This window comes from Staurois parvus, unplaced genomic scaffold, assembly GCF_062004578.1.
Source record: "Staurois parvus isolate SC_StPar_1 unplaced genomic scaffold, SC_StPar_1.0 ptg000078l, whole genome shotgun sequence".
Taxonomy (NCBI): domain Eukaryota; kingdom Metazoa; phylum Chordata; class Amphibia; order Anura; family Ranidae; genus Staurois; species Staurois parvus.
This window is the reverse complement of record NW_028317874.1, coordinates 1,086,062-1,230,240: the sequence shown is the minus strand read 5'-3', so window position 1 is coordinate 1,230,240 and position 144,179 is coordinate 1,086,062. Positions and strand designations below refer to the sequence as shown.

Here is a 144,179-nt window from a genome sequence, read left to right as displayed (position 1 = left end):
GGGAGGAATCATGCCCAGTCATTAGTATCAGTGACACCAATGATGGGGCACTATTCCTCCCAATGACACTTAACTTTCTGACCCCTGCTGCAGCCTAGGTGCTGCTGCAGCCAGCATACCTGGTTGCAGCAGTACTATCAGCCCGGCACACTTACCGGGCGGTCAGCTGTCCTGCTTCATTCACTCCGGGCACTCCCTCACTCAATATTCGTGGGGCCTCTTGGCTCCGCCTCCTCACAGGTGATTGGCCACCTGTGTGCCTTTCCTGAGCTACAGTTCTGGCGCCCAATCACCAGTGAGGAGGCGGAACCAAGCGGCCGTGCGAACATCGAGTGAGGCAGCGGCCGGAGAGAATGAAGGAGCAGCGCTTCCTGGACTGGATCACCGTGGGACTGGTACCGGAGCCAGGTAAGACACAGCAGCCCCCTGTACTAAATGTCCCTTCCATTGGAGGGGGGAGGGGTGGCACCATGCTGCCCCCCTAAAAAGTGCCGCCCTAGGCAAACGCCTTGTTTGCCTCGTGGCAAATACGCTCCTGGTCATGACTGTTGGGTCTGTTGGATTTCTATTACTCTGCTACACCTGCTAGTAAATTATTTGCCATGTAGAAATATGATTTCTACCAAAAACAGTGATTGATCAGTTTAGTGATGTCTGACTGCTATTATTTTGAACACAACTGTACATGCCTGAACTAGGGGCAGATGGATCCCAGGAATGCTCTTACTCACAGCATTGTAAGGTCTCAGGAGCAGGTCCCTCCTAACTTTCTTGCATTGAATTGTAAAGGGCAGCACAGAGGCTAAATAGTTAGCACTTCTGCCTGGCAGTACTAGGGTTGTTAGTTTGAATCCTAGCCATGGCACCACCTGCCTGGAGTTTGCATGTTCTCCCTGTGCCTGTGTGGGTTTCCTCCCACACTCCAAAGATATGCTGGTAGGTTAATGGCTCCTGTCTAAATTGGTATGTGTATGTATGAATGTAAGTTAGGGACTTTAGATTGTATGCCCCGTGAGGGTTAGGGACTGATGTGAATGTACAATATATATATATGTAAAGCGTTACACAAATTGATGGCGCTATATAAGTACCTGAAATAAATACAAAATAAATAACTGTACTGTCACCCTTTGTAATGTAAAGTGCTGCACAAACTATTGGCACTATATACAGTTGTGTCCAAAATTATTCAACCCCCACTGAAATTGAGTGTTTTGGCCAGTTTGACATTGCTTTTGATCATTCAGTCATCTTGCTTACATTTACATTAAAGAGGCACTTGTAGGTCAGACAAATATAACATAACAGTTATAATGAAATAACCACAAATGTCTTTTCTGTGCTCACAGCATTATCAGTTTTATTCAACCCCCAAGTGACATTCAATCTTAGTACTTAGTACAGCATCCTTTTACAGTTATAACAGCTTTTAAACGTGAAGCATAGCTTGACACAAGTGTCTTGCAGCGATCTACGGGTATCTTCGCCCATTCTTCATGGGCAAAGGCCTCCAGTTCAGTCACATTCTTAGGCTTGCGCACTGCAACTGCTTTCTTTAAGTCCCACCAGAGGTTCTCAATCGGATTTAAGTCTGGTGACTGCGATGGCCACTCCAAAATGTTCCAGCCTTTCCTCTGCAACCATGCTCTAGTGGACTTGGAGGTATGCTTGGGATCATTGTCCTGTTGAAAGGTCCAACGTCTCCCAAGCCTCAGGTGTGTGACGGACTGCATCACGTTTCCATCCAATATCTCCTGGTACTGAAGAGAATTCATGGTACCTTGCACACGCTGAAGCTTCCCTGTACCTGCAGAAGCAAAACAGCCCCAAAGCATGATTGACCCTCCACCATGCTTCACAGTAGGCAAGGTGTTCTTTTCATCATAGGCCTTGTTCTTCCTCCTCCAAACATAGCGTTGATCCATGGGCCCAAACAGTTCTAATTTTGTTTCATCAGTCCACAGAACACTATCCCACAACTTTTGTGGTTTGTCCACATGGCTTTTGGCATACTGCAGTCGACTCTTCTTATTCTTTGGAGACAGCAAGGGGGTACGCCTGGGAGTTCTGGCACGGAGGCCTTCATTACGCAGTGTGCGTCTTATTGTCTGGGCTGAAACTTCTGTACCCACATCTGACAAATCTTTTCTCAGTTCCTCAGCAGTCACACGGGGACTTCTCTCCACTCTACGCTTCAGGTAGCGCACAGCAGTCGAAGTCAGCATCTTCTTTCTGCCACGACCAGGTAGCGTTTCAACAGTGCCCTTTGCCTTGAATTTGCGAATGATGCTTCCTAAGGTGTCTCTTGGTATGTTTAACATCTTTGCAATCTTCTTATAGCCATTGCCCTTCCTGTGAAGAGAAATCACCTCTTCTCTTGTCTTCCTGGACCATTCTCTTGCCTTCACCATGTTTGTAACCACACCAGTAAATGTCTAGAAGGAGCTGAGTATCACAGTCATTTTAAAGCTGCCTAATTGGTGCTTATTATGCTTGATTGCTGCTCGGTGACATCCACAGGTGTTTTCAATACCTGATGGAAAGCACCTGTATGAACCTCTGTTCTTCAGAGTGGTAGTCTTTAAGGGGTTGAATAATTGTGGCAATGAAGAAACCACATAAGAACCATTTACTACTGTATTACATAAACAATTGATGTCATTTTAGTTGCATTTGGGTAGTTACAACGTCCTTGTAGGATTTGATTCTGAATACAATTCCAAATGTACACTATAGTCCCTAAACCCCTTTACAGCATTGGGGGTTGAATAATTTTGGACACAACTGTAAATCCTGTGTAATGATAATCTGAAAGAACAGAACAGACACAGAGTACCCAAAGACATTTAATAGCTGTTTCTCACATGTAGCATGACACCAGCCAGCATTAGCCTACCTGGGATCAAATCAATTGTATCAGCAACAGAAATGTCACACACTGAGATGCAAAATAATTTTGTTTTATTAAAACAGCCAGCTGGAACAAATTCTATTCTGACATGTTTTGCACTAGGCACAGCGTTTTCCCAAAGTTTCTTAAAATATAGGCACAGCTAATTTGCTGTCGGTGTGTCACAACCATTTGCTGGTGCATCCTGCAATCATTGTATACAATTTGGTGCAGTGTGCTATGTGTACTACTACCCTGTCCTGCCATTCTAAGGTCCACTGATTTACAAAAGCTCCCAAGTATGAGCTTTAGTATAGTTTCTAATTTGGGCAGTCCTGTCACAGGAAACTAGAAATATTCTTGAGGTATGAACTGACTGACTCCTAATGAATGGATATGCCATAAACGTACTGATTCAGCATACTACTGGCCACTTGTGCAGTGTGTAGGAGGTACGGAACTGCTGCGGCTCATCTTGCTATCACTTCATTTCAGTGAAGCTCATTTTGATAGTTTGCTTGAAGAATTGTGTAAAGGCTTATTGTGAGAGCACCCCGATTGTGCAGATCCTTCTTTCTTGTGCCCTTTGTTACCTATCTCTGCAATCAAACACTCTGTTGACTTTGTTCTGCAGAGAACAATGATTACATGTCATGAATTGCTTTTTAACCATAGAGCAGCAAAGCAGAAAAGAAAACAGATTTACTTTGGTTTAGTTTTGAGTTGTCTACTCAATAAGTCTACTATAATACACCACCCTACTGCTTCTTTGTAAAGGTCATCACCAGAGGCTTAGTTAAAAGACAAAGGGCTCTAGTGTAAAATTCAAACAAGGCCTTCATATTTCATTTAAAGACCTCCGACTGCACACTCTGAGCTGCAGTTGGAAAAATTGGCTATTATTTCATCTTTTTAGTCCACTACAGACTTAAGCAGCAGATTAACGGAAGGAAAATGGGATGTGAATTAAAGAGAAATTCTTCTGTTTTCTGATCAGAAGGCCATGTGAGGACAGGGGTTCCCCGCAGTTTTCCGGATAGTCTGGTGAAATGACGGGTCCTTTCACTTCTTCCTCGGTGGTGGTAGTGGGCTAACCTTCTCCATGAATACTGTGAGCCCAGGCTACCCAATAAATTACCCTTAGGTGGGGTGTCAGTGGGCTCACAGGAAGTGGGTTGGATGATGTTGGCTTTTATTCAGCCCAAAGTAAAAGCAACTTGGACTGAAAGCATTAAAGTGGTTTGTGCAGCAGCCCCCAGTACCACCTAATACTTACCTTAGCCCCCATCACGATACAGCAAGAGCCTCTGCTATCCAGGGACTCTCCCTCCTCATTGACTGAGACAGCAGCTGGAGCCATTGGATCCTGCTGCTGTCAATCATAGCCAGTGAGCTAATAAGGAGAGAGGGGGTGGGACTGAGCTGCACTCCATGTGTGAATGGACATGCAGAACAGTGCATCAGAAGAGAGCCTGCTTGGGTGCCCCCCATGGCAAGCTGCTTGCTCAGAGGAGGGAGGGACTAGAAACTCCACCAAGGGACCCAGAAAGAGAAGGACCGAGGTTGCTCTGTGAAAAACCATTGCACAGAGCAGGTAAGTATAACAAGTTGTTTTTTTTTTTTTTTTTTAAATTACCTTTAATTTCACTTTAAGGTTTGGTTCACACCGCTGTGACCTGGGATCCAACTTGTGAGACCCCAAGTTGCATGACATGTGAAATCTGATGCTAATCAATGAGAGCTGTCTTAATTAGCACTACTGAAGTTGCTCTGAGTTTAGAAAAGGTTTGTGTACTACTTCAAGGTGACTTCTATCCGACTTATGTCCATAGACGTTAATGGAAGTCACCTCCAAGCTCGATCCTCAACTGATGTGATTTGGATCCAACATTACAAGAAGATGACCCCGGCAAAGTCGCATGGCATGAAAGTTACGCATAAAGTCGCATCAAAGTCATATTAAAGTCACATCAAGTAGCCAGCAAATCGCCAGTAAGTCGCCTGGCAAAGTCACGTGACTTCATTGTGAACCAAGCCTAAGTCTGCAGTGGGCAGCGCCAAAGAGAATTTAAAGAAAAACAAAGAAACGTGGAGCTGCGCATTAAATTTAAGATACCTTTAGGAATGCTTAGAATCTGCCTAGGTGATCATATAGGAAGTGAGGGACACCTTACCTTTTCTTACTCTTTTATCAATGCACTTTTTATTGTTGTCTGTATTCTGATTAGAAAGATGTCGTCTCACTTTCTGTCTGGGGAGTACACAGAAAGAGACACAATATCTGAATATTAAATCATCCTGGGTTCCAGACCTCCTGAGACACTTAGTAAGATATTGAAAGAGACGTGCCGCTTTACATCGTTTCTTATAAGGAAATGTTTCTTTGAAGTTGTCCTTTAGATATTCATTAATCCCTTAAACATTTTTATACTAAGCGCGATTTCACAGAGCTTTTCCTGCTGAGTTTCAATGCCTGATATCCTGTCAGTTAAGAGGATGTTCTCCTTAGTAATGCTGCATGTGTGACAGAATCTGAATGTTTCCTGCTGACCTTCATATTGACATGATGCAAAGATTTACACATCAAGGCATCATTTTTATCAGGTGGTTCTCGATGGAATTAATCAACAGAAAAAGGCTTTTCTTACACCCTAAAGCAATTTGAAGATGTCAGTTGGGTGAAGAGCTTGTGGTTATGTGGGGAGGCAGATGTCTACTGACCACCAACTCTTTGGGGCAAAATCCACTGGGCAGGTTGACCTAATAGCTAAGCAGTTAAGCATCTGCATGTGCCCTTCATCTCTGTCAACCCCTCTGTCTTGAAGAGACCCTGTCACTGGACCATTTTAACACCAATTTTTCTATATGTTTAAATGTTCATTTAATATATCTTATGTATGCCATTCACCTGTAGAAGACCTCCTTGTGTAGACACGCTGTGACTGCTGCTGGGCATTGCCATCTAAGATAAGATATCAGAAGCCCCAACAGAATTAGAGATGTCAATTAAGTAACACTCCATAACAGGGGTCTCCAAACTTTCCAAACAAAGGGCCAGTTTACTGGCCTTCAGATCTTAGGGGGGCCAGACTCTGACTAGTGAGAATAGAAAATTCCCCACGTCATTGGAAGTATACAATGCCTCAGGCTTGGTGGCCAGTGGGAGTAAAAAAATACATAGGAGGTGTAACGATTGCGCGTCAGACCCCTGACCTTCTCACCAAACTCGTGACCGAAGGACTAGCCAATCTGAAAACCACAATGTCACGTGCGTAACAATCCCATGCCCAGCTTCACCCTGCACAACGATTTTCCAGCTAATGGTCCACAAATACCACAAATGTAACGGCAGCCTGAATGCGATTGTTACTGGGTAAGGTTAATTATGCAATTAACCCTTCACAATGCCACCACCTCCTTTTTGTACAGAGAAAGAGGAAACTCGGGCAATATCAGCATTACCACTAGGATGGTTGAGATAATCGTCTGTATAGCACTGTCACCCCAGAAGGTTATGCAGAGGGTTAATCAAACACAGTAGCGCTCTTTTAGAGGCAGGATTTCTTAAGTTGCATTAACGAACTATAGAAACAGTTCAACACTTTCAGAAAGAAAGATTTATTACTAAAAGGTCAAAAGGGTGCAATAAAAATATTTGCAGAAAAAAGATGTAACCAATATATATATAAATATACAGCGAACAACAGCACAGCAAAGAGGTAATAGAAAGGAGGTTAAAGGGTTAAAGTACTTGCAAATCAGCCTTGGGTTAAGCAGATCAAGTTTCAGAGCGAAAGGGCATGGTCTCCCACGGTGGTTCTGATGTTAAAAGGGAGAATTCTTCAACTTCCTCTCTTAGGCCTGACAGCCTATTTTGTGGTCCCCAAGCGGTGGGTGTCTCTGAAGCCAAGGACCAATGCCTTGTTTAGAGAGGGATTGTCTGGGCAGAGACCCAAACTAGAACCAAAATCTCTCATAACTCATATTTTGGTTCATAACTTTTCCTAGGCACAAGTACCGTTCCACCCGCTGGTAGATTAATATGCAGACGCATCTGAGGAACGGTTACATATGAAATATGTAACACATACTTGAAGGGTTCAAGAGATGCGATTTTCTGCTTTCCTAGGTATTCCAGTCAGGGAGTGTGACTTATCAAACTATTTGTCTGGTCGTGGGCAATCTGAAGATAGGCGTGGTTTTTATGTAAGTCTCTCATATTCCAAGATATGAGATATAGGGGAAAAATGGATTTTAAAAGTGTTATCTAGTTCCTTACTCCTCTGGAATGTCTTTGAACTCAGGGGAAGGCTTGGGTTATCTGTTTACGAGGTGCCAGATTGCTCAGCTTCCCAGCCCACCCGGCACCCAGCTCAAAGATGGTTTATAGCTCGCCCTGGCCGGCCTGTGACACTACCAACATACACACACCGACCATATGTCACTGTGACTCTCAGAGAGGGAGAGGGAGAATGAGGGGAGATATGTTTGTACAAGATGGTTGATCCTTTGCCAAGATGGAGGTTGGAGCCAAAATGGTTTAACCACATCCATCTCTGTGGCATGATTGCTACAGGAGGGTCAGTAGGAGGAATAGTGCCCGTTCATTGGTATTGTTGATACTGGTTGGAGAAATAGTTCTTCATCATTGGCATCAGTGGATGGAATAGTGCCGCATCATTGGTGTTGGTGGGAGGACAAGTATCCTATTGTTGATGTCAGTAGGAGGAATAGTGCCCCACAGTTGGTGTCAGTAGGCGGAATAGTGCCCCATTGTTGGTGTCAGTGGGAGGAATAGTGCCCCATTGTTGGTGTCAGTGGGGAGGTATTATGCCCCACTGTTGGTGTCAGTGAAAGGAAAGGTTCCTCATCTTTGGTGTCAGTAGAGGGAAAAGTGCCCTATTGGAGGGACAGTGCCCCAAGGGCAAGAAAAAGGTAAGCAAAGGGCTGCATCCATCCCTAGGGCCACAGTTTGGAGACCACTGAGCTATAATATTCCTTTTATGCTCTTCCCTTGGCTGCTACACAAAGATTATGTGGGTAGGGAAGTGGAGGAGGAGCAAGGCTAGGTTCACAAAAGAGGAGAGGGCTGTGACATGCGAAGGAGGAGGATGAGTCGGAGAATCTACACTTTCTGGAGTTCATCTCCCCTGCAAGTTCAGAGCACATTGCATGTCAATAAAAAAGTAATTTATGGAAAGGAAAAATGCTGCAAGCAAAACATTTAAATTACATGATTTTTATGTGCTTTTACCTGCAATTTTTAAGTTGATGACTGGACCTATTTAACACAAGCTAACCTTTAAATTATATGAACAGCCAAAATGTGTATTTAAGTTAGTGGACACAGCCATCCTGTTGAGTTTCTGTAATTGTCATCCTTTTCATTTTTTGTGCCTAGCTTTTCTGCTTGCCAAATAGTTATGCTAGTCATACACGGGGCACTTTTCTAGCTTTTACTACCACTTTCAATTAGCATTCTAAATGAATTGAATGAATCAAACCAACCTAATATCATCCCTGCTGTATAGACATAAATATATGAACTGCTGATGGTAAGTTGATCTAATTATATCTTCCTGAAAATAAGGCCAGTGTTAGAGTTGTTATTTATTTCAGAGGGTAGAACCCTTGATTGTGACTAGATGTTAACCCCTTCCCAATCAGTGTCATTAGTACAGTGTACATTATTCGCACTGATCACTGTATTAGTGCCACTATTGATGTCAGTGTCAGTTAGTGTACCTCCCAGCCAGCGTTAGCTGATAACAACTTGCCCACCACACTATTACAGTCTTACTATAAGTCGCTAAATTCGTGTAAATTCCTGTATATATACCATAGTTTGTAAATGCTATAACTTTTTCACAAACCAATTAAAATACACTTACTGGGATTTTTTTTTTTTTTTTTTTACAAAAGACATATAGCAGAATACATTTTGGCACCAATTTATGGAAAACTGTGTTTCTTTGATTTTTTTTATTGGATATGTTTAATAACAGAAAGTAGAAAATATTGTTTTTGTTTGGTCTTTTTCGTTTTCATAATAAAATATAAAAAACCTTGTTGTGATCGAATACCACCAAAAGAAAGCTCTATTTATACGAAAAAATGATATAAATTTAGTGTGCGTACAGTGTTGCATTACCACACAATTTCCAGTTAAAGTAGTGCAGTGCCAAATATCAAAAAATGGCCTGGTCATGAAGAGGGTAAAACCTTCACGGAGGTCAAGTGGTTAAGATACATTGCCAGGTCATTCAAAATGAATGGGCTGCCATAATGCAGACTGCCCTGATACATGATAAAGCATTGCGTTACCAAACATGCATTAATGAAACAAATAGTGTAAATGGCCTCTTAAAAGTTTAGCCAATTCTTTCTCAGCCTTTGTACTTCCAAGTAAACCTTAAAAAAAAGTTCAGAATATGGGGAATCCTTGCTAAAACCAATTCTTTGGGGGCCAGTGTAAAAAAAAAACCCTAGGGTGGTCAAATTGCCACCATTAAAGACATCTATAAAGATCTATGGTGCTATGCAGCTGGCAATGTCAAGTGTTGTTGGACCCAGAACTATGCAGGCACCATCAAACTGAGAGGTCAGCATCCACAGCTCAATAAACCCTTAGCGATCTCTGGAGGAAACCTAATTGAGAATGGCTAGTTTAACTTAACAGTAGACATCACAAAATGCCTAATATTACCTTAATTTTACAAATAAAGTTATTTCTATACACTTGTCTAATTTAGTTTAACATTATTACTGGGGCCTAAATTTCCGTAACTTGATGGCTAAGCTTCACTACCATCTTCCTGTCCAATAAACGTGTCTAGTCACTGATGTAGTGTCATTGGACATTGGCAAGGCTCACTTTGCCATGAGAGGGAATTTGCAGGCTGCAGTGTCCCCCATAACCCTACAAGAAACCTGATATATCTAGTTGCAGTGAATTTATTTATTTTTTTTAAGGAGAAAACTGAGAAAACGTTTTGGCTTTAACAGTTGTGTACAGGGGCGAACTGACCATTCGAGCACTCTGGCAGTGCCCAAGGGCCTGGGGTCAGTAGGGGGCCCCATGAAATGCCCCGGGTACCTTTTTTATAGGCTTTTTTGAGTGTGGGCATGGACACAGGGGCCCCATGATCCCTTATTGCCTGAGGCCCCATGAGTTGTCAGTCTGCCCCTGGTTGTGTAGTTCGGTGGCTTAGCCTTTGATTTCACTTGTTTCTTGTAGCTGATCTTAAAGGTTTTTATAGATGTATATAGATAAAAACATTTAAATGGTGATGGATCCAGTGCCAAAGCATATACAAAGCCCAGGTCTATTACTGCTACCAGATCAGATTTTAGTTTGCCTATTATTTAGTTATCGGCTGATCCATTTTGCATAGTTCCATTAAAATCCTTTAAACACTCTAACCACTGCATATCACTTTGCATATGCTACCAATACATGTTACTGAGCATAAAATAAACATTGCATCCTGTTTATTATACAAATGTTCTGTATTCAGGATGTCTATACAGCATAATGCAAAATCCATACATACGACACACTTATCTGGGCACAGGTGGCCACTGTTTTGTTTATAGAAGAACATTTATTCAGAGTTTGGAGTTAAACAGATACTCCGGACTCCACATATTTTACTATGAACTATTCTTTCCAGTATTATTGTATACATAGAATCTGACTCCAGTCCAGCAAGGTGACAAAGATAAAAACTATTTTGTTCAAGTGTATGTCATCTTTGTAATACATGCACATTCCCCATGTTTTATCACCCAAAGCACGCTAGAACTATAAAGCAGCCTATAGATGAGACACATTTTGACACTTTTTTTTTTACTTCAACCTACTGGGCGAGCAAAAAAAAAGGTTTCTTATCTATAGGCCAGGGGCGGACTGACCATTTGGACACTCGGGCACTGCCCGAGGGCCCGGGATCAGTAGGGGGCCCCATTAGATGCCCCTGGTACCTTTTCCATAGGCTTTTTTGAGTTTGGGCAAGGACACAGGGGCCCCATGATCCCCTATTGCCTGGGGGCGCCATGAGTTGTCAGTCCGCCCCTGCTATAGGCTCAACTCCCTAATCCACAAACTCAATGTAGATGGGGGAATCCTCCCTGCTGACCTATCATATTCTGACAGCAAGGAGACTTCCCCACCATCAGTATACATTGGTCAAACAGGACAATCCAACAGGGCGGTTGTGAAGACGTCAGTCAGTAGATAGAATTCTATACAACCTCCTTGCTCATACATGGATCAAAATTTAGCAGGTCCCTGCTGAACTGGCCGAATTTTGATCTATGTATGGCTGGCTTATCTCTCGAAGTGCCAGAAATATAGTGTGCTCCTAGAGCCCATGGACTTCATAAAAAGTGTTGTAGATACTCTTTAGAAATTCATCTTGCAGTAGTGCAATTGATGGTGGAACTTGCAATAGATTCATGTACATGTTTAGAATGTGTATAGAAATCTGTTTCAAGCATCTATCCTATGAAGTGGTGGAGTTTTACAGGTAGAGAAGCTATTTGGAGAAGATGGGTAAGTAATAGGAACTTAGCGATTATCAGTTCCAGAAGAACTTAGAGGCAAATTTGCTGCAGAATTCTCTTCGACACAATAATTACTTGTGCTACACAAGTATTTACTCCAGTCTTATTTGCCTCCACAATCCTTATCACCAAGATGGAGGCATTTTTAAAATAAATTTGTCACAGCAATAGCATCGTCCGGTAAAAATGTAAATAAGAGCCACTTGAATTTATCATATGGGTCCATACTAGCAATGAAACTGTTGCAGGGTTTTCATGAATTTGGTGCAAGGCTTTTGACTAACATACACACCACCAGAAATGTGATTCAAATGCCATAATAAATTACCCCCGTGACTTTTAAACTCTAAAATCTTAAGCACATTGTGAGGAACAATGCACATTCGCATAAGCTTGCCCATGCTTCTGTAAATAGAATGCAAGCACATACACCACAGACATTGGTGCCAAGCAGTTTATTTAAACTTGAGTTCTGCATAGGCTCAGCTAAATGGTCTTTCAGTTTTTGACTAACTTTAATTTCTGACCTGGCCTCCACTTGACCTGCTCTTGGATCTCCTCTTCTTGCTTATGGTTGCTGTTGATTTCTGTTACCAACTTTAGTCTGGACACCGGACCAACTTCTGCTGCCTACGATTTGGTGGTTCACCGTTCACCTGCTACTAATCCCAGCTTATAACTTGACTCCATTAATCGCTGAAATCAATGTATCCTTAGTGGATTACCAGCTGCATTCCTGCACATCTGGTAACAGCACCCCCAACTGCCAGTTCCTTCACCAAGGCACTTGTGCCCTTCCATTGCCCTTGCAGGCTCTGTCTTAAATTCCAGGCATGCTGGGATGGGAATTGTGTAGGCCACCCTCACCATCTCAGGCTCCTCATACAGGTATGTGACAGATATATGGTGCCAGCCCTGCCTACTTCATTTCTAATGGATATTCCTCCTTATCCCAATAACCCCTCCCTGTACACAAGCATAAAGCACAGGAAACTATCCGCTCTCAATTTTTCTGGCAAATCAACAGAAAAATGATGCACTTATTGAACAGACATAGCAAAACACTTTCAGTGGTATATTTAGCAGACCAAAAGACAGCAGGTAAGAGAAATTCATTGTTAGCATTTACATACACTTTAAGTAAATGTTAAAATGAGGTCATCCAACAGCTAAAATGAAAAGGTATTTATTGATAAACCCAAGGGAATGAAGGAAGGAGTAAAGGATGAGGTGGCTGAATTATGTTGTAGACAAAACTCTTGGAGTGGTGAAATTCTATGGAGCAAGTAAAGCTAGAGGTGAACTGAGAGGGGACTTCTCTCTTCGCAATCCCACAAGAGATGAGTCACTGCCTGGCAAGACACCAGCTTTGGGGGAACACCAAAGGACTGAAATGTGGTCACACCTTTCTAGCACCTCATATATTATATACATATATGGTGTTTGGATTTCAGAACAGATAATTTGTCAGTTCTATTGCGTAGTGCAGATTGAAGACCAGACCTGATTCTGTAGCTCCCCTCCAGCTGTGTCAGATTATCTCATATTAGCATTATATGACATTTAGCTGGTAGAGTGGACACTGGCCAGCTTAGATATGTTTTGTAATAAATATGAACCAGTGTACAAGTTCGTTTGTGCAAGTGTTTAGTGAGTAAGTATAGCTGAATATTATGCTCCCCAACTGATCCCTGCAATCACAGAAAGGAGCTCTATGTACAGAAAGAATGATATCAGATTGTGTTCCAGAAGCAGTCACCTTCACTAACACAACATACTGTAGCAGAAACAAAACTGCAAGTGAGATTCAGAGGAAGGGCAGTGGACCATATTGCCACAATTTGATGAGCTATGAGAAGAGCTTCCCATTCACAGGGGAAATTCAGCAGAGGAACATCTTGATTAAGAGCCCATTCCCACATATGCACTGAACTCACCTGCACTATTTTGGAAATTTATAAAAGAACTCACCTGCACTATTTTGGAAGTGCAAAACACAGAAAGCATTGACAGCTATGTATTGCAGTGCACTATAGTACAGAGGCATTTTTATTATTGTACAATAATAAAAATGCCTCTGTGCTATAGCTCACTGTGATACACAGTTGTCAATGCTTTCTGTGTTTTGCGCTGCATTTCAGAAATAGTGCAGGTGAGTTCTTTTATCCATTTAGGCAAACTGAGAGCCCTTTCAATTGAATGGGCTGTCTTAGCCAATGCAGCTCAATGCACTAAAACAGGGGTCCTCAAACTTTTTAAACCGGGGGCCAGTTCACTGTCCCTCAGACCGTTGGAGGGCCGGATTATAGTTAAAAAAAAAAAAACTATGAACAAATGCGGACACAGTACAGGAGATGACCAGAGACTGTGGACATACAACGGCGGTGGCAATACTGGGCCGGCCGCTCCATAAGACGCACAGACATTTCCCCCCAAGTGTGTCTTATGGAGCGTAATATACGGTAAATGCAGGACACCTTGTTGGGTCAGATCTGTGTACAATGTAAAGAGAGAGAGGGGGGGGAGAGATAAGGAGGGGGGAGAGATAAGGAGGGGAGACAGAGAGGAGGGGGAGAGAGAGAGAAGAGGGGGGGAGAGAGAAGAGGGGGGGGGAGAGGAAGGGGGAGAGAGAGGAGGGGGGAGAGAGAGGAGGGGGGAGGGAGAGGGAGAGAGGAGGGAAAGAGAGAGGGAGGAGATCGATCATCTATTGCACTTATCTAGGGTCCGTGGCCATGATACCCGACATGCAGCGATGGAGTCTCCTCTCTTGCTCCCCCTCTTCATGGTCAGCTCTAGGCTCCACCCTCCGGTCGTGACGGTTGCATGCACTGATCAGAATAGATGGCCGGCTGGCTGCAGAGAGGTCAGGTGAGTGGTGTGGGTTCATAAGCCGAGCCCACCTTCCCCTGTTCTAGAATTGCTTATCCCGCCCTCCTGCCTCCCGCCTGAGCCCTGCCAAGCTCTCCTGACCTGCCAAACCCTAGTCCCTTGCCTCGCAGCAGATACGCCCCTGCCGGGCGGGTCTGATAAATGTCCTCGGCGGGCCGAATGTGACCCGCGGGCCGTAGTTTGAGGACCCCTGTACTAAAACAACTCCATTCTCAGAGCTCAGAGCTTCCTCCAGAATGCAGGGAGCCCAGGGGCACAACTGAGGCGGCACTCTGCAACACGTAAATGTACCAGCATCAGCTCTAAAGCTAAATTTCATGAATTCAACCACTTTGATTAATGTACTGGCATACTATGAGATAAGTCCAATGAGGTGCATGGCACCTTTAAAGTGAAATTAAACCCACTTTTGTATCTTTTATCTACAGGTAAGCTTATAATAAAGCTTACCTATAAAGCTTACCTATATACCTGTATAATTTCCTATATATTTATATCTCCTAAACATTCACCATTTAGGAGATATTCGTTCTTTTTTTACAGCCGGTGCCTGCACTCTGACGGAACGGCATACTCATGCCGTTCCTTCAGAGCACTGTACTGTGTCCCAAGATTCCTGTTTCCTGTGTCCCAAGATTCTCAAGTTTTAAAGTGTGGCTCTATGAGTATCTAACAAATAAAAGTCACAATTCTTCATCGCTATGAATTTTCCCAGGGGAGTGCCTCAAAAAGTCAAGGCAAAAGCATGTTAGACAGGCATTTAGCATATGCAAAGGTCAGCAATGGCAGTTTACATATTTTTTTTGTGACAGGAATACTCGAGGCAAATTGCTAAATAGACAGTTAAAATACATATAAAATAGTTATTTCACCTAAGAAGGAAATTGTTTTCTCTCTTCATCCAGTCCTACAATTTACACATCCCTGCCTGTTGCAGAGGCCTGTCTGATATGTCCTGACCGGGATATAAACTGAGGACCCCAACGCTGCAAGGTAGAAGTGCTAAGCACTAAGCCATTGTGCTGGCTATTTAATAATTTGTGTAATTAATACATAGCTAATTGAACACAGTGGTGCTTTTTTAAATCTAACTAGAGTTCAGTTTTAATATTTAGATCCAAATTCAGAGTTTGATAGATTCCAATATTTGTGGCACTCAGAGCGGACATAATGAGTATGTACTGTATTTGACATGGTCTTTGCTCAGTGTATAATGCAGTAGTAAATATCTTTGCAGACCCCTGAGAAAGGGACAGCCACAAACCCCACAGGACTCAAGCAACTAATTATGTCTTGAAGTGAAGTGTAACCCATTAAATAGATGGCATCTCTGCACTATTGATTGCAGTTCACAGGGAAATCTCAGTTTATCGTGTCCAAAGGTTAATGTAATTACATGGTCGGGTGGTGGGATCAGCTTCAGCTGGGGATATGGGTAGAAGAACATTCTGTCCAAGGCATATAAAGTTGTCAAAACATAAATAATTCATTCTGGCTTTGCTGGGGAGAATCTTCTCTGGTGGTTAATCATCTCCACTTTGCGCTACCATCGCCAGCTTAGTGTGTAGATGATTAGCTCCCAGTCCTCCACCTCAGCTCATTTTTACATTGATTTGGGAAAATATAAATATTATACCTCCTCTAGGAGGAAAAAAGACTATTGATCAGATTGAAAATCTTCAGCTGCCAGCCCACTATTTTTGCACTCAGAAGTAATTTATACATGCTTGAAGTATAGGCCTAGGGCTACATGTGTGCATTATCTTTTTAGAATCACATTGATTTTGCTGTGCTGAAAATAAGGGGACTCCCAAAGTGTGCTTAAATATCTTAGTAACTTGAAAAAAAGACTTGGTAACCAGAGTAGACTTAACTTTAGAGTGTGCATCTGGAGTGTTGGAATATTATAGTAAGATAGATCTCAGTAGTGGTGTAGGTACATCTATGTGAGCCTTAGTTTACATTTTGGACTAGCCCACTAAGAAGGGAAGGGGGTGTCCAATAAAAAGTGGAAGTAAGGACAAGGGGCACTCCACTGCCTATTTTTTCTGGGTTCATGGTACACCAACCCCATCTTCCCCCTGGGCAAGGGGCACCATCTCCCTCTTATAACTATAAAGGGGGTACACCTCCCCCTCTTCTTTCCATTCCCTTTCTTTTTCCTGGCCACAAGAAACACCTCCTTCCGCTTCTTGTTGGCCCTGGGGTATCCTTTTCCCTTCTTGTTACTGGCCATAGGAAGCCCCTCCCCCCCCCTCCAAAGACACATTTTATCCCGGGCACAAGACATTCATTCCCCCTCTTCTTACTGGGCATGGGACATCTAAATAACTATTTTAGATGTTCCCAAAAACACAAATCTTTTGAGTTTAAGTCCAATTTAATACAAATCTGAAGCCATAAAATCATATTTTGGACAGAGTAGACCAGGTTATGAACCTCTTTTTTTATTAGTCTCTCAGGGGAGATCCACATTTATTATTTGTTCTTGTGATCATTGTCATCATAAAAGAAAGTATAATAAAAAAAACATTTTACAGCTGCCAATTTTCATGATGGCCAATACATTTCCGTATCAACTTATTTGTTCCATTTATTTCTGCAAAGATGTAAGAAACATCTATTGCTTCTTATGATAAATATTCAGATAATTGTCTATTGCCTTTGAGAGTTGTAGATATAGCTCACTATAGCTGTCCATAGTAATGTATAAAGTAACCTTCAACTGCAGAATCACAATTTATTTATTAAAGTATCTAAGGCAAAACTTTTTTTTTTATTTTCCATAGAGTAGGTAAGGGCTGCCATCTGTGGCCAAATCCAGATAATCATCTCCTGTACAGTAAAAACAAAAGGAAATAAGAAGAAATCTCTCCAAAGGGGGTAAAATGCTCTCTTAGACTGTTGTCACTGGAATAGGTGTCCCTATTGTAAGATTCACCTACTATTCCTATCTTGGTGACAACTGAACATTTTGGATTTTCATTAACTTCAGGTTTCAGTGACAATGACCACCATAACAAACATAGAGTGAATCTCCTGTGTGGGGATACAGACAGCAATAAAACAGAGGATATAACCCTTTAATACTGTACTCAACTCAAATGTTTTGTCTGGAGTTCTGGTTTACTGCACTGATTTTACATACTTTTTTTTTTTCCTTTCCAAGCTTTTGGTTTATAAGTAGCTTTATACTGAACACTATCTTGGCCTATCACGTTACCCCCAAGCGTGTAGCCTGCATTTGGAAATATCTTTGCTCTGCATGTGTTCCCCCTTAAAATGGTTTCATTTCTTCCGAACGAAATGGTTTACATGTACATTGCCTCATCCATCACCAGCTAGCCTGTGACATAGGGAGCGGCAGACTTCTGAAACTGTAACACAAGCACAATTAGCCTTTGATAAAACAGATATATTTTTCCTGCTTTGGTAATATGAGGTTTATAAGATCATAGCTGCCATAATGATATGTACTTGTGCTCCTGATTCAATTTGCAGTGGCTGCATAAAAAGTGCGATGTTATTTCAATGAACTGAAATGTACAATGCTCACTCGACATGCTCAGAAAAAAATGACTGTGCCTTGAGATCTATTGTATTCATTTCATTCTCCAAGCGTTTTTAGTTATTAGACTGTTTAACCCTTGATAAAAAATCTCATTCTTGCCATAGCGAGACACTAGCAGGAGGTCTGCCCTGCTGTGCTCAGACTCAGGCAGGGAATTAAACAAATTGCATGATTATTGCCTAAGCCTTGTGTTTTCTATATTAATATTGAGGAAATCACAAATACCTCTCACTACTGCCATATCAATACAGAATTAGTCTTTTCTAAGATGTCTTCAAAGAAAACTGCAGTCACTTTATATATTTGATGCTTCTCCTTGATGTTCCTGTTGTGATTTACAGCAGTACATTGAAGGTAACAAATCACTTTTCCGCAGTTTAGATGATATTTCCAATCAAGACACGGAGGGAAGGTTTGTTGTTTGACTGAATATGAATTTTTAATGACTAGTCTGTGTCTATTCAGCCTGCTATTGCATAAGTGAAGGTATCTAGACATGCCTCGATTTTCTGTTGTTCAGCCAGGGATTCGATTTTTGATTGATCCCCACATTCATTGCTGGCTATTGTATTCAGGCAACTGCGCAAGCCATGGCTGTTGGAATATAACGGTGCTGAATCATCATTGCATCTGATAGGGCGTAGTCACTGTTAGTCTGATGATTTTCAATTTTTAAATTGACTTCAGGTAGGGGGAGGAATCTGACATGAGCTTGCCATGAGCTTGCCATGATGTAAAAAAATTCTTCCGTGACCATCCTTTCCAGGACAAGGTTGTGTCGGGACAGCTTTTAAAAATCCGTGAGTGTCCTGAACAAATCAGGGCAGTTGGCAACAATGCTTTTGTCAAGCTAGGTTGTGCTTGCAAGGCCCTTACAGCTCAAATTTCAGCTGATCCAGATGAAATTTGAGTAGTCTATGGATAGTTATAAGTTGTACATTAAGAACACTTTCACACTGTTCTGGTGCGGTTTGACTGCACCATGGGATTAGTGCAACTTACCCATGGGTTTGGTGCAAGTTAGCTGCTATCTCCCATAGAATATATATCAAAAATATATAAATAAATAAATAAAAAAGTGCAAGAAAATTATAATGTCCACAACTCTTATATAAAGTCCAACCACCTTGAAGTGATAATCAATTCTGTGATCTTGTATAAACAATAAACACCGTGAAGCAAATCCACCACCGAATAAATTAAATGAACTCAACAGAGCTATATGCTGATAAAATTATAAATCAGCATAATCGCTATTGCTCTGGGAGCGATGATCTGTTGAGGTATCCAAAGGTTTGGGAGCAATACACTGCAATCAGCCAATCAGCATGAATGAAGAAATTCTGATATCAAACGGTCATCCTCTCTCTCTCCAAAAATAATGGCAATGCTTGGGGAATCAAGAAGAAATATAATGGTGCAATACATTCTTTAAAACATAAGCTTTATTAAATACCAATGCAAACTCACAAAAAAGTTGTCTGAGCCGACACCAGCAATGACAGCCTCTGCAAACAGGGACGAGCCTCGCTCACCGCGGTAACCCAGCCGACAGTCTCGAGGAATGCCCTGACGTCACATCCATTAAGCCCCGCCCTACGCATTTCATTATTCGACATCCTCACGGAGCGGACGTCGAATGACGAAACGCGTAGGGTGGGGCTTAATGGATGTGACGTCAGGACGTTCCTTGAGACTGTCGGCAGGATTACTGTGGTGAGCGAGGCTGGTCCCTGTTTGCAGAGGCTGTCATTGCTGGTGTCGGCTCAGACACCTTTTTTTGTGAGTTTGCATTGGTATTTAATAAAGCTGATGTTTTAAAGAACATATTGCACCATTATATTTCTTCTTGATTCCCCGAGCATTGCCATTATTTTTGGAGAGAGAGAGCATGACCGTTTGATATCAGAATTTCTTCATTCATGCTGATTGGCTGATTGCAGTGTATTGCTCTCAAACCTTTGGATACCTCAACAGATCATCGCTCCCAGAGCAATAGCGATTATGCTGATTTATAATTTTAGCAGCATATATTATTATTATTATTATTATTATACAGTATTTATATAGCGCTAAAAGGTTTGCTCAGTGCTGTACATTATAGTGGGGGACAGAACATGAGACAATACAGTAACAAAACACAAGGGGGTCAAGGGCCCTGCTCTTTCGAGCTTACAATCTAGGAGGGAGGGGATAGTGGTACAGGAGGAAGTGGCTGTGGGGGATGGAGTGGTAGGAGGAGTGGAGGAGATTGGCTGTTAGGTGAGGGCGGGGTAGGCTTCCCTGAAGAGATGGGTTTTCAGAGTGCGCCTAAAAGTGAAGAGGGTAGGTGACAGTCTGATGGATTGGGGTAGTGAGTTCCAGAGGATGAGGGAAGTCCTGGAGAAGTCTTGCAGTCGGGTGTGGGAGGTGGAGACCAGGGAGCTAGAAAGTAGGAGGTCGTGTGAGGAGCGAAGAGTATGGGTTGGGTAGTATTTGGGTATCAGGTCGGTGAGGTAGTTTGGGGCAGCGTTATGAATGGCTTTGTATGTCTGTGTTAGTAGTTTGAATTTAATGCGTTGGGCAATCAGGAGCCAATGGAGGGAATGACAGAGGGGGGTGGCGGATACGGAGCTGTTGGTAAGGTGGATGAGTCTGGCCGCTGAATTCAGGATAGACTGAAGCGGGGATAGCCTGTGTTGGGATAGGCCGGTGAGAAGGGAGTTGCAGTAGACCAGACATGAGATAATAAGGGAGTGAACAAGTTGTTTAGTAGTGTCTGGGGTTAGGAACGTACATATTTTGGAGATGTTGCGTAGGTGGAGCCTGCATGAGTTTGCCAACGATTGGACATGGGGTTGGAAGGACAGGTTTGAGTCTAGAGTGACACCTAGGACTTTGGCTTGCGGGGTGGGACTGATGGTGGCGTTGTTGGTCGTGATGGAGAGAGTGGGGGCGTGGGCTGGGGGGAAATTCAGCAGCTAGGTTTTGGAAAGGTTCAATTTGAGGAAATGGAGCGACCTCCAGTCTGATATGTCGTTTAGTAGGTGGGTGATACGGGCAGAGACTGAAGGGGTGAGGCGAGGGGTGGAGAGGTAAATTTTTGTGTCATCGGCTTAGAGGTGATAGTTGAAGCCGTGGGAGTGTATCAGTTTGCCGAGGGAGGAGGTGTAGATGGAGAAGAGAAGGAGCCCGAGGACAGAGCCTTGGGGGACCCCAACAGAGAGGGGGAGAGAGGGGGAGGTGGCAGCATTTTAGGTAACACTGAAGGAGCGTTGGGATAGATAGGAGGAGAGCCAGGAGAGAGCGGAGTCTCTGATGCCGAGGGAGTGTAGTTTATTAAGGAGGAGGGGGTGGTCAACTGTGTCGAAGGCCGCGGAAAGGTCGAGGAGTAAGAGGACTGAGTAGTGGTCATTAGCTTTGGCGGTTAGCAGGTCATTAGTGATTTTGAGTAGGGTGGTTTCGATGGAGTGTAGGGGACGGAAGCCAGACTATAGTGGATCAAGGAGGTTGTTGTCAGTGAGGTGGGCGCTTAAGCGATGTAGACTAAGCACTCAAGGAGCTTGGAAGTAAATGGCAGCAGGGAGATGGGTCTAAGGTTGTTCAGGTCGGTGGGGTCCAGGGAGGGTTTTTTGAGTATGGGAGTGATGTGCACATGCTTTAAGGGGGAGGGGAATGCGCCAGTAGAGAGGGTGAGATTGAAGATGTAGGTGAGCGAGCATAGGATGGAGGAGGAGGGTGACCGGAGGAGTTGTGTGGGGACAGGGTCAAGGGGGCAAGTAGTGAGGCGGGCTTCTGAGAAGACCTTAGTGACCTCCTCAGTGGTAGCAAGGCTGAAGGAGTGGAGTGTTGGGGAGGTTATAGTGTGTGTGATGTTAGGTGTGGTGGGGGGTAGGGCGGTTGCGAGGTCAGAGGAGGGGAGAGTTGATAGGGTAATAGTGGGAGGGAGGCTAGGTAGGGAGGTAGGTTGAGCATTGGCGATGTCCTTACGGATTGCATCGATCTTGTTTTTAAAGTGATTGGCAATCTCGTGGGCGGTGAGTGAGGTACTGGGTGGGGAGAGAGTAGGGAGTTGAAAGTGGAGAAGAGCCGGCGAGGACAGGTGGAGAGGGTGTTGATGAGGGTTACGAAGTAGGCTTGTTTGACAGCGTGGAGGGAGGAGTAGGTGAGGAAGGCAGATTTGTAGAGGGAGAACACTCGAGGGGATTTGGTTTTGCGCCATAATTGTTCCAGCGCGCGACTGCGTCGTTTAAGATTTTTAGTGCGGTCATTCTGCCAGGGTTGAAGCAGTCGAGGTCTAATGCTATGTGTGGTTAGGGGTGCTAAGGAGTCTAAGACAGCTGACAGCGAGTCGTTATACGCAGTAGTGGCCAGGTCAGGGCATGACAGTGGAAGGATACTGTCGTACAGACGGTCAGCTACAGAGTGGAGAGGGGCCGGGTTCAGGTTGCGGAGGTTACGGCTGGTGATGGTTTGATGTTTGGGGGGGGGGGTGTTTGAGGACGGGGAGATGGAGAACGTAATGAGGTTGTGGTCAGAGAGAGGGAAAGGAGTGTTTGTGAGGTTGTGGAGGGTGCAGAGATGGGAGAAAACGAGATCCAGGGTGTTCCCGTCGGTGTGGGTGGAGGACTGAGTACACTGTGTGAGTGCAAAAGAAGAGGTTAAGTGGAGGAGTTGGGATGTAGCCGGGTTGTTGACATTGACAGGGATATTGAAGTCTCCAAGGATGATGGTGGGTAGCTCAGAGGAGAGGAAGAAGGGTAGCCAGACGGAAAAGTCGTCAAGGAAGCGGGATACGGGTCCAGGAGGCCGATAGATTACTGCAATCCTCAGAGGGGTGGGGGAGAAGAGTCAGATGCAGTGGGCCTCGAAGGAGGAGAAGGATAGAGAGGGGGGTTTGGGAGGACCTGGAAGGTGGTCGGCGGTGACAAAGAGCATGCCGACCCCACCACCTCTACGACCGCTCGGTCTGGGTGAATGGGACCAGACAAGACCTCCATAGGAGAGTGCCGCAGGGGAGGTGGAGTCAGTGGCTTGGATCCAGGTTTCGGTGACCACTAGGAGGTTGAAGGAGTGGGAGATAAAGAGGTCATGGATGGCTGTGAGCTTGTCGCAAACTGATCGGGCGTTCAGGAGTGCAACCGAGAGTGGAGGGGTGGATGCAGGGAGGAGGGGAACAGGTATAAGGTTGAGGGGGTTGCGGCGGTTCGTGGGAGTAGGAGGGTGCCTAGTGGGTAAGTGAGGTGGTGAGGGACCAGGGTTTGGGGAGATATCCCCAGAGGTTAGAAGGAGAAGAAGGGTGAGGAAAGTAAGATGGGTGTGGGATGTACACGAGCGCACATGCCTTCCAGTCCTGGTGTTTGGGTCAGCAGGAGAGTGAAGTATCAGCAGGAGGTGATGAGAGCAGTAGTAGGGAGATGGTAGCAGTGAGGGTGAGATGTACAAGTTTTGGGGTGGAGCAAAGGGGTAAAGAAATGAGATTTTGGGAACGCAAGAAAGTAATATGAAAAGGAGGAGTAGAGGGGACATAATAAAAAGGTACACGAGCATATAGCACGGTACAGAGCATATAGCTCTGGTGCGTTCATTTAATTTATTCGGTGGTGGATTTGCTTCACGGTGTTTATTGTTTATACAAGTTCACAGCATTGATTATCACTTCATGGTGGTTGGACTTTATATAAGAGTTGTGGACATTATAATTTTCTTGCACTTTTTATTTTTGATATATATTTTTTGGGATATTTAATATGGACATTTTTGTTGGATTTATAGTTTTTGATATTATTTGATGATTTATTTATTAGCGCATTCCTTTTATTATCTAATACTTATACTTGATTTGGGCTAAGGTTTGCAGCTGAGTTGTGAGATTTTTGGCGCTTTTCTTATCACCACTACAATTATCTCCCATAGAGTTGCACTAAATCCCACGGTTTTCTGAAAGCACACCAAAGATGCAGGATGCAGGAGTTTTGGTGCGCTTTCAGAAAGCGCACCAAAATCACAGGACATAAGGGATCTCTATGAGAAAGTGCAGCTAACCTGAACTAAACCCACAGATAAGCTGCGCTGCTCAAGTACCAGAACAGTGTGAAGATGGTCTAAAATAGATCTAAACCTAAGGGCCGGTTCACCCCGAGATTTGTACAGGAGCGTGCTGTGCATTCCTGTGTGTTTCACATGTAGTTCTGTGCAGTTTGATTTCAGCCCGTTTATTTTGAATATTCTAAAATCCCACTGAAACAAAAGTAAATGCACTACAATTGTGAACTCACTGCAACTGCATTACATGGCGCTTCTGTACCACTGGATTTGGAGTGGGAAAATACTGTTTTCACCTATTTTTTTTTTTTTTTTTTAATATGGATCTCAGTGCTTTTGATATCCTCAAGCCATTTCTCTTCAGTATCTGCTGCACATCATTGCCACGGATTGACTCCGGATTGATAGTCTTTCAGCCTCCACGTGGGGCACATGTGACAGGGTCACAACACAGGACCACAGCTGGGTTACAATTGTCATGCCAAAACAGGAATGGCTTGAACAAGGACCTTTATGGCAGGATCACTGGGAAACTGCAGATTTATGGTAGAATACCAGCTTACCCCTAACTAGCCTTAAAACTGTCCTCTTCATCCTCTTAACACCTATGCTAACTAACCTGTGTAGGAAAGATGTATAGACTGTCTTACCTATTTTCAGGCTGCTCTGGTCCAGTCATGTGATCTCGCTCTCCTGCGTCAGCCAGTGTGATTTCAGGGGAAGGAGGAAGCACTGACACCAGAGAATGGCCATTGAAGCTATGGGTTACGTCACCACTACAGGCTTTACTAGCCGTTGTCAGAGCGCTCTTTCCTCTTCCCTGCAGCCGTCACTGTCTGACTCAAGGGGAATCACATGACTGAACGAGAACGGCCTGACAATAAGTAGGTATATACACCTTTAATTACACAAGTTAGTTAGCATAGGTGTTTGGATGGGGAGGGGACAGTTTTAAGGCTACTTTGGTGTAAACTGGAATCCCTCTTTTAAACACCTTCTGGAATGAAATTAAAGCTTAGATGAGATTTAGTTAGATCCTTTTAAAGCAGTGGTTGCAAAGAAATAGGGATATAGGATGAACATTCATATACAGTACATATGACTTTACTGGAGCCACAAATGATCAGAGTCACTCTTATAAAATCCACTTTTGTCTTGCTCATGTCCTAATCCTTCACTGCTGATGATGACAAGATACTAGAATACGTCACATTTCTTGTGAAAACTTGGGTGTATATAGCCAGCCCTATTTTACAATTTCCCTTGCTTCTGCCCATATTCCTTCTGTTGGAAATTGACATTTGGTAGTGAGCATGCAAAAGGACTACACTTTGGCCACAACAATTTATCATACATTCAGTCCAACAGACCTTAACAATAATGTCCAACCAAAACATTTATTTTTTCCTTGGAGGGTACAGTTAAGACCTCTCTACAGTTTCTAGTATTTTCTGCATCTGCCTATGTCCTGTTCTGGCGAAAGGAAGACATAAAGTGTTGAAAAATAAGAGCCCATTTATACTTTGATGTTCTTGTTCATCGCTTTAACAGAAATACATAATATCAATGGAAAACAATCTTCAGGAGAAATCCACGTTTTTTTACTTCTGTCTGTGCTTTACTATTCCAGTGACCTCTAGTCCCTTTTTAAGGCCCATTGTCATATAGCGTGTCAATGGTACACAAAGCAAGAGGATATCTCCCCAGTGGAGTCACAGACAACAGCCCCTCTGATTTATAACAGAGAGCAGATGCGTAGGATATTGCAGCAATAACTTCACATACATTTCATTCAGAAAGCACAGAGCACAGTGTGGATCCTATGATGTTTTCGGAATGTCCTCTGCATATTGCTAAAAAAACCCCCACCATAATAGTAGAACCCAGTCACATGAATCTGAGATGTAATCCACATTTTATCCTCCTGCCATTTTTTTAAATTGATTAATATATTGGAGTTTCATAAGTCTTTGCAACATACCATAGTTTACTGTGTCAACTCTTTGAACATTATACGTACTCCCAGAGTAAAGGGTTTAAAAATAAGTTTGTGGCTCCAGTATGAATCATGAGCTTGATACTGTTTTCTTCAGCTGGCTCCTGAGTGTCATGTTAAAGTGATCAGGGAGGATGTATAACAGCCCAATCACTTTTATAGTTCAAGCAGTGTGGTCTAGAGGGTAACTGGATACAAATATTTTAACTTGAAGATATTGGAACTAAAGTTATGACGACGAGGATAGATGGCTTAATGCCCAAAGGAAAAAGTAAAATCAGTCTGTATATGTGGTAAAGCATGCTTGTTATACTCACTGTGGAACCTAAGGGGTTAATCCTCTGCATTGTGTAAAAATGCTGTTTGATGCTGTATCTGATTCTCCCCTTCTTCCACAGTCCCCAATCCATCTGCTGATAATACAGAGTGCAGGAGGCACTCCTGCACATGTTCAGTTTGGTGTGTATTGCTACAGAGGTTTTTTTTGAGGGAGGGTGCATGTGATCAGCACAGGGCCAATCAGCACTGTCCAGAAAGTCAGGGGTTATGCAGCCTCATAAGACAGTCAGAGAAGAATGAAAACTCTTCCTACAAGCTTTAACCAGTGCTTGACAGGACATTGATAGAAGTCACAAGACTGCTATATACTGCTGATGAGAAAAAGTATTTATATTTACTAAAATGATTGCATTTCCATGTTCTGTGTACTGTTGGAGACCAGATATAGTGAATGCAGGGTCCTGGGTTTAGTAACACTTTAATAGATATCTAAACTCCAGAGGAAAGTCATTATTATTATACAGGATTTAGAAAAGAGCCAACAGTTTGGGCAGCTCTTTAAAAATAAACAGGGAAAAGCCTAAAAAAGAACCCATGAAGCCACATAATCTACGGACTGGTAAATTGCAATATATAAACTTTTTGTGGGGCTTAGATAAACTTTGAGATCCATCAGAATTCCATGTCCCACCCAACTGCAGTAGCCATTTGAAAACCAAATCAAAATGTCACATGGGATCTGCCTTATTAAGACTAGAAAGGAGAACTACCATGGACTTGTAGATAGGAAGGAAGTACAAACTGCTGTGGGAAAAATCACACAAATCACACCAGTCTTCAGTATAAGAAACCCGCATGCAAATTAAGTTGACCTTTAAGACCCAACTCAGGGCTTACTGAAAATGACATGTTCAACTTATGAACCTTTGCCTGTACCTTTAGTCTTGTTGCGCTACTCAAAAATTACATCAACAAATATAATTTAACCCCCAAAGTAAATATACACTCAAAGGTGAATTTCACATAAATAAAATGTGAAGAAAACATAGATAACTTATTCATAATTAAATGCAGTGACCTAAATATAGCGACCAATAATCATAAGTGAACAGAATATTGTGAATACATATATATATATATATATATATATATATATATATATATATATATATATAAAGTGAACAAACAGAGACAGAAAAATTGTGAAAAAAACAAAGTACAAAATCAGTGTATGAATCTTCAACAGGACTGTGAATCATATTAAATAAATATGCTTACTATCCAAAGTAAACAGTCCCTAAATAATCAAAAATCCAAGTCCCAGAATAAAAATAGAAAAATTGTCATTCAAAATAATAAAGTAATTCATAAAGTTCAAAAGAAATACCTCCAAGTTGAAAACTTCCTAAGTGACTTCTGAGACCAAAACCTCAAAAAAAAGAAAATTCACATAGTGTATTACCCTTATCAACTTTAAATATATTCACTCCATAACGCCTGTGAATCACACACAAAACTACACGTGATCACTACTAAATAAAGTGAACAACTGTGTAAAACGTGCCTGTGAAACAATCTCGTGACAATTGAATTCAATAACAATACTGTGAAAACTGTGTCCACTTCTAAAGTGTGCAGATTAAATACCCTTACCAAAACAATATAATCACAGGCTTGTAATCATCCAGGCAGGGTACTGACATATAATAAGCTCCACCAAGGGGATCTTCACAGCCACAGAGATATAATCCTCTCTCCATACCAATCTCCAAGCGATGCCCACCATATATATAAATAAATAATACTGTAAATCCGTATGCAACTAACAGATAATACTTTATTCATGTGCTTACATTTATTTCATCTTTAAAATTGCCATCAAAAAGGAACATATGCAGCCAGACCCCTGGAGATCCTCAGAAGCACTTCTCCTGTATCTAAGATAGAGATTTCCAGGATCCAAAATGGCCGCTCGGTCACTTCCGGTTCCGCTGTGCGTCTGACGTCACTTCCCTTGACGCGTTTCGTCATTGGACTTGATCATAAAGGACTGTGAGCCAACCAGTGACCACTGCAACAAATCTTCCACCAGCTAGCGTGCGCGCTCACCTCCAGCTATGACCCATCACAGGTCATGTAGACTTTAACTGATTATGCTCAGCAATGATATCCTTGCATATCCCCTCGATATTTTATCAGGGCAATCCTCTTTAGCAAAGGTAATGCATGCTCCAAATAAACCAGCCGTAATAACTCAGATGTCCCCTCAAGGTATACCAATTACAAAGGGCTTCCTATAGTGCAGTATGTTTCACAAATGTATTGTAAAATGCAGAGTACTTACATAAAAACCGGGTACACAGACCCATGCAGGCTTGTAGGTAAAATAGGCAGAGATAGGTGTATCACAAATGGGTATAGCAAGATGGTGGCTGCCATCAGCTACGGAAATGTTTTCAGCACGCTTCCGTCCATCGCTGAGCATATTCAGTTAAAGTCTGCATGACCTGTGATAGGTCATAACTGGAGGTGACCCCGCACGCTAGCTGGTGGAAGATTTGTTGCAATGGTCACTGGTTGATTCACAGTCCTGCTGGAAGATTCATACACGGATTGGGAATTTTTCACAATTTATCTGTTTCTATTTGTTCACATTATATATATATATATTTATTCACAATATTCTGTTCACTTGTGATTATTGGTCACTATATTTAGGTCACTGCTTTTAATTATGAATAAGTTTAAATCTTCTCCCAGAGGCAAGGGTATTATTTCATCTATCTACAAAGGTATACAAGCATCATCTATCTCGGACAATCTTTCTATATGTTGCAGTGGGAACAGGAGTATGGTGCTCAATACTCTTTGGTAGAATGGTCTAACATGTTATTGAATCTCCATAAATGCACCTGCTCTATTTCTATCAGGGAAACTATTAAAGTAATTCCTTGTTGGTATTATACCCCCTCTAGAATTCATCATATGTATGTGGATTCCTCTGCGAGCTGTTTTAGGGGTTGCTCAAAGGTGGGCTCTTTCTACATATTTTTTGGGATTGCGTAGTTTTGAGGCCAATATGGCTTAAGATATCTTCTATAGTCTCCCGTTTGGTGTCTGACCCCGTCAATCTCTCTCCATCGATATGTTTATTATTTGCACCAGTTCCTGAATTACCCCATATTATAACACAATCGATCCATACTCTCTGTGTTGCTACACAGTGGTCCATAGCCTTTAACTGGAAGAGCCCTTTGGTTCCCTTCTCTCATATCATGGATAGAGTTGACTGTGTTATGCTTTCTGAAATAATTTTTCAAATGACCACTGAAATCATGCACAGTTTTAATGCAAAATGGGACCCATTAGAAAAACATTCAGTGAATAAGATCTCAATTTGTTTGATTTAATATTTTTCCATGTTTGTTTCCATTTTCTTTTTTTCCATGTTTTTTTCCATTTTCTTTTGTTTTTGCATTTTGGTAAATCAACAGCGTTTCGGTTTTTCATTGCAACAGTATTATATTATTCACTGTGTTAGTGTCCTATACTGATTCATGTTTCTTGCTATACACAATGTACACTATGTCTCTTTGTACAAAGATATTTTGTTATGCTTAATACTACACTGCATTTTTTTTATGTAATGACACATCTGTTGTAATGTACACTTCTTTTATACAAAGTCTTCAAATAAACAGTTTGTAAACAAAAAATAATTATGAAGAAGTTATCTATTTTTTTTCACATTTTTGTGTGATATTCACCTTTGAGTGTATATTTACTTTGGGGGTTATATTACATTTGATGTAATTTTTGAGTAATGCAGCAACAGTTATTATTTGTTTTGATACTGTTTGGATCATGGTTAGGTGCTTGCTGCAGCTCTGGCACTTTACGGGTACTGACAGGACAGGAGGATTTCTATCCATTATTCACCTTAAAGTAATTTTTTATAGGACTAACATTTTTAATGCATTTTATTCCACATTTTTGTTATTGTGCCATTCTATTAAATTTGGAGTTTTGCAGATCAAGGTTTAGCTCTGTATTTGAGTCAGCCTCATTCAACTTCCCTTCTTAAAGACTTTTACAAGCCTGCATAAATTCCTGACATATCACAAAATTCAGTAAGAGTACAGTAACATTTTTCAAAAAGCTGTACCTCTTATCATGAAAAAGCAGTCCTTGACTTCTAGGCAAGGGAATTTCCTAGGCTGAGATAATGCCATCACACTTCTGCCCGCAAGAAGCAGCAATCTCTAAGTCCTTCGCCCAGTGATCATTCTTACTGACCGCTACACAGGCACCAGAATCGAAATAATGGTGTTATCCATGGAAGGATTTTGGTCTGATAAGCAGATTTTAATCTTAGAAGATGTTTCGACAAAGATGGCTGGCAGACTGCTGCAGAGTGAGGAAGATAGGTAGATAATGGAACTGGCAGGTAGTTGTTTTAAGAAGTTATAAATACCTGTGTGTTACATATACACAATACTTAGCATGCCTATAACATGGAGAAAGGTCTAACACCGAGAGCAGATTTATAAAGCAGTAGTATGGTCTTACTGATTGCACATATTTGAAGCAGAGTAGTGTTCTTTACAATGAATAAGAAAGTGAAAAGAGTTGTGCTAGGTTACATGGCTGGCCTCTCCTCCAATTTGCAGCCTGATGCTGTAAACTACAACATAAATTTTATAAATTGGTGCCTTAAATTCAGGCACAATGTACAAACAATAAAAATGTGGTGTCCAGGGAAAGCAAATTATTTCCACTCTGTTATGAATGGGCCCCCAGCGGGCTGAACAAAAAAAGATGACCCGATTCCCACATCCACACACTCAATGTGAATGGGGGAATCACTCCCACTAAGTTATTGTATTCTGACAGTGGGGAGATCTCCCTGCCATCAAAATACAGTGATCAACACTGCCAGCTATAGCCAGTGGCAGTGGCCACTGATTGATTGGGAAAAGGCCAAGAGGCTGCCTATACAGAAATTGATCGGTAGCTCAACTTCTGTACAACCTGCCTGTCCATACATGGATGGAAATTTCTGAACCAGCCGAATTTAGATCCATGTATAGCCGGCTTAAAACCGGCCATAGATGGTTCAAATCTTGGCCTGTTCAGCAAGGACTGGCTGAGATTCAACCCATGTATGGGCAGGCTGGTTGCACCCAAGTCGATCCATCGATCAATTTGGGTACAACCAGCATGTTGGATTTTTACATCCGATTATTGCCAGCAGCTATAGCCAATAGCAGTAATTACTGTGTTCTCCTGGAAAGGACAGTCCCAGAGCACCCCGCCAGGAGAACACACAAACTTTGTGGGAGGAATTCCTCTATCAACACTGACTGTGTTGATGGGGAAATCAAGCATTTCTTTAGTGGCAGGAAAGAAAATCACATCAGCTATGGCCTGTCTGACCCAAGGTTCACGCTTAAACATTTTACACAGCGTTTTGCAGAAACGCACTACAGTTCATTTAACATGTTATCCTATGGGACACGTTCACATCTACGCATTTTCATCCGGGGCGTTTTTTGGAAAGGGTCAGGGACTTTTTTAAAAGCAAAAAGTTGCATTTTTGGTTCTATAGACTTCAATGGAAATGTTGCAGAAAAGCATGTAGTGCATTTTTGCCAAGCTTTTGATCCATTTTGTATTTTAATCTGCCTAGCAACAAGAAAAAAAGCAAAAAACGCATAAAAAATGCGTAAAAACCGCACGTGCAAAAACGCACACTGCAAGAATGGATCAAACGCAAACTGCATAGGTGTGAATCTAGCCTTAAGCTGGCCATACATTATACAATTTTCTTATTCAGTTTCCTTTAGATTTACCTTCAACTATATAGTACACAGGCCTGCCTGATGGTATACAAATTGAAAGTGTTTAGGTGTGACCTCACATTATATGGTTTTGGTAAATCTAAAGGAAATTATATAATGTATGGCCAGCCTTAGTCTGCTTTACCAAATGCTGAGATAAGTTATCAGACAAACAATGAGTGCAATGTTTTCAATGAGTTTGCTGACTCAGATAGAAATTTACTAAGATTGGAGCAGACAGAATCTGGAGCTGCTGTGCACAGCAACCAAATTAGATTCTAGCTTTTATTTTCAAAGCCTTATTGAACAAGCTGAAATTGGAAGCTTATTGGTTACTATGCACAGCTGCTTCAGATTTTGTCCACTTGCATTTTAGTAAATTCCTCCTATAGTCTTATATTGTGAGAATGAACAGCTAAAAGAGAAGTATGGCTAAAGGCCACAGTCGTACACTTGCGTTTTGTTTTCCTGTGACCTAGAGTCAGCTGATAGTGGCTTATTGTCCGCTATCAGCTGACGAGGTAGAGCCGCTCTAGTCTCTGGGAAGATCCTGACAGTATTGTCAGTATCCAGCTGGCTGCCTGATAAACAGCTGGTTTCACCTCTCAGCATGCAGCTGAAAGGCGGAACCAGCTGCACCCTCCCCAGCCTGGTGCTCCAGTGAGTGCTGGAGAAGCAGAGCGGACAGTCGTGATTGACAGAGATGGGTATGGATGTTTGTTTTTTATGGCCCCATATTTTTCCATTAGGCATAACCATCATGTAACATAAAAAAAAGATAAAACACATTACATTATTTACACAAAGCTTACCTCTTTTACAGTGAATCTAGAAAAATTGAAACGGCAATTCCATTCCATTTAATGCACTGACTAAAGACCAAAACTAAAAAGAAAACTGCCTTTTCTGCCCACAACAACCAAAGTAATTACAGCTATACGTTTTCCAGTCCAGGTTAAAAGGTGAAAGAAACGGATTGTCTGTCATTAGTGAAGTCAGATGTAGCCGTTTGCTCCACTTTTCATGGATGAGACCCTACATAAAGCTTTATATATAAATGTCGCACTCATGATAGGAAATAAGTATAATTTGCTATAATATAATCAAAACAGCACAACTCATGTAAACTTTCATTAACTACTTTATTTTTTTGTTTATTTTATTTTGTCCAGAATGCAAACTTTGCATTAACTTTGCTATTTTACAATTTTACAAACTAGGTATAAAAAGACCATAAATAAAGAAGATAAGTTATGTGTACCTAAGTTTTAGGGAAGAGGAACCAGTTACTCTTCCCTGCGCCCCCCAAAAATGCAAAAATTACAAATGAAACAAAAATAGAAAAACATAACTCTAAACAACATATGAACCAAGAAGAAAAAAATGTTCTGTTAGAATGCTTTTTTTTTGTTGTTTTGTTTTTTTAGAACAAGCTAAATTAAAATTCCTCATTTGCTGTGACACAAAAAATAGAACCTCCCTTTTCTTTGTCTGGTTAACATTTGGTGGGGTTAAGCTCAGGTTAGGAAGTGAAAAATACTGCTAATGATAAACTGGATTGATCTAGAAGGTTTCTGCACGGAACTGGACCTAAACTACTCTCAGGCCCAGTTATAGGCATTTAGGTTAGCGGTTCCCTTCCAAAGTCGGGTATTGCTAGGTATACAATTCTTGCAATATATAAAAGAAAGAAAAAAATGTTTTGGCAGTAACACACAAATACTGATTAATGCATATCATCTCTCGCCTGCAGCGTACGTGCAAAGTCATGAAGTACAACAGAGTCTTTTGGGAGGTATGAGGGACGAAAGAAGAGATCACAACATTGTTAAATCTGGGCTAATTACTAAAAAAAATTATTGCTGGTGCCTTATTTATGGCAGCATTTCCAATTATGTCAATTGGTATTAATATTGCATGGCTTTTGAAGTGTAACTCCAGCCAAAACTTTTATTTTTGTTTTGTTTTTCTTGGGTTGCAAAGGATTAACTACTGTTTCGAGGTTTTTAATGCTATCTGAGTAAGTTTCCCCATTGGGGATGCAGGGAGGGAAATCCTTTCCAGAAGAAGGTGGATAGCAATAAACACTTGACATAGGTTCTAACTTTTCTTACGATTTCTAAAATGCCAGTTTAAGAAGACTATAGCATTAAAATTGAAGTCAGTCATTTATTAACTTAATGATGTCCACATTTTTTCCTTGGCTCGAAAAACAGCCAGATATTCTTACAGACTAGTTACTGTTCACATCAACCCTGACACCACCGAATTACCAAGGCGCAGGCATTTGGTAGTGTGGAGATTATATGTGAATAACAAGTGATGGAAGCACTCATTATGTCTCAACATGTTGGAAAGTCTCAGCCTTAAAGCGAGATTCTTTTATAAAGGGAAGAAATCCTTGAACTGCATGCATAAATGTTGCAAAGTCTAGTGCAGCAAGCAATCAAGATAGCAACAAGCAGATGTCACATCCCAGGGAAATGCTGATGAGAGATCTGCTTGGCTGTTACCAGCCTTTCCTTAGCACATATGTCTCTGTGCAACAACCATCTTCTAAGGCTACATGCTTCTTTTCTGTGAAGGATTGGTTTATAAGCTGAAATATCCAATCTCGCTGACAGCCATCCTTCACAATGTGATATCTGAGGTTAATTACTAATGTCGGATGGTGCCCATAGACATTACGATCATTATTCAATCCTCCTGAGATCGCTGATGGCCATCTAATTTCTAAGAATACCTCTAAAACCCTACTGGGATTCAAGATCTGATTGCCAGACCTGAATTCAGCAGTTTTTTTTCCCTGTATTGAGATTTACCATAGGCCCCTCATGCCACAAGATAGTCCACAATGCTTTCAAATGGCCTAGTTGTTCTTTAGAAAACACCATGGCTTTGACATATGCTGTGATTCTTGGTTATGTCTGTATTACAGAATGGAAGCCTGATGAGATTTCCTGATGTGTTCTCTACCTTTGTCCTGACTGCTTTCAAAATCCCTAAAGGCTGCAGGTCATTTTTTTTTATTTCTGCCTTTTTCTAAAAACATTCTTAGGCTCATTGGTTTAAGAGTTTTAGCGATCACACGTGGAGGAACAGAATCTCTGGAGGGAAGGATTGTGAAAAAACCTTTCATTTCCAAGATTTAAGATTATTTGCTAATCTTAAAATCTTATAGTGGTCAAACTGAACAGCTTTGAGGTGAGGACAATCAGACAAAGACAAAGGGTTAAGCACAAAGATGTAAGTTTATATATATGAAACAGAACCTTCCTTATATATATATATATAAACTTAATTGGCAGCTCTGCCTGGTTGTCACTGGTACCAGTAAAATGCAGAAAATGGAAAAATTGCATAATTTTTTTTTTTTGTTGAATGGAAATTCATATTACAATACAGAGGCCTGTACAGATGAGGGACAGGCCTCAAATCGGAGTGCGTCAAGTCTTTGTTGTTTTCGGGAAAACCATAAAGCAAAAAAGTTCCTCGGCCCATGGCAAGCTGGGTCCATGCTTAAGGTTAGTTTGGCATACAATTAACTCCTTAGTGACTGCAATGTACTGCTCACACCTTGTCCTCTTTAATGTGCAGTGGAACAGAACAGAAACTGATCTTGGGTGAAGTGCCTTTATTCCCTTTTAGAAGAACAAGCTTTGGGATGGCCATGTGACCTCAGTGATCCGATTTACTGAAGGCAAATATATCCAGGCCTTGAAGACATGGCATCGTTAGTAAACATCAGCTAGCTTCCATTGTCATTATACACCAGGGCATGGAATACACAGGAAGACCTGTGGGACCTTGTGGGATTTTCTTGCTGGAGAAACAACAGCTGTGTCCATGACATCCTCAGAACCTCTTCTGAAGTTTAAAGAGAATCTTTTCAGCTTCAGTTCAGTTGTGTCTGTGGATGATAGGCTTGCCGTGGAGAATTGACAAGAGTGCAGTTCCCTACAAAAAAAACCAGACTAAGTTTTAGATTCAAATAACACAACACCATTTGTGCCTTCCATTCATTTAAGAATGAACAAGTTATTTATTAAGTGGGTCACAGTGGCAGACTATACTTTAATGCTCCATCCATATTTCTTATTGCCTGTTCTGATAAAATAAAAGTTCTTCCAAAAAATTCAAATATCTAGAATGTTTCACAATGACACATATTCAATTCTTCAATTAACAAGCTTTGCTTTCTTTCCCTTTCCATTGACCATTTTTCTCTCACAACTGAAAGCATTTTTCAAAGCAATTTTCCATTTTCCAACATACCGCATGCTTTTCAGCAAAAAGTTTACTACCTCTCCTGCTTTTCATTGACCTACTGCTTACTACACAATTATCACAAATAAGGTTTGCAAGATTTTTTTTTTTACATAGAATCACGTAGCATAGATATTCATACATTCTTAAAAACAGAACTAATAGTGCCCAGTGGTGTTGATCCAGACCTCGGGCCCCAGTGCAAACTAGATCTACCACCTCGTTGCTTGCTACTTCACCCCTTACTATAAAGCCACTTCCCTTACTGCCTCTACAATAACACTTTTATTGAGTACAGAGAATGCAGAGTGGAGGGGTTCCTCTTCAGATGTGACCCAAACTAAATTAATAGATGCCCCTCAAAGTTCCACAGGTTCCCTTATGTAGCAACTGCTTGGACTGCAGACAAGGACAAAGCTGGTCCCAGCTCTAGACATCTAATGGAGGAGGGAGAAGTCCTTGAAGCAGCTCATCTCTGCAAAACAGTTTAAGAAGTTGTATAACAGCCTCAGCCTGGGCTCCAACCAGGACATGCCCTCAACACATTTCGCTCTTCCCATGGAGCACAGATGATTGTAAATAATCCTACGATGCAAAGCTATATGAGGAAACTGCTCCTGGGGGCTGGCATAGTGCAAAGAAACACTGTGCTCTGTATTGGATCTTCAGACAGCACATTGTGTACATTACTAATTATAATTATTATTGGGGGGGGGGGGGGCAGTAGGGAGGCAGAGCCCACTGGAAGCAGGGACCTTCTCACAGCTTCAACCCCCGTGATTCTAATACCAATGACATATAGCCCAACAATAATCTACCAATGGGGATAACTCACCTTTATATTCCTTTTCAGACCATGGTCTTTAGGTAGTATAAACACATATCCCTCAGATGCTGATGTACTCCTCTCACCCTAGCACATGTCCACAAGATCCTAAAATTCTCTGATGCACAGGAAGCAGCCTCCATTGGTCCCTTATTCTTCCCCTACAACGGTCTGCATCTCCAGCAATAGATCATGTGGTTATTCCATTTGCCCACACTGATGAAGTGATGTATCCATTCCATAATGATGTCCATGTTACACGCAAAATCAACCCTCGATGAGGTGGTGGAAGTCTGGTAAATCGTATGCATCTAGTGACATGAGAGCTCCCCCTTGGATATGACCATCTTCCAGATGTGAGTGTGGCACAAATGACTATTTCCATGTTGAATGGGTTTCTCCTCAGCCCCTTTAATTTAAGTCTCTGTCCAGCGGGGTGAGGTTAATGTAAAAAAAAGTGCAGTTCTTCAATTAAAGTGCATGGATGAGGTAAACTAATTTTTCAAGAGTTCTGAGTGTGTAGCTTTGTCCTGATGCACTAATAAATCAGACAGGAACCATCCTGCCTTGCATCTGTTGCATCTGGGTCCTCATTCCCTGGACGCTGCTCAAAATCTTGTTCTGGTGTGCGGGGGAAGTGATACCAATCCGGGTTAGATCACTGTACAGAGATGAGAAGAAAAGATCATTTAATATCCCAGGCATCAGTATATATACAGTCATTCAGAAGCTCTTCCCTCTTTCATGCCCCCAAAACAGCAAATTTGATGACATGTTATATTTGTTAGGCCCCAATTGATGCTAAGGTCCTACGCTGGTTATATGACAAGAATACACACTAGGAGAAAATGGCAGCATGAGAATCTTGTATCATAGCGCCATGGCAATGTAGAAATCTTGTGTAATATCAAGAAGCTATCACTTATGATGGGATTTCTGATTTGTTGTGTGGAAGAAATGTTCCTACAGAAACCAAAACAGCAGGAATCACTTTTCCTTCAACTACAAGAATGTAAAATCTTGATCAGGAATGAACTTACTCTTGGTTCACGTGCACGACGGATTCCAGGTTGTTAAACCCAGCTGCTGTGAAGTTATCTTTGTATCGCTCCATTTTAATTGCCTGCAACCAGTCCAACACAGAAACCACCTGGGACCATTCAGGCGAGCCAGGGTCCAGCAGAGCAGTGTTCGTCCTAAAGTACAGAAAATCATTGGAATGTCAGCCTATTTCACTAACATTGAATCAAATGCAACATTATGAATGGATGTTACAAACTGCTAGAGGACTTAGACAGGAAACATTATGCCCAACGTTCCAAAAATGTATGAAAGTAAAATATCTGTGTTGCCTATGACAACTAACGTAATTCCAGCTGTCATTTTTTAATGAAGGTTAGCAAATTCTCCTAAGAGTCTAATTGGTTACTATGAATAACAAACACAAATTTCAGACAGTTCACTATATAAAATCCACTATTTCTATTAACTTCTCAGTATACATGGAAGGGTTTAGGATGTTGTGCCATACTGAATAATTTTGTTTTCCTGCAGTCACAAACTCACACTGAACTTTAATAATTTGTCTAGAGGTTTTTTGTTGTCTAATAGATATTATCTTTACATGTGTGTGTGGAGCCTCCTGTAAATTCCCACTGTACTGTCTCTATCTCTAAGTTATGCCTTAATCAGTATTGCTTTACTTATACTGCTTATTCTGAGCTCAATTGCAATGAAACAGTCCAGTCAACTAGATACTGGCCAATTTCCCTGAGAGCAGAAAAACCCCAGCATGCAGGGGAGATAATCCACTCTTTAATCAACATGTTCCTGAACAGTACATATGATGGAAATGGTGAGAATAACAGGGTCTTTGAAGTAGAGTTTGGGGAATCTAATTCTCCTTGGTTCCCTCTGTGCTGGACACTTGGGGTAATTGCTTTAGCAGATTCAATGCCATGATTAGTAACATATCCTGTAGCTGTTGTACAAAAAAGCCAGAAAACTGCTGTGTATTTTTCACTCCTAGGATTCTGAAAAAACTAGGAGTCATACCTCCAAAGTTTCACTTTGTACCTGCTTTATGCAGAAATGCATCAACGGGAATCAAGCAAGTTTTTTTTTTTAACATCATTCACTGAAATTGGTGGATTGGATTTCACTTTAAATGTAATAAACCAAGAAATCTGCAGCCCAAGTTAGCTTACGTAAGAGATAACCAAGGAGGATTACATAAATCAATGGGTTGGATTCACGGGGTGTATTTAATGGGGTGCTGGGAACTAGAATAAAGTCACATAAAGCAAGAGAGGAGCAGAAAGACTAAGATAAATCTTTAACTATGTAATAAGGTGGAAGTGACTTTAGGTGCAGTGATTAGGGAATTAGAAACAACAAGCACTAGGGAGCCATGTCCTTAAAATTAGAAGTAACATATTTAAAAAGCAAACTGGACTCTAATTAGGTAGACCTTCATTTCAGCTGTTTATCTGTACAAACCTGCAGACAGGTTAAAGTGTTAACAGCAGCATGGAGCTGTGCCGTTATAGCCAATACATCTAACAATTTCTCAGTGTGAGCCTCCCTGTGAATACCCATGGGAATCTGCTAGCTTTCTAAAGTATCCAATCAATATCTATAAAGAGAGATACTTAAAGGTCTGTGCAGTGTGGTTACAAATGTAAACTGATCACAGACAGATTCTGGGTCAATAGAAGGAGGGGGAAATTAAACAGTTGCTGTTATAGTTCTTTCCTAGTTGAATAATTTAACACACTGATGCAGATATGACTGTGTGGTGGGACCTCCCCACTGGGACTTCTAACCTATATATTTAATACAACAGAGCCATCGAAGGCCAGTACGATTTAATTAGCTGGCCCCATTTCTGCTTTCAGCTCATCGTTTGTGTGCTGTACTGAAAGATACCATTTAATCTATCATGTATTTCTTACCTTGAGCCTTCCAATCCAGTCCTTTTTAGGCTGTTTGGGTTCCGGATAAGCTTATCTAACATACTAACGATCTGTCCAAACTTGGGCCGGTCACTGCGCTCCTTCTGCCAGCAGTCTAGCATGAGTTGATGAAGAGCAATTGGACAGTCCATGGGAGGGGGAAGACGATAGCCTTCTTCTATGGCTTTAATCACCTATAAAAGAAATGGAAGATTACAGTCGGCCCAATACACAAAATAGCAGGTGGAGACATTTCATAATTTACAAATAAGTATAATTTGAACAGCTCTTTTAGTAATCAGTTTGTAAGTGCAGAACAACTTTGCAGGTCAAATGTCACAGCTCATTATGATTACAAGTTTTCTCACAGATGTATATTCGTGTGTATTTATTTTTGTAGAAAATATATAGCAATATATATGTTTGGAGGAATAAAGGCATATACAATAGCTAATTTTAGCCAATCAGAAGACAGCTTTCAATAATATCGACTGTAAGATGATGAAACGGCACTTTTAATTGGATGCAATGGGGTTGATTTACTAAAACTGGAAAATGCAAAATCTGGTGCAGCTCTGAAGAGAAACCAATCACCTTCCAGTTTTTTTTTTGTCAAAGTTCAATTGAGCAAGCTGAAGTTAGAAGCTGATTAGCAACCATGCACAGCTGCACCAGATTTTGCACTCTCCAGTTTTAGTAAATCAACCCAATGAGTATTTTATTTACACACTGGATACAATTCAACTTGATGGTAATAAAAATTGTCATTTACTTTGTTTCCTCTGTCTACTTTAAAATATCCATAAACTGAAAAATAACTGAAGGATAGCACAGCCAAATTAGATTCTCTCATCAATAGCTAACAGTGTAGTTATCAGTTTAAAAAGCTGAAACTGTCTGAAATATCACTTTCTATATTATGTTTCAGGATCTGTGAGGCAGCTGACCCCTCCATTATATATCCCTAGCCATCTCTCCTTGTAGCTGGCAAGAGAGCATCGTATTTCCAGTTGCACCTGGACGAGGTCTAACTTGTGTGATGACTTCCTTTCCATATGAGAGAAAGAGGTATAAATATCTTTGGATGTGCCTGCAGAACAGAGGAAACCTTTGCACAATACACAATCCCTGCCTTGGTATGGGATTGCACTGTGGACGATATACTCAAGGAAACCGAGAAAGAAGGAATTCTGCATCTTCCTCTTGTCATTGTACGAATATACAATGTGGACTATTTCCCTGTTGCTATTCTTAGGTTTCACTGGGTCATCTAGAGACAGCTGTCTGACTGATCCCATCTGAGACTCTACAGATGGTATACTTAAAAAAAAAAAAAAAACCCACATATACATAATTTAAAGAAGGCCATTTAGCAAATTATTTTTTTAATGCCCCCTAAGGACAGTCATTTAATTGCCCAAGAGATAATTACAGCATCTCACTACGTGTTTTACAATGCAGGTTCTTCTCCCTGCGGTGAGTGCGTTAATGACGCATCGAGCAATATAGTTACACGACTGATAGCGCCAGTAGCTCAGGATTTGTAAGAAATGATGTCATACTGTTAAATAATCAGAATCCCTGCTTTGGCATAACCTGCGGAATTCCAATTAACACAGAAAATTCCAATTAGTGCTGCCCATTCATAGAACAAGCAAAGTTTTATATAACTTATGGCTGCTAATGGATGAATGAATGAGGAAACATTTTTTTTTTACATCAATGAAAAACGGATGCTTACATCTTGATTGGACATATCCCAATAAGGCCGTTCACCATATGACATGACTTCCCACATGACAATTCCATAACTCCATACATCACTAGAAGATGTAAACTTCCTGTAAGCAATGGCTTCTGGTGCGGTCCATCGGATGGGGATCTTACCTCCCTGTACAATAAAACAAAATCTGCATTTAATACATAGTTGTTGTGCTATGCAGAATACATCGCCATCTTTAATAACAGACCCCTTTCTCAAACAAATTGTTATAAAATAATCACTTGTGGCAAAAGAGAAAACTGCAGCAAATTCATTTATTTAATTCATGTCCTCTTGATTATAAGCGGAGTACTGTTTCAGTCATCAATGAGTGCATCTATTGTATAATAAAGCTTTCTTAATAGGACAGTGCAGGAAGCAGCAAAGTTTATATATCCCGCCTCGATTACTGCAACTCCCTCTTCGCTGGTCTACCGTTACACAGGCTATCCCTCCTTCAGTCTATTCTGAATGCTGCTGCTAGACTCATACACCTTACCAACCGATCAGCGACTGCTGCCCCTCTCTGCCAATCCCTCCACTGGCTTCCACTAACCCAACGTATAAAATTCAAAATACTAACCACAGCTTACAAAGCCATCCACAACACTGCCCCTAGCTACATCATCAACCTCATATACAGATACCGCCCAAATCGCCCACTCCGCTCCTCCTATGATATCTTCCTTTCTAGCTCCCTCATCACCTCCTTCCACGGTTGCCTCCAGGACTTCGCCAGAGCCTCTCCCATCCTCTGGAACTCCCTACCACAGCATGTCCGGTCAGCCCCCACCCTGTCTACCTTTAGGCAACCTTTGAAAACTCAATTCTTCAGGGAAGCCTACCTCACCTCCACCTAAGAACTGTACTTGAATCACCTCTGCCAGATCATCCCCCGCAGTTATCACCTTTTGTTATCACCTCCCCCTTCCTTTATATTGTAAGCTCCACGAGCAGGGCCCTCCTATTCCTTCTGTACTGAAATGTATTGTAATTGTACTGTCTCCCTTATATTGTAAAGCACTGCGCAAACTGTTGGCGCTATATAAATCCTGTATAATAATAATGATACTCACAGCATCCAAAAACCAGCTGTAGGCAGAACAATGACCAATGAGTTATAACTAGCTACTATGGGTTAATGCATTCTATAAATGACTGATGTATAAACTAAATAACTTTATTTCAATCCCCTCATGTTTTGCATTGTATTGGTATTGTTCTGTCCCCCTTTGTAATGTACAGCGCTGAGCGAACTATTGGCGCTTTATAAATACTGCATAATAATAATAATAATTTCCACGGTTCCGGATTCTGTAAACATTTCTTGTAACAATACTGGTTTAAAGTAAAGGATGCCAATAACATTCTAAGCTGGTGTTTGCAAATATTTTAAAAAAGCAGACACTTTGGGGTTGATTTATACAGGCCATACATGGGTTGAATTCCAAACAAATTTTCTTTAGAAAATAACAAACTTCATGTGTTTTGTAATCTGATGGTGCCACCACTGATTTCCAAATTTGACCAACCAAGCCTTTTATTTCACCTCGTGTTGCTACAGAAAAGAATTTTCATGGCCAAGAATTTTCTTTTCTTTCCAGGTCATGCTCATTTCTTTTTCAATTACATTTCTCGCACGATTCTCCCATCATTGATTAGAAGTTTGTTCATTTTTAAAAATTTTCAAGATGCCCGATCACTCAAATTTGATGGTCGCTCGAAAATCGGCCGTTGCTTTAGCCCACCAATAGTGCAAAATTTGAACAAAAATTCTTAGAAAAGATTTTCATTTGAAAATGCTTTCTGAATTCGACGCATGTATGGCCAGTTTACTGAAACTTGACAGTGCAAAATCTGGTGCAGGTGTGCATGGTAGCCAATCAGCTTCTAACTTCAGCTTGTTCAATTAGGCTGGCCATATACTATACAATTTTCTTACAATTTTCTGCCCAATTTCCTTTAGATTTACCTTCAACTATGTAGTGCAAGGGCCTGCTTAATTGGATACAATTGAAAGTGTTTGGGTTTGACCTCCTATTATATGGTTTTTGGTAAATCTAAACCAAAAATCTCAAGACAATTGCATAATGTATGGCCAATTTACCTTGCTGTCCAATTTACCTTTAACTATGTAATGTCCAATTTACCTTTAACAATGTAATGTCCAATTTACTGTCCAATTTACCTTTAACTATGTAATGTCCAATTTACCTTTAACTATGTAGTGCAAGGGCCTGCCTAATTGGATACAATTGAAAGTGTTGTTTAGGTTTGACCTCCTATTATATGGTTTTTGCTAAATTTAAACCAAAATTCCCAAGAAAACTGTATAGTGTATGGCCAGCCTTAGGCTGGCCATACATTATACAATTCTCTTGAGAATTTTGCTTGAGATTCACCAAAAACCATAAAATATGAGATAAAACCTAAACAACACTTTCAATTGTATCCAATTAGGCAAGCTCTTGCATTACATAGTTTAAGGTAAATCTAAAGGAAATTGGGCAGAAATTGGACAGAAAATTGTATAGTGTATGGTCAGCCTTAGGCTTTGTAAAAAAAAAAAACCTGGAAGCTAATACAGAGCTGCACCAGATTTTTAACTCTCCAATTTTATAAAATCAATCCCATAATGTAAAGGATACAAAGGTACCATATTTAATATTGTTTATACACATACATAATAAAATACGCAACAAAATTACAAAAAAAGAATACGTCATGGTGTCTATTACTGTTCAGAGCTGGTGGTCTCCTCCAGCCCTCATAGGCAATGTTATGTACAGGGCAGAGCTCACGCCTGCAGCATCAAGCACAGTAAAGGTCCTGTCCTGGAAATAGCACTGCTTGAACACTCAGGCAGTGGTAGCTCCAGAGATGGACAGAGTTGTCTTTACAGGTCTTTTTTTTCTGACATTTTTAGGGTTTAAATGTATAAACTGGGGAAGATACATACTCCCCAGTTTATACATATAAACCCTAAAAAAAATATGCAAGTGCATATTGTTCCAAGATAAAAAAAGATACATTACCTACAAATCAAAAAATAGCTGGGAAATGCCTCACCTATTGGTCTTGCCTGAAACATAGATTGCTTTAAACAAAAAAGTCTTTTCCTTTAAATGAGCTTTGTAATGAAGACAGAAATAGCTTACTGAGTTTCTATCACAGATTTGTGCTGTCAGCAATGGCCTTAATCAATTGCTCATCTTGTCTATCTCAGGGAAAGGTGACTGCCAGTGACAGCTATGGCCTGCTGTCATCAGGCTGTCACTACACCATTTATGATCATAAAATATTGCATAATTTAAAGTGAGTGATGAGACTGGGTAGCACACAACTATGATTTATGTTAGGCTGCAGCAGTGAAGGTGTTACACATCATCTGCAACAAGATCCATCCTGGTATGCCTTCAATTAATAGAAAAGCCAACAAGGGCTTGGCTTCCGCAGCAGGCCTCAGTGCTTGGTTAAGTTTGTAAAGCGACTCCTTGATTTTTATCTCTGCTCGATTCACTTGGCTGAGATCCTACAACTGATACACCTAATTGTTGTGGTAATGCACAAAGTGTGTTCCCTTCCCATTCCCCCCTCTCCCTTAGAAAACTTTTTTTTGTTCTTCTCTGAGCTGTTTATGTAAACTTGGAATCATGGAATGCAGCTTGGAAACAAAGAAATGCACAGAGGAATATGTAAGACCAGATGCCTTGCCTGTAATTTTATGGAGATCTGTTTGCACCTATTTTAGTGGCAGGGAAAAGGAATACAGCTGTGAATTACACAATTAACCTTATTAAATAAACATTCCCAAAGTTTTAAAGTGATCTTAACAGGCTGCTAACTCTTTGTAACAAGGCATACAGCAGCATTTTCTGGACTTTTGCAAATTTGGGTCTTGTTATGCCAACCCTCAATTCGCTAGTCATACACCATTGCTAAGCTGTCAGTTAGCTCTCAGGAAACACTATCACGCAGGAGGCGTATCCCTCAATAGAATTCAGAATTTAGTAATGGCTCACACTGGTTTGAAAGACGTTATGGAATCCCACTGAATGTTTTACAGCAACATAAATATAAGCGTGTATTTGTGCTAGGATGTTATATTTGAATTTTTAGTTTATGGAGCATTTTATCAGAATGGACATCAAATTGCTTAGGGGAAAACAGCAATGTCCATCTCTTCCTAAATCTCATAATGGTCCAGGAACTACTGAAGTAAACTGGGGAGGGGTGGATTTACAACTTTCAAAGCATTGAAAAGGAAATTGTGAAGCTGTTACAGCTGAATTTTAATCTGCTTATGTTTTGCCTTCCCTAATTCCTCCCCCCCCCCCCCCCCCACACACACACCTTTCCAACCATCATCAACATCTAATGGAATTTTTAAATAAAAAGTTTTAATTGCACACCCAGTGATATTGTCAGGAAGTCTCTTTGGTTTTTTATGCAATGCAGGCAGGTTAGGGCTGGCGGCAAAGACCATTGTGCTAGCTTCCTGAAAACAAGACGCTGGGGTAGTGCCCACATATGATGCGGAGTCTTCATGAATGAAGGAAGTGAAGTCCAATAAAAAAAAATGACAGGCAAGGTACAGTAAGACTAGGGAGAAAAGGCATTTATGCTGAACGTTCTCCAATCAGAAGTGAGGTGGGCTCTATTGGACTTCCTGCAGCTTTTCAAGCACACTGGGAGAAGCTCACAGCATGCAGTGAAATCAGAATAAGTTATTTTAAGAAAGGAGAGGAGCCTGTACAACTGTGCAAGATGGAGGTCAAGGCCAATGTTTAGCTATAATGGTCATAGGATTGCAAAGGCTGACAAAGGGTCAATGTCCTAAAGTGTGTCACAAATAATTGGCAACAAATTACATAAATTAAGTCTGAGATTATCATCTGTCCTTAGTATTGGAAAAAAATACTCATATCAGAGGCTGACAGCAGTAAACATATGCTCCAAAAAAGTAAGGAAGGTTTTGCTCTATTCAGTGACACCGATAAAGCCATCCTTACCCTGGTGGTATAAGCCGCCTCGGGATCATCCTCTAAGACCCGAGACATGCCAAAGTCAGACACTTTGCAGACCAGGTTGCTGTTGACCAGAATGTTGCGGGCAGCCAGGTCTCGGTGTACATAACTCATATCAGACAAATACTTCATTCCAGATCCGATGCCCCGCAGCATCCCAACCAGCTGGATGACAGTGAACCTTCCATCGTTCTTCTAAAACAAAAAGATAGTAATCAGTTATGTCACACCATGGCTCCCAACTGTCCCTCTTTTGGAACCAATCCCTTTGTCTTTTTTTCCTCAACTGTTCCCCCAACTGGGTCTGATGAATATTCCGCTATAAATTAATATACTGTTTGTCATATTACACTAAACCTTTCAAACAACCTTCAAATAAATGCATTTTTTATGCAAAATTAAGCACATGTGGGTTTAACTGAGCAAATAAATTCTTCATTATATCCATAACCAGTGATAGGACTATGTCCCTACTTTACATACTTTTTGTTAAAAAATGTCTTTCCCTTCTCAGAAGGGCATATCATACAGTATAACAACAGGACAGAACTTAGAGTTAGAATACCTTTTTACTGGATTGAATGTTACTTTTAGAATTATGGTCATTTGAGATAATGTCAATGAATATAATTAGATTGTGCTTTAGCGCATATATAAAACAATTACTTTTTAGCTCAATATGTTGTCTTCAAACTAAATTTCTTTTTAATCATTTGTAAAGTTAGATTGAAAGGAAGTGATTTTCGGAAAATCCAAGTTAAGAGACAAAGTTTCGATGGGTGGCAAGCTGCCACATTATGAGAACACATTTGATTCCAATGTAGGCCTGCAAGCATGAATCATAATCATTGTTTCTTTTAGTGATATGTAATATTTATTTCATATGTTTTACACACAGTATTGGGAGCTGTCCAGGCAAAAAAGATCTGAGATCATTGGAAAGAAATGTAGCAGGGGGATGCATAACTGAATGCCTAAACACCCTCTACATCTATAGGAAACCTTTATGCAGCAGAGTTTTTAAATCTTTACTCTCCAGAAAGTGGGGTATTGCTATTGTTACATACACTATATTGCCATGAGTATTTGGAACGCCTGAATCCAATGATTTGGAGGGGTGTCCAATCACCTCCATGGCCACAGGTGTATAAAATCAAGCACATAGGCATGCAGACTACTTCTATAAACATTTGTGGAGAATGGATCACTCTCAGGAACTCAGTGAATTCAAGCACGGTACCATGATAGGTTGCCACCTGTGCAATAAGTCTATCCGTGAAATGTCCAATAAGTCCATCTGTGAAATGTCCTTGCTACTAAATATTCCACGTCAACTGTTAATTGTATTATAACAAAGAGGAAGCAATGGGAACAACAGCAACTTAACCACGAAGTGGTAGGCCACATAAAATGACAGAGCGGGGTCACCACATGCTGAAGCACACAGTGAGCAGAAGTCGCCAACTGTCTGCAGAGTCAATAGCTAAAGACCTTCAAACTTCATGTGGCCTTCAGATTAGCACAACAACAGTGCATAGAGAGCTTCATGGAATGGGTTTTCATGGCCGAGAAGCTGCATTCAAGCCTTAGATCACCAAGTGCAATGCAAACGTCGGATGTAGTGGTGTAAAGCACGACTCCACTGGACTTTAAAGCAGTGGAGACGTGTTCTCTGGAGTGACGAATCATGCCTCTGTCTGGTAATCCAATGGACGTGTCTGGGTTTGGCGGTTGCCAGGAGAACAGCACTTGCCTGACTGCATTGTGCCAAGTGTAAAGTTTGGTGTGGGGCTTTTCTTCAGGAGGTGGGCTTGGCCCCTTAGTTCCAATGAAGGGAACTCTTAAGGTGCCAGCATACCAAGACATTTTGGACAATTCCATGCTCCCAACTTTGTGGGAGCAGTTTGGGGATGGCCCCTTCCTGTTCCAACATGACTGCACACCAGTGCACAAAGCAAGGTCCATAAAGACATGGATGAGTGAGTTTGAGGTGGAGGAACTTGACTGGCCTGCACAGAGTCCTGACCTCAACCAAACAGAACACCTTTCGGATGAATTAGAGTGGAGACTGCGAGCCAGGCCTTCTCGTTCAACATCAGTGCCTGACCTCACAAATGCACTTCTGGAAGAATGGTCAAACTCTCCCATAGACACACTCCTAAACCTTGTGGACAGCCTTCCCAGAAGAGTTGAAGCTGTTATAGCTGCAAAGGGTGGACCAACTCAATATTGAACCTTATGGACTAAGACTGGGGTGCCATTAAAGTTCATGTGCGTGTAAAGGCAGGTGTCCCAATACTTTTGGCAATATAGTGTACCTTGCAAGCACTTGTGGGTATATAAAACAATTTCCCCCTCAATAAAGTTGTTTTGCTGTTGTTAATTGTTCGTTGACCTGGAATAAGAGTTGGCTTCCAAAAGGTATTTTTATGCAGGTTAGCCTAGGTCAAGTTTGGGCAGATTGTAGCACACAGGGATACATATCCATAATTATGTTTTTTTTTTTGTTGTTTTTTTTAGACAGTACCATATAAACTGTGCATTTGTAACATTAAACCAGATGCAGATAGATAAAGTAAGCCTGGTAGGAGTAATGCCTGGATACACACGGGGAGTTTTTTTTTTTTATTATTCAACTCAACCCAGCGGGCTAAATGAAAAATAAAACTGAGAGGTCTCCGTAATAACTAGGCGATGTTAGTGTGGTGATCTCCCCCACTGTGATATTGTGTTCTGACACAGGGACTACCCCCCACCAGAACACACTGATCAGCGCTTACAGCCGTTGGCTGCAAGTGCTGATCAGAAGCTGGTTTTCCAGCATGCCAAATGTTGTCCGGTTTCTGTTGAACCAAATGATACTCGGCCCGTGCCATTACTTCTCATTCAAGGGCCGGCATCCAGAAGAGGGGGGGGGGGTTGATTCAGCTCTAGTGATTTAATAATGTTATTTTACTAGAGTAGAGACCAGGTTGCGCACAGGAATTAAATTATTCAGGGCATCAGGTCCCAGTCTGCACATTAGAATTTTTCAGGTACTAGAAAATGAAAATATAATACCCTTTTCTATTAAACTTGAGTTTACATTAAATTAACATAAAAAAAGCTGGAAATCTCAATAACTCACCCTCAGAAAAGCATCCAAGGAGCCGTTCTCCATGTATTCAGTAATGATCATAACCGGTTTACCTATGAATAAGAATGACACTATTAATGACCTATAATGTATAGCTCAAGCCAACCAATGAATGCTCCACTTTCGCAAATATTTCCATGAGACTGAGCTCTGAAATGTTATCCCTAAACTGGACTGTCCTCCCTTTATATGGCAAGAATTACCCTTTCATTGTAATTCCGACCTGGCATGTGAAACATGAATCTCCGGACTAATTCATAGCGGGTGTCTGTTTCTTTGCATAATTACCATCTAAATGTATATGGAAATGTAAGCACTTTTCTGTCTCAAAGACCTATTTTTCATGCAACACACATTTTTTTTTCTTTCTTCTCTCTTACTGCTACTCAAGCGGCAGCATATTTTAATGTGGTGCATGCAAGGCTTTATTCAGATTTTATGGTTTCATAAGTCACAGAAATGATAATAAGACACTGCTGGAATCTAAATCAGGAGCTTGGAGTGTACTGTAGAGAATAGAGAGGAGAAGCATTTTACTGCTGGCACTTTTTACACCTCACAATGGCACTAAACATGGCTAGAGCACCCGTGAAATGTGTCCCCACCTGCAAAGTGTTGCCTTACTGCCACAGCCAAACAGACTTCATAAGGTGTAAGGGAACGCCGAAAATTTTCAAGCAGATGGGAGTTGTAAAAAAAGAGAAAAAAAAGCCTGTCCTCTAAGCTGCTTCAAGATCTGAAAAGCATGGTCTCTCATAAAACTGCTATTTAGGAGAAAATGAACAAAAAGGTAAAAATAGCTTATAGTAAAATTATAACAAATGTGCTCTTCTACAGGATTCTGCCTCAAACAGATGACTACAAATGTGTTTTAATGAATCTCACTGCTACCAAGATTAGACTTCCAATGCCCCTGCTGAATTCTGCATTAAAGCAACGTGTGCCAGGGAAGGTCAATCTACCAGCCATGTTTTCCAACTTTTGTGTATATTGAGGTGTGATGGCCATCTGCTTCATGCCTATACTGTAGCAATTAGCTCATTTTAGCTGTACGTCCTACTGCATTCTGATCTCACAAAGTCCTGCAGTCCTGTTGCCTAGGGAAAGGATATCAGTGAAAATCAAAAAAGCCATTTTATCTGACATTGAGATGGATGGCTGGCTCCACACCTTACACCCTGTGCTTTAGGATATACTGTAGCTATCCCATCTGTCATTTCACACCGAGATTTTGTGCTTGTGACGATGTGATCTATAGTACAGCTGAATATACGAGAAAATTGTAGGAGGATCCACAAAACAAACGTCTTTTAGTAACTTGGAAGATTGTTGCACAAGGCAGTTCTTAGGTAATAAATCATTTTTTTTCTTGCAATACTGAGAGAATGACACAAATGAACAGCCATGTGACATGTCTATATTGACTGGCTGTGTTCTACATTGTTTAGCAAAGATTATAGGCAGGGTACATTTGACTGATGGCTTGTGCTGTAATAATGTACATCGTGAGGATTTTATATGGAATTTATTATAGATGCATTTATTCAACAGGGGGAATCAACTTACATTTGGTCACTACACCTTCAAGATGAATGATGTTGGGGTGATCAAACTGTCCCATGATGCTGGCCTCGCTGAGGAAGTCCCGTCTCTGTTTATCAGTGTAACCAGCTTTCAAGGTCTTGATAGCTACATAAATTTCTCTTTTACCAGGAACCTTCAGGCGCCCACTGCACACCTCGCCAAACTCTCCTGAAAACAGTGAAAATGGGTTATAGTTTCTGAAATCTGGGCCAGACAGTTTTACTGGTAATGCACTGAATGCTAACTGTCTTTGGGCTCTCTTACTTACCTACGCCAATGACTTTCTCAATCTTTATACAAGAAGCATCAATCTCTTTTGCAAATTCACGGACGGCTTGGTTAGGGTCTTCATATGTAAATGGATCAACATATGTCTTTACCCCTGTAGTTAAAAAAAAAAATGTAATCTAAGACAGAAAACACTGAACAGCATCCTTGACAAAACAAAGGGAGAAAATAATAGTATGAACAATGTGGTGGACACTACACCCTATATGCCTAGGATGGGCTTGACCTGTAATATGTCCTTGTCACTCCTATACAATGGAGACCACCATATTGTAGGCTGGAACAATATTTCACCGGATGACTAGGAATGAAAGATACCTGTAGCATAATGCATCTTTTCATGCATGTCCAGACAGGCCACTAGCTGCTAGAGAATGGACAGGCTAAATATTTATTCATTTCTCCGAAAACTCTTCAATCCCTGTGCACGGGTGACAAACAGCATTGTATGAGGCACCTTGTCATGCATGTCCAGGAAGGTCACTTGTTTCTAGAGAATGGACAGGCTGAATATTTATTAATTCCTTCCAAAACTCTACATTCCCTGTGCATGGGTGATGGGCAACATTGTATAAGGCATCTTCTCATGCATGTCCAGGGAGGTCACTAGCCTCTAAAGAATAGATGGGATGAGTATTAATTCATTCCCACAAAAAAAGAAAAAAACACTAATTGTGCATGAGTGATGAGTACACTTGAAATGATTCACAGGTAAATGCAAACACTATAACAATTTTTTACTAGCCGAATTGTTTACACACTAATCAGAGCTACTCATTACAAAAATCATTACCTTGGTTTAAATGCTTCTCCTCATCAGCTTCTTGTTTTGCTTTGCTGTACTTACTCCGCCTGTAGAGATAAAAAAGCAGTCCTTCAGGATACAAGTAAATACCATCACAGAGACAAAATTCCGCAGCACATTATGCAAATGCCAAGCCAGGATATAGAAGTAAAGGAGCCCTTCCAATACAATGGGAGCTTGAAGCTGGCAGATGCCTTACCAGCCTCATAAAGCAGAACAAATTTATCGATGGTACTTTTTTCCAACTAAAAGAATTGCCTATAAAAAAACATAGCGGGAAAACTGTCAGTTGCTCTTAGAAACTGTACAGGTTTCCATTTTTTAATACCATTGTATATAAAAGTCTTTAGGCACATGACTGATAATCTTTATAATGCACTGACAAAGCGATTACTGAAATATTTAGCTATGTATGATGCTAAAATTATAACACACCACATTTCACAAAACATACATAACTACCGTAATAATTATTCATTATATAAATTACCACCCTTCCAAACAAGAAATTTCCTTTACAAAGCAAAGATTATTGTAGGAAACTAGAGATAAAAAAGGTACAATACGCAATGGACAATATAAAACAATTGTATTCCATGCGGCTATATGCCAATAGCAACAGGTGAATGTCCTCTGGTCACCTGACCATCCATTACACCAAGTGAATTTGAAGAAAACCTTTAACCACTTCCCGAACGGCCGTTGTATATAAACGGCCGGACGGTGGCACTTGCAGGGTCGGGTGGCCGTTTATAAATGGCCTCCCCGCACCCTGCTTGTGCGTGCTCCCTGGGAGCGCGCAGCACCACGATCCGGTGCCTGCTGTGTCCTCCGGACACAGTGGAACACCAATCGCCATACGGGACCTCTGTGCGAGGTCGCGATCATGTGATCACTGATTGGCCAATCAGTGATCACATGCAAAGTAGTAAGCAAGATGTCACTTCTGACATCATTGCTTACTACGTGTGAAATCTGTGAATGATCACAGAGGTCACATGGTACAAGGCTATTCACAACAGCCTTGTACCATGTGACAAGCTGTGACCAATCACAGCTCACTCAGTAGTTATCAATGGCTGCAAGAATGCAGAGAGAAAGAGAAATGATTGCTTTTAAATCCTATATGGGTGTAAAAGCAATCAGTGTAAAAAAAAAAAAATCTTCATCACCCCCCAAAAGTAGTACAGTGTCACCATGGTGACACTGTACTGCTAGGGTGACAGTATGTAAAAAAATAAATAAATAAAATAATAATATAAAAAAAATAAATAAATAAAAATGTAAAAAAAAATGTTTAAAAATTATAATTTTTGGTTATAAACCAATTTGGCTTATTTTTTGTTTTACTAAAAAGATAACGAAATAAATTTTGGCCAAGATTTATGATGAAATATTATTTATTTGCAAAAGTTTATAAGAAAAACACTTTTTTTCAAAATTTTTGGACATTTTCATTTACATAGCAAAAAAAATAAAAATCCCAGCGGTGAATAAATACCACCAAAATAAAGTTTTATCTGTCTCAAAAAAATGGTAAAAAATTCATATGGGTACAGTGTTGCATGACCGCGCAATTGTCAAAGTGTGATAGCGCGGAAAGCTGAAAATTGCCCTGGTCAGGAAGGGGGTAAAAGTGTCCGGACTGGAAGTGGTTAATGATCTATTCCAAGCCACACAGGTTCAGTGGGAATGTTCTTTTTGTTTAAATCTGCCACTCAGGAATGTTTCAAACTCTTCTGACATCAAAATTTACATAATGTGTTTAAGTGGAATTAGGTGAATAGAAAAAAGCCTTGAGAACAATGTGTAATTATATTGTATCAGTAAAGGCTTTGTCCAAATGTCACAAGATTTCTGATAATACGGGAATTGCAGACTCTGTAATGATGGCTTGGCCATACAACCTTTTGACCTTTTTTAGCCTGCATGCAGCCTTGGACATTGCTTACTGACATTGTCCATAGCACCTGGACAAGCCATAGGAAGATGTAACAGTTGAGTGTCCTTGCAATTAACAGGGTCATTTTGGAGAGGGTTTATCAGCTGAAAGATCATGTGAGAAACAACAACAAGTAACGGCACCACCTGCTTGGAGTTTGCATGTTCTCCCTGTGCCTGCGTGGGTTTCCTCTGGGTACTCTGGTTTCCTCCCACATTCCAAAGACATGCTGGTAGGCTAATTGGCTCCTGTCTAAATTGTCCCTAATATGTGTATGTATGAATGTGAGTTAGGGACCTTAGATTGTACACCCCTTGAGGGTTAGGGATGGTTGGAATATACAATATAAATATATATATATATATACACATATATATATATATATGTAAAGCGCTGCGTAAATTGACGGTGCTATATAAGTACCTGAAATAAATAAATAAAGTCAATTTGGACAACCCTGGGTTCCCGAATAAAATTCTGATGGCAAGGCATGGTGGGATTTAAAGTCTTAGCTGTGACAAAAATGCTTTTTGGCAAAATATGTACACTATTTTCAACATAGGATGATACAGGTAAGGTTATACAAGAGTTAATACTTCCCACATGATTTTCCTGTATACAAACGGCTGGTATGTGCATGCATTGTGAGATCTCCCCCATACGTCATATGTGTACACAATGGAATAAGGTGTGCCTATCCACCAGGCTTGCTTTGATCAGCCCTTGTGTGACCTTAAATGATGGATACGGCACCATGAGAACGAAAACAGTCATACATTAGGGGCATAAACCCTCAGGATAGTGTCAAGTCAATAAACAGGCAGCAGCCAATAAACGTTCAATGGGACTTAAGGCCCAGCTCTGTCCTCTCTATTATCATGGTGTGTTTATAAGCTGGAGAAGCCCATGCTCATGAGCTTGTTGCAGTATATGAGGCATGTGGTAAAGTTCATTAAAAATTAAATGAAGCCTTGATACCCATTTTGCATCAGGTCTACTGAAGTCTGATTTGTCCAACAGCATACAGGGAATACAAAATGGCATTAGCACCAAAAAAAATATACAGTCAGGTCCATAAATATTGGGACATCGACACAATTCTAACATTTTTGGCTCTATACACCACCACAATGGATTTGAAATGAAACTAACAAGATGTGCTTTAACTGCAGACTGGCAGCTTTAATTTGAGGGTATTTACATCCAAATCAGGTGAACGGTGTAGGAATTACAACAGTTTGCATATGTGCCTCCCACTTGTTAAGGAACCAAAAGTAATGGGACAGAATAATAATCATAAATCAAACTTTCACTTTTTAATACTTGGTTGCAAATCCTTTGCAGTCAATTACAGCCTGAAGTCTGGAATGCATAGACATCACCAGACGCTGAGTTTTATCCCTGGGGATGCTCTGCCAGGCCTCTACTGCAACTATCTTCAGTTCCTGCTTGTTCTTGGGGCATTTTCCCTTCAGTTTTGTCTTCAGCAAGTGAAATGCATGCTCAATCGGATTTAGGTCAGGTGATTGACTTGGCCATTGCATAACATTCCACTTCTTTCCCTTAAAAAACTCTTTGGTTGCTTTTGCAGTACGCTTTGGGTCATTGTCCATCTGCACTGTGAAGCGGCGTCCAATGAGTTCTGAAGCATTTGGCTGAATATGAGCAGATAATATTGCTCGAAACACTTCAGAATTCATCCTGCTGCTTTTGTCAGCAGTCACATCATCAATAAATACAAGAGAACCAGTTCCATTGGCAGCCATACATGCCCACGCCATGACACTACCACCACCATGCTTCACTGATGAGGTGGTATGCTTAGGATCATGAGCAGTTCCTTTCCTTCTCCATACTCTTCTCTTCCCATCACTCTGGTACAAGTTGATCTTGGTCTCATCTGTCCATAGGATGTTGTTCCAGAACTGTGAAGGCTTTTTTAGATGTCGTTTGGCAAACTCTAATCTGGCCTTCCTGTTTTTGAGGCTCACCAATGGTTTACATCTTGTGGTGAACCCTTTGTATTCACTCTGGTGAAGTCTTCTCTTGATTGTTGACTTTGAAACACATACACCTACCTCCTGGAGAGTGTTCTTGATCTGGCCAACTGTTGTGAAGGGTGTTTTCTTCACCAGGGAAAGAATTCTTCGGTCATCCACCACAGTTGTTTTCCGTGGTCTTCCAGGTATTTTGGTGTTGCTGAGCTCACCGGTGCGTTCCTTCTTTTTAAGAAGGCTCCAAACAGTTGTTTTGGCCACGCCTAATGTTTTTTGTTTTGTTTTTTCAGCCTAATGAAGGCTTGCTTCACTGATAGTGACAGCTCTTTGGATCTCATCTTGAGAGTTGACAGCAACAGATTCCAAATGCAAATAGCACACTTGAAATGAACTCTGGACCTTTTATCTGCTCATTGTAATTGGGATAATGAGGGAAAAACACACACCTGGCCATGGGACAGCTGAGAAGCCAATTGTCCCATTACTTTTGACCCCTTAACAAGTGGGAGGCACATATGCAAACTGTTGTAATTCTTACATCATTCACCTGATTTGGATGTAAATACCCTCAAATTAAAGCTGACAGTCTGCAGTTAAAGCACATCTTGTTCGTTTCATTTCAAATCCATTGTGGTGGTGTATAGAGCCAAAAATGTTAGAATTGTGTCGATGTCCCAATATTTATGGACCTGACTGTATACACACACCAAAACTGGGTAAAAAGTATTCAACTGTTTCAACTTACAAGACATATACAGGTCCCCATATTGTAACATAGCATGACAGCAGTATCCGGTATGCAGTTACTCATAATGCAGTATACCCTTCTACTTTTATAATAGATTAGATTATGGATTATAATAGATCCAGTATTCCGAGAGTTAAAGAAAAAAAATATAAGGCAAGAGGCAGACTGACTCATTTCCACCCCTCAATGACAGTTTGCTTGGTGGAAACTGATTCCAAAAAAACAGCTTTAAGAAATCAGCATTAGAATTAAAAGAGAATGAAGCCATGTACAGGGGCGCCAAGCTGCTATGAAACGAAAGAGACACCATCTGCCTTACTCTCTGTCAGCCGATTACATAACCTCATTAAAGTGCTCAGGAATAAATGTTCGGAACTGTCCAGCTGGGCAATGACACGGTGATAGCAACTGGAAACTTGTTCCTGGAGATGTCACAGTCCAGAAATGCCTCTAGAATCTGCCAGGGCCAATAGATCAACCATTTTAAACTAATGTCAGCCAGGAGAAAGCTGCAATACCCAGTATTAACAAAGGTAAAACAACAACAGCAACCTGGGAAGGGAATAAAGCATTAAGGCTTAACCCATACATGCACATTTTCACTGTGCTCTAAATACTAGCTCACACATGGATGTGGGTCAGGGGGTAAGCAATATGGGCAATTATGATCTATTAGTACTAAGCAATTTCATCTACATGACTGCAAACACCTCATTAGGCTATAGCTACACAGGAGATTTTTTTGTAACTCTTCTATTAAAAACACCCAGTAAATAATAACTAGCAGTACCAACTGATCGCTAAGCAGATTGAACAAATGGCTACTTATTGAATAAGCTATGCAAATAACACGTAGTAGTGATAATTCTTGAATGACCTTACAATGCTCCAATCAAGATACAACCCCAATTCCAAAAAAGTTGAGATGCTGTGTAAAGTCTACATAAAAACAGAATGCAATGATTTGCAGCATAAATCCATATATTTTATTATCCATAGAAACATATGAAATGTTTAAAAAATAAGGTAATTTTGAAATTGATGGCAGCAACGCGTCTCAAAAAAGTAGGGACAGGGTCATGTTTACCTACTACATGCTTCTAGTATAGCTTACTCCATAGGGATCCATTTGTCCCATCTGTGAAGCAATGATTTGCTCCTCCCACCAAATTTAGAAGCATGATTGAGCTACTCAAAATATCTCATGTAGCTCTAGCCTAATAAGGTGACTGCTAGCATGTAGTAAGGCAGGCCATAAACGGTGCAAATTTCTTTCCTGCAACCATGGGCAGGGAAAGCCATCCATGCTGGAGAAGACTGTGATTATTACTAGCGTCTATAGCAGTTGCTAGAGATAATCGCAAGTGAATACAGCAGGCTGGTTGTACCCAAGTTGATCGATCAACTTGGTTCATTCAGTCTGCTGAAGCAGGCAAGATTCAAACCACACAAAAAAAGAGGGGTTGTGAAAAGAAATTCACAAAGAAAGCGGCTACATTATGAACAGAATGTGATACTCAGAAAAATTTCCAAAAATAATGCTTTATTACACATACAAATTTGACATATGGGCAATCGCCCTGGTTTACCATCACCTCAGTATGAGACAATACACACAGACCTAAAACCATATAAAATGACACCAGTACCGGTCTAAATACCTTCTTTTTGACGCATACTGTGCTTGCTATATTGCATACATGTGATATTTATATCAATGGTATAATTTTTTGAAACTCCCTGTTTGGGATATGACCATTCTGGTAGTAGCATAGTCTACATATTTACTAACACGTGTTATGGTATACCTATGGTATAATTTTTGTATACACCTCCTTTGGGAAGTGTTCACCTATGCGCCAGTGCCACAGGGACTTTAGACTCTCGTAGTCACTGTCCCTTTTGCACAGGTATTTAGACCGGTACTGGTGTCATTTTATATGGTTTTAGGTCTGTGTGTATTGTCTCATACTGAGGTGATGGTAAACCAGGGCGATTGCCCATATGTCAAATTTGTATGTGTAATAAAGCATTATTTTTGGAAATTTTTCTGAGTATCACATTCTGTTCATAATGTAGCCGCTTTCTTTGTGAATTTCTTTTCACAACCCCTCTTTTTTTGTATGCCTTTTTTGGCTACTGAATGGAGACCATGTACTGGGTGATACGGTAATTTATTGTATGACCTCTTTATAACTATCTTTAACAAAAGATTCAAACCACCTATGGCTGGCCTTACTCTTTTATTGGCAAGAGAATATAATGGTCCATGTAGCATAGCCCATAAATGACTTGATTTTCTTTCCTTCTGCCATGCGTGGAAGGAAAGAAAATCACTCGATTCCCCGATCAACACAATCAGCGTTGATGTGAGAATGCCTCCTGTAGTGCTATTGTTTTCTGTCGGTGCAGAGGGTTGCAGAGCTTTTCCGTCCGGCAGAACCCAATCATTATTGTTATTGGCTATAGCCACCAGCGATAATCACATGCAAACAATCCCACAGGCTGGTTGAACCCATGGATCAACTTGGGTACAATTAGCCTGCCCATAGATGGACCAAATCTCAGCCGGTCCCTGCTGAAATGGCCAAATTTAGATCCATGTATGGCTGTCTTTAGTTGACATACTAAGAAAAAAGTGTGATTTACATTTTCCCTAACCCCTGCTTGATTTCTATGTAAAGTAAATGAACAGCTTTGCAGCAGACTGATCACTAGCACAAGTAGAATACTATTAATATCTCATTAACAACCCTGTAAAGATTTTACCAAGAATTCTTTCTCAAGCATACAAACATTCCTGTAACTCAAGACTTATTATTATGGCCAGGAATAGCCTCTTATGTTCTTGCATGAAGTAAAATGGATTCCACTTGTAGTAATGCAGTATCGCCAAGAAGCTTAAATTTAGCCAAAAAAAAGAACGCTCAAAGATTGGGCTGTATAAATTTTCTCATTCCGCCCTCATACAAGGTGCCACTTCTTCCTCGGTGTGTTAAGCAGAAGAGGAAAAAACCGTTTGAATTCACATTAGAGGCTATGCGGCTGTCAACTCCCTGCTTTCTGGCTCCGTTCCCACACAGACAGCTTTATAGTTGACACTAAAAAAGAATCAATGAAAGTCCAAGGGTCGATGTTTCATTTTTATCTAAAGTGATCCATTGAGGACCAATCACGGCTGGCCTACTATCGACCAGAGCACACCCCTCTTCTTTGTCATTAGTTAGGGATGGAAATGTGATAACAATACCCTGATACAATGATAAACCTGGTTACGATCAGTCAAGATTCACTTTTATAATAAAAAGTGGTCTGGGTCATGAGATGCTGTTCATGTATTCTAACAGCTTTTACTGTAGTGTTGTATGGAAAGGTGTCCATCCTACAAAGTGTCTGAAAGTCTCACCGATTGGAAACCAACCAGATTGTTCCTTTCGTCTTCTAACAAGAAGACAGCAATTCAGCAAAGGAAAAGAACATGTGAAAATCAAAAGTGTTTTAAAAGAAAGTAACTCTGTAGCCCATTGTCAATCAAAAGCATACCAGCTGTCATATATTCAATTCAGGTTGACTTAGACACCAAGACAAGTTTCACTACGAAACACTTTTGATAAGCGGTGCTTATTGTCGCCCGACTATTTGAACAAAGCTTCTAACAAACAGCATTGAGAAAAAAAAAGTCCCAGGAATTAGTGGAATTCATTTTCAATTTGAAACGGGGCTCCCGCTGCAGAAATCATGTTTAAATAGCAGGCTGTTTCTGCTGCCTACATGCTGGGGACATTAAAAAAGCTGGTAGGGGTTTATACTGTGAATGCTATGTTTAGATGCTAATCAGAAAACATGTCTTTGTTTTCAGGTCTGAACTCCTCCCATAGAGGAAGGTAATGGCAAAAGGGGGGTTTTCAGACAAAAGATAAACCAGGCATAGTTAGAATCCTAAAAATACCTCACATACTTTCTCAGATACTTCTGAAATAAAAGGATAAAACAATATTTTTATCAAAGCAAAAAAAAAGGATTCCAGTTCAACCTGATTAGCTGGTACACTGTCATATCATCACAATGGCAGCCATTGTGAACAATTGTTCTACTTTGTTTGCCATGTTTTGTGGTCTTTGTTCATCAATTTAGCACAGCGTTTAAATGAAATTAAATATACCGTCTTATTTAAAAGCCTTGTCCACCCAAAAATAATATGATATTTTTAGGTAGATGTGGGATAGTTAAACAACCTGACAGACTCTGAAATCTTTGACCTTGTGTTCCCAAGTCGGGCACCTGCTGTGGCCATTACGTACAATTAGTGACTTATAAAAACTAATTACAATCCTTATTCAACGATTTCACTCTAAAGTAATGAAAGTGATATCTGATTGGCTACTGTAAATTGAATTAACATAACTGCTACTTGCGCTGTATGATTAGATTAAGAACTACCTATTTTATTATAGCACTTACTGGGTTGATTTACTAAAACTGGAGGAGTGCAAAATGTGGTGCAGCTGTGTAAGGTAGCCAACCAGCTTCTAACTTCAGCTTGTTCAAATAAGCTTTGAAAAAACTGGAAGCTGATTTGTTTCTATGCAGAGCCGCACCAGATTTTGCACTCTCCAGTTTTAGTAAATCAGTGTATATCTATGTAACACAAAGGAGGTAGGCTGACTTAAAAAAAAAAAAAAAAAAGTATTTATACTTAAAAAGCAGAATAAAAATAAGAATATGACCACTGTGCTTTTGGCTTACAGTTTTCATGAATCTGCATATACTTTTGAGCAACTGAAGAGTGATTTAAATCTGCTCTATTAAAAAGCTGTACTGAACGATGGAAGCCACATACCTTCTGCTGATGACAAAGGCAGCAATGAGAATGACCACCAAGACGATGCTCCCTGCCACGGACACCAACAGCACCGTAGGACTGGCTCCTTCACCGATCATGGGGGACGGGACTAAAGAAGGAAAGTTATATTATCAACCAGACACACAAAAGATAAAATGTCTTTGAACTTGCAGTGGCTTCAGGCTCCATTGTTTTTTACCTCACTTTAAGACTACACATATATGTTACACAAGACTCATTGAACTCACCGGTATTGGTGGTGAACTCAAAAGGACCACTGAATTCTCCATATCCTGCTGCAGTCCGGGCACGAACATGGAAAACATAGGCAGTTAGCGGATTAAGACCTTTGATTTCGGCGCTGCGAGTGCCTGTCTTTACAATTCGATAGCTTCGCTCGTTTTGGTCCTGTGGTTAGTAAAAAATAGGAAAAAAAAGATGTCATCACAGCTATAAGATAGATGAAGATGAAAAAAAAAAACAGCTGACATCATTTGCAACAAGTCCAACAAAAATGGCTAACAACGTCACCAGCTAGACTGATGCCAAGCGTTAGCTGCCAAGTCAAGTTTGACAGAATGAATACGAGATTTGATTATACATTACCTTTTCATAGTACTTGACTTCATACTCTAAGATGACGCCATTGGCACGGTCAGGTTCTGGCCAGGATAAGGACACGCTGTGTCTGGTGATCTCCTTTGGCTGAATCTGCGTTACAGTTGATGGAGCTGCAAAAGAAACATCATATACATGTTAAAATATATCCATGTTACACAATATTAGACAGTCATACTAGTAATAGCCTAATAATTCAACAATCACGCATGACAAAAACAATGGGGGGATTTACTAAAACGGGAGTACTTAGAATCTAGTGCAGCTGTGCATGGTAGGAAATTGGCTTCTAACGTCAGCTTGTTCAGTTACACTTTGGCAATAAAACCCGGAAGCTGATTGGTTTCTACACAGATCTGAATCAGCCTTTGCACTCTCCTGTTTTAGTAAATAACCCCCAGTGTCTTGTAATGTAATAAAATGTAATAGAATGGTCAGTGGATAACGGTTAACTCAGAAAACTTCCTATATATATATATATATATATATATATATATATATATATATATATATATGAAAACCTATCTCTTCAGGGAAGCCTATCCTGTTCTCAGCTATTAATGGAATCTTCTACTCTTCCATCCAGTCCATCCCCCACAGTTACTACCTTTTGTACCACTAGCCCCTCCCTCCTAGATTGTAAGCTCCATGGAGCAGGGCCCTCCTTTCCCTCTTGTATTGAACTGTATTGTTGCTGTATTGTCTCCCGTTATATTGTAAAGCGCTGAGCAAACTGTTGGCGCTATATAAATCCTATATAATAATAATAATATTAATAATATATCTGTGTGGAAGACCAACATTTTCTATGTCCAACAGGGAATCCAATGATATTTATGTATTTTTACCAATACAAAGCTAGAGCTCTGTATGTTACTGATTAGACCACCAGTCTAGATGAGTTACCAAATACTAACCCTTCTGTCAAATGCCAAGACTTGCCAAATTACCAGTCTGGGCCTGCTCATACAGTAGCTCCTGTTAGCCGCCCATAGCTCTAAAATATTTAAAAAGTAGCATATTTTTCATCAGCAAGCGTCTAAAGCCATTTACACAGACCAACGTCATTCTGTAACAACAACTCCTGCTTAACTTGCTCATTGCTGAAAATAGCCATGCTGATTTAATAGCGTAAGTTGGAAATTAAATCAATTAGAAACTATAGACCATTAACCGCCTACATTTTCAGGGTTCCTCCCTGAGTTCTTATGAAACAAAGGATGTGGTCATCACCTATTTAATTTGAACCTATATAATATATGACTTTAGAATACGAGGATCGCCCTCAATGTAAGATTTAGGTGACTTGTTTCTGGAAACTCAGCAAGTACAAATAAAGGCTGAAAAACTAGGCTAGGGACATGACACTAACACTGACTCATTACTAACAAAGTCTCCTGATTCAGCAACTAATCCTGACACCCAGGTGACTTCAGCACTAGGAGGGCTATACCGTGCTATTAAAGCAGGAAAAATATCCCAGGACTCACACAATGTAATGACAGGTTGTTGTGATGGAGCATTTTATAGTAATACTCTTCTCACGCAGTAAAGGATATACATACATTCAGTGCTACCCACAGTATCACCATAGGTCACTGCCCATGAACAATTAGCCTATTATGTGTGATGAACTAAAAGGAAGATAAAATGACTTGCTCAAGGATAGGTGGACATGGAAATAGGACTGGATTTAGCCAATTCATTCTTCTTGACTATTAATAGAATGGATTAATAACTTGGATGACGTACTGAACCGCACTTGTTTACTGGCCTTTAATCTGATGACCTGTAATAATTATATTATATAAAATCAATATTACCTGAGCCATACAAAGGTAAATCATTGTGGATACAATAAATGATAGAAGAGTTCAGACATGTTGCAAAATCTTTTCAGCCAACTTGATTATTGCTACCAACAATCAAATCACTATGGCCTGTGTATGAAAGTATTTTAGCAGTACCCCAGCAGGGACCAACCAACATTTGACCCATGTATGGGCAGGCTGGGTGTACACAAGTCGATCTATTGATGGACTTGTGTACAACCAGTCTTTTCAAGTTTTTGCCAATCAGTGACACCTGCAATAGCTGGCCACACTTAACATTGTATTCTAAAGGCATGGAAACGTAAATACAATATCTCAGCAGGAAGGATTCCTGCATTAAAAGTGTGGATGGGGGAATTAGCTCTTTTTTTATTTTCATTCAACCAGCAAAACAATGAAACATGTATGGCCAGCCTAAAAGACTTCCAAGACTACCAATACTAAGCCAAGTAGGGTCTCCTTAATGCAGAAGGCATCATACACATCTAAAGAACATGACAACTGGCTCTGGTACCCTGGATTCATAAAGACACTAAACAGGCTGAACTGCTGTAATACTGACACTCAGTGGCTGAATATCTCCTTGCCATGGGAAATCTGCCATACTGAAGTTTCTATCTGCCAAACCCAGCTCTGATGAAGAAGGGAGCACCCTTCGAAACGCGTTAGCCTTCATCCCCCCCCCCTTTTATATTTACCTGTAACCCTGTTTGGATTATGGTTACTTATGCCTGTTATACAATCATTTTGTGAGTATATTTCCTTATTAATAAAATTAGTCATTATTTATTGAGGTAATGCGCAAGGTTTGTGCGCTCTTTCTTTCATCTTCCTCTACAGTTTCATAAAGTCTGCCATAGACTGCTCAAATCTCAGCTGGTTCAGCAAGGACAAGCTAAGATTTGAACCATGTATGGGCAGGCTGAATGTACCTAAATTGATTGATCGATCAACTCAAGTACAACCAGCCTGTCGGATTTTACACGCGATTATTGCTAGCAGCTATTATAGTAATCCCTATGTTCTCCCGATGCGGACAGCTCCCCCCCACCCTCCATCCCAGCCGGGAGAAATCAAGGGCGCTGCGGGAAGGATTCTCCAATCAACACTGACTGTGGTTGCAGGAAAGAAATTCACTCTATCTATGGCCGGCCTAAGGCCTACAATATATCTACACATTCACATACTCTTGAGTGTACTCCATTTTTAATTGTAAAGCAATCTGTTGCCAGGCAATTCCCATTTCAGCGGGTATATAAAACTCTCACCTTAATGGCTGCTATGTGTTATCTGACACCTGCAGAAAGGAAAATGTTAATTTCTGCTATCGAAATAGATTGTATCTTGTAAGTAATTTTACAGATAAGACTTCTAAGGTGAGAACAGGCCAAGCTGTTTGAAGAGTACTGCTTGTTGGTTTTATTGGAGCAATCTAGCAGGTATGCAGTCCGACCTGCAGTAAAGACTCAGAAGTCACAGGTTTGATGTGTTCATCAAAGCCCAGGGGTGAGGTGTCTCAGAGTGAGTAGATCCAGAACTGATGCTCACTTCCGCAGATCGGCCATTAAATACCTAGCACTAGTTTTACAAGTACCATCAACTTGCTTGATGACATACCCAGTGGCAGTGCAGAGCCAGCTACAAAGCCTTTCTACCCTCCTCCCAGGTGTTATAAAATGTGTTTCCTGAGCATGTATTGCAGTTAAGCAGAACAGGCCTGGGCCCAGGCCTCAGTCTTAAATGAAGACAAGAGATGCTGGGAAGGAAGTAAACAGCTGCAATTAAAGTTCCCCAGGCTCCAGGCAATTACAAGAGAAGCAGGTCTTTGTGCAGGAGCCTGTAACCTGACCTGGACCTGCAAAGTATACTGTGCCCAGTAAGTTCAGTCCAAACAACTTTCCAAAGGCTATCAGCAAATCTGAAATTCCCTGCATCACTCTGCTTGTGAACTGCAAACTTCTAAAACCTGTTCTGTTTGGCATTTATATAGCAGTCTCTATAGGTAAATGATAGTATATTCTAAAGCGGGCCATAGACGATTTTTTTACCTTTCATTATGAGTGGAACAAAAGAAAAATTGCTCCATTTCCCCAGTCAGCATTAATGGGGGAATGCCTTCCACTGAACTTTTGTGTTATTCCAGCAGGGAGCCCCCCCGCTGCAGAATGCAATGATCACCGCTAGCAGCTATAGTCGCCGACAGTAATAACATACAAAAAAATCCAACAGGTTGGTTGTACTGCAGTTGATCGATGGATCGACTTTAGTACAACCAGCCTACCCAGAGATGGATCAGATCTCGACCGGTTTAGCAGGGTCCAGCCTAGATCTGATCCACCTATAATTAGCTTTAGCAAAATTAACTTTAATGAGATATATAACAATTCAGCTTTGTTTGTTTTTAAATAATAAACATGTCATACTTACCTGCTTTGTGCAGTGGTTTTGGACAGAGCAGCTTCGATCCTCCTCTTCTCTGGCCCACCTGCAGGCTCCAGGCACCTCCCTCTTGCCTAGTACTACCATAGCAATAGCAAGCAGCTTGATATGGGGGCACCACTCCTGAATGGCTGCTCTGTATTCCCATTTACACACAGAGAGTGTCTTGGCTCGGCCTGGCCCCGCCTCTGCTCTCCTCTTTAGCTCACTGGCTGTGATTGACAGTAGTGGGAGCCAATGGCTACCACTGCTGTCTCAGCCAATGAGCAGGGAGAGACCCTGGAGAGCCAAGGCTCTCGTACACATTGCTGGATCGAGATGGGGCTCAAGTAAGTTTTCCGGTGGCTGGGGTTGCTGCTGCACACAGTAGGTTTTTTACCATCATGCATAGAAAGCATGAAGGTAAAAAACCTTGAGCTTTTACAACCACTGTAAAGCAATTCTAAGGAGACTTTTACATTTTACACCATGGATTTGCTTTTGTATAACATACAGAGATTAGCCACAAGAGGGAAGTCTCAGTGGCTCAGTGAAACCCCTTTGGCTCATTGTTTTCAGTGAGCCATATTTGGATTATCTACGGTTTACTTTTTTGTTGTTCCATCCCACTTTAAACCAAACCGCCATACCCAACAGCTCTAAAGCAGACCCTCACCCTTTTGTACTTTCTATTATATTGCTCCCCCCCTCCTTTCCACAGATTTTGGTTTTTGCAAACACCCCCACCCGTGTTACTCCCATCACACCCCCCAAGAGGCATTGAGGCAGTCTACAACAGATATCAGGGAGCTGGCTAAAAGAACCTGGAAGAGACAGCCAGCTCCCAATGACGTCACAGAGGAAGATGGTTTTACAAGACCAGGTGTGCAGCATGGGAGCGGAGGATCACAGCAGGACGTCACTGCACTCGCTGGGTGTTCAAGTATGCTTTTTATGGACACCACAGCAAAAAAAGGTAAGTAAAAAAAAATACAGTAAAATTCCTCTTAATATTGCAAGACAATACCCCATATTGAAGCCCAAGGATCGCCTATAGGCCAACTTAAATTCAGCAACTGTTATCACCAATTTCTCGAACCGCTATGAATTAAACAGCCAGGCTGTACTGTATAAACATCGACTTCTCTTACAAACCCCCAACTGCCTTGTTGTACAATCCCAGCATATCACATTGCTTCTGATCCTTGTGGGACCAGTCATATAATATTCTTGGGGGTCACCTCTACTGCCCTCTAGTCCTGACTAAAAGAACACATACAGAGACCAGAGCCATCAAAAATGCAGTAAGCAGGAAAAAAAAAGAAAGAAGGTTTTTACTTAACAGTAACAAAAATGCAGATGAAGTGAAGGGAAGCAGAGTAATAAAAATGCAGTGTAGTGTAAAAGCTGCCGATCTGCTATTATGGGGACTCCCGGAGTAAATGAAGCGTGACTATTTTTATCCACTCAGGTGAATCACGTTTGTTCCAGACACATTATGTTATAATAAAAGGGTAAATCCATAACCAAACAAGCATCCCCATATAGATGGAGAAAACTAGGGCTAAACTATATATATTTCTACAAGCACACGTATTTGTATTTACATCTATACACACTCATATACAATACATGTACAGTATATACTGTGCATACACATTCATGCCTGTAGTGTTTTATATAATCCTGTCCTAAGTAGCATCACTCTCCATTTCATCAAGAGCTTTAGCGGCTTTTTTATCCACATTCCAGAACGTTTGTTTGTATAGTCGCTCCTTGCCTTGCTTTATTTTTCTTGCAGCACTTCCACAAAATACATTTCTTTTGCCATCGCCTAACGCTTATAGACAAATGGTTCATCTATCAAAACCTCTCAGAAGATAAATGTGGCCAACATAATGTAAATAAGCTTTTCAGCATGTGTTTATACGTGAAAAGCCTAGTTTTTAATGGGGCAGCCATATTTTCTCATTACTTATAATGTAGTATGCTGAGAGCCCCATGTTCCCTTTTTCTCTGCAGGAAAGGAAACATTCTTGTGCTGTATTGTAACAGCTGCAGGTGGTCCCAACATTAGATGAACAAGCAGCTTGTCCTAGAACTGGGTTTACTGTAGCAGTTATTCAGCAAGGATGTTGACTGCATTGTCAAAAATAAGAAACAGAACATGGAAATACAATTATTTTAGTAAATATAACCTGCTAAATACATTTTCTCATCAGCTGTTAGAGCAGTCTTGTGACTTCTATCAGTGTCCAGCCCAGCACTAGCTAAAGCTTGTAGCAGGGGTTTTCTTTCTGCTCTAGAAGGATGCAAAACCCCTGATCTCTGTCTGGACAGTGCTGATTGGCCCTGTGCTAATCACATGCACTCTCCCAAAAAAAAAAAACCTCTCTAGCAATACACACCAAACTGATCATGTGCAGAAGGGCTACGGGTTCATTCTGTATCAGGTGGTCATTTCAACAAGAGAAGACGCAGAGAAGAAAGGATCAAACAGCTTTTCTACACAATGCAGAGGATTAACCCCTTAGGTTCCACAGTGAGAATAACAAGCATGCTTTACTGCATATACAGACTGATTTTACTATTGTGGGTTTAGTAACACTTTAACAGAAAACTAAACTTTTTGTCATTGTCTATCTCCCCCCCCCCCCAGCTACCAATGAAATTGCAGATGAACAAATGGTACTTCTATCAAAACCTTTCAGAAGATAAACGTGGCCAACATAATGTAAATAAGCTTTTCAGCATGTGTTTATACGTGAAAAGCCTAGTTTTTAATGGGGCAGCCATATTTTCTCATTGCTTATAATGTAGTATGCTGAGAGCCCCATGTTCCCTTTTTCTCCGCAGGAAAGGAAACATTCTTGTGTTGTATTGTAACAGCTGCACTTGGTCCCAACATTAGACGAACAAGTAGCTTGTCCTAGAACTGGGTTTACTATATCAGTTATTCAGCAAGAATGTTGACTGCATTATCAAAAATAAGAAATAGGATTCTGGAATAGGACATAGTATGTAAGTATAAATATTGAAATTTTACAGCAATAAATAGACTGGATCACACCAACACTACTCCCCGATGCACACCAGTGTGTGCTGTGAGAATTGCGGTGTGATGGATATGTAGTTTACCGTTTTTTTTTCAACTTTATTGAAATTCCAAAATTACATTTCGTTCATCTTTATGCATTGTATGTCGCACAAAACTGCAGCATACAGTACTATTGTGGTAGCACCCAGATATGGCAGAGTTCCCCTTTAAACGCTAACACTTCTAGCACCCTGTGTTTGTAAAAGCAAGGTTTTCAGCTCATCTTCCACCCTCCCTTATTTCCTGTAAATAATGTGTACCAGCTCATAGCTGGGATTCTTATCTGCAGCTGCTGTCCAAGGTTATTCTGTAGAGTTTAGAAAGCCTGTTGAAAGTAATAGAAAGTGAAAGATGAAATGTATGCCTTGTGACGTAGTCATTGGTATATACGCTTGTAAGACGTTTTCTATAACTCACTTAGCAGATGAGAGCATAAGCCGTCTGTTGAGTCAAAACAGCGCTGTTTTTAATAAATCATTTGTATTCCTAAAGTCCGTGTCCGGAGTTCTCTGGCTTGCCAAAATTGCTACTACACTATGTTTTCCTTGTTCATTGCACACCACTGAAACGCGGTGGTGTGAACTGACCTAGTATCTTGAACTGAAAATGCACTGCTTAAGGCTGCCCAATGCAGTCCTAACGTACCTGGTATAAACAGGCCCTGAGGGCTCAAGCATCCAGCTGCACAAGATGCTCCTTTCAGGTTTGTACAGTATTTTTTTTTATAGCCAATGGGAGTTGATTTACTAAAGGTATATAGACTGTGCACTTTGCAACTGCAGTTGCTCCAGAACTTAGTAAATGAGGCTTCACTTCACAAAGAATACCCAATCACATGCAAGTAAAATTTTTAAAAATGGCTTTTTAGCTTGCACATTATTGGATGATGTTAGTCAGCAGTGCCTCCCAGATTTACTAAGCTCTGGAGCAACTGCTCTTGCAAAGTGCACAGTCTATTTGCCTTTACTAAATCCACCCAAATATGTCCAGGAATTAAGCATCGTTTAGCACCATATCATATAGCAGAGTTCACCCAAAAATAAAAATGTTGGAAAGCGCTGCGCAAACTGTTGGCACTATATCAATTCTGTATAATAATAATATATGCATGTAAACACATATAAAACATGCATAGATGTATGTGTGTAAATCTATTCTATATTAAAAAAAAAGAGAGTATCCATATGCTTCTAAATACAGTACACGCATTTAGGCATTATTACATGTGTTTTTAAAATGGAGTTTTCTGCCATTTTCTGGCAGCAAGATCCAGCGTGAATATTATTATATTCAATATGTGCATTAACCCTAAATCAGTATTCACCAAAAATACTGAACTACCCTATAGCGACCTGTAAATCCCAATCACCAACGGCAAATTTCCATAATGCAAATGAAGAACGAACACCCTCTTAATGCATTGCTTTGTATTATTCCAAGATAAATGGGAGTTGCATGTTTTTAAGCTGCTCAGAAAGGAAGCAATTAATTAATGGCTAGGGACCGACAACACATTGCAGAGCAGCCCTTGAGAAAAGTTACTAAAGTAAAGTAGATGTTGAGGAGCAAGACAGGAAAACACACAGAAGTGCAATCCATCATCTTGTTAAAACACAATTCCTGACTGTGTGTTTGATTAGGCTTGTGTCCTCCTGATTTCTTAACATTACTCAAACATCAGCTCTGTGCCCCCTCTGTTTCCCCAATCAATCATGCGGCATCACAACAACGGATCTGTCTCCAGGGGGGGAAAGAAGAAAGTTTGTGGAGAGCCAGAAGAAGCCGCCTGCACTGAGAAACATACTTAAAAGCGGTGTTAAGTACCACAACAGCGCCAGTTAAATAGGCCTAAGTGACAGCAATCCGCCAACAATCTGGCTGTTTGGGAAACATCAGAAAAAAAAAATGCAACTACTTCAATGATTGGTTGTTTCCAGTGTACCTAAGTGGACATTCAGCCACAAAGTGCAGGTTTCACAATGTCACTTATTGATTTTTAAATGAATCATTGAGCAATTATGCCTTCAACATTTTCATCATTCTAGTGCGCCCGGTGTACTAGAAGACTGAAGCCAACTGGTTTCTTTAACCACTTCCAGTCCGGACACTTTTACCCCCTTCCTGTCCAAGCCAATTTTCAGCTTTCAGTGCTATCACACTTTGAATGACAATTGTGCAGTCATGCAACACTGTACCCATATGGATTTTTTAGCATTTTTTTTGAGACAGATAAAACTTTATTTTGGTGGTATTTATTCACCACTGGGATTTTTTTTTTTTACTATATAAATTAAAAAGTCCACAAATTTTGAAAAAAAGTGTTTTTCTTATAACATTTTGCAAATAAATAATATTTCTTCATAAATCTTGGACAACATTTATTCAGTTATCTTTTTAGTAAAAAAAAAAATAACCCAAATTAGTTTATAACCAAAAATAATAATTTTTCAAAATTTCTTTTTATTTTATTTTATTTATTATCTAATTTATTTTATTTTTATATATATATTTTTTAACATACCGTAACCCTAGCAGTACAGTGTCACCATAGTGACACTGTACTACTTGTGGGGGGTGATGAAGATTTTTTTTTTTTTTTTACACGGATTGCTTTTACACCCATAAAGGCTGTAAAAGCAATCATTTCTCCTTCTCTCTGGCTGCATTCTTGCAGCCATTGAGAATTACTGTGTGAACTGTGATTGGTCACAGCTTGTCACATGGTACAAGGCTGTTGTGAATAGCCTTGTACCATGTGACCTCTGATCATTCACAGATTTCACACGTAGTAAGCAATGATGTCAAAAGTGACATCTTGCTTACTACTATTCATGTGATTACTGATTGGCCAATCAGTGATTATATGATCGGGACCTCACACAGTGGTCCTGTACATCAATCGGTGTTCTGCTGTGTCCAGAGGACACAGCGGGCACTGGATCGTGGTGCTGTGCACTCCCAGGGAGCACGCACAAGCAGGGAAGCGGGGAGGATGTTTATAAACTGCCACCCGCCCCTGCACTGCTCCTGTCCGGCCGTTTATATACATGGGCCAGACGGGAAGTGGTTAAGTAAAGTTATACTAAAGCTTCTTTTCTTTTTAATACCAATCCACTGGTATTAATCAGTTTTGCAAAGTACAGTAATTGACTCATTTCTAAATAATTCTAAACATTCACTTATTTTACATTACACGGGTTTCCCCAAATTTCCTGTAGGGGAGCAGCCATTCCTGACATCTGTAAAATTCATCAGATTGCATTCCTCTCTACTACATGTCCCATCATATGTGCTTGGTCATTCAAAAATGTGTTCCCCATGCGAGAACACTGGTGCTTCTAGTGTCCACACACACACAATAGTCCTTTCCCGGGTGTGCGCATGAAAGGGAAGCTACGGTAAGGCTCCAAAGGACCCTGCAAGGGAAAGGAGCCACCCTACAACCGGACAGCGGGACCAGCACTCAAGGGACCAACTGAATCTGCAAGAAACATTAAAACAAGAACAAGTGGCATACTTTTTTAAAGTGTTACTAAACCCAGGACCCTGCATTATTATTATACAGGATTTATATAGCGCCAACAGTTTGCTCAGTGCGTTACAAAATAAAGGGAGACAATACAGCAACAATACAGTTCAATAAAAGAAGGTTAAGAGGGCCCTGTTTCTTGGAGCTTACAATCTAAGAGTGCATTCACTATATCTGGTCTCCCACAGTACACAGAACATGGAAATGCAATTATTTTAGCAAATATAACCTGCTAAATATCTTTTCTCATCAGCAGTTAGATCAGTCTTGTGACTTCTATCAGTGTCCAGCCCACCACTAGCTAGAGCTTGTAGGATGAGTTTTCCTTCTGCTCTAGGAGGATGCAAAACCCCTGACCTCTGTCTGGACAGTGCTGATTGGCCCTGTGCTAATCACATGCACTCTCCCAAGAAAAAAAAAAACCTCTCTAGCAATACACAGCAAACTGAGCATGTGCAGAAGGGCTACAGGTTCAGTCTGTATCAGGTGGTCATTTCAACAAGAGGAGGGGCAGAGGTGAAAGGATCAAACAGCCTTTTTTTTTTTTTTTACACAATGCAGAGTATTAACCCCTTAGGTTCGACAGTGAGTATAACAAGCGTGCTTTACTACATATACAGACTGATTTTACTATTGTGGGTTTAGTAACACTTTAACTGAAATCTAAACTTGTTGTCATTGTCAGTTTCCAATTAAATTGTGGCTTCTTTTTTTGCAGCCATTGGCTGCAAACGGTGATCGAATGCTGTATTTTCAGCAAGACCATTTGAGCAGCTACACGTTTCGAAAGTTTTTAATATACAGGATTTATATAGCGCCAACAGTTTGCGCAGCGCTTTACAAAATGAAGGCAGACATTACAGTTACAATACAATTTGGTACATGAGGAAACAGAGAGCCCTGCTCAATAGAGCTTACAATCTAGGATGAACGTTGCTACGCATGTACTGGGCTTGAAACTATCCTTTGGATTCTGATCTGATACAATTGCCCCATCCACAGATGTGCAGCTAAAGTAAGACAAACTGGCCTCTTGTGAATGATCAAAGTATTGTACTTCCATCTAGCAGCACTAGGGTCATTGGTTCGAATCCCAACCATGGCACTACCTGCCTGGAGTTTACATGTTCTCCCTGTGTCTGTGCCGTTTTCCTCCGGGAACTCTGCTTTCCTTACAGATTCCAAAGACATACTAATAGGTTAAAGAGAAGTTCCATTCACCCTGTCAAAAAATAAAAGTCAGCAGCTACAAAAACTGTAGCTGCAGACTTTTAAAAAACAGCCACTTACCTGTCCCTCGGTCCCCCGGTGTGTGTCCCGCAGCTCGTTTCACCGGCCGTCCTGTATTCCAAGAGGCCGGCATCTTCAGTGTGGGCACCCGGCTGTGACAGCTTGCGGCTTTGGGTACCCACTGCGCATGCGCGAGTAGCACTGCACTTCATGAATGGTCCTGTAGTCTTCTTGGACCTGTCACGTGTCCCAAAAGTCTACAGGGAGAGAGGGAGGACACCTTCCACTTCTGATCGCCTAGGCGACCGGAAGTGGGAGCGGGTACCTGTCAAATTCGAGTACCCGCTCCCCAAAGGTGCCAATCCTTAATGGGCAGCGGGGGACCAATCCTTAAAGCGGAACTTCACCTTTTGGGTGGAGCTCCGCTTTAACTGGCTCCTGTCTAAATTGGCCCCAACATATGTGTGTATGAAGGGAGTTAGGGACCTTAGATTGTAAGCTCCTTGGGGGCAGGGCCTGATGTGAATGTACAATATATATGTGAAGCACTGCACAAGTTGACAGCACTAAATAAATACCTGTAATAAATAAAACAAATAAGATATAATGTCATGTAGCACATATCTAGACAAACTAAAGTAAACGAGTGGCTCAGTACGGCCGTGTAATATCAGCTTTACCACCTGTCAGATTATTTCCCAACATAGAGGCTGATGGTTTGCCTTTAAATAAAAACACATGTACCTAACACTTTGATTTAGCGATTTCCTTCCCCCTCCCCAAATCCACACCTTTCCTTGAACTCAATGTTGCATCCTGTGACACCAAAGGAATAGACAGCTGCAGTTTGCCAAATCCATAGCCAAATATACTAGACTATTAACAGCGGAGAGCTCCTAACAGCGGGAGGTCAGGGCTGTGTGTTCAGGCTGCCCTACAATACGCCTTTCTTTCTGGATAAAGCAGGTGACAACATCCTGCTGGCAAGCAGCACGTCTGGCTAACAAACATCCATTTCTGCTTTATGGCAGACGCAGATATAACTACTACCTATCTCTTCTCTTCATAAAGGAGGGAGAAGTCTGCTCCTATTAGCTACTGCAAGTCTTCATTAAACCGGCTCCTTTCCACAAAGCAGAGACAAAACCAGACGTGAATATTACTGAGCCCATTTAATTACGGCTTAGCGCTGGGAATGTCTGTTTAACCCCTAACCTACCAAACCACTGTAAATTCCATCGGAACAAAGCATTCATTGCAAACTTTGCACCCCATTATTAAGTTGTATCCAGTAAAAAGGTAACCTGTGTTGCTCCAGGCTCCATTATTGATTGTAAGGTCATTTCAGTTTGGTAAGAGGCAGTATTTTCAAAGGTGCTGGTGATGGTGGACTCCCCTAGTGATTTTTTGAATTTATATTTTTCATAAGAGACTTTTTATTTCTGCTGGAAACAATTGGACTTTTCATTTTTAGTTTTTTTAAAATTTTATTTATAGAGCCATACTTTTTCTGTTTTATATACTGTATGTATTGTTACCTGTGATACTGTGCTGGCTGCCTTTTTTTTGTTGCTATTTATCTTTATGTGATATTTGAATTTATATAGCGCGGAAGTGTTAAATTGTTAAATATCCATCACTGATGACCTAAAACTCTTAAGCTGGCCATATGCCAGAAGAATTTTGTTTAAATGTTCTAACAGATATTCAGAAAAAATGTTCAGCAGAGTATTCAATATTACCGTTATAGACTTAAATTTCAAAGGAAAACCTTCAAAAATGTAGTTTGATCTCTTAGAGCTCTAAGCTCTAGGGTCTTCTGATTCCACTTGTACCAAATTGTATTGTACATGTAATGCTTGCCGTAATTTTGTAAACTGCTGTGCAAACTGTTGGCGCTATAGAAATCCTGTATGATAATCATTTCTATGCCAATGTTTCAAATTCAACATTTGATTTTCAGGATGCACAGGCGTATTAAAATAAGTATGAGTTTCCCAAAGAAAAGCCACATTCAAAAGTTAGAATTTAGTTTGTTTGAGGAAAAAATTTCACACTTTCTGCTTTTGATTTTCCTCATTACTAAAATCGAAATTGATCATCAATTTGATCCCAGGCGGCGCAGTGGCTTAGTGGTTAGCACGTCTGCCTTGCAGAAAATGGGTTCAATTCCCAACCATGGCACCTCCTGTATGGAGTTTGCATGTTCTCCCTGTGCTTGCGTGGGTTTCCTCTGGGTACTCTGGTTTCCTCCCACACTCCAAAGACATGCTGGTAGGTTAATTGGATCCTGTCTAAATTGTCCCTAGTATGTGTATGTATGAATGTAAGTTAGGGACCTTAGATTGTACATCCCTTGAGGGTTAGGGACTGATGTTAATGTTCAATATATATAGATGTGTAAAGTGCTGTGTAAATTGACAATGCTATATAAGTACCTGAAATAAATAAATAACTACTAGAAAATTGAACTGATGTTCCAAAAACTAATGTTTTCAAACTAAAATTCTACTGTTGTATGGCCAGCTTTAGTCCTCATGCACACTGGATGTTTTTACAGCGGCTGTTTTTGGCTTCTGACATTTTTTTCTACAGCTAGTAAACTCCTTATCCTATACGTCCATGCACACATAGACTGTAATCAACGTTTTTTGGCTGAAAAAAAACCCAGGACTAGTGGGTTTCTAGAGGAGTTTTTTAGCTATGAAAACACTCTAACGCTGAAAAATGCAGCAAAATGCAGTAAACCGCTATAAATCGCAGCAAACCAGCATTTTTGTACTTTTATTGACCAAAAAATGCAAACTTGAAAAAACAAGGCAAAATGCTCATACAAAAATGCTAAAAAAACTAACATTTTTAACATGCCTTTACACAGCTACTGTTATCAGCATTATTAAAATGTCAAGTGTGCATGGAGCCTTATGCCAGCCATACATGGGTCGAAATTCGACCGATTTTTCGTCTAAATTTCGGACCTAAGAATAATCGGGCGATTTTCGCTCTGTTAGTGGGTCAATGGCATCGGTCTATTTTTGCAGTTCCTCCCCTTTTCGGTGATCGGGAATGGTGACAATTCGTGAAAAACAACCGATTTTCGACTCAATGATGGTCACATTGTACGATTGTTTTTCCGAAAAGGATATGCGCATCAGCTGTGACCTGGAAGGAACAGAAGTTTCACCTGTTATATGAGGTGAACTTTACGACTTGGTTTTCAAAATCATTGATGGCACCATCGGATTACTGAGCGATTTTCGGATGACAAAATCGTTTAGAATTCGACACATGCATTAGGGATGATTTAGATCCATTTGTGTGTACAAGGTGCATGTTTGTTGTTGCGTTATACAGGTACCTGGTCATGCAGCAACATGCCTTTCATTTGTGTGCCAACGTGAGTTTTTGACCTGCATTTTTAATTCAAAATTTGGAGTGGGTAGGGTTAACAGCCAATGTTAATGAATGTTGCCAGTGTCTAAAAATGCATTTTGATGCACTGATTTCTATATCTACCCAACACACTAAAACTGAAAAAAAGTGGTATTTTTAAAAAAAACAAATTTTTTTTTAAGGGGAAGAGAGATGAGTATTAGTAGGTTAAAATGCACCACTATTATTGGGCCCCCAGTATGACTCTATATAGCAGGAATGTCAAACTGGTGGCCCTCCAGTTGTTGCGAAACTACAAGTCCCATCATGGCTCTACCTTTCATACTTGTAACCAGAGGCGTCCCTAGGGTTGGTGTCAACCGGTGCGATAACACTTGGTGACACCCCCTCTGATGATCCCCGTAGAATGGATCGGATCTGCGGATTGAGCATAATGGATCGGACTCCGATCCATTATGCTCAATCCGCAGATCCGATCCATCCGGCGGGGATCGTTGGCTTTCTTTACAACTTACCTTTTCTTGGAACGGGTCCGGTGTCACCCCATATAGGCTGCATGCCGACGATCCCCGCAGGATCGTCGGCATGCAACCTATACGGGGTGACACTGGACCCGCTCCAAGAAAAGGTAAGTTGTAAAGAAAGCCGGCGATCCCCGCAGGATGGATCGGATCCATCCTGCAGGGATCGTCGGCTTGCTTTACAACTAACCATTTTGTGGAGCGGGTCCCGTGTCACCCCATGCGGTCGGTGTCACCCGGTGCGGACCGCACCCCCCGCACCTGCCTCGGGACGCCACTGCTTGCAACTGTCAATCTTGCAATGCCTCATGGGACTTGTAGTTTGGCAACAGCAGGAGGGCCACCAGTTTGACACCTTTGCTATATAGGATATTCTCAGACTAAAGGGATGCAAAGAAAAATGAACTGCAGTTCCTATAGCGACCAATCAGAAATGTGCTTGCATCTCTTTAGAGCAGTAGGAGGTTCTGATTGGTTGCCACCAGTTTTGTTTTATTAAATGCAATGCTGTAGAGATCAGTGCTGGTCTTCTACTGACATCTTCCTTCCCGCAGCCTATATCAGTCATTAGAGGCGCACACTGTTTCTGGGAATGCAGCAACCACACCAGCCAATGATTCCATTTCCAGCATCTAACCCACAACACTGGGGTGTTAGTAAACAGCGAGCTGGCTGGATTGTCAGTTCAGCCTCTGGGGCAAACAACTCCACCCAGACTCAAGGATGAGGCTTTTATCATGCTGGCAGGGCTCAGCCATCAACATTAGCAAGATAAAAGCTGCCTAAGGAAGAAGTGAAATTGATATGTAAATGAAGCAACAGAAAAAAGAGAAGAAAAAGAAACAGCACTTCATCCTGTGTACAGTATCAAGCAGTGACATTGTCATATGTCCTATGGAAATCATGTCAGCCCTCCTGAAACTCCACAGCATGGTGATAGCAGCGGCACTATGGCACCAGGTACAATAAAACACACAGGGACATCTACACACATGGAAAGGATATGAACATGGCTTTTATAACCAGAGAGAACAGTTTTTAAAAATGTATCTTAGCAACAAAAATCCTTTGCACTAGCCAAAGGAACACTCAGATTGCTGGAAAATTTCTACCATCCAAGAACCTGACATCATTGTATTTGTGTGTTTAAAGAGTTGCTAGGTGTGCCAAATCCTTAAAACGATTATACGAAAAACAGAATATGAAATCCTTGTAAAAAATATTTCTGATCTCCAAGCAAATAGCTAAATATTCTGATCAAATACATAATAAAGGGAGCCATTTTACTAGCCTGGAAAAAAAATTGTATTCCTGTTCATTCAGTGATAGTTCACACTGCATGCATTTCAGTTGCTTTTTTTCTGCATCCAAAACACACAGAAAGTAGGTTGTATGGTTGGCAATGTCATAGTTCACATCAGTGCTTGCAGTTCCAGTGCAATCTGGTTGCAGAAAAAAAAAGTACAACATGCTGCATTTTTGTTGCACTGAACTGTACTGGAACATGGTAAAGACGCATCAAAAACACATTAGAACACACATGTCACTATTTAAATTGAAGAAAAAGAGAGGGGGAAATCTGGAATGCATAAAAAATGCACTGGAACGCATCAAAAACACATCAAAAATGCACTAAACACGTCAAAAACATACATGCAATAATGAAACACATCTGAACTGCATTTCTATAGTGTGAACTGGCCATAAGGCAGCGGTTCTCAACCTGGGGGTCGAACGACCATTTCACTGGGGTCGCCTAAGACCATCGGAAAACACATATTTCCGATGGTCTTAGGAACCGAGACACCGCTCCTCTGACTCAGTCGATGTGTGGGCGGGATGATACGCTGCCCTGTCACCTGGCCACACCTCCGGGATCACAACAGCTGCGCCTCCTCGCCGCTGATTGGCCACCGGAACTGTAGCTCAGGAGAGGCACACAGGCGGCCAATCACCGGCGAGGAGGTGGAGCTCAGAGAGGAGGAGCCGAGCGGCAGCGCGCGTAGATCTAAGAAGATCGAGGGAGCTGCCGGAGTAAGTGAAGAGGAGAGCGGCCAGAGAAGGAACACAGCTGACAGGTAAGTGAGAGAGCGAGCCCAGGCTGGAGCAGGGGTCAGCAAGGTAAGTATCATTGGTGTCAGTGGGAGGAATAGTGCCCCATCATTGGTGTCACTAATACCAACGATGGGGCACTATTTCTCCCACCACTGACACCAACGATGGGGCACTATTCCTCCCCCCATTGACACCAACGATGGGGCACTGGTCCTCCCCCCACTGACACCAACGATGGGGCACTGTTCCTCCCCCCACTGACACCAACGATGGGGCACTATTCCTCCCCCCACTGACACCAACGATGGGGCACTATTCCCCCCCCCTGACCCCAATGATGGGGCACTATTTCCCCCTCCACCACACTGACATCAATGATGGGGCACTATTCCTCCCACTGACACCAATGATGGGGCACTATGCCTCCCACTGACACCAATGATGGGGCACTATGCCCCCCACTGACACCAATGATGGGGCACTATTCCTCCCACTGACACCAATGATGGGGCACTATTCCCCCCACTGACACCAATGATGGGGCACTATTCCCCCCACTGACACCAATGATGGGGCTCTATTCCCCCCACTGACACCAATGATGGGGCTCTATTCCCCCCACTGACACCAATGATGGGGCTCTATTCCCCCCACTGACACCAATGATGGGGCTCTATTCCCCCCACTGACACCAATGATGGGGCACTATTCCCCCCACTGACACCAATGATGGGGCACTATTCCCCCCACTGACACCAATGATGGGGCACTATTCCCCCCACTGACACCAATGATGGGGCACTATTCCCCCCACTGACACCAATGATGGGGCTCTATTCCCCCCACTGACACCAATGATGGGGCACTATTCCCCCCACTGACACCAATGATGGGGCACTATTCCTCCCACTGACACCAATGATGGGGCACTATTCCTCCCACTGACACCAATGATGGGGCACTATTCCTCCCACTGACACCAACGATGGGGCACTATTCCCCCCACTGACACCAACGATGGGGCACTATTCCTCCCAATGACACCAACGATGGGGCACTATTCCTCCCACTGACACCAACGATGGGGCACTATTCCTCCCACTGGCACCAACGATGGGGCACTATTCCTCCCACTGGCACCAACGATGGGGCACTATTCCTCCCACTGGCACCAACGATGGGGCACTATTCCTCCCACTGGCACCAACGATGGGGCACTATTCCTCCCACTGGCACCAACGATGGGGCACTATTCCTCCCACTGACACCAACGATGGGACACTATTCATCCCACTGGCACCAACGATGGGGCACTATTCCTCCTACTGGCACCAACGATGGGGCACTATTCCTCCCACTGGCACCAACGATGGGGCACTATTCCTCCCACTGGCACCAACGATGGGGCACTATTCCTCCCACTGGCACCAACGATGGGGCACTATTCCTCCCACTGACACCAACGATGGGACACTATTCATCCCACTGACATCAGTGATGGGGCACTACTCCTTCCACTGACACCAATGATGTGGCACTACTCCTCCCACTGCAAAATTACAGTTATAAAGTAGCAACGAAAATAATTTTATGGTTGGGGGTCACCACAACATGAGGAACTGTATTAAGGGGTCGCGGCATTAGAAAGGTTGAGAACCACTGCCATAAGGGCTAGTTTACACTAGATGCAGTCAAGTGCGCTTTTTTTCTGCATCAAAAATGCATGCACAGTGTTTTCCGTGTATTCCAATGGCTCTAGTTCCCACCAGTGCAGTCAGTTCCAGTCAGTTTTTGATTCCGAAAAAAAAGTAGAACATGCTGCATTTTTTTCTGCACAGAACCGTACCGGAACATGGCAAACTGCATAAAAACTGCACCGGAACTGCGTGTGGTGTGACCTGTAAGCAAAAGCGTATCCGGAGTGCATTTTTGTAGCGTGAACTGGCCCTTACACAGCTCTATCACATAGCACAGCCCTGTCTGGCAGGGAAGGAGAGCTCATTTTTGTTTGCTGCAGATTAGTAATACTAAGGCCCATTTCACACCAAGGGTCTGATCAGGTCCGCCTGTCCATGCTTCAGGTGCCCCTGTTCACCCCTATGGACTGATGCGTGTAAACGGACTTGTGTCTATTTATACCTGCCTACCTCCAATCTGATCCAGTCCACTTAAAAAAAAAAAAAAAATTAAAGTGGATCTGTTTAGGCAGATTGGATTGGAGGGCAGTGGGGTGGAAACAGATAGTGGAGTTCATTTATACCCGCCAGTCCATAGGGCAAAACAAGCTGTATCTGTGTTTAATTTCATGGATTTTGGATTACTTTACTACACTTTTTTCATGGACTGTCCATCACTTTTTATGTTTGTTCTTGCTTCTTACAGTAATCACGGACTATTTATAAATTTGCGTTATCACTATTGAGTTTTTATGGGTATTCACAATATATTTTTTAATTATTATATTTTTTCATCATTCTATTCATCACTGATTATTCATTCAGCGCCACTTTAAACTCTTTATTAATTTGGTGTTTTAATTTTTAAACTTTTTGGGGTTTATATATAGTGGCAGCTTCTTTATATATAAGTTGAATTTGGCACGATATAATGGATTTTGATTACATTATCACATTTATTTTATATAATTATGTTTCTGTATCAGCTCTGCAGAAACAAAGCGGACACAGACCTGTCATCCACCCGCTCTGCTCCGATCAGCAGGGGATCAGAGGACAGATCCCTTGCTGATCATAACGAAGTCCACCCCAAGTCAAAGGGGTCTTACAAGTCTTGTCTCTCCCCCAGCCCGTAAGTGGGCAGTGAAAGGAAAAGACTAAAGAGCTCATCTCTGCTCTCTCCTCCTATCAGCATGCTATATACACTGCTGTGCAATTAATCTGTTCCTTGTGCTGCTTCATCCTCCCTTATTTTGAGATCTGCTGTACAGTGACTACAAAAAGGACTGATAGGAAGATCATTTCAGATACTTCTATTGCCTTCATTTAAGAAATACACTTAATGACGTATTAAAAACAAGAGCTCCTATACATCTGTCCGCAGTTCAGCTTTAAATTTAGAAGGAATAATTACATGCCTACAAGGCATTTGGCAGGCATATGGGAAACCGCAATCGGATTTCATCATACCAGAAAAAAAAAAAAAGGTGTATATATCACCATCAGAGGGTGCAATTAATTAGGGTAGTGATTGTTTATGTTATTGGGTTTTCTATTTTCACTGGGCATCAAACCGCACACTGCCAAAATCTGGGCTGACTTTGAACAACCAACAGCTGTTTAAAACTATCTGTCGCCTCTCTTAGGGTAAAGGCTTGTTCAATTTATTTACACACTTTCTGTGCTAATTGGTGTATCCTGTGTCCAGCAAGCTGTGATGTGATGGAGAGAAGGAACAAGAGGTGACTCGTTTGGGTAACTGATCCCAAACGTGTTTTGTTTATGTCTGTTGGCACAGCTAGTACTGTTGAGTCCTAGGAAAAAAAAACCCTAAAAGCGTTTGGTAGAGCAGAGAGGCCTCCCCCCCCCCCCCCCCCCAGAACGTGAAGGGAACAAGAGGACCAACAGAGAGCCTTTCTTCCTAGCTCTTATACGGCGTTCTTTCTTCTATCACACCGGCGATAAATTCTGAATATGATCTGCTATCTCACCCCGGCCCAGTCCAAACACACCTCTCAACTTTTTGGGAAATAGATTTTATCACTTTGTATTAGTAATAATATTAAAGATTCTAGACTTGTGATAGAAACCTAATGCCTTAGACAGAATTTAATCTGCGACACAATATTTACATATGTGACACAATTTACTCTAACATTAAAGAGGTCTTAAAGTGTTACTAAATCCACAACAGTAAAATCAGTCTGTATATGCAGTAAAGCATGCTTGTTATACTCACTGTAGAACCTAAGGGGTTAATCCTCTGGATTTTGTAAAAAGGCCCTTTGATGCTGACTTCCCTGCTCCTCCTCTTGTTCAAATGTCCAGGTCTCATCTCCTGATAAGACAGACTGAACCACAGCCATTCTGCACATGCTCAGTTTAGTGTGTATTGCTAGAGAGGGTTTTTTTCTCCCTGGGAGAGTGCATGTGATCAGTACAGAGCCAATCAGCACTGTCCAGATAGAGGTAAGGGGTTTTGCATCCTCCTAGAGCAGAATGAAAACTCTTCCTACAAGCTTTAACTAGTGCTCTGCTGAAGTCACAAGACTGCTCTAACTGCTGATGAGAAAAGGTATTTAGCAGTTTATATTTACTAAAATAATTGCACTTCCATGTTGTGTGTCCTGTGGGAGACCAGATATACTGAATGCAGGGTCCTGGGTTTAGTAACACCTTAATGGATTTGTTGCAGCCATAGTGCCAGAATGTAAAAGTATCACACAGAACTTATTGCATGCATTGGAAAAATGTTCAGCAATTTTCAAGAATTTTGCACTGGAGTTAATAATACGGCCATAACGTTACTGACATTAATTTTATAACCAGTCTTCAATATTAAGGAATATTGCAAATAAGAATACACCAACTTTCATTTTCTAATCTGTTCTGGAACCCTCTCAGATGGAATAGGATTGGTTTTAATGGGTAATATGTTTATTTTTAGTTTTAATAAATCAGGCATTAAACGGCTACAAAATTTTAGATTTTTTCAAAAATTTAAATAACAAACATGTTCCACTTATCTGCTCTGTGCAATGGAATTGCACAGAGTAGCCCCAATCCTCCTCTTCTGTGGTCCCCCAGCTCCTCCTCATCAGCAAGTACCCCCCTATAAAGCCACTTTCTATGGGGGTGCTCGCAACTTATCTGCAGTGTCTGCATCTATGGACACAGGCAGCACAGCTCAAACTCGTCCCCTGCTCCCTCGTCACAGAATATGATTGACAGCAGTGGGAGCCAATGGCTCCCACTGCTATCAATCTGCCCATTGAGAAGGGAGAGAGCACAGGGCCACTGCTCTCATGCACATCGATGGATCGAGAACAGGCTCAGGTAAGTAAAAGGCATGGCTGGGGGGGGGGGTCCTCTGGCACAAAAGGTTTTTCACCTTAATGCACAGAATGCATTAAGGTACAAAACCTTCAGCCTTTATAAACACTTTAAGGTTTCAGGTAAATATATGGGAACAAGCTAGTAATGCATCCTAACCACGCTGTACGTTTTTTCCTTCCAATACACAGACCTTGCAAGGCTGTGTTTTATTGTAGCCAGTTGAAGATCAAGTCTCATATCATTAAAGCATAATGAGGAAAGTTGTTGGTGAAGCTAATGACTGATCAAAACTATCAAATGATCCCCTAAACTAAATAAAGCATGACCCCGACCACTTCTTAGGTGTGTTTCGGCTTTAGGCGAAGTACTGCTGGAGGTACAGTTGGCTATCCAGGACTTCAGGCACAGAGGTTTCAAATGTACACAAAACTATTGCATATTTTTACAAATTGAAAGTCAACTGGATTTGCAAGAGATAGACTATCAGACAAAATCTGCCTAATAAGTACCCCCTCTGTTCTTAAAAGATCTTTCCCTTCAGCTATTTTAAGGTGAGAATATATAAATATTATGAGCTGCGCATTTGGGATTTGCAAATGAAATCTTTTCAATAAGTATTTTTTACGTATCAGATAGCAGGAAAAATTATATTCTGATTTGAAGTCCACAGAGGCTTTGCTCCTTGGTTTCATACTGCCTAGTGATGTGCTTGAAGAGAGGTAAAAAGAACAAGTCTCAAGCTTTTCAAATGTGTGTCATGGTTGTTTTCTAGCCGAGTTCTCATACTGCTATGTGAATGTGTATCTAAGGCTGGGTTGAAGGATCTTCAGATTCTCCCTGTGCCATCTCTCCCCATGGAGTGCCTGTCAGAGTGTGGCACCATTCAGACTTTGAAAGTCTGTCACAATCTGAACATTGCAAGTACGGACTGTCCTGGAGGGTGAAGACACTACCCGTGGATAATAAACAAAATGATGAGCAGCGACATTTGCATATTTAAATAAGGATTTTCTTCTTGCCTATTAAAATAATAAGCATCAGGAGATTTTCACACGGTCCAAGCAGTGGGCTGCTAAATATTTCGGCTTGTTCAAATGGCAGTTATCTGCGGGTACACCACTATCAGTTATGTACCGCCTGTGCGATGAATAAGACTGACTCATTATTGATGGAGTGAGGACATGATTAATAACGAGCACTAGTTAGGCAATGGTGGGTTCCAAACTCTTAAGTCTTTCTATCAAGATAAAATCTCCAGTATTAGAATAAAGCTGTACACATCCATATCACTATATTCTGTATGCATATAAAAACAAAACAAACAATCACTTATATCTGCCTAACACAAAGAGCACTTACCAGCTTGGTTGGTTGTCACAGTCACTGACACAGATTGATCTGGACTTGGGTTTTGTTTGGACACGCCATTCACTGCCCAGATCTCGAAGGTGTAGTTGGTATGAGCTTGCAGGTCGGTGATGGATACTTTGGTTGTCTTCAAGCCATTCTGCTGGGGTGTATAATGAACTCCAGAGCCACATGGCCGACAGCGAGTTAGATCAGCACCACATCTTTTACAGACCACATTGTAAGAAACATCTGTCCTTCCGCCATTGTTCTGCGGAGCAGTCCACTCCAAATTCACAGAGGTTTCATTGACATTGGAAATCAGGTTCTGAGGAGCTGATGGTGGACCTGTTAACAAAAATGAATATATAATGTAAAAAAAAAAAAGCAATAAAAAAAGATACTTCTATATCTTTTTTTTCTACAGAAGATAGTTAAAACAAAAAACAAACCGTAAGCTCCAACTACAGTAATATTCGCTTCAAAACAATTCACATTTTTGTCACTGCCTTCATAGCTTCCAAAGTACTGTCCGGATACTTCCCAAGCTAGACATAGAATAATCCATAGATTATAGGTAGACTTTGAAGTGATCCCTAGGTCTATTAATACTATTAGTGTACACGGCACAAAAAATATTTTCAGCACTGAAGATATATGGTCAAGGTTTTCTGTTCTGTAAGTATGAACATGCAAGCTTGGCAAGTCAAGCATGCATGTTTACAATGTTATCCGCATCTAATTAAAATCTGTGTGCATGTCTCATGGTCACCAAGGTCTATTGCTATCCTAGGTCCACTGAACACAAATATTTCAGTTTATGCAGTCAGATTCAGTCACCCACCTGATTCTATTTCTAGTCAAGACTATTGAAAGTAAGTCTAGTTACTTGATGCTGAGGTCCTTGGGAGAAAAAAAAAAGGTGCCAGTGAGTAATTCAATCCACTAGTGTCCACCAAAAACTGAAAAAACACTTTTGGGTGAACTTGGCCTTTAAACACGTGGCTTCCTTCACCACTGCACTGGTTTCCATTCTCGACAACACGTAGCCTGTGAGGGCACCTTTCCAAACGGCTATGTCCACTTTCACGTGGGAAAATATGCCACATTGAATCAAGATCTTCAGAAAGCAAAAAGTCAGTAATTGGTATGTGGGACGAGGCCCAGGCAGCTTCTGAACACATGAGCAGCCAAGCGGAAAACTAGGCACGCAGATGCTGGCAGGTCTGAAGAGGGAGATGGGTCAGAGGAAGGCCCCCACCCTCTCCTCCAACATGAATGGAGATGGTATACGGAGAGTAGCGGGTGACAGTTGAACACAACATGAAGGAGAGGGCAGGCATACGCCGATAAAAATCTTGACGTTATCAGCAAGGATGATAGGAAATAAAGGTGCCAAGCTTGACAGGTTGGTTTAAGCCCAACTGTGCAGGGCAGATATCTGTTTCACATCTGAATGTTCTACAAGCAAAGCCAAACTCAAGCCTCACTAAACAGAAATCAGAGTACTCCAGATTAAATTTCAACTGAACACATTTATATCATTTATGAAATTCATTTTTATTTTATTAATAAGGTGTTTGGAATTCACACAATGAACATTTTAAGTAAAAGTATCCCAGAATCATCTTTATGTGTTTTTTTAAATCTAAGTTCTGATACGTGGAACAGGAAGTAATTTTCAATGAATACACTCTAGAGTGTTTTATCCAACAATACTCATTGCTCTAGGCGGACTTGCTCCTCTTAATAGTAATAACCCCCACTTTTTTGTGCCTCAGTAAAAAATGAATCTAAGGTCACCTATTTATTGGCAGAGACCATCCAAACCAATGCTTCTGGTAAATTAAAACAGATTTTAGGATCTCCGATTCTCAGCCTGCTCAGATTCCTATTCACATACTAATCACATCAAGACCTCAGCTGACCTTGCCATTTCTCACCGAGTGACCTTGAATGCTTGCGTTCTTTCAATGAGAATAGAAGCATCTTTGGGGTTTTGCCTGTTCCAACCCTACATCCATCCACAGATCCCATTGTACGTGCATCTTTGTTTTGTTTACCATCAATACTAAGCTCACATTTTGTTTTCATTAAGCTGGGCAATTTTCTCAAGAAGACTCTGACGCAGCCCATTAAATTACAGTTTTCGGTTTTCCTGGCTGGGCGAGTTTAGACTAGAGAGGGTGTGTGTGTGTGTTGAAGGCTCAGATTAGTTGCAAGAGGAGACACAGACAGGGAGAAGCCTAGCTAGGGGTTTTCCTATTATTATTACTATTGTTTTTATGCAATTTTTTTTGATTGGAGAGGTGTTGACAAGTGCTGGTTTGGTGACAAGGACACTCCCTGGGCAAAATTATTAATTTCTCTTTCATAATGAGAACAAAAAACCAAAGCAAGCATTTCAGGATCTAAAGCTTCATTAATTTGTTGTGGTTAAGGTGTAAAATAATGAAAGGCCAAGTTCTAAAATTAATTTTTAATTGCCAATCATTTTTTTTTTAATGGAAACTGATAATTGTATGTTGTCAGGGCAGAGTGCTCACAACTTTGGATTTTTTAAATGTATTTATTACAGGTGTTTATATAGTGCTATCAATTTACAGTACACAGCACTTTATCTACCGTATTTTCGGGCGTATAAGGCGACTGGGTATATAAGACGACCCCCTAATTTTCCAGTTAAAACATAGGATTTGGGCTATACTCGCCGTATAAGACTACCCCCCCCCCCTTCCGAGGCAACACCATTTAAAAACATCAGATTTTTTAATTGAAATGGTTATGACTTACCGGTACTTAAAATCCTTCAAAATCCTCATGTTCATCCTCTGACATCATAAGTTCATGAATGACATCTTGTGATACATTTGTAAGACAGTCATCATATGGATCAAATGGTTACCGCTGGATGTGCGGTAATACGGTAGCTTCGTCTACATACAGTATACAGTATATATACAGCCCGCTGGATGTGCAGTAATGTACATACAGTATACCGCGCTGAGCCAAGCTGGCTCAAAACAACTGTCCCTATGACAGATTAATCGGTCAGCCCGCTGGATGTGTGGTATATACAGTATACTGAGTATATACCACTGTGGTATATACACAGTATACTGAGCCAAGCTGTTTCAAAACGTACCGGTACGTCCCTACGGTAGTCAGACCGCTGGATGCGTGTATGTACGGTAGCTGAGGCTACATACAGTATACACTGGGCCAATCACGGCGAGCGATGTATTCTACTAATGAATACAAAGCCTGCTCGGATTGGCTGAGGTTGTGACATCATCAGCCTACCTCTCTGACTCAGCCAATCCGAGTAGGCTTTGTATTCATTAGTAGAATACATCACTCGCCGTGATTGGCCCAGTGTATACTGTATGTAGCCACAGCTACCGTACATACACGCATCCAGCTTGACCCAAACAAACTCAAGGTTCACATTTTATACCCCGCGTATAAGACGACCCCAAGTTTTTGGGGTATATTTTTAAGTATAAAAAGTAGTCTTATACGCCAGAAAATACTGTATATATTGTACATTCACATCAGCTCCTGCCTACAATCTAAGGTTCCTAACTCACATTCATACACACATATACTAGGACCAACATAGACATGAGCCCATTAAACTACCAGCATGTCTTTGGAGTGTGGGAGGAAGCTGAAGTACCCGAAGGAAACCCACACAGGCACAGGGGAAACATGCAAACTCCAGGCAGGCAGTGCCATGGTTGGGATTCAAACCGATGACCCTAGTGCTGCTAGGCAGACGTGCTAACCACTGTGCTTTTGCATGTTGTTTTGTGCCATAGCATATATGAAATGGATATAACGTTTTGATTTTCTGAATTCTGTAATGTGTAATAAGCTTAATCCACTGATGATCAATGAAATTCAAGACAAAACCTATACAAAAGAAAAAGTATGCCTAAAGCTGAACTACAAGGAAAAAAAGAATTGAAGCTCAGTGTAGCTGCTGGTTTTGCCTTCGGGATGATTAACAGAGTGATATACTTATTGCTCTCACCTTCAGGAACCAGCGTTCTCCTTCATGGTGCAACATTCTGGACACCCATGGCATCCTCCTGAACAATATAGGACTGCTTGTCCTGCATTGTACAGGGTGACTTCAGAGAGCTGTGAGCAGAGGACCACAGGACCGGTCACATGAGGATGAGGAAGACTGAAGAGAGTGGGAGAGAAGGTAAGTATATCACCATATTCATCATCCTCTAGGCAAAACGAGCACTTAACCCTTGCAGTGGGGAGGGGGACCCATTGTAAGAATTAATATTTTTTTCCTCAGAGGTCAGTTATTTAGAATATGATATGTTAGACAGATAACGTACCTAAACATATCAGGCTTATTTAATAATGTAGTAAGCAAAGTAAGGGATACAGTAACCCACAGCAACCAATCAGCAAACACCTTTATTGATCTGCCTGCCTAAACTGATCTATCATCGGCTGATCAACGCGTGGACACTTTTCATAACATCACTGTTCGATGTCTTATTAAAAAAGCTTGCGTGTCTTCCTTGCCTCCATATAGTCAATAATAGCGTGCTTTCGCGGAGGCTTGGGCAACCTGGGGTGTGGATAAAACCCTTTAAATTATCCAGTAAGATTTACAAGCTGGTAAATTAACATTTGGACATGGGTGACTGAGAAGGATTCATCACTCAGTGCAGCCTGCATTAAGCAGAGCCGAGACGGGTTTCTGTCTTCGTTTCCAAGTATGCCAAGAAAGGCAGGAAAGTAGCTGCCGATTGATAAATAAAGTAGCAGTGTGTGACAGTTGTAAAAACAAGATCCCCACTCTCCCTCTTCAGATAATAACTTCAGCTGGCATGTCCCAAGTATAGGAAGTGAGGAATGACCCTAAATGGAAGACGATGCGCCCAGGCTGGCTCTTCCGCACATTAGACACACACGTGCAACCTGCAGCTTTAGTTGTCTAAAACAACTAGGAGGTCAAGCTTCGTTGTCTTTAAAATAGTTGTTTTTATGCTCCTGCCATACGTTTATTTACTGTGTGTTTTACTACATTGCTGGACAAGTCTAGAAGCTAGGTGGCCAAGCCCTATAAAAGTTTAATGCTTGTGCCCTTTGAAGAAACTATTTTAAAATGTATCTAATCAACTACTTATGATATCTGCCATGGATCTACAAGGAGACCTCTCTGGTATGGTTTTCTGAATTATTATAAATTACCATACCTTTATCTCATTAAAAAAAACTAATACAACAGCCAAAACGGCTAACTCATAAAAGCATTGTGGACCAATGCAACAAATGTGGTGACATTTTAACGTAATCTTTGCATACAATAAAGAACAAAGAATGGAAACTGGAGTATCTGAATGAGTAAATTTGATTAGTCGATGAGAAAACATCTTCCAGCATGCTGGTAAATTTCCTATATTTGACACCCCACGATGATAAAACAGAACTGCAAGAGCAAACACAGGTACATGTATGAGCTGAAATCTATCGTTTTGAAATCTAAAATGGTAAAGGATCATGCAGGTCAAGTAGGAACAAACCTCAGCATTTATACAAGCCTTTCTCAACCTTTCCAACACAGAGAAACCTTGAAATAACTTTCAGGTCTCAGGAGACCCATGCTAAAAATGACTATCTACAGCTCATGATACATTAGTGTGATGGTCAGTGGGAAGAATGCTCCTTACATTTGGGGTCATTGGGAAGAATTACTCCCTTATAGATAGCTACATAAATAAATTACATCAGTGGAAACCTACCTGAGAGGCAGAAATTACTCAAGGAACCCCTAGCAACCTCTGGAGGAACACTGGAGTTCCATGGAACCCTAGATGGGAAATCCTGATCTATACAGTGCCTTGCTATTGCTAGCCAAATGAGTCCATCAGAGAGTACAACACCCTTTGGTAGTTCTACAAATTGCCTTATTACATTAGGCAGTGCAAAGCACAATGACGACATTCAAAATAAAGAAAGCCATAGCAACCCGGATTCAGTTTAGGTAATTTTTATACAAAAGATGATTTATCATTGGTTGCTGCAATGGAATACTGCACTTAAAACACCATTCTTTGCCCTACTAAAAAAATGTCCAAAAATTTTCTCAAACCTCACACCTAAGAAGCATAAATAATGAGGACAATCCTCAATCGAGAGTTCCTCAAGAATAGAAGAGCAGCAAGTGTTTTTGAAGATTGCAGACATCCTATACAAAGAATTTATGGAGGACTGGTATGCAGTTCAAGGCATTACAACCTACAATTAATCCACCATTCCCTAGAGGCTCTCAGGGTTCTCTACAATACTGAAGTGCAATTCCTAATACAATTGTGGAAGGCTAAACTTTTACAAAGGGGATTCCTATTAAACCAATGACACCATAAACTCTATGGGTCAGAATAGCTCACAAAGAAGCAGCTGGTTCTTTCGGCTTAAATTACGAAGTGTTGCTTATGCCTTGAGAACTCTGGGAACCTCAGACAGATGTGCCAGCAGTCTACTGCCAAGCTAATTAATTGTGTCCATCCGCACAAGTGGTGATGAGATGCACTCAAGGTGATGACAGAAAGGCCCCTACTGTAGACGATCTGCAGTAATAACTGGATCAAGACGTGCAGAAATCCCTCTCGGTTTGGTCGGATTACATACTACCTGATCATACGCTACCCAACATAAACTGCAAATAAATGTTTCCAGTAAGGAATATTTTAGGAATGGTTGTTCTAGGGACAGGGGTAGGCAACCTGCGGCTCTCCAGCTGTTGCAGGACTACAAGTTCCATCATGCCTCTGCAAGTCATAGCTGTAACTATCAGTTTTCTAATGTTGCAATGCCTCATGGGAAATGTAGTTCCACAACAGCTAGAGAGCCGCAGGTTGCCTACCCCTGTTCTAGGACTATGCAAAACCATGAAGCTATAAATAAGATTTGCAGTGTAGTGCTTAAATAAAATCTATTCTACTGTATATAGTAATTCTTACATCCAAAATTATTTTACTTTTGTTGAAGGAATTAGTTCTATAAATTGAACACTGAATATTAAGCCGTCCATAGATGACTCAATTTTCTTTCCTTCCACCACGAGTGGAAAGAAAGATAATCGCTCAATTCCCCCAACAATACAGTCAGTGTTGATAGGGAAATGCCTCTTGGAGTGCTATTGTGTTCTGCCGGCAGGAGGTTGCGGGGAGTCCTCCCAGCTGACACAATGATTACTTCTAGCGGCTATAGCTGCCGGCAGTAATCGAATGTTAAAAAAATCAGCCAGGCTGGTTGTACCCAAGTCAATGGATCAACTGTTACCTGCAGAACCGGACAAATTTCAATCCATGTATGGCCAGCTTTAAACCCAACACTAAACATGTAATATATTGCAGCTTTCCAAACATTAGATGTGATAACTGCATTAGTTTCTTCTTTTAGGCTTTTTCCCTTCTGTGTTCACCTGGTGATCCAGCTAGTAACACACCTCCTGTATTCAATTGCCTACACACAGGATGAAGGTACAACAGAGGTCAATAGGCAACAGCATTGGCAGTCTGGGGCAAAGGGAGTATTAGATGTACTAGCAGATTAAGATACACTAACAAACTGAAGCCAAACCCCCACTAACACTTTATAGGCAGGTACAGCAACAGTTTTTTCCCATTGGGATAAAAGTTTTACAACAATAAATCAAAGTGGATTATTGTAAGCACCCCTGTCAGTGTTAAATGGTCTTAACAATCTAACTGCTACATCTGCAGGACAGCGTGTTCTGTTGAAAAACAACAGCAGACGCACTGGCCAGATCACCAGGTGAAAATAAAAGAATGAAAGCCTAGATAAGAAAACTAATGCACCCATCACATCTAATAATTGGTAATAGGCAATGTAATAAATGTTTGCTTTTGGGTTTAATATCGCTTTAATTGTAATTTTATATGTCATATATATGCCTCAAATATCTACATTTCATCAAAACACTGCAAATAAGGAGATATTTCACATTTTAATGAAAAGAAAAGGAAAGACAGACAAATCAAATAGCTGGCAGGTACCTTAAATGAGAGGGTGGTGCTAATGAGAACAACGTGAAGGAGAAGTAGGAGCCAGCTGTTAATATTTAGGCACATCGGCTGCTCATGAGAAATGTGTTTTATAGTAAAACACATTAAATTTGTTGAATTTAGCTATATGAAATACTAATTTCCCTCTGTTAGCTTTTGAAAAAGGAAACCTCTATATCTGTAGTATGCAAGTTATTCCTCAGCATTTTTAAAAGTTCCCCTTTGTGTCATAACGCTGGTACATAAAATACATCATCTTGCGCACACATAAAACTTCACGGCCAGTTACACTCTCCTGCCCAATCCACACTACAAGCAGAAGCACTAAGCTTTGTTTCACCGCTAACCACCATCCTCGCCTAGGATTTTGCTGCAGCCCTTTCTGAATCAGTGATGCAGGCACCCCTGGAGAAAATACCAGCCATTGCAGATTCCTTGATAATTGCTTTTGTGCTGTTCTGTACGTGCTTCTGAGACAGTGAAAAGAGAAATTCAGATGAAGGTTAAAAAGCGAAAGGAATGGCAAAAAGATGAGAGTTTAGGGTAATACAGCCTTAACTCTTCCCCTGCTGGAAGGGATGCGGATTCCTGCACTGCAGATACTTCCAGCAGTGAAGAAATATCGTCTGCACGGATGAATCCCACTGAGAGACGCTCACCGCACAGAAGCCAGCAAGAAATGCTCGCTTTCATTCTTGACCTTGGGATGGAGTGAAGGTTGCCCGGGTTTCTCAATCTGCCCTTACATTTCAACAAGCTGGCTCCCGGCGGCAGCAGCGGAATTCACAGGCAGGTTCCACCAGTCATTTCATTAGAGTTCATTACGCGGATAACTGTCAAGACGCATTAGAGGAAGCCACCGAGATTAATAGGGTGCAATGGCCAGTTAAAAACAATATCATTTCTTGAAGAAGCAACAGACTGAACTTCAAATCTTATTATTCAAAAGGAAAAAAAAAAATATGACGGGAAGAACTCCATCAATGGCTGGAGCCTGCTGATGATGGATTTACTGACCTAGCACACAATAAAGAACAAAGAAACCATGGCACACTGCTAGCATACAGCTTTCATAATATTAACAGACTCAATCATTTCTGAAAGCTAGGAAAATAATGAAAATTATTAATATTTTTTCTGCTCCCTCTAATCTAGGTCTCCTTAGGCTCAGTACAATCTCCTCAGTACCATTCATGTCCCCTAGTATGAATGAGGCCACTTAGGCTACGGAAGTGACTACAATGCAATCAACATAAAAAGTGATGTCAATTACATAAACAATAACTGTTTTAATGATACATAGTAGTCATACAGTGATCTATATTTTGGGCATTTATGAACATTTCATGGCTGTGCTTTGTCGTCATTATATATAAAAGTATTGAGTGATTAAGCATAAGTACTCCTGAGAAAATGAGTCCGTAGCTTTGGCAGAATGAATCTGCTCCACATCAGTAGTCACCGACTCTAATCAATACCTAAATGCCCCATTAGACACACAGGCGTATTCCGTAATGCAGTGCAAAGTGCAATGATAATGTGCAAAGTGAAATAACACTTAATAGGCAGATTTCATATTTAAAGGAACCAATTACAGTAACTAAGATCTGATTGGTTGCATTGAGTTCCTACACTTTGCACATTGTCAGTTAACTTGTACTTATCAGTTACAGTCAACTACTATAGTGTAAAACCATAAAGGCATGCTATGAATGAAGACCTTATACAACTGGAGACTCAAGAAGAGACGCTAAGGTTTTCTTGTTATTGTAGTCCATAGCCAAACATTCCCAGACTCCAGAAACACAAAGTTTGAACTAGTAGGTATGACCTACAGGCAAGAGAATTCAGCTGCTGCAATCAAGCTCCGATACTGCCAACCCAGCAAAATACCTTCATAGCAATAATTCTGCTAAAATGAATATATCCATGGCATTTGCTTCACAAGACTGGAAAACAGCTGATAGGACAATGACTGTCCTTATACTGAGCCCAAGTGAAGGGGTCAGCAGGGCTGTGGGAACCATGTAGCTGTGCTCAGATTAGTGCAACATAAACCCACAGAGCACAACGGGTGATACCTACAGCAATACCCCTGTGCTTGTGACAGCTGCTGTCAAGTATCTGTTATATTTTCATAGGGGGAGTATGAATTCTACTGTAGAAAGAAGACAGAAGACAAATACCAAAATGACACAACAAACTGATTCCACACAGGATGACTTCACTCTCACTTTCCCTAAAATAAAAGGTGAAAAACAGCATGGGACTTACGAGTGCAAGGCATGGAGGCAGGGTCACTGTCGGCTCGAAAATAGCCCCTATCACAGGTGCAGGAGGTGGAACCTTCACGAAGAGCAAAGCTGTGCGGAGGACACTTGGAACATGTCGCATCTGATGACAGGGCCTTGTAATATCCCGCTTTGCAGGCTGTGGAAGAGATATTCAAAAGGTGAGTTTAACGAAATAGGTGTAAAAAGGAAAAAAAAACAACATAAAAAGTCAAGTAAATGGAATACTGCAGGCAAAAAACAAAACTACCCTTACCGTGGCCCCACCCTTCCTGCACTGCACATTAAAGAATATTTACTCCAACATTTCATATTCCTGATATGTGCCTGCTGTACCATGTACGTGTATGAAAAAGTATCCTGTTTGCTTTGAATTGCTTCCTTTGAGTGAAATCCCAGGTGTTCCTGCCAGCCTGCTTTCCTATTAATAACTGACCACACTAAGTAGGAGAACACGCTGTGGTCAGTTCACTAGCTGTGCTGGAAACTTATTCTGCTCTCCTCCAATAATCAGACGTGCCCTGACATGTACGGGCCCCCACAGCCATTAACTTGTAAGACCAGTGTACTGCTGTTTCTCCTCCCCTACCCTCTCTTTACAGCTGAAAATAGAAGGTGATGAGAGAGGATGTGATCACTTACGAAAAGGGGGGAGGGGTAGGTATTTATAATGTTTTTATATTTATACACAAATGCTTGCCTTTCATTTTAAACTGAATAGGTTGTTTTACAAGGGGAGGGTTTACAATCACTAGAGGTAGAAGGATAAGGAATAAACACCTTATTTCTTGCTCTGACATTCTTTCTTCATACTGTGCAACCAGTCCTCTGAAGCATCTTCTTTAAAACGCTCCAGCTTGTGGTTGCACACTGACGTCATAAAGTACAATGCAGGACCAATAATCCTCCTATGTCTAGACAGAAAGGATCTGCCAAAAATTTTGATTGTCAAAAAGAAGACGCTGTGGTCAGTTCTCTAGCTGTGCTGGAAACTCAGTCTGCTCTCCTCCAATAATCAGACGTGTCCTGACACATGCCCCCCCTACGGCCATTAACCGGTAAGACCGGTGTACTGCTGTTTCTCCTCCCCCACCCTCTCTTTACAGCTGAAAATAGAAGGTGATGAGAGAGGATGTGATCACTTATGAAAAGGGGGGAGGGGAAGGTATTTATAATGTTTTTATATTCATACACAAATGCTTGCCTTTCATTTTAAACTGAATGGGTTGTTTTACAAGGGGAGGGCTTACAATCACTTTAAGTCTAGAGGTAGAATGATAAGGAATAAACAGCCTATTTCTTGCTCTGGCATTCTTTCTTCATGCTGTGCAACCAGTCCTCTGAAGCATCTTGTGGTTGCACACTGACGTCATAAAGTACAATGCAGGACCAATAATCCCGCACTGTATGTCTAGACAAAAAGGATCTGCCAAAAAATGTGATTGTCAAAGAGAAGAGGAGAAAGCTGGAGCCTGACAGAGCAAGGAAAAAGGTAAGCATCACACCTTATTCCACTACCCCAAAGACTTACCAAGATTTAACACTTGTAGTGCGGGGAAAGCCCACTGCATGGGCAGTTTTCTATTATTTTTTCAACTTTACGTGAATGTGTGACCTTCACCTAGCTGTGCTATTACATGAGTACATTTTGGACAGATCTGTTGTGCTATTACATGAGTACATTTTGGACAGATCTGTTGTGCTATTACATGAGTACATTTTGGACAGATCTGTTGTGCTATTACATGAGTACATTATGGACAGATCTGTTGTGCTATTACATGAGTACATTATGGACAGATCTGTTGTGCTATTACATGAGTACATTATGGACAGATCTGTTGTGCTATTACATGAGTACATTATGGACAGATCTGTTGTGCTATTACATGAGTACATTATGGACGGATCTGTTGTGCTATTACATGAGTACATTTTGGACAGATCTGTTGTGCTATTACATGAGTACATTATGGACAGATCTGTTGTGCTATTACATGAATACATTTTGGACAGATCTTGGTAAAAGAAAAAAAAAAAAAAAAGGAGATGTATTACTCCTAATGTGCCACTGCCAAACAGTATCTGACTGGTGCTTGTGGGCAACATACCCACAGTATGTTCCTCTGCTTATAATACATGAGCCTCAGTATCACTTTGTATACAAGTCTGCTGGAATTTTGAATTAATTCTCGCAGTACGTCTGGTGTGCATGGCAATGTCTATTGTTTATCTGCGTTGCCCCCTGGAAAAGGGCAGGGTCCCTTCATCCAGAACATGCACGGTACATTGCTTGGTACATTGCTTAGTGCTTGATGACTTAGGTGTTTGATTAGCTTCTCTTGAAAACTGACCCATGGGAGAAATTGATAAGAGTCAAAAACCACAGCTTGGCAGACAGATAGGCTTGGGTCAGGCCCCTATCCCCACATCAAACACAACCTCAGTCCCCCTGCATGCAGAATACCAACTCACTGGAAAGAGCCTGTCATTCAACCGTCACAGATAAACAAAGACAGCTTGTGTACAGCCAGCGACTGTATGCAAGAAGTCCTCACTTTTCTCCTTTGGACTTGACAACATTTTAAATACGGCTGAATGAACACAGTCAGGCTCTGTATTTACTGCTGCATTGCATGTTCAGGAAGAACAAAATGGCCCCCGTGAAATCTTCGATTCGAGCACGGTAGCACACCATTTCTGTCTGCAGAAGCCGATAGGTAGACAAAACGTGGTCATAAATTGTATATAAATTAAATAAAAGGTTAGTCTGCGTGATAACGGAGTGCAGTTACAGAAGTGGGTATAATGGCAGGACAGGCTACAGAAGATCAAAAGCCAAAACTTTTTTTTCCATTTTGGACAGAGAATTATTAAAACCAATGTTAACCATGTGCATCCCAGATGGGAAACAGGGAACTGGAATAAGTGTACTAAATGAAAGATTTATGCTATATTCCCCTTTTTTTATGCCAACACAAACTTTAGTGAACGGATACTGTATGTATGCAGAGGACATAAGCATGCCAGTAAGGGAGAAAAATCTCAGTGGAGGATGAATGCACAGGGGTCCACACAACATCAATGAGCCTGCCTGAGGGGGTAATGTACTGGGGAGAAGAGCCAAGGCCAGATGCCACCATGCTACATACTCCAGAATTGGAATTTCATAGAAAAGTGACAGCCAGTCAAAGAGAAGGTTAGCTGGGGTCCTCCAAACTCTCATTCCATAACAGGGTGCTTCACAACTACTCTTGACGTCTCAACTCCACCAACTGAGGTATGGCTCCCGATACAAGCAAAGATAACTGTTGGCTGCCATTGCTGAACCCCTTCTGAAAATGCAGGTTGTCTAGCTGTCATGCTGGTGTTTTGTCCTCAATAGTTTGTGAGTCATTGACCCTGAAGAAGTATGGAAATAAGGAATTCTGGGTATTCTCCAGATTTCATCATATGCTGCATGCTTGTCCTGGGTCAGTGACTGAGAAGTACTGAAGGCAGGGATAGCTAGGCAGCTAACAAAGAAGTCAACAATGGCAACCTACATATTTTTGTGTGATGCGTAAATTAAAATTTCTTCCTGAGCTTTCTATTCCATGGAGAAAGACTCATATATTAATGAAATAGTCTGTAGGATACAAACGACTGCAATGGATAATCAAGGCATTTCATCCAATAACCTACTATCTTCAGTTTAAAGTGTTGAGAAAGCACACTGAGGTGGCTTTCTCTCGATGGATCAACTTTAGTACAACTAGTCATCCATAGATGGATCGAATCTTGGCCAGTTCAGCAGGGACCAGCCAAGATTTGATCCATCTATGGGCAGGCTGGTTGTACTGAAATTGACCCATCAATCAACTTCAGTATAACCAGCATGTCAGATTGTTTTTGCATGAGATCACTGCTGGTAGCTATAACCAGCAGTGATCATTGTATTCTGCAGGCAGAAAAGGCTCCCTGCTGGCAGACCCCAATAGTGCCCCCTAACTATTGATGGGGGAATCAAGCAGTTTTCTTTCCTTCCAGTGTTGGAAGGAGAAAAAAATTCTATCATTTATGGCTTGCTTAAGATATTGAGTTGTAAGCTCCAAGGAGCAGGGCCCTCCTAACCCTCTTTTATTAAACTGTATCGTTGCTGTATTGTCTCCCTTTATATTCTAAATCGCTGAGTAAACTGTCGGCGCTATATAAATACTGTATAATAATAATAATAATAATAATTGAGCCTATGGTATGAACAGCATTAATGGAGGTTTAATGAACTAATGAAAAAGAAAGACCTAAGACCCTAGTGCATGGAAATCAAACTAGTTTTCTAGGATAACTACCGTATTTTTCGCCGTATAAGACGCACCTGACCATAAGACGCACCTAGGTTTTAGAGGCAGAAAACAGGAAAAAAAAATTCTGAACTAATGGACTGCAGACACAGTACAGGAGATGACCAGAGACTGCGGACAGCACAGGGATGACCAGAGACTGCGGACAGCACAGGGATGACCAGAGACTGCGGACAGCACAGGGATGACCAGAGACTGCGGACAGCACAGGGATTACCAGAGACTGCGGACAGCACAGGGATGACCAGAGACTGCGGACAGCACAGGGATGACCAGAGACTGCGGACAGCACAGGGATGACCAGAGACTGCGGACAGCACAGGGATTACCAGAGACTGCGGACAGCACAGGGATGACCAGAGACTGCGGACAGCACAGGGATGACCAGAGACTGCGGACAGCACAGGGATGACCAGAGACTGCGGACAGCACAGGGATGACCAGAGACTGTGGACAGTACAGATGACTGCTGACCTTTGGGAAGGTGGGGAGCGGGTACCTGAATTTGACAGGTACCCGCTCTTACTTCCGCAGAGTTTTTGTTTGATCTTACCTGTTCCTCGATCCAGCCGCGCGCTGTCTTCCCGGCTTCTGTAATGGCGCTCGGCATGACAGCCGGGTGCCCAGTGCGCATGAGCGAGAAGCACTTGCGCTTTGTGATTGGTCCGGTGGCTTCTGGGATCTGTCATGTGTCCCAGGTACCGCCTTACCATTCACAAAATGCGTCGCTTCTTGCGCATGCGCACTTGGCACCCGGCTGTCATGCCCAGTGCCCACACTACAGAAGCTGGGAAGACAGCAAGCCACTGGATAGAGGAACAGGTAAGGTCCCGCTGCAGAGCTGAGCGGCCGGCCCGGTATTCTGACACGGCCGCGGTGGAAATACCGGACCGGCCGCTCCATATTTGCTCCATAAGACGCACTGACATTTTCCCCCCAGTTTTGGGGAAGAAAAAGTGCGTCTTATACGGCGAAAAATACGGTACTTCTGAGGTGCCCCACACATCTAATTTTTTATACTGTGTACCAGACATAACCATCCATCTTTTAAAGGAGCACAAAATGAATGGTCCAAAGATCGAATGTAAAAAAACTACTTTTTTTTTTAAATAAGTGAAAAACATTTAATATATTTTAAAATAATTTCATCTAATAATGATAAATTAGTTTTGGAGAAAACATGCCACCAATACTGCATTGCTATCAACACAAATCTGCTATCTTTTATCAATAGGCTTTTGCTAATTACTTGGCCAGAATATTTCTTTGCTTTCCTGTTGTGAACTATGGAAACCCGGACAGACCGTTGTGCTTGTGGTCAATGCTGAAAGGTATGTTACATTGAATATACCAAATAAAGGATGCTCTTTGCTTATGGAACTTGCTTGCCATGTGACAGGGACACTCATTAAGTGTGTGTGATGCTATTGTGGCCTTCATTGTGTCCTGTTAATACGTTCTCCCACCAAATCCCTATTCTCTATGTCACAAATTAAAGTCTTTGGTGCGTGCTTAATGCTGTCCTCTTTTTTTGTCCTTAGGCCTTTCTGCTGAGGATTTGCTGCATAAGACTGTGGGGAATGAGGAGGAGGAAAGGGGTTATTGCCAGAGCTTTAGGTCCATCCTTCTTTGTCCCCAGCTTAGTTCACATGTTCTATACAAGCCCCAAATTCAATATCTCTAGCACAGCTTTGATGAGTTTTCTTCCCCTCTTTTTCATCACCAAACAAAAGCAGATCCACAACCCAGATGACAGAGCAGCACCACTGGGTTAAGGTTTAGGATCAAGCTTGGTGAGAAAAAGGGTTTCAAACACAACAGAATGATTCTACAACACACTGACCTGTCCCTATGGATCAGTCTAATCGGGATGCACACTCACATATTCACCCATATAAAGTGACCTTTCAGTCCTTAGGCTAAAGTGTCCCACAACAAAATATAGAAATGCATGATCAAAGGTTAAGGCTAACATCTACATGGCACAGGATTATCAGATACATTTAGAAAATACAGTGCAAAGGATAAATATTTTAAGCTAATATAAGATGGGCCCCATCTCTTAACATTTCTTGTTATGCCTACGTATTGCTAAACAAATACTGTTCTTTGGAAATTGTTATCTTTTGGGAGATTTGAAATGACCACTTCAACCAATCGACTGTTCTTCTATAGCATCATTTACATTTTAGGTGGAATCTCCCCATGGCTTAAATAAATAAGGAAGCCAACAGCAAGAACTCTCCTCTTGACTTCCAAGGTTCTCCTACTTCTTGTGGGATCTCACTCTTTCTGCTGGACTTTTCATTTCTAGAAGACTGCAGCTAGAAGAGTGAAACTCCAAGCATTCAGTACGTTATTTAAGCTAGTGTCAACCACTTATATCTACTATATTGGTAGAACAGAACGTTTTTAAATCAGGGGTGGACTTTGGATCATGAGCTTTCTGGAGGCAATTATCAACCCTCCGGCTGATTCATTTAGTGTTAAACATTTTAAGATCCAATACATTAAAGACACATTTACTGTGTGAATATTAAGCATATATGTCAGACAGACCGGCAACTGATATACCAAATGGACGCCATGCAAATCATGCAGTGCAGGCAAGGATAACAGCTCCATAATTTTAATCCAACAATTTATATATTCACGCTTTCATGGAATCGTTTGAATTATGTGGTACAGTATCCATGCATTATGCACACTTTGATTTATACAAATGATATACATGTATTCAACAAAACAGCACAAAATTTTCCACACTAAAGAACAGTCAAGTCATTGGATTGTGACTATATATTTTAGCAAAATGACATAAAACTGGAATACTTCAGATGCTTGCAAGCTGTCACCGAGATCAAGAAAATGAAAATGCCAAACTGCATAACTCCTTCAAGAGCTGAACTTGAATTCTTTTTAGTAAGAGGCTTAGAAAGCTCAGTTTGATCGAAGGCGTTTAAAAGTGTCCTGTATGCAGTGAAGGAAAATATGACAGCACAGATTTCTTGGGTGCCCATGCATCCCACTAATTAATTGGTGAACTGCTGAGTGACAACTGCTAATCCTGTTATCTGAAGCCCTTTCCTCTGTATTGTCACCCCTGGGGAGCGGAACAAGCGTTCTGCCCTGGGTCTTTGCTTTCATAATTTGTTATGTCTATACAACCGAATCTACTCAGAGATTGCACCACGTGTTTTTTTTTTGTTTTTTTTTTTATGCTGACTCCATTTTTTTTAATCGTCATACATTTCCTACATGCAAGTTGATAATCTGGCAAATTAGATCATCTTAACCTACTAATATCTACCTAGATTTGAAAAGGTGGTGTCATCTGCTTCTCTAAGTGCTCAACCATTTTCAGCGTTCCTAAGATTGACGAGACAGAGTTATAAAGAAGACTCTATGTAAAACCAGTTTTTGAGTCCCCCATTCAACTATGAGCCAAGTAAGAAAACACCTGTGTACAGCAATGAGTAGTTCCCAAGTCTACGAGACAAAGACTACATCTAGTATAAAGGAGTACATAAACTTGGTCATACCCCAATAGATCTCTAACAGATTCTTCGATCCACATTAAACAGTGCAGATGGACAAATCTCCCTTTGCAACTATTGAATTCTGACAGCCAGTCCCACTGGCTGTCAAAATACCCAAACAGAGCCTGCATCTGATTGGATTCAACTGTTGTTTGGCTGACAATTTCTGCCTGGCTCCTTTAATTTTTCAATTGAAGAATGTCAAGCAGAATGGTGCCACTCACTGAAAAATGCAGTCAATTCCTTAGGAACCAGCTACAATTTGCTCAGTGTATAAATAGCCTAAAATGGAAGCCCAGGCTAATAATATTTAAGCTTCAACATGCTCCACTCCCATTCTAAGCACTATACTAACTATCCTGTAAATCAGTGGTCTCCAAACTGTGGCCCATGGGCCGGATGTAGCCTTTTGCTAACCTTTATCTAGCCTTTGGGGCACTGCTCCTCCCACTGATATGAGGCACTAAGCTTTCCACAATCACCAGCGATGAGGCACCATTCTTACCACTGACACCAATATTGGGGCACTATTCCTTCCACTGACAAACAATGAGGCATAATTCCTCCCACTAATACTAATGATGAGGCAGTGTTCCTCCTACTTTCCACAGGTTCTATGTATTTTAACTCCCAATGACCACCAAGCCTGAGATGTAGTCTACACCATCTGACGCTGGGCATTTTCTACTCTCACTGGCTACAGTCCGGCCCCCCCTAAAGTCTGAAAGTAAACTGGCTATTTGTTTGGAAAATTTGGAGATCCCTGCTGTAAAAGAAAGATGTGTACACTTACCTAATCTAAGGGCACTCTGGTCTGGTTACGTAATCTCTCCAGCAGCCAGCTTCAACGGAGAGGAAAGAGCAGTGACAATAGATGCAATGCTTGGGCAGTGATATCTCCCATAGACTTACTATGGGGCATCCTTTGTCCGCTGTCCTTCGTCTCTCAGAAGCCAGTGCTGGGAGCCAATTGAATGGCCGGATTGGAGCACCCTTATATTTTATAGGTATACACATCTTTCCTTTAGGGAAGAGTTAGTATAGGGCTTAGAATGGGGGTGCCATCAGGTTTAAACTTAGATAGTATTACCTTGGACTTCTACTTTATATCTTGAGGGGTCCTTGAACAGCTGCACAGTTTGCACACATGGTATGTCCTACTCTGGTTACTTACAGAATATGAATTTCAAATAGGATTTGCTGGCTGCATATATAGTGGGGCAAAAAAGTATTTAGTAAGCCACCAATTGTGCAAGTTCTCCCACTTAAAAAGATGAGAGAGGCCTGTAATTGGCATCGTAGGTAGACCTCAACCATGAGAGACAAAATGAGAAAAAAAATCCAGACAATCACATTGGCTGATTTGGAAAGAATTTATTTGAAAATTATGGTGGAAAATAAGTATTTGGTCAATATCAAAAGTTCATCTCAGTACTTTGTTATATATCCTTTGTTGGCAATGACAGAGGTCAAACGTTTCCTGTAAGTCTTCACAAGGTTGGCACACACTGTTGCTGGTATGTTGGCCCATTCCTCCATGCAGATCTCCTCTAGAGCAGTGATGTTTTGGGGCTGTCGCTGGGCAACACGGACTTTCAACTCCCTCCAAAGGTTTTCTATGGGGTTGAGATCTGGAGACTGGCTAGGCCACTCCAGGACCTTGAAATGCTTCTTACGAAGCCACTCCTTCATTGCGCGGGCGGTATGTTTGGGATCATTGTCATTTTGGAAGACCCAGCCACGTTTCATCTTCAATACCCTTGCTGATGGAAGGAGGTTTGCACTCAAAATCTCACGATACATGGCCCCATTCATTCTGTCCTGTATTTGGATCAGTCGTCCTGGTCCCTTTGCAGAGAAACAGCCCCAAAGCATGATGTTGCCACCCTTATGCTTCACAGTAGGTATGGTGTTCTTTGGATGCAACTCATCATTCTCTCTCCTCCAAACATGACGAGTTGTGTTTCTACCAAACAGTTCTATTTTGGTTTCATCTGACCATATGACATTCTCCCAATCCTCTTCTGGATCATCCAAATGCTCTCTAGCAAACTTCAGACTGATAAGAAGTTCAAACAGGTGCCATTGATACAGGTAATGAGTGCAGGACAGAGGAGCCTCTTAAAGAAGAAGAGCCAGAAATCTTGCTTGTTTGTAGGTGACCAAATACTTATTTTCCACCATAATTTGCAAATAAATTCTTTCCAAATCAGCCAATGTGAATGTCTGGATTTTGTTTTCTCATTTTGTCTCTCATAGTCTCTCATGCCAATTACAGGCCTCTCTCATCTTTTTAAGTGGGAGAACTTGCACAATTGGTGGCTGACTAAATACTTTTTTGCTCCACTGTATATGTTAGGCAAATTGGCTTTATGGCACACGATTTGTTTAGGCACACCATATGGCATACTGTATGGGTATTGTACAGAAATTTTGGGCTCTTAGATCTGTTATAAAATCCAGAACTTTCTTTGAAACCTACATTATATAGCTGTACAGTGCTTTGTGTTGTGCCATCTAAAAGAATGACAATGAAAAGCAAACTGAGAGCAAAAACTGCATCCAGAATAATAAGAAGCTGTCAGTAGGCTAGCGCTTTGTTTTAAACTGTGGTTGAAGCAGACTTCGATACAGTAATGTGTGACAGTACTGAAATTATCCCAGTAGAAAAGAGGTTACTCGAGATCAGCTAAACTGAGAACCCTTCCCAACAAACTGTAAAGTCTTCACTAAGCAATCTGTTTAGGAGACGCATATCGGCAGAGCTGTAGGAATCAGCTGTTAGCAAAGCGTTGGCAGAACAAAGTTTTCCAGTTCTACAGCCGGAAAAAAAAATCCTCTCTCCAGGTTCGGCACCACTGAATTTTCCATCAGTAATTAACAATTTGCTGAACTTAAGCCATTCTGCGTCTACCTCTGTGATTATCTTTAACTGAGGGCTGACCAAGACTACTGGAACCTATACAATATGGTTTTATGAACTTGGTATAATATAAGGGTTATTGCTATTCCCACTTATCATTTTCTTAACTGGAGGTCTAATCCAAAATTAATTCTATTCATAATATGTACTGTAAGTGAAAGTGACCATATTTTTACAAATAGTTGTTTGGCACTATATACATGCCATGCTCTTTGAAATCGTCAACCATTTTAGGCCTAAGGGTTTTCAGAAGGGCTCTACATTATATTTATCCTTGATAAGTTAGAATCTGATTTATGTTCTATATATATATATATACAGTTGTGACCAAAATTATTCAACCCCCAATGCTGTAAAGGGGTTTAGGGACTATAGTGTACATTTGGAATTGTATTCAGAATCAAATCCTACAAGGACGTTGTAACTACCCAAATGCAACTAAAATGACATCAATTGTTTATGTAATACAGTAGTAAATGGTTCTTATGTGGTTTCTTCATTGCCACAATTATTCAACCCCTTAAAGACTACCACTCTGAAGAACAGAGGTTCATACAGGTGCTTTCCATCAGGTATTGAAAACACCTGTGGATGTCACCGAGCAGCAATCAAGCATAATAAGCACCAATTAGGCAGCTTTAAAATGACTGTGATACTCAGCTCCTTCTAGACATTTACTGGTGTGGTTACAAACATGGTGAAGGCAAGAGAATGGTCCAGGAAGACAAGAGAAGAGGTGATTTCTCTTCACAGGAAGGGCAATGGCTATAAGAAGATTGCAAAGATGTTAAACATACCAAGAGACACCTTAGGAAGCATCATTCGCAAATTCAAGGCAAAGGGCACTGTTGAAACGCTACCTGGTCGTGGCAGAAAGAAGATGCTGACTTCGACTGCTGTGCGCTACCTGAAGCGTAGAGTGGAGAGAAGTCCCCGTGTGACTGCTGAGGAACTGAGAAAAGATTTGTCAGATGTGGGTACAGAAGTTTCAGCCCAGACAATAAGACGCACACTGCGTAATGAAGGCCTCCGTGCCAGAACTCCCAGGCGTACCCCCTTGCTGTCTCCAAAGAATAAGAAGAGTCGACTGCAGTATGCCAAAAGCCATGTGGACAAACCACAAAAGTTGTGGGATAGTGTTCTGTGGACTGATGAAACAAAATTAGAACTGTTTGGGCCCATGGATCAACGCTATGTTTGGAGGAGGAAGAACAAGGCCTATGATGAAAAGAACACCTTGCCTACTGTGAAGCATGGTGGAGGGTCAATCATGCTTTGGGGCTGTTTTGCTTCTGCAGGTACAGGGAAGCTTCAGCGTGTGCAAGGTACCATGAATTCTCTTCAGTACCAGGAGATATTGGATGGAAACGTGATGCAGTCCGTCACACACCTGAGGCTTGGGAGACGTTGGACCTTTCAACAGGACAATGATCCCAAGCATACCTCCAAGTCCACTAGAGCATGGTTGCAGAGGAAAGGCTGGAACATTTTGGAGTGGCCATCGCAGTCACCAGACTTAAATCCGATTGAGAACCTCTGGTGGGACTTAAAGAAAGCAGTTGCAGTGCGCAAGCCTAAGAATGTGACTGAACTGGAGGCCTTTGCCCATGAAGAATGGGCGAAGATACCCGTAGATCGCTGCAAGACACTTGTGTCAAGCTATGCTTCACGTTTAAAAGCTGTTATAACTGTAAAAGGATGCTGTACTAAGTACTAAGATTGAATGTCACTTGGGGGTTGAATAAAACTGATAATGCTGTGAGCACAGAAAAGACATTTGTGGTTATTTCATTATAACTGTTATGTTATATTTGTCTGACCTACAAGTGCCTCTTTAATGTAAATGTAAGCAAGATGACTGAATGATCAAAAGCAATGTCAAACTGGCCAAAACACTCAATTTCAGTGGGGGTTGAATAATTTTGGTCACAACTGTATATATATATATATATATATATATATGTGTTATCAAGGCTTTTTTTGTTTATTAAATTCACCAAACAGAATTAGAGGCAATTTTATAATTGGGTAAATGACCTCTGGTTCCCAAACAGAAGGGGTTCCAATAGAATGTCACACTTTTTGTAATTAGCATTGTGCATATTATTTAGGAGAAGCAGTTAAAACTTCCCCTGTGGTCCACCTTAAATTTTTGTATCTGAATTACTAGAACTGACCCCAGTACCCCTTTCCACCCATTGCTCCTATTTTTTTCCCTGCACACGACTCTACCCATGCATGGTAGCCATGATGGATTAGAACATTTCCTGCCCACCCTTGGTCTGCATCGGCTCAAATGGGTGGTCTCCCATAATAAGAGAAGAAAAATCAGTCTAAGATATTTCAAAGGGTTGTACGTCCTGCTGACATTTTTATGGGGACTGTGAAATGCCTCAACCATTTGTTCTAAAAGCCTATTTGTAGCCTTTTTCTGTCCTCTTTGTGAGGGGCATGTGAAATGTGAATAAATGTCCTGTTTTTAGGATTTGTCATAGGTTTAGGGAATGATTAGCCAATGACTTGAAAATATCATGTTTTTGGGAGACAACGCTATATGTCTTTGCCATAATCTCACTGGTTCTTCATACCTCTGCATTTGTCATGCAATGTGGAGTTTTAAACTAAACGCCATTCATTCCTATGGAAGATGCTTTTGCCGATGACTGCAACAAAGACGCAGAAGATGTCAGATGATTTCACTAACCCCTCCACACCGAAATATCAGGTTGTCTTGATAGGGTAAAGCTATAACCACTTCTAAGAAGTTTAGATGTCTGCATCTTATACCTGCCAGCAGCTTTAAGACACTTTAAGGTGAAGCTGAAATGTGGAAGAGCAGGTAGCAACCCGGGGTTCAGCTTTGGAGCTGCAAAACTGAGAATATACTAAAAACCTGAAGTATGCAGACTAATGTAAACTTCTGTATATAGGAATGAGAACATAAAATCTAGAATGTATTTCAAAAATAGGCAATAATCCTGTAAAACAATCCTGGCCTATTTCCCCAAAGCATTTCCTAGTTTGCATAGAGAACACAGTAGGGAAAGGCCTGAACCTTTGTCAGGTGTTAAAGCAGTATTACACTCAAAAGCAAATTATTTTACAGCTTACCAATTCTTAATGCGGCTACGTTCATTTTCTTTTTTATGCTTTCGTTCCTTTATTATGACCTGGGGATCCACCCACTAAGTCTGATGTTTTTCAACAGAACAAGCTGTCCTGCAGATGTAGCAGTTATAGGGTTGAGACAAACCATTTACCACTGTAACTGATTATAAAATGTTAACTGGAGTTGGCTTCAATTTGTTTAGTGTATCTAAAGCTGGGTATGCACAGGTTGAAAAATGGTCAGATTTGGGGTGGGGGGTCAGTTCCCCTGTCAGAACACAATAGCTCAGCAGGGCGATCGCCGTAAAAAAAGATCAGATGTGTTAGTATGGCAATCTGCTTTTTTTGTTCAGCCTGTTGGGTTCAACAAAAAGACCCGTGTGTTCCCAGCATGAATCTGGTTGTCTAACTAACACACACTCCCCCCCCTCCCCCGGCTGATAATGCTGCTGCCCAAAAGTGCCCCCTGTGCTCCTTCATCCAGAGTGAAGGCACTCTAATACAGGAGGTATGTTGCTGGCCAGATCACCAGGTGAAAAATAGAGGAGGGAAAAAAGCCAGAAAAAGAAAACTAATGCAGTCACCACATCTAATGAATGGTAAGCTGCAATATACAGTATTACCTTTTGGTTTAGGGTTTAATACTGCTTTAACTGCAATGTGTACCCCCATTGGGGAGATTTTCCCTCACTTCTTGCCCTGGTGACAACACTGTAACAGGAACTGACAGGAAATCTATATTTGGACCACAAGCAGCAATAACACCTGACAGAAATTGTAGATTTACCCCACTAGTTTTTATTGTTGTTTTTACCTATTAGAGGTGATTTCTCCTTCCTTGCAGACAATGTTGCCACTGGGACTGGAACGGAGAGAAAATATCCAAAAGGGAGATTGAAAGTACAAAAAAAAGTCTGATTTTCTATCCAAACTAAAGCTTAAAAAAATCTTGTATAATGAGTGTATGCTTGTGTGTTTTTGTCAAATGAATAAATGCTGACCCTTGACTGAGTAATTATATTTCTAATAAAATGTCAGCCCGTCAGGCATATAAACCTGCCCTTTGTAACCCTATTATCACACAATAGCTGCTAAGCATCCTAATGGGGCCATTGACCTGTCATATGGAGCTCAACAGGAGACCTTCTGTGACCACAGCTCCTACACAGATGAAAATATGCAGATAAATGCAGAATATTGTTAAGGGCCTTCAGAGATGAAACAAACATTACTTCTCTGGTTGACTTCCATTATTTCATTGCATTTAACATGGAAACCACCAATCGATATCAGACATGCCAACACAACTTACTTCATTGTCCAGTTCAATATTCCCTCTTTCCTTTTCAGAATAAACCTGGTTGCAGCTAATGAATTAATGTGAACCGACTGTTAGAAATAAATAATTCATTGAGGAAATGTAAATCATGTACAAAGCAAGAGAACCAGTCAGACCAACGGCTGCTATGATGAAATCTCTCAGCTTGGCTTCTGTGCCGTTTTTCAGGTAAGGACAAAAATAGCTCTTAAACAACATAAAGCGCAATGCTTGAATAGCATGTTATAATAGTCAATCAATCTGAATAAAGATTGCATGAAATTCCGGAATTCTCAGTACGGTACAGCATTGTGCGTTGGAACAAGCTGTAATTTCAGTTAATGTGGCTTAGGTATTGATTATACATCTCACAGTACATTAAGATATGAGGGACTCCCAGCATGGGTGTGAATTTCCTCTTATCTCAGTACAATAATGATAAGCGCTGGATAGAAATGAGTGTTAGTAGGGGGGTTCCTTGTTCTGGGACAGGGCAGAGTGCCAAGATGGCACACAAGTCAATTCCTGATCCTTCTACCCTCCCATCTCCTGTGCAGAAAGAAGACCTGGCTGGAGACATGCTATCGCTTTCCTTCGCAGGGTTATTAATGAGCTTTGTGCAACCCTCAGTACTGAGCTCTGTGTAAATCAACCTCTTTACAACCAGGCAGATAATGAAGCAGCAGTTTCTCAAGCGTGAAACAAGGGGGCAGAGCACCCTGAGATTTAATGTCGCAGTCTCTCCAAGGACAGAAGTCAGCCAATACCAATCATAGGTGACGGATGCCATTTTCACATAAATAGGAGGCTTAGTAGAAGGCTTCATGAAACTGATGTGCACTGTTACGGCAATACTGCCACCTACATGCATGACAAAAGCAGGTTTTTTATTTTATGGTTCTCCCACTTCTTAATTTATAGAAGATGACGTACCTGCAAGCACACTTGATGTCAGATATCCCAGAAAGCTATAGAACCAATTTCCCCACAGTCCATGATTTTGTACATGCGCAGTAGAGAGCCAGCTGTCAGCCATCAGCAACTGACAGTTGCCTCCCAAACGCAAGATGGTGCAGAAGATCAGCAGCACTGCAAAGAATCAAGTGTGTGGAGGACAATGCTGGGCTGGTAAGTATAGGTCTCTTAAAGGACAAGCTCACCTATTGGAATATGTTACATGTTCCACCTGTAATTAAGGTTCCAGAAGCTGCAGCCTCTCCCCCTCTCCTCCTCTCCCAGTGACAGCGATCGGGGATCTTCTTTAAAAGTCAGCAGCTGAAGTAATTTTAGCTGTTGACTTTTAGTTTTCTGATAGCCAGGGGAAGTTTTGCTTTAAAGTGGAACTAAACCCGTTGATTTAAGGGCTTGAAAAACATTTATATTCCCTCCTAGATTGTAAGCTCGAAAGAGCAGGGCCCTCGATCCCCTCATGTTTTGCATTGTATTGGTATTGTTCTGTCACATGTTCTGTCCCCCTTTGTAATGTACAGCGCTGAGTGAACTATTGGTGCTTTATAAATACTGTATAATAATAATAATAATATTCCCAGCATGCTGGCTATGCTAAGCCTGGGTTCACACAGGAACAGCACCACATTCCTGTGCAACATGCAATTCAGTGCATTGTGATATGAGCCTATTCATTTTGAAAGGGCTCAAATCGCATGACATCCACAACAAATTTGTGCATGCAGCAGTTTTGGGAACGCATTGTACCCGGATCACATTGTTGTTTTGTACCATGCAATCTGGTGCAGGCAAATGCACTACGTTTGGGGTGTCATTAAGATTGTACCGACACCCACTGCAGATCACAAGGGCAGTGAGATTTCAATGTGATGCAGAAAATGCACACAGACCGTGGGTTTCCTGCACCGCATTTTAGTATGAACCCAGATTAACTGGCACATATGCTTGGACTCTCAACCAAACTGTCAAACCATCAAATGGCTGGTGTCATAACTGATCACATGTGCAGAACCACAGAAGTTACAGATCAAACAAAGGCTAAGATGGCAGCTTCCAAGGATATGAGGGTTTGGTTTCGCTTTAAGAAGATAGGTATATATTTCAAAAACACAAGAAAATAGTTATTTTTAGATTATTTTTACTCTGCCCTTGAAACAATGTTGCCTTAGGCATGTGACTAGTTTACCCTTATAATAAGAATAGTTGTGACTAAATAGTACCAGAAACCAGTGCCTACATGGGCTGTTGAACGCTCCTTTTTAAAGTTCTAGTTGCCTGGCTGTCAAAGGCTTCAATGCTTTCTAAGGTCACTGCCTTGACGTATTGAGATCAGCAGTGTTTACTTTACTGGCTGCATGCTTGTCCTTGGTGAGTGACTCAAAGCACGGATTCCAGAGACAGCCAGAAAGTTAGCATTGTCAGAAGAAGGTCAACGATGCAGTCATTTGTAGTTCTCTCCCAGGTTCTCTCTTAGAACGGCAGACCAGAGGTTTAAGCTTGTTGCAGCCTCCTTCCTGCTCAATCCTAAACTCTCTAACCCACATCTTCAACCTCTCTCTCTCCATGGGCACCTTTCCCTCCCCACTCAAACATGCCCTGGTTACACCCATCCTCAAAAAACCCTCGCTGGACCCCACCTGTTTGAATAACTTAAGACCCATCTCTCTGCTCCCATTTGCCTCCAAGCTTCTCGAGTGCCTTGTTCACAACCGTATGAACTGCTACCTCACCGACAACAACCTTCTTGATCCCCAACAGTCTGGCTTCCGCCCACAACATTCCACAAAAACTGCCCTACTAAAACTCACTAATGACCTACTAACTGCTAAAACCAATGGCCATTACTCCATACTCATCCCAACCAACGGCCATTACTCCATAGTCATACTCCTTGACCTTTCCGCTGCCTTTGACACAGTCGACCACCCGCTCCTCCTCAGTAAACTCCACTCCATTGGCCTCCGTGACTCTGCTCTCTCCTGGTTCTCCTCTTGCCTTTCTCAGCGCACTTTCAGTGTCACATACAACTCCTCCTCTTTCTGTTGGGGTACCCCAAGGTTCTGTCCTTGGGCCTCTCCTTTTCTCTCTGTATACATCCTCCCTGGGCCAACTGATAACCTCCCATGGCTTCTAATACCACCTCTATGCTGATGACACCCAGATCTATCTCTCCACTCCCCAGCTCACCCCCTCAATCTCCTCACGTATCACAAATCTACTAAGCGACATATGAGCATGGATGTCACATCACTACCTTAAACTCAATCTTTCAAAAACTGAGCTTGTAATATTTCCTGCTCCCCGATCCCCCACTCATGACTTTACCATTAAGATCAACAGCACAACCATTGGTCCTTCCCCTCATGCCAGGGTGCTAGGCGTAATCCTAGACTCTGACCTCTCCTTTGAGCCCCACATCCACTCACTGGCTAAATCCTGCCACCTCAACCTCCGGAACATCTCCAAAATCTGCCCCTTCCTGACCAATGACACCACAAAACAACGTATCCACGCCTTGGTTATATCCCGCCTCGATTACTGCAACTCCCTCCTCACTGGTCTACCGTTACACAGGCTATCCCCCCTTCAGTCTATTATGAATGCTGCTGCTAGACTCATACACCTTACCAACCGATCAACGACTGCTGCCCCTCTCTGCCAATCCCTTCACTGGCTTCCACTAACCCAACGTATAAAATTCAAAATACTAACCACAGCTTACAAAGCCATCCACAACACTGCCCCTAGCTACATCACCAACCTCATCCCCAGATACCGCCCAAATCACCCACTCCGCTCCTCCCATGATATCCTCCTCTCTAGCTCCCTCATCACCTCCTCCCACGCTCGCCTCCAGGGCTTCTCCAGAGCCTCTCCCATCCTCTGGAACTCCCTACCACAGCATGTTCGGCCAGCCCCCACCCTGTCTGCCTTTAGGCGATCTTTGAAAACTCACTTCAGGGAAGCCTACCCCACCTCCACCTAAGAACTGTACTTGAATCACCTCCGCCAGATCATCCCCCGCAGCTATCACCTTTTGTATCAACTTCCCCCTTCCTTCAGATTGTAAGCTCCACGAGCAGGGCCCTCCTATTCCTTCTGTACTGAAATGTATTGTAATTGTACTGTCTCCCTTTATATTGTAAAGCGCTGCGCAAACTGTTGGCGCTATATAAATCCTGTATAATAATAATAATAATCATAGTGAAAATTGCCATTTCTGAAATGTCTACTTCTATACCATGTCCGGTTTTACTCTGAGGCCATTTTATAAATAGCACGCATGTTTTACATTTCCTGATACGCTACAACAGCAAGGAAGATGGCCTGCACTCCCTATAAATAGATGTAACCTGAGCAGAGCAAACCACACTCAGTATTATAAATGGGACAGACAGGGCCATTGAACAGAACAAGCTTGAAAAACAAGAAGCAGATAATATTTCTATTATGACTGTGTGGCCTTCCGATGGGCTGACAAATATCTCTTTCAGGCCATTTTTCTTCTTGTCTTGATTTATGATTTTAACTTAGCACCTGTTCTCCTATTTAACCTGATCTCTGCTGTATACACCCATTACTATTCAGCTGATCTCAATGTCACAGCTTCTTCAAACATCTTCGTTGGGGTAGTCATATTTGTCCATACAGAGCCTCCTGCAGCCTCATTCCTGAATAAATAGGTTTTAAAGTGTACCTGTCCCCCATATTTAATACTGAGAGACATTCTTTAGACTCAAACTGAACAACTGATATCATTTGAAACTGCTGACTAGTCCACCATCTTCAACCAAGGTTTCTTAGTACCCTACAGATCCTCCAAAGGCTGCTAGATGTTTCTTGAACAATGAGTAATATCTGCCCCCCCCCCCCCAGATAAATAACCACTAACACCAATATTTATTGCCACCATACTAATGTATTGTGTGTTGTACATATAGGCATTTTCAGCAAGGGTTCCTTGAGCCCTGAAAGTTATTTCAAGGGGTCCTCTGCGTTAAAAGGTTAGTCTATTCCAGCCTTTCTCAACCTTTTCAAGCACAGAGGAACCCTTGAAATAACTTTCCGGTCTCAGAGAACCCCTAAAATTGCTATATCTACAACTCATGATATATTAGTGTGATAGTCAGTGGGAGGAATTATACTTGTGGTCATTAGGAAGAATTATCCCCTTACAGATAGTTAAAAAGATCAATGGTGTCAATAGGAACTTATCCGAGAGGCATAAATTGCTAATTGCTTAAAGAACCCCTAGCAACCTCTGGAGGAATCCTATGGCTCCATGGAACCCTGGTCGAATCTAATGCCTGTTATATGAAAAGTAAACAGTACATAGAGAAATGTCACATCTGCTATGCCAAACTCCTTCTGAAAATGCTAGTTTCTTGGCTTACCCTGGCAATGAGCAAGTGTGCAGCAAGCGAATTCAGTACACCTAATCCTCATACTTTCTCTGGGATTGGTATGTCAGCCAAGAAACTAGTAAGAGAGGTCAGAAATGGCATTCAGTGTATTTTTGTTATTGCAGATTCCCATCGATTGTTTGGGCAAAAGAACACAGACAATAATATCAAACTCTATAGACTGATCTCTCTGTCATACACCTGTCATAGAAAAGGATCTTTCTAAAGCTGGAACCTATGTGCTGCAAAGGTCTGCCTGATGAGATGTAAACTGAATGGATCATAGGTAGGCCCTTGCACCACATAGTTGTTGGAAAATCTAAAGAAGATTACAACATCAGACTGTAACACATGTGGTCAGCTGAAAGGTAAGAAAATTCAAGTCAAAATGGCCGGTTTCTCTCTAATATTTATGTTTGTATATATTGTGTGGTGTGTTTCTAGAAAAATAAGCTAATCAATAATGTTTTTTTTTCTCTTTTCGTCTATAGATACCTTTGCATGATCCTAGTGAATTGACAGAATGGTTTTTATCCACCCTGTAAAACTGCTGCTCCTTCAATAAAAAAGTACACTAAACAATCAATTTCAATTATATCTGGTCAGCTGTGTTTGGCCAACTTTACTAGCACAACATACGGTTATTTGCTGCAGGTGAATTTCTCTATGTTTAAAAACCCCCAAGAGCATTTAGTTTTGTTTACGATAATGGGGTTATTTACTAAAACTGAAGAGTGCAAAATCTGGTGCAGCTCTGCAAATAAACCAATCAGCTTCCAGGTTTTATTGCCAAAACTTAACTGAACAAGCTGAAGTTAGAAGCCGATTGGCTACCATGCACAGATTCTGAGTGCACCAGTTTTAGTAAATCCCACCCAAGGTGTCCTATGGAGTTAGCCTGGCCATAGACGGCTTGGGCTTTGGATGATTCCTGCTAAATTGGACCAAATCTGAGCCAAGGGTGGCCCTGGCAGCACCACTTGGCTCAACACAATGATCTGAGTGTAAAATTATTGGCCAAACAGTGACTATATCCTTTCAGATACAGTCACTGTTTGGCAGCGCCACTGAATTCAGGCAGCTGCAAGGTGCAGAACACAATGGCTGGCATTGGAGATTCCATTATCCACGCTGTTTAGTGTTGATGGGGAAACAACTGATTTTCTGCGGGATGAATGGGAGAAAATTGAGGCATGTGTGGCTAGCATGAAACAAAAGGTGTGAGTTTGTGGTGACACAGAAGCTACTATAAAAAAATGACAGAGCACTTAAAAAAGTAATGGCATGTCACTTCACTAATTGTCCCATCTGCGTATAGCAGGGACTAGGACATGGAAGGGGGCATCATATTCTAATGCCCACTATGCAAAAAAAAAAAAAAGGAACCCATACACACCACCTTTCTTCAGATTAGACCATTCAGAGCAGCACATGAATAATTCTGACTAGATGCTGTAGACTACTTTGCAAACTATGTGTAATGATAATATCTAAATTATTTTTTTTATTGCCAAGGGTAAACAATCAATCCTTCAAGTACAATATAAACCTTTTTAAAATGATCATGGCATGACTAGATCATACGTTACATAATTTATTTTACGAGGTTTGTGGAAGGCAGTGTTGAAAGGTTTAGTATTCAGTGTATTGTGTCTTTTCGTGATTTTTCTGATTATGGGCAACAATTGTTGTAGGAATTTAGCTGTCGCTCCCATACTCCTTATAGCCAGGAGACAAACATGTAATGGATTGTGAGGTCTGCCTGGAGGGGTTGAAAGGTGAAAAATAGCAAGGAATTCTTATCAGCAGCGAGCCAACTAACAGTAATAGGAAGAGCAACACAAATACAGAGGAAGGAAGTAGTTTGTATGTTTCTACAACACAAAGTGTACTAAACGTGCAGTACAGGAACAAGACAAGGTTCTTCTACAAAACAGAAAGAGCTCAGCCCAGCGTCAAAGGTGGTGCAACATGGAGCCACCCTTCTCAGCCTATTACACCCTCCACCCAGGATTCCAGGCTCTGAATCACCGGACACCTCACATGCTGTGCAAGGATTATTATTATTATTATACAGTATTTATAAAGCGCCAATAGTTCGCTCAGCGCTGTACATTACAATGGGAGACAGAACATGTGACAGAACAACAATACAATGCAAAACATGAGGGGATTGAGGGCCCTGCTCTTTGGAGCTTACAATCTAGGAGGGAGGGGATGGTGGCACAGGAGGAGAAAGCTGTGGGGGATGGAGTGGTAGGAAGAGTGGAGGAGGGAGGCAAGTTAGCAGGGGGTGGGGTAGGCTTCCCTGAAGAGATGGGTTTTCAGGGTGCACCTAAGGGAGAGGAGAGTAGGTGATAATCTGATGGGTTGGGGCAGGGAGTTCCAGAGGATGGGTGACACCCTGGAGAAGTCCTGGAGGCCGGCATGGGAGGAGGAGACCAGGGAACTAGAGAGAAGGAGGTCTTGTGAGGAGCGGAGTGTGCGTGCTGGGCGGTACTTGGATATTAGATCAGTGATGTAGTTCAGGGCAGTATGGTGGACAGCTTTGTACGTCAGCGTTAGGATTTTGAATTTGATCCGTTGCGCAATCGAAAGCCAGTGGAGGGATTGGCAGAGGGGATGGCGGAAACGGAGCGGTTGGAAAGGTGAATGAGTCTGGCAGCCGTATTCAGGATCGACTGAAGCGAGGATAACCAGCGGCGAGGCAGGCCAGTGAGGAGGGAGTTGCAGTAGTCGAGTTGTGATATGATGAGAGAGTGGATGAGCTGTTTAGTGGTTTCTGGGGTTAGGAACATGCGTATTTTGGTGATGTTGCAGAGGTGGGTGCACGAGCTTGTTAAAGATTGGACTTGGGGCTGGAAGGATAGGTTGGAGTCCAGAATGACACCAAGTACTCTGGCCTGCGGGATAAACAAAATGCCTAATTTCTCTGGCCACAACCTGCTGATTACCCAAGGAACAAAATCCCCAGGTTAAGATGAAGGCCATGGACTGAATGCTGCAGGAATAAAGCATAGCAAGCCAATCATTAATAGATCTGATCATACAAAATTAAAATCGCCAAATCTGTAACCCTAGGTTCACACCTAAGCGTTTTACTCACCTTTTTTTTAGTTTTGCAGAAACGCACTACAGTCCATTTAACATGATTTCCTATGGGAGACGTTCACATCTCCACGTTTTACCCAGTGCGTTGGAAAGGGTCAGGGACATTTAACACAAAAAGTTGCGGTTTTGGTTCTATAGACTTCAATGGAAACGCTGCAGAAAAGCATGTAGTGCGTTTTTTTTTATGTGTTTTTGCTGAGTTTTGCATTTTAAATCTGCCTAGCAACAAGAAAAAAAATGCGAAAATGCATCATAAACGCATGTGCAAAAACGCACTGTAGAAACGGATCAAATGCAAATTGCATAGGTGTGAACCTAGCCTAAGGTGTTCTATATATGTCTGGTTTTCAAGGTGACTATTAGATTGTATGATAAAATAAAATAGTCAACAGATAGATAGCAGTGTGCACACAATGAGGAGGTGAGTATATGACAGGTGTTCATTCAGATATTGATCAGACAGAAATGCAATTTTTTCTCCATATGATCATCTGAACATTAGATCCACAGGGAGGCATACACATGAAAGTTCAATTAAACTCCAATGCAATTTAATGTTTTTGTTTTGACAGATGTGTGTAGACATGCATGCTTGTATCTCGGGAGTGTGTAGGTACGTGCCCTGAGTAGGGTCCCCTGGTGCAGATTCTAAAGCTGAATTCTAGGTAGACATCAAATACCAATCAATGGATTTATGTGTTCTTTAAAAAAATTACTTTGGAGAACCTGTCATTCTGCCACAACAGAAAACTGCCATTGCTGACTTCTCCTTCTGAAAATGCTACTTGTTAGGATGTCATGCTGACTCTCTAAACCTTGAATATGTGGACTTCTCTGCAAGCTTGTTCTAGGTAATTGCCATAGAAGCCATTTGCATAGAAGCCACATTATGGCAAGAAAACCAGCATTTTCAGAAAGAAATAATCAGTGGCATTCTGAGAAAAGGAGGGCCAGCACTAGTTGCCAACCCAGTTCTGCTTCAGTGCACAAAGTGCTGACAATCATCATGTTGGCAGTATAGGAAGCAGAATTAGCAGTAAAGCCAGCCATAGATGGATCAAATTTGGCAAATTCAACAGGGACCAGCCAAGGTTCAATCCATCTATGGGCCGGCTGGTGATACTGAAGTTAATCAATCAAGTGACTTCACTAAAACCAGCCTGTTGGATTTTTTCATGCAATCACTGCAGGTAGCTATAGCCACCAGCAGCGGTCATATTGTTCTGCTGGCCAAGAAGCCTTCCCACCAGAAGAACACAACAGCGCTGTGGCAGGTATTCCCCCATCAACACTGACTGTGTTGATGAGGAAATCGAGCAAGTAAAGTATCTTTCCTTCCACCCATAATGGAGGGAAAGAAAATTACATAATCTATGGGCTGCTTAAGAGGTCATAGCACTCTACTGCAGTTCCTTCATATCCAATCAGCAAAATGGAGGATAATTCTGGCCAAGCTGTTCTGCTGCAGCAGTGCAGATCAAGAGCCTGGCAGCTCTGCATGACAAGCATGTCGGAATCATCTATGCATCAACCTAGATAGGACCTCAAAAAAAAAAAAAAAAAAGTAGTAGTACCATCAAAATGCTTGTGCATGAACAGGTAGATAATTATCAACCACTATTTACAAAAAAAACTCAATCCCGTCAAATGGAAATGGTCATCTTTATCTGCTCTTTACCTTAACTAAGGGCTGGATAATTCCCAGGAGCAAGGTAGCCAATGGTCAGAAAAATTACATCCACTGCCTAATTTTTGGGGTTCTCTAGTTGTCAATAGGGTTGGCTCTTTAACCACCTTCCTTCCGGCCATTGTATATAAACGGCCAGACGGTGGCAGTGCAGAGTCAGGTGGCCGTTCATAAATGGCCTCCCCGCACCCTGCTTGTGCGCGCTCCCTCCGGACACAGTGGAACACCGATCGTCGGACGGGACCCCTGTACAAGGTCCCGATCACATGCAGAGTAGTAAGCAAGATGTCACTTGTGACATCATTGCTTACTACATGTGAAATCTGTGAATGATCACAGAGGTTACATGGTACAAGTCTATTCACCATGTGACAAGCTGTGACCAATCACAGCTCACTCAGTAGTTCTCAATGGCTGCAAGAATGCAGCTAGAGAGAAGGAGAAATGATTGCTTTTACATCCTTTATGTAAAAGCAATCAATCAGTGTAAAAAAAAAAATCATCTCCCCCCACAAGTAGTACAGTGTCACCATGGTGACACTGTACTGCTAGGGTGACAGTATGTAAAAAAAAAAAAAGAATAAAAAATATTATAAAAAAAATAAACAAAAATGTAAAAAAAAGTTTAAAAATTATAATTTTTGGTTATAAACTAATTTGGGTTATTTTTTTTTTTGCAAAAAATATAACGGAATACGTTTTGGCCAAGATTTATGATGAAATACTATTTAATCGCAAAATTTTATAAGAAAAACACTTTTTTCAAAATTTTTGGACTTTAATTTACATAAAATAAAAATCTCAGTGGTGAATAAATACCACCAAAATAAAGCTTTATCTGTCTCAAAAAAATGCTAACAAATTCATATGGGTACAGTGTTGCATGACTGAGCAATTGTCATTCAAAGTGTGATAGCACTGAAAGCTGAAAATTGGCCTGGACAGGAAGGGGGAAAAAGTGTCCAGACTGGAAGTGGTTAAAAAAAACATCTCATTGGCTTCTGTATTTGTCCACCCTGCCTTACCTGAACAACACAAAATTTCTCCATCTTGAGATTGCCAAGCCCAGGGTATCTGTTGTGATATGAAGTTAGCTATATTGACGGTCACCTTAACAGGCCAAAAACTGTTTGCAACTGGCGATGATCATCTGATGTCTGTGGCTGCCTTAAAAAAAACAACAAAAAAACAACCTAATCCTTCCAAAAATGCGCCTTTGCTTTAGGCTGGAAATACACAGGAGAAACACTCATTGAGTATGATGAGGGTACTGACAAATGCCCATTATTATATTCACTATTCTGAACACCAGCTCTACTGCTGCTACTTTTGCAAAGCTGTCTACACAAAGATTTTCAACCATGCATAAAAATATCTACAACCAACAAGTACTATTGTTGTTCTCATTAATGCTAGTCTGTTAACCTCCGCACTACCTAATTATGCCTATACGGCCAACTGAAACATTTTTTTTTGTCTAGAAATCATTACCTAAAATATATAATCCCCAGTATAAAAAGCAACCCCTTCCTTGCCAGGCAAGTCTCTCCCTTATTGATTTTTGTACTGGAAGGAGAAACAATATTTATTCCACAATGTTCTCCTTTGATTGCTCTCTAGGTTTCTGGTTCTTAGGAAGCTTGCTGAATTAAAATAAAAATGACATCCTCTTTTCCAAGCACAGACAGATCATCTGGACACATTTCTTCCAATATCCAGTGCCAGAAATCTGCAGCGAGGGTGAAGGTGGCACAGCAGAGAAAAGGGAACGCCAAAAACAGAAAGCAGATGGGGGTGATTAAAAAAATAGAGGCACAGGAAAACAGAAAGAGTATTGATTCAAGGGAAGCATTGACATGCTAATTTATTTGCAATGGTCCTGCTCGTTTTGGTCCATTGCTGGCACACTTCGAAAAGAAGACGAAGTTTCAATAGTTGATGAAGTCCGTTTTATTTTTTCCCATTGCTGCTCAGACACAGAGTAAACTTGAACGGGAAACAAATTGTATGGGGAGGGGTGGATTAGCCGGGAGGGTGCCTGTGGGACACTGGAAAATCCCTTCTAAAGCAGCCACAAACAAAATTGCTGAAAACTGGTAAAATAATTCACCCTTTACTGTCCCTGGAGAGCTAACTTCTCTACATTTTTTTACCTGGACTAAAAATATGTTGGAAAATTCATTAGGCGAGCAGCACCACCCAGCCCATAGCACAACGCCCAGACCATAGAAAGTAATCAGATCTTCATAGTAAGAAGATTATGATATTTCCACAGATTTTAAAATGAGGGTCGCTACAGGAACAAAATGGATTCAGACTTTTGCAAAATCAGGATTATGTGACTGCTCATTCAGACCTTGTGTGAAAGAACAAGCTACCAAAGCATACATTTCAGATTTGGTTTAGAGCCTAAAAACAGTGAAATAGTTTTCCTGCAAGCATCCAAGCAAACACGTCTGTATGGGTAAAGGCGAGTCAACTGCAGCCTTACAGCCTTTGAGAAGTCCAGAAACTACTAGTCCAAGCAATATATTCCAGCTTCAAGGGTTTGGTAGCTCCCAGACAGCTTACAGTGCCACTAAACCCACATCATTAAAAACTATGAATAAATGCTGTATTCCATGCTGTTCATATACACCCAGTCACTATGGGATTTGTTTTCTGTAAAAAGCCTGGTTGATCCTGCTGTTCCCTGTGTCCCCCGTCTGTCCATGTCCCCACTACAGTTGGGGATTTTGCAGAGCAGTGCTGGTAGCTGGTGCACATGCTCAGTTTTATTATTTTTTATTTCAGGTACTTATATAGCGCAGTCAATTTACGCAGCGCTTTTCATATATATTGTACATTCACATCAGTACCTAACCCTCAAGGGGTGTACAATCTAAGGTCCCTAACTTACATTCATACATACACATACTAGGGCCAAATTAGACAGGAGCCAATTCACCTACCAGCATGTCTTAGGAGTGTGGGAGGAAACCCACGCAGGCACAGAGAGAACATGCAAACTTCAAGCAGGAGGTGCCTTGGTTGGGATTCGAACCAATGACCTGAGTACTGCCAGGCGGAAATGCTAACCACTTAGCCACTGTGCTGCCCAGTGTATTTCTACCCTGAGCATTTGCTCCCTGTCACATCTGAGCAGCCCATGTGACTACAGAGTCACATTCACACATATGGACATATACACAATGATAAAGGACTTCTCACTCCCCTGCTCCTCCATGCCCACTAAACCGCTATACACAATAGGGGTAGGATATTACATCTTGACTGATGGAGGCTACACCTTCCTGTTATTCTAAGACACAGGCTGGAGGGACATGACACAGCCCGTGACTGACAGAAATACACCCACACCATGTGATTGCTAAAAAATAATAAAGATTTTATTTTAAATATATATTTGTATGGCAATTTAAAACAGTTTATTGATATGATTTATTTTTACTCTGTATTCCAAAGGCTGTTTTTTAAATTTTTAACATGTGACCAGTAGCAGAGGACTAAAAGGTCCTCCTGTCACTGTTTGCCTGCAGACAGGGAAAGGCTGGGAAAGAGCTGGGTCATGTGACAGATGTATATCAATTAGGAAAAAAAGTACAGAGTAAAGAAAAAGGTTAATGTAAACTAAACACTGTGTGTTTAGTATCACTTTAAGGCTGTAATATTTGGGCATGTTAAACGGTTTCAAAAGGCATAAAAATGGCACAAATGAAGCATGAGGGTACATGCATTGAATCAACTGATCTTGAATGTACTTCTGTGAGAAGAAAGGGATCTTTACATAATAGATCAGTTATTCTGACATCATAAAGGTGCATGCTGTACAGTGAAGGTAAACCAAGCAAATATATTGCCATTAAAGTCCGCGTGAAATGATGTAAGCAGAGGGAGCCATAACATCATCATGAGGATGTATGACATCCCAGGCTCTCACCTCAAAGTGGGTCACCCAGCTGTTTCAATACCATTATAAACATGCCTATGGTTTGACCAATGAACTGTTCTGAAAATGTGAGCCAGGACTTCACGCTGATAGGAATAAAAAACTTAGATCGCCTCAGCGAGTTTGTTTGGCGCCCTAATTACTGTTTATCCTGCGGATAGCCTCTTATTAAAAAGTGAATAAATGCAAACCCCCACAATCCTCCCTCCTTCCAGCAGAAAATCCCCCCGACAAAGTGAAGCAGGCCTGTAAAACAAAATATAAAGCACGAACACTAGGTACAGTCCAATTTAAGGCCATCCCAAAAAAGAAAGTCACAGGAGGTGGGTAGGAGTGAGAAGTAAAAAGCATTGAGGATTCCTCGGTTCTGAACTAGGGGCAGATAAGAAGGAAAGAATACATTTGCATCAGCTAGGCCTTCAGAAACCACAGAAAAAGGTTCTGGTCCAGGTTTATTCTCATCCTCTTTCAGAAAAGTAAATGTTCAGATGTGGAGTAGTGGGAGAGGGGAAATCTGTATAATGTACAAGGAATCATATATAATATGTAAATGAACAATCCAACAAAAGAATAGGAGATGCTCCAAAGACAGCTGACAATCTCCATTCATGAAAGAGAGTCAAAAGCAGGAGGAGATACTTCCTAGCAAGCAAACATGGTTTCCAGGCAGCATTGAGAGTGGGGAAAAAAAGACTTGCGAATATTCATGAGCTGATCAAGTAGTTATGTAAATTATTGTTTGAAAATCTGAATATTATTCATCCCGCTGCTCTTTTACAAAAACTGAGGGCAATACAACTCACAATCTGGGAAAGGCACTAAGATTGCCTAGACCAGGCTTTCTCAATCTTTTTAACATGGAGGAACCCTTCAAATAACTCTCAAGTCTTAGGTAACCCCCCCGCTAATAATTATTATATCTACAGCTCACTAGAAGTTAGTGTGAGCTGCAATTTGTTAATATAGGAATAAAAAAAAATGAGGCATGTACTTAAATAAGTAATATTGGCCAGAAAAGAAATACAAACCATAAATATTGGACTGCTCCCTCACAATGGTAGTCAGTGGACAAGTGCCCTCATACATTGGTGATGAGTGAACAAGTGTCATCATACATTGGTGGTCAACAGTATGATATCTTAAGAGTCAGCAATTGCTCATGGAAACCCCTAGCAACCTCTGGAGGATCCCTTTTGTGCACATTACATAGAGTATTTACAGTATCTTATAACATACATATTTTATTTTAAAACAAAACAGGCCCAGGTACGTTAGCAATTATCTTTACCATGACTGAAAGTATACATTTATACATTCTCAAAACACTTTTAGTAATCGAGTTGCAGATTGTATTACCAGCCTCCAAAATGAATGCCAAGCCCAACATCTAAATATAAGGCTATATTTCACAGATGTTTCTCATTACCATAAATGCTTGTTCTGCATGTATTTTATGTAGGTGTGAGTAGGACATTTAAATGATTACTATTTATAAAGATAATTACATCAAACTTGATGATTATCTTTCCAATCAAATAACCGTCACCCAGGAAAATGATGTGTGACTTGAAATCAATGTATTGCTGACTATCCTGTGCCAATGGAGTTAAAAGCCTTCAGGATGGAGATTCCCTGCCCCTGACCCTTGTCCACTGACACTCAGCAGGTCTTTGTCAAACTGAAGATCTTAATCAATCTTGGCCTGTGACTAGGGAATGACAGAAGGAAGATAGATGAGGGATTGAGTGACCTCAGGACCTCCCTCTTGTCTTCAGCCTGCTAGGTTCCAACCTCCTAAGGACAATCAAGGAATAACCTGCTGGCAGGGGTCGCAACCTTCAGGCTGGTGCATCTTTCTTATCCTCTCAAAGGGGCAATTAATTTTCCTCAAATTCACGCCCAAAGCTCTTATCTGTATAAGATCTGAGTCCAAAATGGCCACTGAGGAGAGTGATCCCAAAGGACTCCATGAATGCAGATAATTTAATAACTAGCATAGAAACCTGACATGAAGGAGTGTATAAGCTAGATCAACAATGGTGGACAGCAAGCCAAATGGTGGTCAGTATGCCAGATGCTTAGCCCATAAGATAGGACACAACACAGCATAACAAAAAGTTGTTAAATTGGAATGTGCAACATCAATGTCAATGTATTTAATCAACATTAATGTCAGCTTACCGGATACACAATTCTGGTACATGTACATGTGTATATCAATATGTAAATGGGCATTTACATACTGTACATACATACATAGATATACACACACACACACACATATATATATATATCACAGTTAGAGATGTTTAATTGGCCTTCTTTATAGTCACTTTTGTGAGACTACTAATTATCTCCTTCCACAGGACACCATCTGACAAAGGCTTTGCAGCCTGGATCAATTTAAGGCTGGTGCCATAAATTCTACACAGAAGAGCTGAACCCGAAGTAATGTGATGAAAGACCTGTGCTGGGATTATGGTCCTTTGGGCCACAAAGGAGTTCCAAAGCTTATAAGAGCCTGCACAGTCCTTTCAGTTAAACAGATCACAGACAACCTGTTGCTTCTTAGAAAGCTCAATTCTCCTTACCAGTCAGTAGCTTGGCCAAAAGAAGGATTTATTTATTCCGGTGTCATTTTTTTCAACAAATAAAGTTGGACCATCTTAACACCACAAGCCAAGGTTAGGCCTCTCCAAGAACTGCAACCAGTAGAGCGAGCTGCCAGCCACTGTGCCAAAAACAATGCAACCTAATTCACCACAGAGAAAAGGGAATAGGAAATGGATTGCCCTCCTCTTAGACAGGTCCAACGCTAGAAGCCATAAAACAAGGCCTTATGCAAGTGTCTAGACTCCAGTACAGACCTGCCCTGGAGCCAAGATACATATTGCCGTGAACTGAAGACAAGGGCCTTTTCAGGTGTATCACACACAGGCTGCTACTGTGCTCAGCACACATATACACAATGACACATATGTGCACTTAAGGGCCAAACCATAGTCACTATCAATTACTCTTCTTAGTATCTCCCATTTCTCCGAAGACCACATCGGTATAGAAAGAACTAAATCAATACCAGTTAAATTTTTTTACTCTAGATATAAGTAAACATTTAATAATTTCAAGCTCACATATTTTTGAATGTCAAGTTTCTGTAATCGTAGAATGTTCAGACATTATCGTTCCACCACCTTCAATATTCGCATAGATCACATTAAACAATATTTGGAATGTACTAATGTATTCAGCATTACAAAATAAAATGTTTGATGCAATAGATTATGGAGTAGATGTTCTTAGCAAGTGTTTCAGATCTATGTTTAAGATTCAGAGGTAATAAAAATCCAATAAACTTTTAACATTCCTAAGTTCTATTCAAATATTTCCCATTAAAGCTTCGGAGGACTACTAGAAACTGTGCTTCTTCTAAAAAGCACAAAAAAGCAACTAGACCAAAGATAGATATTGTAGCAAACAGTAAGTGATACATGGGTCCTAGATCCCCCCATGCCATTTTAGGCCTTATTGGATATGGTGAATTCACCATCATCTGTGCAGAGCCAGCCTCTGAATATGTCTCCCTGCCTTCTGCCATGCCATTTGTTCAAGTTATGTCTTGTGCCAGCCCTGCCACCTGGACCTCTTGGCCTTGTGTGTGCAACCCTTCTGTCAACAGCCGTCCCAAGAGATCTGCTAATTGATGGCTTGTTTCCATTCATCTTATGGCACTTTCAATTACACTATTATACACCAGCTGGAAACATACAGTTTAGGCTCTTACCTTGACATCCGCCATTGCGCTCTTCATACCCAGCATTACACAGGCAGTTCCCAATAGGCACCAGCCACTCGCCATCGGCTCCACAGTACATTTTAGGCACATCTTTCTCCTCAGAGTTATTGACACAAGATCCTCTGACTTCCACAAGTGAGGAGGTGTCAGAACCCGTGATGGTGTCAGGAAACTGGGCCAGGTTCCGAACAGTTAATGGACACTTCTTGTAGAAAACCCGGACAGACACAAGGGCGATACATGCTCCCACATCCTGAAAGGCCAGGTAGAAACCTTTCTTGCTGAGTGGACCTACATCCCTGACCTCTGTATTGAGCTTCATTATCCGGTCTCCAATGTCCACCTGGGTGAAGCTTTCATCAGCAGCTATAGTGTCAATTTTGACAAATTGGGTTTCTCGGATAAAGCGTTCCTTATCGCTGTTTGATTCATAATAGTAAAGATTAAATGTCTCCTTGCAAGTTCCCATCACACCAGGCAAGCTATTACAGTCCCTTAGGGTGAACTTAATTTCAACATACACCCTCTGTGCCCCACTTCGGGGGATCCAGTCAGTCCGTAACCAGTTGTTCTGGCTTGACTCCATTACATTGCAGACCTGATAGGTTCGTATAGGAGTGTTTTTCTCATCCATGATACTTACTTCTTCCCACTGTAAAAAAAATATATAATTTTAGTTTTTTAAGCTTTATTAGTACAACTAAGCAATACAAGCAATTCACTATTGTGATATATAGGCCACACAACACATATCACTGTGTAACATCAACTATATGTAATGTCAACTAACCTATAAAGACTGATATTTGTTTAATGCAGATTCTGTGAAAGATTGTTTCTAATCGGTTGCTATTTATCACAGTTGTTTGCAAACGTGCATTGTCTTTTGTATTCATATACTTAATAAGGCCAAATATATACTTTAAGAATGTGCTAATGATTTTAAAACCTGGCTGCAGAGGTAAATGAAGCACAGCTTTCAGAATCAAAGCAACATCAGACAAGTGCCAGCACACAAAGTACTGTCACAGTATAAAAAAAAAATGAAATCAAATAAATAAAAAAAATGTTTTAAAAATTATAATTAAAATTATAATATTTTAAACACACACACAAAACTCAGCTTCAATTTCTTCACACAATAGCATACGCATAGACAGATGCCAGTTTAGCTGGCAACCAAATCCTTTACTACCGCCTCCTGTTGGCTACAGAGGGGAAATTACATTTACCAGAGGCAGTCAACAAAGCGATAAGCACCTTAGCTGCTCATATCAACCAATCTGTGAGATTCTAATAAGGTCACATACTCAAAATGTATGTGAATTAACCTTTACCACCAAATCTAAGGGCCATCAGCTGGATTTGCTATGTGCTGAAGATATGCAGACTGTACACAGCTGTGTTCTTTATTTTTTTTTTTTACGAAAAATTTCCTTTATTTAGATCTACTAAAATACAGATCAAACAAGTAGCCTGAATACAAACTGTAAAAGAAAAATGCAATCTACTGAAGATCCCTGACTGTCCATGTACTATTAAATTTTTCACCAGCAGAATAAAAATAGCATGCATGCGTCTGCTGGGCTTGGAGAAAACTGTCACGTCCATGGGGAGACAGGAAAGTGGCAACTGAAATCAGCGTCACTTAAACATTACTGCAGCCCTGACACTCTCAATATTACCAGTAATGCAAGACATTCATATTATGTCAACCTATAAGTCAATGTCAAACTTATATGTCTATATAGAAATAAGCACAGCGAACTGAAAGCAGCAATAAATTCTTAGGCTGTGGGATGGTGGATAGGTAACAGTATGTGTCATAAACACAGCGTTTAAAGGAAAATTCATAATACATTGGTTTGCATAACTGAAATAAACTAAAATTTACATATAAATTGTCTGAACAAAAACCATATATGTGTGCATATTGTGAGGCCTTACTCTCATGTCATATAAACCAGGTTTGATGCAAAAGTGCAGATTTTTATAACACCCAAAGACCATGTGTCCATTAGAACGCAATGTTTATGGCTCACTGGACAATCTAGGATAAAGAATTTTTCCTTCGTGCTGCTATTAAAAAAAAAATAATAATAATTTATGTGGGCCAATTTATAAACCATTATACGCTTAGACTGTTGGTAATGAGGAGCATGTATTATGTTCCTCAAGGTCAACCCAAACTACATTGTTACACGGTTTTCATTACACTTCTTGCCCTTGGCACACAGAATAAACGATTGTGCCATTGTATTGCACGGTGTGGGAATAGGACAGGCTGTGTCTGAATAAGCTCGACAGGCCAGAGAACTGTGAGGCACATTGACGAGTCTCAGCTAAATATCAGCCATTTATGCTTCCAGGTGCCAGTCAGCCATCCTGAATCTTCTGCTAGGACTATGACAACATCTCAAGATGTCCTGCTAGAATATCAAGATCTACTGAAATCTAAAAACGCCACAACCTAGAGCTCACTGTAAAATGTCCTTATTTTCAGGCCATTTATTCCTAGGCCTGGAGTCACATGACTGAGTCTAATGCATATGAGCCTGCTTTGTACCCTTGCCTGCCTCAGGTAATAGAACTTGCATTGTTCTCCACAGTAAGGATTATGAGTGGAAGGAGCTTCTCTGATAAGCAATTACTTGACAATTATGTGTTATAGATTAAACTGCAATGGTATTCGGACCTATAGGATCCCTGAATGGCATCTTCTACCATAAATTGGCCAACAAAGGGCAGTGACAGCAGCTGACAATGATGCCACTGCTGCAGGAGATGGCATCTTCTGGGCCTTGTGTAAAATCTACGTGAGTGCCCTGAAATGTCCATTGTTAGCAGACTGTACGTTCTGCATGCTTTGCTTTAGAGAAGAGCGGAAATAAAAGCCCTCCAAATACCATGGCATTTCAGGAGTGTGCTTACCATTATTAAACTTTTTCTGCTCACCAATATATAGGTTAAATAGCTAACTTAGGTGCTGCTAAGGTATTTTCTAACACCAAACCACAGCGTAATGCTTGAGAAACAGAATAAAACCAGCAAATGCTGCAAAAAGCATGCCAGGTAAATGTCAAATTGACAGCTATACAATTTACATGTATTGTATTTTAATATCTGTATACTGCAAAGATAAGCAGCATACAGCAAAGCAGGTACATCTGTTGGTTACTACAGGTTGCAGCAGCTCGCCCCTTCTTGCATTGATGGCCCACAATGGATCTCATATTATAAAGGACAAATAGTAACAAATTCTCATAGCCTCACAATGGTATTCTATTACCTAGTTTAGGCAGCTATTCACTTTTATCTTATTTTTTACCAAAAAGAAAAACAATTTACATTTTTGTTTTACCTTTAGTTGTCAGTCAATCCGTAATGGTTATCCCCCTACAATATTAGGTTTCAGGCCCACAAAAGGTAATTGATATGGTAGGCCGCAGAAGTAATAAGCCTCTCTGCACAATCAACCAAAAATGAGCCTTTCTGAAATCGGTATTGAGAGCCAATCATCCCATTAGAGTCTCTTAATTGTACCAAATCAAGGACTTACCCCTCCTTCTATAGGACTGGCTATCCAGCCAAGCTCTCCTTGCACAGACCTGGAATCCAAGAGGGTAACTGAAAGAAAAGAGCAGGTATACCGTGAGTGACATGGACGGGAAATGGAGCACAATAGTCTATGATTGAGATCCATCTGGGAATGCTGTGGACGCTTGTATTATTCTGTTCAGATATTTATACGTTTTTGCCATACATGTTTTTTTTTGTGCATTTCCTAATTTGCATAATTTATGTTTTGTAGAAAAAGAGTACTTGTCATTTTCTTCTGCTAACAGATAAAATTAAATAGTCCCAGATTTATTATCATACTGATTTTGGTATCAGTTGTACATCAAGTAGTACTGTGATAATGTGCCGACAGACGGAGTCAGACTAGCCCCCATATCAGGGGCTCTTAACTAGTTCCTTAATCAATATGTTTAACACAGGGATGTGCAGAAAAATTCAGTTACTGTAGGCCATATGTCAAAATTTATAGGAGGCATCTACAATCCATTGATCAATTCTATAGTTGCAGCTCTATGCTGCTAGAAATCCTGTGAAATCCCTGTACAGTAATATATATATATATATATATATATAGGGCCTGTACACATTTCTTCTAGTTGTCCATGAAAAGCCTACACAGTAAGTCGTGACTCCCGATCTGTGAGTTTATGATGGCACAATGGCTAGTTTGGATTTGGATATCTCTTTGCTTCTGAACGGTAATGTATTTCCACTTGGTAATATTTTTTTTCAGCAATTGGTACAAAACTGTACCCATCTTACATTTTTCTTTATTCCCTGATTCCACCTCATCCATTCTAGCGTGCTGCAATCTACATCCATCTAGATTCTTATAAGGTAGATCGGAGCTACAAAGAGAACAATGGGGCTCAATTTATACAAAAAGAGGGGAATAAGGGGAGAGGGGAAGGCAGACGTGATCAGCATTCAAAGGCACAGAACCCCTTGTGTGTGAGAGAAGGCAGACATTCTACTGCAACTTTATAGCAGGCAAGTTTAGCAGGCAGATGTGAAGAACACGTATGAAACCAATGAATCCCGGGCATGAAGACGCTACACTTATTGTATCCGTTACACACACTGCCATGTAGAGAGAGATCCCATGCACTGCAGCCATATGTATTACACATGAAATGTAAGTGGATGGAGTGATAAAGGGGGGGGGTGGCAAATTACACAGACATGGAGGATGGATAGATAGATAGATAGATAGATAGATAGATAGATAGATAGATAGATAGAGTACTTCCAAAAAGAGTATCCACCATTAAAGCTCAACAGTCCCAATTCTGGGCTTCAAGCAGACCCAGCACAGGCAGATATGGAGACACATAGGACCACAGCCTTGGTACAGGAAGGTATTAGCACTAATTGAACCAGCCATAGGCATCCATTGTGGAAACGACAGAATCCCTCCTCGGACCAGAAACTATTAAATAAGTAGAAATGTCCTCTCTAGCCCGGTGAGCAGAACTTCAAAGGCTTCTTCTCCTGGATAAAGTGATCTGTATTCTTTCAGATCCATAGGAAGTCTACATAAGGGTTGATGTTCTGAAGAAGGCTCTAGTCACCTCTGCTACAGGGACATTTTTACAGAAAAGTGATTGGGGATTGAGCACAAACTACAGGAGGATCTGCACATACTATATAGGAATATGACAGTGTTGGACTAAACTGCACTCACATCTGCACTGGAATGTATAGGGCGAAAAAAGCAGGGAGTATCGTTCAAATCTGTATCAGAGTATATAGGGGGCACAAGTCACATAAGTATAGGAGTATATAGGGGGCACCAGTCACATATATATAGGAATATACATGGGGCAGCAGTCACATCTATATATGACTGTATATAGGGGGCACAGTCACATCTGTATAGGAACATGCTGGAATAAATAGGAACAAGAGTAAATAGGGGGAATCAGTCAAATCTGTATGGGGAATATAATACGGGCAGAAGTCTGATCTGTATAGGAATACATATAGTAGGAATATACATGGGGCACCAGTCATATCTTTACAGGAATATAAAGGGAGCACCAGTCACATCTTTATAGGAATATAAAGAGGGCACTAGTCACATCTTTATAGTCACATCTTTATGGGAATATAAAGGGGGCACCAGTCACATCTGTCTAAGAATATTATATAATTATAGAGATACACCAGTTCTATTTGTACAGGAATATATCAGGGACAGAAGTCATATCTGTATAGGAACATATTTGGGGAATTGGCCACATCTGTATAGGAATATATCGGAATATTCAGGGGGAATCAGTCACAAATATATAGGAATGTACATGATTATCGAGGGAGCACCAGTTACATCTGTCTAGGAATATAGAGGGGGAACATCTGTATAGGATAGAAGAATATACAGGGGCACCATTCACATCTGTATAGGAGTATATTAAAAGTATAAAGGAGTATACAGGGGGGGGGAGCAGTGTTATCTCTATAGGAATATACTGGAGACTGAGGGGGCAGTCCCATCTATACTGGAGTATATATGATCTATACATCTATCTTGGAGTACATAGGAATAGAGACTTCTGTATAGGAATAGAGATTTCTGTATAGGAATATAGTCATCTGTATAGGAATAGAGACTTCTGTATAGGAATATAGTCATCTGTATAGGAATAGAGACTTCTGTATAGGAATATAGTCATCTGTATAGGAATAGAGACTTCTGTATAGGAATATAGTCATCTGTATAGGAATAGAGACTTCTGTATAGGAATATAGTCATCTGTATGGGAATAGAGACTTCTGTATAGAATTATAGTCATCTGTATGGGAATAGAGACTTCTCTATAGGAATATAGTCATCTGTATGGGAAGAATATAGTCATCTGTATAGGACTATAGACTTCTGTATGGGAATAGAGACTTTTGTAGGATTATAGACTTCTGTATGGGAATAGAGACTTTTGTAGGAATATAGACTTCTGTATGGGAATAGAGACTTCTGAGTAGGAATAGAGACTTCTGTATGGGAATATAATCATCTGTATAGGAATAGAGACTTTTGTAGGAATATAGACTTCTGAGTAGGAATAGAGACTTCTGTATGGGAATACAATCATCTGTATAGGAATAGAGACTTCGGAGTAGGAACAGAGACATCTGGCAGTGATGAGGATCACTCTGCGGCGGGTGGGATGGAATCTCCCGGTAATAGTGACCACCGATGGAACGAAGTTGTTCGGACAGCAGATTCCTCTCCGTACGATGGGCACACACACACACTGATGTACATAGTTCAGCGATCCCGATCAGCCCCATCGGTCTCCGATCCACATGCAGAGCAGTCCGGGTCCTCCGGTGTCCCCTTCCATGCAGGATCCCCCAAATACATCCAGGTCGGTCGCTGGCACATAGCGGTGTATGTATAGTCTCCACCATGGCAGACCCCCCGGTCCGATCCGATGACAATCCCAGGCTTACCTTCACTGGCCGGATAGATCCTAGATCCTGTGACTGCCGAACAGATCCCAAAGATCAGAGAGTAGAGGAGGCAGTGCAGAGTAATGCCGGCCATGGCGGTGCAGTGTGGACGGTCGGTGCTCACCCTCCTCTCCTCTCCTCTGCTCTCCTCTCCTCCTCTATATCCCAGCGGAATCAATGCTCTAAGTTTTAGTGCGGCTGCAAGACATTGCCAAGGGGGCGGGACTTCCAGGCTCCTTCATGCCCCCGTCCTGCTTCCCCCCGTCACTCAACCCACCACCGGCCAATCACAGGAAGCAGCGGGCGGAGAGTGAGGCGGGATTTTGGTGGGCACGCCCCGTTTACCTGGACTGGCCCGTCATTGCCAGACAGGCTGAGAGAGCGAGTGATCTAAGTTGGAGTGAAGGAGGCGGAGGGGGCATCCGGGGATGTAATGGAGGGGTGATCCGGGGAGGGGGGGTGTGATGGAGGGGTGATCCGGGGAGGGGGGGTGTGATGGAGGGGTGATCCGGGGGGGGGGGGGGGTGTAATTGTAATGGAGGGGTGATCCGGGGAGGGGGGATGTGATGGAGGGGTGATCCGGGGGGTGGGTATCCGGGGATGTAATGGAGGGGTGATCCGGGGGGGGGGGGGGGGGTGTAATGGAGGGGTGATCCGGGGAGGGGGTGATGTGATGGAGGGGTGATCCGGGGAGGGGGGATGTGATGGAGGGGTGATCCGGGGAGGGGGGGATGTGATGGAGGGGTGATCCGGGGAGGGGGGGATGTGATGGAGGGGTGATCCGGGGAGGGGGGGGTGTAATGGAGGGGTGATCCGGGGAAGTGATGGAGTTGTGATCCGTGGAAGGGGGGGGTTTGACGGAGGGGTGATCCGGGGAGGGGGGTGTGATGAAGGGGTGATCCGGGGAGGGGGGGTGTGATGAAGGGGTGATCCGGGAAGGGGGGATGTGATGGAGGGGGGATCCGGGGAGGGGACATGGGGGGCCGCACAGTGACCCTGGTGTGTGGGATGGATGGAGGCACATGGTGGCTGCTGTCATCCCCGGTACAGGGAGTTACATATCACAGCAACGTGTCTCCCGGTTGTCCCTCCTGTGTTCCCCTGGCTGTCACCATCACCCCCATGTCACCGCACCCACCCGGGGTCACCTCCTGTCCCGGGACTCTGCACGTGTCTGTCTGCGCTGGGATCATTCTATTATTAAAATCTCATCCTCTGCGATCTGATCTCACGATGTGTCTCATAGGAGGACTGGCCTACCCTGCACCAAGTCGTGTCCCCATCCTTGTCCTATCATGGGGTCCTCCTATAAGTGTTCATTCATTGTCCCCATACAAAGGATCTAGGGGACATCCTAGGCTGATGACACCCCAGGTGATTTTCTAGTGATGATTACCTTCCCCACCATCCCAATTTGTTCGATTTCTCATTAAAAAATCTGTAACAATTTCCATGGGATCGGTTTGTCTCTCAGTAAGCCCCGCTTCACACTGGTGCAACTTGTCATGCGATTTGACAGTTCCAAATCGCATGACAAGTTGCACCTCATTGCTGGCAATGGAACCATTCATATTGTCGCGATCATCAAAGGTTCCTGCACTACTTTTTGCCAGTTTCTGGTATATGAAGTTGCAAACCACAATGAAATCGACAGTGCAAATCGCACTGGTATGCAGCTTTGAAATCGCACTGAAGTAGCGCATTGTGAAACGGGGCTAATGCTTCAATCCGGCAACAAAATTGCTTCCAACATTCACACTAGGCCCCCATAAGCACCTTGGCCTTCCCAGAAACGTGTAAAATGCAACTTCATTCTCAATGGTGCCCCAAATGTAGGTGACAGTCACACACCAAAGCACCAAAATGCACACAGGAGGATCACTGCAAAAAAAAGGTGTAGGAGCTACTTTGGCACGTTTGTTGCACATAGGGCAGTCCATTCAAGTGAATGATCTGCCTGTGCTGACACTCAACAAATGCGCAAAAAAAAAGTGACGCGTAATGCAGTTTGAATGGAGTTAATGAATTTCTAACGAACGTTAGTGGAATCACCAAAAGAGAGCGATCGGTTGCAGAACATAACCCAATGCTGCAGCTCCATCACCAGATACTCTTGCGATTTAAATTGCGTGCTGCAAATAGGTGTAATGGCTGGAATTAGCAAATTGAAGACAGCAACTGATCTCTGTAGAAAAGTCCCCTGTGTCATCAGCCTGGGAGAGAAATAGAAACATTGTACTAAAGTATCCTACAATCAGAAACAAATGTTATTTATTGATTTAATAAAGTATTTGTTTTCATTTTAATTGCATCCTTATGGTATCTAATAACCACTGAACTCCTGAAGCCTCTTTTTGGTCTACCTCAGCCTCCCTCCACCTTTTTTACTTTACCCCAATATATTTATCCAAATAAATTTCAGGGCGCAGAGAAACCCTTGCTAACAGTAATAGACCAGGAATCAGTGGGAAGAATCCCCCTTCCTTACAGTGTTGGTCAGAAGGCACCCCTTATAGACAGCCAGGGGCGGACTGACAACTCATAGGGCCCCCGGGCAATAGGGGATCATGGGGCCCCTGTGTCCTTGCCCAAACTCAAAAAAGCCTATGAAAAAGGTAACGGGCATCTCATGGGGCCCCCTACTGACCCCGGGCCCTCGGGCAGTGCCCGAGTTTCCAAATGGTCAGTCCGCCCCTGTAGACAGCTAATTAGATCATTGGTGTCATGCTGCTGGCCTTGCCATGTGATGTTGCAAGCACCATCAGAAGGGAATTCAATCACCATCAGAAGGGAATTCAATCAAGGAACCCCCAGCAACTTCTGTGGGAACCCCAGACTCCCATGGAACCCTGGTGGGAATGGATGGTTATATGCACGTACATCATTAATGGTCGCATGGCATTTCTCAGGATGGGTTTCCTGATGGAGACAACAGTAGACCATGCCTGTGTAATGGAGGATGAATCAGCCACTTGTAGGTTCCATCAGAAGCCATTGAGATGGGGTGACTACACAAGAGCACAACTGGGAGATGGGGGCAAAGTGCTGATAAGAACAGATGACACCAGCACACCATGGATCTATAATCAATATTCTACATCAGCTTTTTTCAACCAGGGTGCCTTCAGGTTTCTTCAGGTGTGCTTTGGTAAAATACCTAAATATGGCCCAAAAAATGGTATACAAGCCAGCAGGTGAATCAAGACAGCCTTTTAGTTACACAAAACCACAGGTTTTCATTATCCACCATTACAACTTTTGAGCCGCTGGCAACCTAACAACCAATGTATTATTTATTTATTACAGGTACTTATATAACACCATCAATTTGTGCAGCGCTTTACATATATATATTGTACATTCACATCAGTCCCTAACCCTTCAAGGGGTGTACAGTATAAAGTCCCTAACTTACATTCATACATATACATACTAGGGCCAATTTAGACAGGATCCAATTAACCTACCAGCATGGCTTTGGCGTGTGGGAGGAAATTGGAGTACCTGGAGGAAACCCACACAGGCACAGGTAGAACATGCAAACTCCAGGCAGGTGGTGGTTGGGATTTGCTAAAGCACCCCTTATTCCAGGCCGGGTCCAGGAACGTGTGTGATGGGAATATACTGAGGGACACAGCAACGTCACTCAATTACAGGGAGTGCCTGAACAAGGACCTTCACCACAAGATCACCAGTAATCATTTTAATAAAAGCTGCCGATTTAAAAGTATTGAAAATGACCTTTTTCTAGTAATAAATTAATACTTATCCAGTATTTTAATCATTGGGTCTTCATATACTTTAAAGAGAACCTGTGAATATAGAAATATTGGAACTGCCATTGCAGATTTGTTAGGTGCAGGTTTGGGGCAATGGTCCTGATTACCAAGAAAAAAAAATGACACAGAACAAGCATGCAGCCAGTGAAATCTAAAAACGTTTCTATCTTCATTCTTGTTCCAAGTAGGTGACTGATTAGATAGAGGAGCCAGGATCAGTGTGACTGCACAATTGTACCTTGAGAAATGAATGGGAAATGGCATCTCCCATATCTATGCTTTTCCTACACTAAAAGGGAAATCTGAAAATCTCATTATCAGAGATCTGTCAGCAAAACCAAATTCATTCTCAGTAAGCAGAAGCAGATTTTCAGATAAGAGTCAGGAAAAGTGACTGGCCATTCACCTTCCAGCACTCATTCACAGAAAGAGATCCATTTACAGCCAGCCAAAGTGATGTGTGTTAACTCTCTCCCACCACTAGAAGGATGGTCACCTACCTATATACATCACAATTTCATGCATTGGAAGCATGCTATTGGACCTATGTCATGTATATTACTGTGAATGATCACTGAAGAATAGCCCTTTATAAGTAATTTCCAGCACAAGGCTTTTATGAGAAAAAAAAAGTTTAAAGGGAACCAGTTATAAGACATAAAAGACATTCAAAGGATCACATGTCCCTAGTTCCTTCCTTTGGGTATTAGAGAAGGTGGCATATGCAGTCACCTTGTATTAGATCCTCATACGGTCATCTGAAACATTTTATGTTAGGATTTTCATTTTAAAGAATTTATAGAATATCAAACTTTTCCCATCAGTGTTGGCTGATGACCTGGCAAATGAGTTTTCACCATTACAACTGCCATGCTATGATAGGCATTGCGGATAAGACTCCTCAAACGTGTCAAATATGTAATTCAAGTGATTGAAATGCAATAAAATAGTATTTGCTTTTGTAGATTGATATTACCGAGATGTATAATTTTTTAACTGTTAGTCCAAATAATCTGTCACTGAAATCCTACATATGACAGAAGATTCAATAAACTAGCAGACATTGCAGTGGGATACAGTAACTCATAATACCATTTTAGGAATCAGGTTGTATTGGTTGACAAACTCCAAGCTGCTGAATGCTAATTTCTTGCTATGAGCTTCCTAATGGGTCCGTTCCCTTGCTTTCCTAAATTTGATTAAAAAAAAAAAAACATACACACCACATTACACGCAAAGACAAAACCTTTCTTTTTAGATTTGGATAGAGTAGAGAAAACATCTGTTAGGTTGTTATTGCGGTCTGTGTCCCCATTAAGGAGAATCACCTTCTCTACAGTATTTGTCGTGTTTTCCATTATCATTAAGCCCGGGTTCACACCAATGCGATGCAGCATATTGCAAGTGATTCGCACAGGAACTGCACCACATTCCTGTGCAAATAACATGTGAATTCTGTGCGCTGTGATATGAGCCATACATTTGTATGGCTCAAATCGCACTGCATCCGCACCAAAAAGGTGCAGGACCCTTTTTTCAGTCCGCACTAAAATCGGATCGCATCGGTATTCACACCCATGTGATCCAATTCTGTACATTGCACTGTGTTTTGCAGACCTATTTTGGGGTGTTGTTAACATACACACCTGCAGCGGTTCGCATGAAAGGGGTGCGATAGTGATGCGATGCAGAATTCGCACAGAAACCACTGCAAATTCCACACCGCATCAGTGTGAACCCAGGCTAAAAGTGAAAGAGGGTAATAATAGAGGGGAATCTTCCAATGGAGGCATTGGTTTTGGTGACCTGGGGGTCCCCAAAGAATTTCCTAAATTTGCAGGGATTTCCTCTCACTTTCTCTTTGGCTATGGGATAGGAAGTGAAGGGAAATCTCTGCAGTGGGACAAAGATGGCAAAAACAATCTGACAGGTGTTATAACCCTCCATTACTCTATCCAAAATGAAAAAAAAAAATGCCTATAGTTCTACTTTAATTACAAAGTATCTAAAGTAAAAACAGTAGGAATGATAGAAATCCCTTTTTTTCATGCAGTTTTTTTATTTGGATAGAGTAGGAATGGTTAAAATTCTTTTTTTGTTGTTGCTGTGTTCTATTGGTAGGAAGAATTGATACAATCTGTATGGTTATTTATTTATTTATTTTTTTTTTTTTTTACTTTTTTTTGGCTGTGTAGAATGGGGAGATTTTTATATATTATTTCATGCCATGGAAGTACAACAGGAAGTGAGTGGAAATCTGTTCAGAATGAGAGAAGATCCCCTCTTAGATAATTGATTTCCCGTCTTGTTTTAGTGTGGATTTTTTATTATATGTCATGGTGACAACCATCACCATTTTGTAAAGCGCCGTGCAAACTGTTGGCGCTCAGGATATAAATCCTGAATAATAATTATAATAATAATCACCAAGGCCAACAGAGAGGGTGAATGTACCCCTAGGGGACACAAACACCAATTAAAATGTAACTTTTTCACTCTATCCAAAATTATTACAATGATTCTGGAAAGAGATAACAGGGAAGATTGACTAAAATGGGGGAGCTCAGAATCTGGTGTAGCTATG

At 41.3% G+C, this 144,179-nt stretch overlaps 1 protein-coding gene across 1 annotated transcript; it reads right to left on the bottom strand.

Annotated features, from left to right (window-relative positions):
- Nucleotides 1–33,177: 33,177 nt before the first annotated feature.
- Nucleotides 33,178–138,003, bottom strand: EPHA4 (EPH receptor A4). Its single transcript, XM_089669501.1, has 18 exons — nucleotides 137,817–138,003; nucleotides 134,344–134,411; nucleotides 130,773–131,436; nucleotides 97,622–97,777; nucleotides 87,297–87,632; nucleotides 62,839–62,963; nucleotides 62,481–62,640; nucleotides 62,230–62,341; nucleotides 52,691–52,749; nucleotides 51,878–51,991; nucleotides 51,592–51,777; nucleotides 50,017–50,078; nucleotides 46,875–47,084; nucleotides 41,842–41,991; nucleotides 40,101–40,294; nucleotides 38,187–38,342; nucleotides 37,156–37,807; nucleotides 33,178–36,011 (listed from the first exon to the last, which is right to left on the bottom strand). Exons 1-17 carry the CDS (start codon nucleotides 137,908–137,910, stop codon nucleotides 37,693–37,695), a joined length of 2,961 nt encoding a protein of 986 aa, XP_089525627.1. The 5' UTR covers nucleotides 137,911–138,003; the 3' UTR covers nucleotides 33,178–36,011; nucleotides 37,156–37,692.
- Nucleotides 138,004–144,179: the final 6,176 nt, after the last annotated feature.

Coding starts and splice junctions, on each gene's coding strand:
- EPHA4 (XM_089669501.1), bottom strand. CDS start 137,910: ATGGCCGGCATTACTCTGCACTGCCTCCTCTACTCTCTGATCTTTGGG. Junction 50,079..51,591: donor TGAAGGTGTAGTGACCAAAT/GTAAGTTGATTC, acceptor TCTTATTCATAG/GTAAACCGGTTATGATCATT. Junction 37,808..38,186: donor GTCGTGCACGTGAACCAAGA/GTAAGTTCATTC, acceptor ATCTCTGTACAG/TGATCTAACCCGGATTGGTA.